General features: G+C 35.3%; 18 protein-coding genes and 1 pseudogene across 21 annotated transcripts in view; 9 read left to right on the top strand and 10 right to left on the bottom strand.

The window, feature by feature from the left end:
• Nucleotides 1–5,081: 5,081 nt before the first annotated feature.
• On the bottom strand, nucleotides 5,082–6,781 carry LOC116132254. Its single transcript, XM_031417907.1, has 3 exons — nucleotides 6,567–6,781; nucleotides 5,902–6,399; nucleotides 5,082–5,751 (listed from the first exon to the last, which is right to left on the bottom strand). Exons 1-3 carry the CDS (start codon nucleotides 6,643–6,645, stop codon nucleotides 5,231–5,233), a joined length of 1,098 nt encoding a protein of 365 aa, XP_031273767.1. The 5' UTR covers nucleotides 6,646–6,781; the 3' UTR covers nucleotides 5,082–5,230.
• A 6,311-nt stretch (nucleotides 6,782–13,092) lies between these two features.
• Nucleotides 13,093–19,796, top strand: LOC116132249 (DNA topoisomerase 2). The gene is made up of 19 exons (XM_031417902.1): nucleotides 13,093–13,686; nucleotides 14,269–14,537; nucleotides 14,626–14,692; nucleotides 14,778–15,048; nucleotides 15,144–15,346; nucleotides 15,449–15,658; nucleotides 15,797–15,910; nucleotides 16,005–16,115; nucleotides 16,224–16,388; nucleotides 16,473–16,814; nucleotides 16,920–17,053; nucleotides 17,141–17,486; nucleotides 17,578–17,764; nucleotides 17,864–17,913; nucleotides 18,018–18,446; nucleotides 18,535–18,721; nucleotides 18,820–18,884; nucleotides 18,962–19,076; nucleotides 19,192–19,796. The coding sequence occupies exons 1-19, from the start codon at nucleotides 13,108–13,110 to the stop codon at nucleotides 19,785–19,787; spliced, it is 4,440 nt and encodes a 1,479-aa protein (XP_031273762.1). The 5' UTR covers nucleotides 13,093–13,107; the 3' UTR covers nucleotides 19,788–19,796.
• Nucleotides 19,797–19,903: 107 nt separating this feature from the next.
• On the bottom strand, nucleotides 19,904–27,674 carry LOC116132258 (cycloartenol-C-24-methyltransferase-like). Its single transcript, XM_031417912.1, has 13 exons — nucleotides 26,818–27,674; nucleotides 24,915–24,981; nucleotides 24,649–24,722; nucleotides 24,443–24,527; nucleotides 24,303–24,358; nucleotides 24,142–24,196; nucleotides 21,221–21,268; nucleotides 21,035–21,118; nucleotides 20,834–20,950; nucleotides 20,659–20,742; nucleotides 20,453–20,578; nucleotides 20,259–20,356; nucleotides 19,904–20,176 (listed from the first exon to the last, which is right to left on the bottom strand). The coding sequence occupies exons 1-13, from the start codon at nucleotides 26,898–26,900 to the stop codon at nucleotides 20,122–20,124; spliced, it is 1,032 nt and encodes a 343-aa protein (XP_031273772.1). The 5' UTR covers nucleotides 26,901–27,674; the 3' UTR covers nucleotides 19,904–20,121.
• A 91-nt stretch (nucleotides 27,675–27,765) lies between these two features.
• LOC116132250 (protein OBERON 4) lies at nucleotides 27,766–32,551 on the bottom strand. The gene is made up of 2 exons (XM_031417903.1): nucleotides 29,200–32,551; nucleotides 27,766–28,504 (listed from the first exon to the last, which is right to left on the bottom strand). Exons 1-2 carry the CDS (start codon nucleotides 32,228–32,230, stop codon nucleotides 27,948–27,950), a joined length of 3,588 nt encoding a protein of 1,195 aa, XP_031273763.1. The 5' UTR covers nucleotides 32,231–32,551; the 3' UTR covers nucleotides 27,766–27,947.
• Nucleotides 32,552–33,223: 672 nt separating this feature from the next.
• On the top strand, nucleotides 33,224–34,077 carry LOC116132281. The gene is made up of 2 exons (XM_031417939.1): nucleotides 33,224–33,297; nucleotides 33,468–34,077. Exons 1-2 carry the CDS (start codon nucleotides 33,259–33,261, stop codon nucleotides 33,846–33,848), a joined length of 420 nt encoding a protein of 139 aa, XP_031273799.1. The 5' UTR covers nucleotides 33,224–33,258; the 3' UTR covers nucleotides 33,849–34,077.
• Nucleotides 34,078–34,457: 380 nt separating this feature from the next.
• On the bottom strand, nucleotides 34,458–37,563 carry LOC116132260 (peptidyl-prolyl cis-trans isomerase FKBP42). Its single transcript, XM_031417914.1, has 7 exons — nucleotides 37,524–37,563; nucleotides 37,127–37,309; nucleotides 36,932–37,021; nucleotides 36,397–36,581; nucleotides 36,145–36,267; nucleotides 35,862–36,014; nucleotides 34,458–34,875 (listed from the first exon to the last, which is right to left on the bottom strand). Exons 1-7 carry the CDS (start codon nucleotides 37,561–37,563, stop codon nucleotides 34,549–34,551), a joined length of 1,101 nt encoding a protein of 366 aa, XP_031273774.1. The 3' UTR covers nucleotides 34,458–34,548.
• A 1,205-nt stretch (nucleotides 37,564–38,768) lies between these two features.
• LOC116132219 lies at nucleotides 38,769–45,335 on the bottom strand. Its single transcript, XM_031417872.1, has 19 exons — nucleotides 45,201–45,335; nucleotides 44,622–44,696; nucleotides 44,324–44,439; nucleotides 43,556–43,670; nucleotides 43,322–43,450; nucleotides 42,794–42,841; nucleotides 42,443–42,564; nucleotides 42,143–42,339; nucleotides 41,756–42,048; nucleotides 41,406–41,555; nucleotides 40,799–41,302; nucleotides 40,557–40,703; nucleotides 40,345–40,420; nucleotides 40,092–40,223; nucleotides 39,796–39,998; nucleotides 39,611–39,709; nucleotides 39,386–39,508; nucleotides 39,103–39,306; nucleotides 38,769–38,933 (listed from the first exon to the last, which is right to left on the bottom strand). The coding sequence occupies exons 1-19, from the start codon at nucleotides 45,333–45,335 to the stop codon at nucleotides 38,769–38,771; spliced, it is 3,033 nt and encodes a 1,010-aa protein (XP_031273732.1).
• Nucleotides 45,336–46,525: 1,190 nt separating this feature from the next.
• Nucleotides 46,526–49,252, top strand: LOC116132218 (cation/H(+) antiporter 28). The gene is made up of 4 exons (XM_031417871.1): nucleotides 46,526–46,705; nucleotides 46,866–47,856; nucleotides 47,959–48,557; nucleotides 48,647–49,252. The coding sequence occupies exons 1-4, from the start codon at nucleotides 46,526–46,528 to the stop codon at nucleotides 49,250–49,252; spliced, it is 2,376 nt and encodes a 791-aa protein (XP_031273731.1).
• A 654-nt stretch (nucleotides 49,253–49,906) lies between these two features.
• On the bottom strand, nucleotides 49,907–58,838 carry LOC116132294 (annotated as a pseudogene).
• A 2,546-nt stretch (nucleotides 58,839–61,384) lies between these two features.
• On the bottom strand, nucleotides 61,385–64,213 carry LOC116132293 (DNA-directed RNA polymerases II, IV and V subunit 11-like). Its single transcript, XM_031417954.1, has 5 exons — nucleotides 64,076–64,213; nucleotides 63,883–63,972; nucleotides 63,721–63,799; nucleotides 62,916–63,011; nucleotides 61,385–61,665 (listed from the first exon to the last, which is right to left on the bottom strand). Exons 1-5 carry the CDS (start codon nucleotides 64,126–64,128, stop codon nucleotides 61,633–61,635), a joined length of 351 nt encoding a protein of 116 aa, XP_031273814.1. The 5' UTR covers nucleotides 64,129–64,213; the 3' UTR covers nucleotides 61,385–61,632.
• A 3,858-nt stretch (nucleotides 64,214–68,071) lies between these two features.
• LOC116132240 lies at nucleotides 68,072–74,515 on the top strand. 2 transcript variants are annotated; one of them, XM_031417890.1, is made up of 13 exons: nucleotides 68,072–68,298; nucleotides 68,482–68,851; nucleotides 69,459–69,636; nucleotides 69,708–69,757; nucleotides 70,017–70,109; nucleotides 70,189–70,277; nucleotides 70,371–70,449; nucleotides 70,787–70,869; nucleotides 71,634–71,712; nucleotides 71,899–72,625; nucleotides 72,957–73,031; nucleotides 73,175–73,796; nucleotides 74,002–74,515. In XM_031417890.1, exons 1-13 carry the CDS (start codon nucleotides 68,267–68,269, stop codon nucleotides 74,141–74,143), a joined length of 2,619 nt encoding a protein of 872 aa, XP_031273750.1. In that variant the 5' UTR covers nucleotides 68,072–68,266; the 3' UTR covers nucleotides 74,144–74,515. The 2 variants fall into 2 exon arrangements, with proteins under 2 accessions (XP_031273750.1, XP_031273749.1); XM_031417889.1 differs by having other exon boundaries at nucleotides 68,074–68,298; nucleotides 72,957–73,037.
• A 376-nt stretch (nucleotides 74,516–74,891) lies between these two features.
• On the bottom strand, nucleotides 74,892–77,089 carry LOC116132279 (protein TAB2 homolog, chloroplastic). The gene is made up of 5 exons (XM_031417935.1): nucleotides 76,547–77,089; nucleotides 76,332–76,401; nucleotides 76,024–76,195; nucleotides 75,616–75,759; nucleotides 74,892–75,350 (listed from the first exon to the last, which is right to left on the bottom strand). The coding sequence occupies exons 1-5, from the start codon at nucleotides 77,038–77,040 to the stop codon at nucleotides 75,091–75,093; spliced, it is 1,140 nt and encodes a 379-aa protein (XP_031273795.1). The 5' UTR covers nucleotides 77,041–77,089; the 3' UTR covers nucleotides 74,892–75,090.
• Nucleotides 77,090–79,406: 2,317 nt separating this feature from the next.
• Nucleotides 79,407–85,697, top strand: LOC116132243 (tRNA-dihydrouridine(20/20a) synthase-like). 2 transcript variants are annotated; one of them, XM_031417894.1, is made up of 13 exons: nucleotides 79,407–79,452; nucleotides 80,010–80,245; nucleotides 80,326–80,452; nucleotides 80,594–80,721; nucleotides 80,809–80,878; nucleotides 80,975–81,077; nucleotides 81,701–81,818; nucleotides 81,993–82,074; nucleotides 83,634–83,695; nucleotides 83,920–83,992; nucleotides 84,085–84,168; nucleotides 84,827–84,907; nucleotides 85,388–85,552. In XM_031417894.1, exons 2-13 carry the CDS (start codon nucleotides 80,043–80,045, stop codon nucleotides 85,550–85,552), a joined length of 1,296 nt encoding a protein of 431 aa, XP_031273754.1. In that variant the 5' UTR covers nucleotides 79,407–79,452; nucleotides 80,010–80,042. The 2 variants fall into 2 exon arrangements, with proteins under 2 accessions (XP_031273754.1, XP_031273755.1); XM_031417895.1 differs by lacking the exon at nucleotides 79,407–79,452 and having other exon boundaries at nucleotides 80,043–80,245; nucleotides 85,388–85,697.
• Nucleotides 85,698–85,738: 41 nt separating this feature from the next.
• LOC116132217 lies at nucleotides 85,739–87,951 on the top strand. Its single transcript, XM_031417869.1, has 5 exons — nucleotides 85,739–85,845; nucleotides 86,070–86,142; nucleotides 86,235–86,318; nucleotides 86,977–87,057; nucleotides 87,538–87,951. The coding sequence occupies exons 1-5, from the start codon at nucleotides 85,739–85,741 to the stop codon at nucleotides 87,700–87,702; spliced, it is 510 nt and encodes a 169-aa protein (XP_031273729.1). The 3' UTR covers nucleotides 87,703–87,951.
• Nucleotides 87,952–88,337: 386 nt separating this feature from the next.
• Nucleotides 88,338–88,880, top strand: LOC116132284 (photosystem II 5 kDa protein, chloroplastic-like). The gene has a single exon (XM_031417943.1). The coding sequence runs from the start codon at nucleotides 88,441–88,443 to the stop codon at nucleotides 88,762–88,764; it is 324 nt and encodes a 107-aa protein (XP_031273803.1). The 5' UTR covers nucleotides 88,338–88,440; the 3' UTR covers nucleotides 88,765–88,880.
• Nucleotides 88,881–89,456: 576 nt separating this feature from the next.
• Nucleotides 89,457–93,001, top strand: LOC116132242. Its single transcript, XM_031417893.1, has 3 exons — nucleotides 89,457–89,728; nucleotides 90,040–90,395; nucleotides 90,836–93,001. Exons 1-3 carry the CDS (start codon nucleotides 89,488–89,490, stop codon nucleotides 92,729–92,731), a joined length of 2,493 nt encoding a protein of 830 aa, XP_031273753.1. The 5' UTR covers nucleotides 89,457–89,487; the 3' UTR covers nucleotides 92,732–93,001.
• A 3,544-nt stretch (nucleotides 93,002–96,545) lies between these two features.
• LOC116132261 (actin-related protein 7) lies at nucleotides 96,546–101,205 on the top strand. Of its 2 annotated transcripts, none has more exons than XM_031417917.1 (7): nucleotides 96,546–96,782; nucleotides 97,000–97,221; nucleotides 97,662–97,803; nucleotides 98,277–98,521; nucleotides 98,974–99,157; nucleotides 99,387–99,454; nucleotides 100,799–101,205. In XM_031417917.1, the coding sequence occupies exons 1-7, from the start codon at nucleotides 96,705–96,707 to the stop codon at nucleotides 100,949–100,951; spliced, it is 1,092 nt and encodes a 363-aa protein (XP_031273777.1). In that variant the 5' UTR covers nucleotides 96,546–96,704; the 3' UTR covers nucleotides 100,952–101,205. The 2 variants fall into 2 exon arrangements, with proteins under 2 accessions (XP_031273777.1, XP_031273775.1); XM_031417915.1 differs by lacking the exon at nucleotides 100,799–101,205 and adding an exon at nucleotides 99,877–100,283.
• A 1,612-nt stretch (nucleotides 101,206–102,817) lies between these two features.
• On the bottom strand, nucleotides 102,818–104,931 carry LOC116132264 (cytokinin riboside 5'-monophosphate phosphoribohydrolase LOG1-like). Its single transcript, XM_031417918.1, has 7 exons — nucleotides 104,495–104,931; nucleotides 104,294–104,391; nucleotides 104,161–104,191; nucleotides 103,969–104,068; nucleotides 103,784–103,854; nucleotides 103,541–103,684; nucleotides 102,818–103,365 (listed from the first exon to the last, which is right to left on the bottom strand). The coding sequence occupies exons 1-7, from the start codon at nucleotides 104,615–104,617 to the stop codon at nucleotides 103,258–103,260; spliced, it is 675 nt and encodes a 224-aa protein (XP_031273778.1). The 5' UTR covers nucleotides 104,618–104,931; the 3' UTR covers nucleotides 102,818–103,257.
• An 11,617-nt stretch (nucleotides 104,932–116,548) lies between these two features.
• Nucleotides 116,549–118,441, bottom strand: part of LOC116132271 (polygalacturonase) — a 2,502-nt gene continuing 609 nt past the window's right edge. The window contains exons 3-9 of the mRNA XM_031417924.1: nucleotides 118,256–118,423; nucleotides 118,100–118,120; nucleotides 117,781–117,988; nucleotides 117,619–117,700; nucleotides 117,414–117,522; nucleotides 116,959–117,075; nucleotides 116,549–116,881 (exon numbers count right to left, since the gene is read on the bottom strand). Coding sequence (XP_031273784.1) covers nucleotides 116,660–116,881; nucleotides 116,959–117,075; nucleotides 117,414–117,522; nucleotides 117,619–117,700; nucleotides 117,781–117,988; nucleotides 118,100–118,120; nucleotides 118,256–118,423 — 927 coding nt within the window. The 3' untranslated portion in view covers nucleotides 116,549–116,659. The remainder of the gene's footprint in view (nucleotides 116,882–116,958; nucleotides 117,076–117,413; nucleotides 117,523–117,618; nucleotides 117,701–117,780; nucleotides 117,989–118,099; nucleotides 118,121–118,255; nucleotides 118,424–118,441) is intronic.

The following is a 118,441-nucleotide window of genomic DNA, read 5'->3' as shown; positions in this document are numbered from 1 at the left end:
ATCATTATGATTTATGCAATGCTGTCAATGATATGTGTTGTGTGAACTCTTCTAATGGTCAGACATATTTGAGTTTATAACTGTTAATGATACATCTTTAAAGCAAGCATAATCTAGTTATTGGAAGCTAGTCAACCTCTACCAATTTAAATGCTTTAGTAGAATGATGTGAGGCATGGGGAATGAAATAAAATAAAGAACACGGCATGTGCAACCTGTCTAGTGATTGAATAAAATAAAAAAGGAGTCTGTCTTAACTGTCTGTAAATTGCATTCCAGGATTTGAAGGGGCAGTCGATAAGAGGCCTATCACTATGGATGAAGTGAAACAAAATAAAAAAAAGGTTCCATGTGGACTGTCTAAAGGTCGCGTTTTAATTTATCTCCATACATGAAGTTTCGCCCTGGAGGTATGGACAAGATTTATCCTCTTAAGTTTCAAATTTTTACTGTTCTTCGATCTTGAACATTCGATAATTTTTGCTGTTACATTGCATATGAAGGAACATTATCTTATTTTGGATGAAATCTTTTTTAGGTGTTGATATGCTGATGAAGGCAGTGGGTAAAGACAGTACTCTTTATTCAGTATCCTTTTCTGAAGTTTACTTGTCCTTGTTTCATAGAATGACAATATAATTTTATCAATGTTTTCCCAGGACCTAGTGTTTATCCCTCTGTTGGTTGTTTATTGTTGCATTTTACTCCAAAGATCCAATCTTGAATAGATAACAAATATACTCAGAGACACATCTGCATTACAGAATTAGATCATTTATGATTGCATGCATCCAATTTAACACTACTACTAAGATTTTATCTTTCTTACGACACAAACCATCACACAAGTCAAAGCTTGGCAGGAAAGGTGGTCTATCGCCAATGAATGGGTACATTTGTTGAAGCTTGGTGGTAGCCATTTCTTCCTCCTTTAAACTAGCTGCATAAAATGCATTCCTTAATGCTTTATTCCAGATAATACCATGCTTAGGTAAATGATGAGTTATTATTGGCGAAGTGCTTGGGTACTTTGAGAAAGTGGGTTTAGGCCATGATTCTTCAAAAATTTAGAAGCTGCTCCCTTTTCATCTCATCATTCATGGGTCCTCTTTCATGCTGTATGATTTAAAGTGTATACTATTTTTTAGCCAGTAGGGAACGATTTCTTTACACCTTTTGGGTGTTTTTCATACAAAGATCATCATTGGCAATAAAAATGTACATCTGTAGATGTTTGTTGTAAAATTACGGTGAATAATTTCCACACATGGATTTATTATCTCATCTAGAAAACACAAAGAGTCAATGACATTTTCCCACGCATCATTAAATTCAGACAATATTTTAACAGCAAAGGGCATTTTTGTTAGTTCCCACAATAGTATTACCAGATTAGTGTTACTTTAACTCCTAAATTACAAACATAACATAACACACTCAAGTTGGGTGGGAAATTGTTTTTTTTCGAAGTTTATGGTGGGAAAGTAATATGGAAAGCTTTGGGTGAAAATGTCATCCACTAATTTGATAAGTTAAAACCCTAACAGCAGTTCAGAATCTGTGTTGCAATTCTACAGGGCATTTGTATAAAGATTCGCAACAAATACCCAGTTTAGGCTGAAAATTTGAAATAATTCGTGAGTACTTTCTTGCTCTTCTTTTTTTATTTATTTTTCTTCATTTGTATTTGATTTGGCCATGTTATGTTTGTTCTACAAAAGACTGCAATTCAACTAGTCCCATTGGAGAAATGCAGCATACTCGACGATCCATTTTTCTTTTGCAGAATACATCACTTGTTTCTAAATCTTTCTCATCGGTTGAGTTGTGGCACATGGTAGAGAAAGCAACCAAAACAACATTCATTCACAGTGTCTATTTCATAACTCATGTGGGTTGTCCCCAGAAATTGCTGCTTCTTTATCAAAGAAAGTAGCTTTTGAAACCCCTGAAAAGCCAGATTCTGTGCTTTGCCTTCTCAGAAAATATGGGTTTACCAATGCCCCATAACCAAACTAGTTAAAAAATTACCGCAAGTGCTTGTAAGCAGTGTTGAGGAAACCCTTTTACCACCAACTAGAGTTTTTCCATTCGTGGGGATTTCTGGTACTGAACTTGCGAATGTATTGTCCTCAAACCCCGTTATTTTCATCGTAGCTAGAGAAACAGATTATCCCTAACTATAATACTCAAGAGTTTGTTACCAACAATGAAAAAATTGTCATGTTGGGAGGCGGGCAAGTCATTTGCATGATGTGCAAAAGATGTTGTTCCCAATATCTCTGCCTTGAAAGGAATTGGAGTGAGACAATCAGGTATTTCAACTTTGGTCATTTCCTTTTAGTGTGTTGTTTGAAGTGTTGAGAAGTTTAATGAATATGTCAAGAAGGTTATCGAGATGGGATTCAATCCTTCGGCCAGTGCATTTACCATGCCCTAGTAGTAGTTACGGTCGTGACCGACAGTTTATGGGACAAAAACTGAAGGTTTATAGGAGTTGGGGTTGGTCTGAAAATGACTTCTGGTTAGCTTTTAGAAGCTTTCCCAGATGTAGGGCTCTTTCTGTGGAGAATATAAATACTAAAATGGATTTTTATGTGAACAGATGGGTTGGCAACCTTCAGCGGTTGCTAGAACCCTGTGGCTTTAGCTTATAGTTTGGAGAAAGAGATCATCCCGAGATGCAGAGTTTTAAGGGTTTTGTTGTTGACCAACTTGATAAAGAAAAAATTCAGTATGTCTTATGCGCTGCTGCCCCCTGAGAAGCGCTTCACAGACATATTTTTGTCCAAGTATCGGGAACAAGTTCCACAAATATTGATATATATCAAGGGAAAATTGATCTTTCGAACTAGGCATGGATTTGAGCAAAAACCCGAGGCAAACCAACTGTAGCTTGTTATTTGTTGTTTTTTTTTATGCACTGTTTGTTTCTTTTTATATGTTGCTTGTTTAGTGAGTGCTTTGGCCCTGAACTTATTCAGCTCTGAATACAGCTTAGAGCTTCTTGTATCAGTTCTCATTGTTTAATTGGACAAACGTAATGTATGAAGTTGATGAACACACAGGCGGAATTTATATTAAATCATGTTTATACAGATCTCTATTGTTTGTCCAGGTCATCCGAAAATAAACATTCCCCTTTTTCTTTTTCTTTTTTCTCTTGATTGATGTTGCTGTAAGCATTGAAATGGCGTATGATCTTGATCACCTGGCTTTGGGTACTCCCATATCATTAGTCAGTCTCATGGTTTTCTGATTTAGGAAGTGAAAAAGATGCTATAATTATGAAATTGGAATGCTGGACATAGTTTTGACTCCTGTGAAGAATAATAACAAGCAATTAAAATTTTGCAAAGAAAGGAAAAATTGTAAACTAAAGTTAAATGGGAGAAATCTATTGGGGTAAAATACTGGGCACGGTTTGCTTGAGAGGCTTTGAAAATGGTGGTTTATAAAAAGCTAATGAATTCCTGGTTTGAAAAATGGTGGCTTACTGTAAGGAATGTTATGTGTATATTATTCTAATTGGAAAACATGGATGATTGCGTACTGGCCTTTTACAAAGAATGGGCCATTTCATAAGCGGACAGCTTAATTAGTTAACCTGTGTTTAGAGGATGAGGGTTGTGTTCATTTGAAGATAAGTTCATTGCTTGCAGCAAAATGTTGCTCAATTTTTGTCATTTTTGTATCTGGTTTGCATATATGTGTATAACTTTTTCAGATAATATCGTGAATTAACTTTTATATGTTTGTGTGCTTATGTACATGATGTGTGGTTTTACATGTTATATTGCACCTTATATATCTTATATGATTGGAAGAGGTCAAGCTAGATATGGGGTGGGGGAGGTAGTACTCTGACAGTAGAGGTTGATTTATAGGCTGGCAAGACATTCAGTTAGTTTTTATTTGATTATGTTCATGGAAGGCCTTGTCTAGATATGACATTTGCTTACAAGCTTCAATTTGTATGATCTGCACTTCTGAAACTGCTTGGGGCTTTTTCCCCTCTCATTTCTGTCTGTCTGTCTCTCTTTCGGTTAAAAGTTCAAGGGGAATGCTCAAATATAAGATACTTGTAGTTGGCTGCTAATGAGTTTGTGTTAGTGGCTTACTTTGGATTTCCTTAAGAACCTAGTCGAAATACAGTTGTGTGCTTGCAACATTGCTTCCATAAGATCATTATGCAATGCTGTCAATGATATATCTTGTATGAACTCTTCTACTGGTCAGACATTTTTGAGTTTATAACTGTTAATGATACATCTTTAAAGCAAGCATAATCTAGTGATTGGAAGCTAGTCAACTTCTACCAATTTAAATGCTTTAGTAAAATGAAGTGAGGCATGGGGAATGAAATGAAATAAAAGGAACACGGCATGTGCAACCTGTCTAGTGATTGAATAAAATAAACAAAGAGTCAGTCTTAACTGTCAATAAATTGCATTCCAGGATTGAAGGGGCAGTCGAATAAGAGGCTTATAAGGATGAAGTGAAACAAAATCAAAAAGAAGTTTCCATGTGGACTGTCTTAAAAGGTCGCGTTTATAATTTATCAACATACATGTAAGTTTCACCCCGGAGGTATGGACAAGATTTATCCTCTTAGAGTTTCAAATTTTTACTTGTTCTTTGATCTTTGACATTCGATAATTTTGTTTGCTGTTACATTGCATATGAAGGAACATTATCTTATTTTGGATGAAATCCTTTTCAGGAGTTGATATGCTCATTCCTTGTGGGTGATTTAAAGATGTATACTCCCTGTATGATTCATACAAAGATCATCATTGGCAATAAAAAAGCACATTTGTAGATGAACTATTGTAATAATTTCCACACATGGTTTTTTATCTCATCTTGAATGGAAGATGCTCAATCTTCTTGCATAACAGAAAGTGATATTGGATATGTCTGTCAAAGAAAACATCAATCATCAAATGGAAAGCTTGATTGAACTTCCACAGCCATTGGAAAGTCATTATCTTTTTTTATTTAGATTTTGAAATAAAAAAGACTTTGTAATAGAAAATTCAATCTCACTCATGTAGCCCTCTTTCCACCGACTCCACTACTAGAGAACACAAAAGATTCCAAACTTTAGACTAAAATAAAAGTAGAGCATGTGCCTCATAAAGGCCAAATATACAAAAGTCGGATCAAGTCATAGTTGCAAAATCCCTATAACATAATAAAAAATGCTTTGGTAATAGTAAATTTAGCTTCAAGAAATTGGGTAAACCCGAACTTGATCAATGACAGGGCCACAAAGGGATCCAAAGCCATCAATCTTAGTGTGGTAGTAAGAGCTATAGAATGTGATTCTTGTCCTGGCTGCAAGTGCTTTGAACTTGAAACCAACAGTCTTGAACAGACCCTTTCCTTGTGACTGGAATGGAGCTTTGAGTGTGTCTTTTGCAGCAAATGCTTCAACCATCATTGATCCATGGCAGCCATTCTTTGCATCTCCAATTGTAAATGTGAGATTATAGACTTTGTTAGGAACTGTTCTTAGAATTTGGGCAATGGCACTTTCTCTACCAGCAACAAGCTCAACTGCTGCAAGTCCAGCGGGTACATTGAAGTGCTTTGAATCAATGAACTTCACAGCTTTAAGTGACTCAATGATCCAGCCAGGGAGTGGAGATGTGAGATCTTCTTGTCTGGGAGGAAGAAGGACTCCATTGGTAGAGTTCATTAACCGGTGAGGACCCTCTTCAAAGCCAGGATTTTTTACCAAATTAACTGCAAATGAATAATGATATACATTAAGCAAACCTTGTATGCTGCACAATGTTTACAGAAGATAATGCCAAATGCTTACAACCCGATTTGCATAAATCTGAAAGATGAACAGAGTGAATGGAAAGATCACAAAGAAAGTGGCAAAATTACCTCTGGTGGGCCTTGGATGATATAGCTCCTTAATAGCAACAGCATCAATAAGTGGACCACAAGCAGGATCCTCTTGAACTCCTGGGTTGTGGAAAATCACTTTAACAGAAGTAGAATTGGCGATAAATCCCCAAGCATAAACATCTCCACCATTACTATCATACAATGTCTGCAAAGGCAGGTCCCCAGATTGAGGAGGCACTGAGACTCTCAAAACCTCATCTTGTGCACAAGTCCTCGATGCACCAAATGTCAATGCATAAAGAGACCCTTTCTTCACCGGTATGGTTTGAGAAATTGCGGCCTCATTCCCAAGCCTCACAGCATGGACTCCATGAGCCACAGGAAAGTACATGCCACCTGGTTGCGGCCCACCAGAGATGTACTCAACAAAGCCACTGATTTCCCACTTGGGCAGTGCATATTTTCCCTTCAGCACAGTCTTGTCAAGGTCAGTCTTTTTTGGTGGCTCCTCAAAGTTTCCATTTTCCAAGTACCCTGATGAAGAAAGAAGCCAACAAAATGAAGATTAAAAGTGAAAACAGTAAAAAGAACCAAAATTTATACAAAAAAACATGAAGCAACAGAACCAAAAGAATAGATCTAAACTACCATAAACCAAAAGGGTATGTTACAATGTTAAACAAAATGCTAACTAAACTTACCTTCAAAGTACTTAGCAGCAAAAGCAGGAGCAGTGAAGAGCAAAATGAAAGCAAGCAGAAGGGAGATAAACGGTTTCATTTTGACAGAGTGAACAAGAGAGAGTTGAGGTGGGTTTGAAGTGGTAGTAGAGAAAATGCAGGTAGAAAAGGATTAGATTTATAGAGCCAAAGAGGGAGAAAGTAAAAGATAATGAGAGAGAAAAAGGTTAGCAGAAATCACGTTAAGGGAGTGACGAAGAACCTCACTTATTTAAGCTTACTCGAGCAACCCCACTGCTGCATTTGTCTCCTTGTCTCTGGTCTCGAAAACCGAGTTTTTCTCCATAATTCATGCAGGGGCACTTCCGTAATTATACTTCGCAATAATTCCATTATTAGACTTTACCCCATTAATTCATAATATTAAATAAAAGAAATATTATGTTTTCTATCTTAAAATGTCAATTTTTGTTATAAATAGCTCAGCAAAAATTGTGTATACTCGCACTACGGAGGGGTCTCGTTCCTGGACTTCAAGTCCAAAACGCGTCTCGTTCATAGACTTCAAGTTCGAAACGCATCCATTGGGTATAAGCATATTTTAACCCGTTTGTTTTATTATCTTCGATAGGATTTTGGGATGGATACTTGAATAGGAGAGTATTATGAGGTAAAATTTAAAAATTTATCAAAAAATTTCCTATGTTTGCTAATTTAACTAAACACCCAAATATATAAAAATTTTATAAAATGACAAAAATACCCCTACCACCCGTAGTGCCAGATTCCGACCACCGCTACCAGAATCTGGCAAAAAAATTGTATTACGATACAGACCGATCGGATCTAGCGGGTAGGGCGTCGATATGGCCTTTTCCGGCCAGATCCGTCTGGCTGTCGACGGCCGCCAAAGTCTATCTTTGGCCATCGCTGAAGGCCAGATCGGTGAATTACCGACCAGTTCTGATCGTGGTGTAAGCCATTGTGATAGATTTCGGCTACCACCGACGGTGGTCGCTGGAATCTAGCAAGTATGGGTTTAGGGGGTGTTTTTATTAATTTTTAAACTTTTTTTTAAGGATATTTAATTAAATTAATAAACTTAAGGGGTCTAAAAGTAATTAAAAAATATACTAATATTTCTCAAATAATGTGTCAAACAATATTTGGGGAATAGGATTGGGAATATAGGTAAAAATAATGTGTCAAACGCACCCTTAATTATTCTCACACAAGATTGATATAGGATTTCAAGAAATTTCTCTAATTATAAAATAAATTCTTATAAAACTTGATGATTTGATAGAAAATTCCAAAAATTTTCCTAAAATTTTATGCACAAATATAGAGGAGACTCTTTGGTATACTACTCAAACAGTCATGAATTTGAATATTTTTTCGGTTGTTAATCAGGATGATTATAAGAATTTTTATTTGAACGATAATTCCAAGGTCTCGAGCGATTAATTAAGACTGTATAAACTAGTTCAGACACTTTCCGTAGAAAAAAAAAAAAAAAAAAAAGATTGAATGTGAAATTAGGGTTTAGGTAAGATGTGTCAAATTGTATTTTGCGCAAGAAATTATGGGCTGACTCTACCAAACCGACACTCCTTTAAATTCCAATGAAGAAATAACTTCAAATTTCTCCAACTTTCCCTCGACTTTTATTCATAATCATGTGACCACTACACACAATTATTGACCATTAATAATACATAATCTTCCTAAATTAATGACCTTCATCGGAGATCTTTTTTTTCCGATTCCAGTTTATGAATCGAAAAAACGATAAACTAGAGATTCGTGAATCAAAGAGAATGAGCTTGCTTGACCTTGGGATGTATGGAAAGTCTGATCAATGATTTAAAGGTGGATCATGTGAATGTGTATGGTGCGTGATGTATGTGCGTATGATGTATCCACATCCATACACAGACAATGGATCTTGCCTATCAACTTTGTTACTACTTTTAATGGAAAAAAATACCATTGATAATGGTTCAATTGGGTCCCTCCATGTGGCCCATTAAGATCCTATTTACCAACATAATTTTATTTATTATTCACTATATAAATCACATCGATAACCTCTTGCCCGCCGGTGCCCGTATAGGTAGGTTGGTCGCAGCAGAAAGGGGATGGATGTCTGAGCAGATTGAAAGAGTCGATCTTGAAAATTGAAGTATTAATATGAATATCGGGGGTTTAAAACCCGCTCCATCCGCATAGTCATAAGTTCTCTCTTGTGTCATTTATTATCTAGAAAAGGACGAATCGGATCGACTCGACTCGACTGATATAATAGTTGGAATGACGAGTTATTGTCCATTTTTCGATTGTTAGGATAACCAAAACTTGTTTTGCGAGAATAAAAACAATTAAAGGCGAGTTTGGTTTAGTATTCTATTAATTTTTTTAATCAGATTTTTAAAATACGCGTTTGACACATTATTTAGAGAGTCAAATTTCGAAAATTTGATTCCTAGCTAATCTAATTTAGGCGACGTTGCAATTTACTTTTTTTTTTTTTTTTTTTTTTTTTTTTTCCTTCTCTCTTTTCTCATTCTTCTTCAGTTATCTATGGCTTCCACCTATATATCACGACTTCCACCTCTTCTTCAAAGATCATAACCACAACCGCCACTCTCTTCCACATTTCTTCTTCAAAAATTACAACAAAAACCTCTCAGTCTTCCAAGTTACAACCACCATAACAACCTCTTTCACCTGCATTCAAAACACACAAACACTTTTTCCGCCCTTAAGACTCAGAAACACCACCATTTTCGGTTTCCCCAACAAATCAGGCAGCAAGTACGACCATGAGACCGGCCACAATCACCCCTCTCCCCCCACAAGAATTCTATCAATAATTCATTTATAAAAAAAATATATTAAACCATTTTTTTACAATTTATTAACCTATATATTATCTTAAATCATTTATCAAACATCAAATCATATTCTCGTAATAATAACCTAATTAATACTCTATCAAAACATTTTTTTCAATTCTATTCTTAAATAAAACCAACTCAACTTTACAAAATATTTTTAAAAATACTACTAAAATAACAAAAAATCATTCAAACTATTTATGAGCAAATATTTACCAGAATTGATAAAGATGGTAGTAGAAGCTTTAATTAATTGATTTAACAAGCAAAAATATAATCAAGCACTATAGTGTTCTAACTACTCAACTTTATTTTCTCACGACTAGATCATGCCTAAAAATTAAAGTAATTTTCCATGTTTAATAATTAAATAAAAATTATTGTTAATACTTATGCCAGACAGAGAGCATGTGCGGGTGGGCCCAAAGTGGGCCCGTTTTGTGGATATCGGGGATTCGGTAACTGAATGGGCAAAATTGTTTTTAGATTGAGGGCCCAGATCCAATCAAGTTATGGGCAGATTTGACTTCTTGGCCAGATGTCCCACTGCGCACGTGCTGGATTCACGTCCTTTTTGGTTAGATAGGATGGTGACTGATGGAATTTGTCTAAATTTACTTATGTTTCCTTTTAAATATGTATGTATTTTTATGTTTTAATTTAAATTTGGAATTAATTGGTTTATGAAAAGATTTGAAAAATCATCCAATTATATCATCTGACTCTTTGTCTGAAAGAGAAGAGTTGGTTTTCAATATACTATGGAGAATGAGGCCTTATTTCGGAGAGAAACTCTCAAGGAGGTGTTAAAAAAAATACAAAAACGAACCAACTAATAATCAAATCTTATTCTCTTTACTCTTCACCCTTTACGCATTTCTCATCTTTTTTTTTTTTTTTTTTTTTTTTATTTCAACACACAAACACAAATTTTAAAATTTAGTTGAGATTCAACCAAGTAAGGTGGGGAACATATTCATATGTAGAGATGGCAATGGGACAATATTTTGGGTGCTGGCCGAAAAGGTCGAGCTTTATACGATGTGCGAGCTTGGGCTTGGGCCTGATTTTAAGGCCCACTTCGGGTACAGGTCGGGCCTAGGTAGTCTTCAGGCCAGGCCGGCCCGGCCCAGCACCCGACAATTTAATATTAATTATACTAAATGCCTTTATACTATATATTTAATACAAGATTATCTATATAATATATACTCATTTTTCCCAAACCCTACATGGATGCATAGATACACCTTGTGGAAAGTTATTTATATATTTGTGAGTATTAAAAAATAAATTAATATTTAAAAATTGTTTCTAGAATTAAAAAAATTGAAAATTATTAATATTTAAAAATTCACATTATAAAAATGAGTAGGCTTGGGCTGAGCCTAAGGTTACAGAAAGCCCGTTGGATCGAGCTTGGACTTTACCTATCATACCCATGACGGGCCCAGACCGGGCTTCGGCTTGGGCCTGGGCCAAAGGGCACCCGGTCTCGGTCCGGCCCATTGCCATCACTATTCATATGAAAGCTGAAAACAAAATTAAACAAAATCAAAATTAAGTTAAAGGGAAAACCAGTTTTTACTAACTGATTAACCGATTTTTCGGCTGATTTTCCTCTCAACTGGTTTGATTTCGGTTAATTTTTTTTCCTAAACTGAATAACCGATTTAGTTAAAAAAAAAGGTTAACCGGTTATGAACACCCCTACTCTCGAGGGAGGTTAAAACAGTCATGTAAATGAGAATGCCTTTCATACGATAAGGAAAGCATAGCTATATGGCATTATATAAGTCTAACTACCCCCGATGGTCGAGTGGTTGGACAAAGACTCTTCGATATATTACTTACTAGGTTTTGAGTTTGAGTCAACTCGGTCCTTAATAGGGATGGCCATTGGATGACATACCCGGTCATTAACTAGAGGATCCAGGGGATTAGTTGAAGTATACTTGGTTGTTAACTTTAGGGTCCCGAGGGATTAATCAAGGTGCGCGCAAGTTGACCCGAATACTCTTGGTCACCAACAGCCCCAATCACCAAAGTCGTTAGCTTCAAGACCACAGAGATTAGTCGAGGTGTGCGCAAGCTAGCCTGAACACCCCTGATCACCCAAAAAAAAAAAACCATGACTATCGAATTTGTACAAGTTCTCTCATGGCATCTCTTATATATATATGAAGTCAAGACCATGATGTAATTATGTCAGAATCATACTTAATCATCATTGGATTTATATATGTAAAATATCATTTTAGTCTAAAGAATGAATTCAACGATATTCAAACACGATCTTAATATGGTCATGACTAGAGAATTTCTGTATATCATTTATTTATTATTTTTCTCCTAATTTTATTAAAAAGAAACTTAAGAAATAATGAAGGTATAATTTACTATCTATACCCCTGTTTGTTCACTCTTTTGAATTATTTTTCTGTTATCCTATTTAGATTAAAAAAATAAAATATATGTTTGTTTACTTATTAAGACCATTATTATGAAAATTAATCTGAATCAAATAAGATTCTTTTTGTCTGAAAATGAAAAGAGGGGAGACTTGTTTTCTATTATCCTATTCTATTCAATTCAAAACATATTTCCAACTCTATTCAAGTGAAAATAATTATCTTTCATTCATGCCAATCTGAAATTTAATTCATCCAAGACCACCATCGCCTACCGTCATGGCCAGAATGACACAGGATCGGTCGATTGAATATGGCTGTTCATGCCCCAATTTGGCTGTTAACGACCAAATTCTAGCCACATCTGGCCGTTAACGGCCCTATTTATCTGATTGTTGACGACTAATAGATTTTGGTTGTTAACGATGACCAAAGATTTGAGGGTTTTCAGCCATAACGATGCACGACCGGTCATATCCAACTGATTGGGTGCTGTTTCGACGACTGTCGGCTATCCTCTTGAGTGGCTGATGTGCTTTAGTTAATTTTTAAACTTTTATTAAAGTGATATTTAACAAATGTAAGAGGTTAAAAAATAACCTAAATGTTTTAAGAAAATGTTTTCTAAAAATAAACCAAACAACTATTCGACATTTCATTTAATTTTAATATAATTTTAAGATATTATACCAAGCACTTTCCGAGAATCTTATCATATTTGATTTAATTTAACCCAACTCAAGTTAAATCACTTTTCCATAATAACATTTTTAAATAATCTACCAAACAGGGGCTTGTAATTTCGAAATTTATATATATTCAATCACAACCGTTTGATGATCCTCTTGTGATACACCGAATTATACCCGTCCATCCTCTTCCCCACACACCCCCACGTGGCTCCCCAAACAAACATTGACCGTAAGATCCACAGAATCCAATCCTAGCCCTCCAATTTCAAATTCCCTCTCAAAATTCAAATTCAAATTCAAATTCTCCCCACTCCACTCTTGAACCTGACCGTTAGCACTTTTCTCTTTATAAATCCTAATTTCATCTCACTCTCTCTGTAAATTTCAATTCAAAGACACCCTCTCTGTGTCTCTCCAAACCCTAACAATTTCAAATTTCAATCACCCCAGAGATTCTAACCAAAAAACCAAGAAAAATTTCTAGAAATCGAACTACAACCTTCCAACAGAACCTTAACCAAAAAACCAAGAAAATTTTCAAGAACTTCGATTAATCACCATGGCGGGAGCGAAGAAACTCCCTTTAACCACCAGCAACAATGCCAACATGGGACCCACGGCCGCCGCGGCCGGCTCGAAAAAGACCATCGAAGAAATGTACCAAAAGAAGTCTCAGCTCGAGCACATCCTGCTGCGACCCGACACCTACATCGGATCCATCGAGAAACACACGCAGATGCTCTGGGTCTACGACGAAGAAGCTAAGACCATGGTCCAGCGTTCGATCTCCTACGTGCCGGGGCTCTACAAGATCTTCGACGAGATCTTGGTTAACGCGGCCGATAACAAACAGCGGGACCCGAAGATGGATTCGCTCAAAGTTGTGATTGACCCAGAGCAGAACTTGATAAGTGTTTATAACAACGGGGATGGGGTTCCGGTGGAGATTCACCAAGAGGAGGGCGTGTACGTGCCAGAGATGATATTTGGCCACTTGCTGACGAGTAGTAACTATGATGATAATGTGAAGAAGACAACCGGAGGAAGAAATGGGTACGGTGCGAAGCTGACGAATATTTTCTCCACGGAGTTTGTTATCGAGACTGTTGATGGGAAGAGGCAGAAGAAGTATAAGCAGGTTTAATTTGATGGAAATTTAATGTTTCTTTGTTTCGTTTGTGCTACTTACATTTTGGGTTTAGAAATTTAATACAAGAATGTGTAATTTATAGAAATGTAATGTTTCTTTGTTGGGTTTTTGCTGTTTTTTAGGGTTTAAGTTGACGGTTTGTAGAGATTAGGGTTTTCTTTCTCAGATTGGGTTTATTTCACGTAGAAGTAGTATAAGCATGTATAATGTAAGAGAAATATAGTTCTTTGTTGGCTTTCTTTATTTCCTTGGGGTTTTGTTTTGTTGATTGAGCTGATTAGTCTGCATTAATTGAAGGTTTTATTATTTGAGTTATGGGCTTGAAGAGTTTTGTTTCATTTGGTTTTCTGAGATTTAGGGATTTTCTGGTTTCATTTTTTATTTGCTTAATTTTCAAAGGATGGTAGCCAGTGTTTTAGGTGTTTTTTGTCAATGGCTTAAGATCAATTCTGAGGCATTTTTGCTTCATTTATTGTTCCACGAGTTTGGTTTGGAGTTTAATTTAATTTATAGTTTCACTACTTTGAATTATATTCTTTAAGTAAATTAGTTGGTTCTGCTGATTTGAAGGTTTTCTCTAGCAACATGGGGAAGAAAGGTGAGCCTACCATTGCCAAATGCAAGGAAAATGACAATTGGACTAAGGTTTCGTTTAAGCCCGACCTAGCGAAGTTTAGCATGACTCATCTTGAAGATGATGTCGTTTCACTGATGAAAAAGCGGGTGGTTGACATGGCTGGTTGTCTTGGAAAGTCTGTGAAAGTTGAACTCAATGGGCGGCGGGTTCCCGTAAAAACATTTGAAGAATATGTTGATCTGTATCCGAAATCTGGTGCAAGGTTATTTCTCTTAACCTTCAGTTAATTAACTGAAATTTTGCATATTTTTCTGTTGAAAGTTGCTTATCTGTTTCATTTATCTGGCCAGGTTTCATGAGAAGGTCAATGATAGGTGGGAGATATGTGTGTGTGTCAGTGAAGGGCAGTTTCAACAGGTATTTAGAGGACTGAATCTAAACTCTTATCAGAGCTGTAATCGTTAGGTGTGAGGCTAACGCTTCTATGTTTTGTTTTCAATAGGTCAGCTTCGTGAATGCGATCTCTACAATCAAGGGTGGCACTCATGTCGACTGTGTTGCCAATCAGATTGCTAACCATGTGATGGCTGTTGTGAATAAGAAGAACAAAAACGCTAACATTAAAGCGCATAATGTGAAGAACCATTTATGGGTTTTTGTCAATGCCCTCATTGACAACCCTGCATTTGATTCCCAAACCAAGGAAACTTTGACGCTTCGCCAGAGCAGTTTTGGGTCAAAATGTGAACTTCGAGAAGAATTTATGAAGAAAGGTTTGTTTGCATAATCTTTTTTGCTCTATAAACTGGTGAAAATGATTACAAATTATACACTTTGAGTTAACTACTGTGTACTAATTATTTTACAGTTACGGCAAAGTCTGGCATTGTAGAAAATCTGCTCTCTTGGGCAAATTTTAAGCAGAGCAAGGATCTTAAGAAAACAGACGGAACGAAGACACAGGATGTACGTGGGATTGTCAAGCTGGAGGATGCTAACTTAGCTGGAGGAAGGAACTCTGATCAGTGTACGTTGATTTTGACAGAAGGAGATTCAGCCAAGGCTCTTGCTGTAAGTTCTCTTGGGTTGCCATGTGGTTTTAACGAGCAATATAACTTCATCTAGTCTTATTTTAAATTTTATTGAGTTCTAACAGAATTAATTTTACAACAGATGGCCGGGCTGTCAGTTGTGGGTCGGGACCGCTACGGTGTTTTCCCACTGAGAGGTAAACTCCTTAACGTGAGGGAAGCCAGCAGTAATCAAGTCACAAATAACAGTGAAATTGGGAATATCAAGAAGATTCTAGGTCTGAAGCAAGGTGTTGAATATGACAATGTGAAGGCTTTGAGATATGGTCATTTGATGATAATGACTGATCAGGTTTTTAGTAGCCCAAATTTCTTACTTTTGTATTGTTTCTATTTTCTCTTTGTTATCCTCAGATAGTTGACCGTCATGTGATTGATTTTTCTTGATTAATTAGATATAAACTCTTCATCTTGATGCATGCTTGCACAGGATCATGATGGTTCACACATCAAAGGGCTATTGATCAATTTCATTCATTCCTTCTGGCCGTCATTGCTAAAGATTCCATCCTTCTTAGTTGAATTTATTACACCAATTGTGAAGGTTGATACCCTTGCTACTAACTATTTGCTCAAGATGACTGAAAATTTTCTTTCTCAAGGAATTGTCTAAGTTTCAGTACTTATTATCTGTGTAGGCAACTCACAAAAATGGAAAAGCACTAGCTTTCTACACCATGCCTGAGTACGAGTCATGGAGGGAAAGCTTGGGGGGAAATGCAAGTGGCTGGTCAATTAAGTATTATAAGGTTTGTCAATTGATTTCATAAGTAAGGAACAATCAAAAGACTGTAATCTGTATTATCAACTTGCTATGCCCTCCTTTGGAAATGTAATTCATGTCCTTATTCTAATAGGGGTTGGGAACAAGCACATCGAAGGAAGGGAAAGAGTACTTCCAAAATATTGATATGCACAAGAAAGATTTTGTTTGGATAGATGAGCAAGATGGGGAAGCGATCGAGCTTGCATTCAGTAAGAAGAAGATAGATGCAAGGAAAAAATGGCTCCTGCAGTTTGAGGTATGAATAAATTTAAGTCAATGTACAAAGTTTTTTTATGTCCAGAAGCACTTGATGGAATCTTATCACTTTCTGGATTTGCAGCCTGGTACTCACCTTGATCAGAAAGAGAAATACATAAAGTACAGCGACTTTGTTAACAAGGAACTTATCTTATTTTCTATGGCGGATCTCCAAAGATCAATTCCATCAATGGTTGATGGCCTCAAGCCAGGTCAAAGGAAGATTCTTTTCTGTTCTTTCAAGAGGAATTTTGTGAAAGAAGCAAAAGTTGCCCAATTTTCTGGTTATGTTTCTGAGCATTCTGCCTACCATCATGGTGAGCAAAGTCTTGCCAGTACCATCCTTGGAATGGCACAAGATTTTGTGGGCAGCAACAACATAAACCTTCTTCAACCTAATGGCCAGTTTGGCACTCGCAACCAGGTGAGAAAAAATTACACGTCACTTAAAATTGAATTAGGCTCGCTAGTTGTTGATGGCTATATTCTGTTTCTCTTATTTTCTACATGCATGCATTTTTTTTCATAGGGAGGCAAAGATGCAGCGAGTGCTAGGTACATTTATACTCGGCTTTCTCCAATTACGCGGTTCCTGTTCCCAAAGGATGATGACAGGCTTCTTGAGTATTTGAATGAAGATGGGCAAACTATTGAACCCACTTGGTAACTTCTGTTTGATACAAAAGAATTGGCTATGCTAATTAAGATTTGTAGACAATATCATACTTAACTAATTTGTTTGTTGTTTAGGTACATGCCAATCATACCCATGGTTCTTGTGAATGGTAGTGAAGGAATTGGGACTGGATGGAGCTCTTACATACCCAATTATAACCCAAGAGAGATTGTTGCAAATTTGAGGCGCTTGTTGAATGGTGAGATGATGGAGCCAATGCATCCTTGGTACAAAGGATTTAGAGGAACTATTGAGAAAACTGCTTCAAAGGAAGCTGGAGTTAGCTACACTGTTACCGGAGTAATAGAAGAAGTTAATGAGACAACACTCAGAATCAAAGAGCTCCCAATTCGTAGATGGACTCAAGATTATAGGGAGTTTTTGGAAACTATAGTAGACCAGGCTGATTCCTTTATTGAGGTAAAATTTAAGGATAATGATAATATGAACCAAATGATGTTTGCATGCATTTCCAACTTCTTTCTTATGGATAAGATATGCTGGGTTGCAGGGGTTCAAGCAATACAGTGATGATACAACAGTTGATTTTGAAGTTTCCTTGTCTGAGGAGAACATGATGCTGGTCAAGCAAGAGGGTTTGCTGAAGAAGTTTAAACTTACCACCACTATTAGCACAAGTAACATGCACCTGTTTGATCCAAAAGGAGCAATTAAGAAATACGACACCCCAGAACAAAGTATGAGTTAGAAATTAACTTGCGTTTTGAGTAAATCTTTACTTTAGTTTAGACTGTCTAATATTCATAACATTAACGCTTTTCAACTTCCATCTGCAGTTCTTGAGGACTTTTTCCACCTAAGGCTTGAGTTCTACGGAAAAAGAAAGGTAAACACATTTGGATCATCAGTAAATATTAGAGATTTGCAAATATTACAGACATTCTTATTGATGATACTATTTAACTTGGAACACTTTTACCATCCATGCAGCAAGTTCTACTGGACACTCTTGAGAAGGGGCTGTTGAAACTGGAAAACAAGGTTAGGTTTATTTTAGGGGTTGTGAAAGGAGAGATCATTGTGAACAACAGGAAGAGAGCTGATCTGTTCCTTGAGTTGCACCAAAAAGGTTTCACACCTATTACAGAGAAATCTAAACGTGTTGAAGCAGTGGTTGCTGGGTCAATCGATGAAACAGAAGATACTGAAGAGATTTCTGAGTCAGGAAGTTCTACTGGAGTACGGGCGAGTGATTACGATTATCTACTTTCCATGGCTATTGGAACCTTGACCCTTGAGAAGGTTCAGGAGTTATTGGCTAATAGGGATAAACTCAATGAGGAAGTTGAAGAATTGAAGAAAGCGACTCCAGAGTTGTTGTGGGTGAAGGACCTTGATGCTCTTGAGGAGCAACTCGATGTATGAACAGAAAATTGAGAATTTTAAAATGATTTGTTATATTTTGAGTTATTGCTGTTTCTTGTCTGATTAGTTGTGTATAATTCAGGAGCTGGATAAAAGTGATGCTCAGGCTGAGGAGGAAAGAAAGAAAATGAAAAGCAAAGCAAAAGGCGAAGCTGGTACAAAGATTGTTTCTAAACGAGCCGCCCCAAAGAACCCACGGAAGAAACCTGACAATGCAAAAGCAATTGCTGAAACCATGGGAGCAACCTCCACCTCTACTTTGGAATCCGGTGAGCCTGCTCTGGAATGTTTCTTCTTTATTATTTGCTGCCTTTTGTTGTTTGATGCAACTTGTCTGAACTTGGGTTACTTCATTTTGCTTTATTAGAGAATGTCACCAAGGTGGGCAAAGCTAAAGGCAGAGCAGGGTCTAAGAAGGCACCTGTTAAGAAGGTCTGTTCAGTTTCCATATTCCATTCTTCCCCTTTGCAGCTTTGTATAACTTACTGATATATTTTCCTCTTTACCAGCTTGATGAAGATGACGATGACGATGAAGATGTGCCTGATTTGAAGAAAAGACTTGCTAAATTGAATGAACAACTAGCTTCAACCAACCTTGAATCTTCTCCCGATCAATCCACTGGTGAGCTTCTTGGATGTGTAAAATGGTTATAATTTTCTGTGTTCTGTCAGATCTGTGATCCGCCCATACTGGCAAGGTTGGGAATAACTTTATTTTACTTTATTTTGTTTCTCAGTCATGGAAACCGATATGGCCCAAGTAGCAGCAGCCAAGAAGAAAGAACCTAGTAAAAGGAACGCTGCCCGGAGGAAGCCACAGAAAATTGTATCTGACACTTCCGAGAGTGAGGATGAAATTGTTATGTTGGATGACGATGATGAAGACTTTGAGGCAGAAGAGATAGCTGCCCCAGAAGCAGGAAAGAAGGGAGGCAGAAAGGCAGCCAAGCCCCCAGCAGCAACAAAGAAGAGAGGGCAAGCGGCCAACAAGCAGCAGCCTCAAGGAGTAGGCCAGAGGCTTTTAACAGAAATGCTGAAGCCTACGGAAGCCTCTCCACAGAAGAAAGTGAGGAAGATGAGGGCATCACCCTTCAACAAGAAAAGTGGCTCCAAGTTGGGCAAGGCAGCAGCTGCTACTCAAGATGAAGAAGCAACAGGAAGTGAAGAAACATCAGGTTCTCCTTCCATATCTGACGACAGTGAGGAAGTTATCGAAGTCGTTCCCGCGAAAGCTAGACCTCAGAGAGCAAACAGGAGGCAGGCAAAGTATGCGGTGAGTGATTCAGAGAGCGAGCCTACCGATGATTCTGACTTCAATGAAGATGAAGATTAGGTGGATTTTTTTTTTATGCTTTCTCACTGAAAAACTGAAATCTGAAGTGGGAAATTGGATCTCATTTCTCGTGTTGTATGTAAAGATTGTTAAATTGCTAACTTTGCAATGTACTTTTCCATTGTGTGTTGAATCAATACCACAATTCTCGTTCATTCGTACAAATAACTCACAAACATGAGGAACATTGTCGGACAAGGATATTATGTCACTCGTATCATTATTCTTACAATCCATAATGTTTTAAATCACCCGTATCATCAATCAATACATTATTTCTACAATTCATAGTGTTTTAAATCAATAACAGTTTGCTAGCAGATTACAGGTCATTCTAAGAATGGGGTTTCCGAGCTAGGAAGAAATAGATTGGTGTGAAAATCTCTTTCCTGAAGTGAGAAGTCAGTAGGTAAATGTGTGTTAGCTTATAACATTATCTTAAATGTGTATATATGAAAAACAAAAACTCACTTTCCACCGGCAACCAACCCTTCTGCAGCTTTCTCAAGAAAATCTTGAACCTTTTGACTTCCCTTTGGGGCTAGTCCCACAAATTCAAGGGCTTTAACCTACAAATTGAGGGGAAAGAAAATACATATTGGTTTTTTTTTTTTATTTTCTAGGATTAACAGAAACAGAAAAGGTAGCATTTCAATAATCTTTACCAGGTTCCTGGTGAAGAAACGGCCAACAGCAGTTGAGTGGAAGTTGCTTAGCGAGAAATGACTTGGATCCAAAGGCAAGTACCAGGGGAGAGGTGAATCAGCAGCAAAATCTTTCTCCCACAACACCTTCAGGAATAAATATAATCGATAAGGTTAAGGTGGAACCGAAAACAAATTATTAAAAAGGTATAAATAAGTAGTCTTGCCTCAAAACCTGCTTGTTTCAGAGCTTCAAGGCATTGTCTAGTCGACCTGATGTCTGGAAGGCCATCACCAATCTCAATTTCTGCCTGCAGTGTCAATCAAACTTCAATATATATATATAATGTAAATCATGACATAGCTAGGTACATAACAATTATCAGGTTTTTTCTTTACTACCTTAATTTTCTGATGTTCTTGATTTTGAGGATCAAAAGAATCAGTGATGCACCATTCAAATGCCGCGAAACATTGGCCAGGCTTTAAGACTCTGTAAATCTCTTTGTAGCACCCATACTGTTCAGAACAGAAAGGAAAGCTCATGTATCATCTTAGTGAAAGACAGTGAAGTTGGATAGAGGATCTTAAAAATTAACATACTGCATCAGGAGCGTGACAGGTAGCTTGAATTGCATATACTGCATCAAAACTATCGTCAGGAAATGGCATTTTCATGAAGTCAGCCTGGCGTTCATAACAGCAACAATCATCAAGTTCATCCACGTATTAGAATTATATATAACTTTTAAGCGTGATAAAATCATTAGCAGAGAACATACTACCAACCTTTACAAAGTTGCAGGTATTGCCCACTTCTGCAACACGGTTCAGTTCCTGTAGAGCAAGAAAATCTTGTAACTTAATCTGCAGGTAAATTTAATTCTTAAAAAGTCCAAAAAAAATGAGTAAGATGTATAGAGAACATAACAAATAGAACCAAATTGTTCCATTAAATAAAACCGAGTCCAAGTTTCGTATCTTGAAAAATCCACAATGAATTAACAATATCATATGCAAGTTCACAGTCACAAGGATCTCTAGTAACAAACATATAACATCTAAGAGAACAAGTAATAGCAGCTGCAAACGCATATTTTATAGAAAGTATGCACCTTTCCTCTTGTTATCTGATATTCATTGTTGTTCAACCCTGTGATTGATGTTGAGCTGCAGAAAATTTACCAATGAAAGCCCTCTTAAAAACAAATATTTTGTTATATGACCCCCCAAAAAATAGCCTGAAGCATAAGTGTCAAATTCACCTGAATCGAGCAATTTCTCTCAATGGTCCACCAATTCCACAACCTATATCCAAAACCTGTTTTGATACCAAAATAAGCTCGTGTTACAATCCAAAGTAGAAATCATAAGTCTCTCTGATCTAGACATAAAAGTATACAACCTTCTGTCCAGGTTTCAGGGCAAGTTGTAAAGCCAGGAAGTGCTGACTTCGCTTGATACTCTCCTGAAAAGATTCTCCTTTCCATCTGAAATATGTAATAAACATTAATGTCATGATCATAACTTGACTTTTTTAGCAGCATCCGCAGAGGCATCCAGTCTCAGTTTGGTATATATATTAAGTACAGGAGAGATTAAAAGGGTTACCTCGGTGCAAAATGGAAAGACTCCCCCCACCCAAACTCATAAAAGCTGGTTACCAGATCATAATATTTATTCACCTGAAATTGCAAAGGACACATTTAAATGTTGTTTTGCAGAAAGGGAACTGATGCCAATTGAATATATCTTACCAGAAACTCAGACACAGAAAGTTAAAGAGACATTCAGTGACAAATGATTCCAATACTTAAAAGTTGGATAATTTAGAAGAAAACGTGTGTTATATTAAGTATTAACAGAGCTTCTCCTACCATGTCATTATAGTTGGCTTTTCTCTCTTCCTCTTCACCTCCATAAAAGACATGATACTTCTCATACCTGCATCATTAAGCTATAACTTTTATCACTTAAAACAGAGATACAACACTTAAACTGCCATTAGTCCAATCTTATATATGGTTCTTCTTTTTAGAAAATGAGACCAAACTAACATTAGTCACATTTTCTTTGGGACAAGAAATCTCATGGGGAGGCGTAGTCTTCAGGCAAAAAACTGAATCTCACTTACAAGAAATTCGATATTACCCTATTTCAAGTTAAATAAACCACTTTTGAAAGTAATATTTAGAAACATGCATAATGTGAAACTTTTCAGTGATGCTTAAAATAAATGGGAAATTTTTGTAGACCTCCCATGCGTTTCAACTATTGCAGTGACCAGACCATCTCCTAGTTTTGAAAATAGGATCTTAACCCCTATTCCATCAATGTATAGTCCATTAATGAAAATATGTTAAATAGCAAAAGGATATTAGTGCCCTTGTTCAGCTTAAAACACCCCTAATCGCGTAGCCATGGTTTGTACAGCAGCCACTAGAGGCCTTAGGGGTCTCATGGTTACTATTTGAGGCCACTAGAGGTTTTGTGACAACAATGAAAGGCCTTCTTATGGCTTTGAAAGGTTTAATCTTTACTGGTGCTGAGACACGATATACCATCTCGTAGTGTTAAGAAAGATTAGATTTGTCCTTTTAAAGTAAGAAACAACTGCACTTAGAGTTGGAAATATCAACTATATCTATTTGTTAGTTAATTTTAATAATAAAAAAAATATTTAATAAAACTAGGGTTAACTGTTAATGTCTTATTTACAAAACCATTGTTTTAAATCCTGGACCGAATAGCCCGGTTCGACCACTCTGATCGAGAACCAGACTCTTGTTTAGTTCGGGTATATCCTAAACTCGGGTCCAAAAAAATAACAAGTTAAAGTCAATCCAAAAATGTCAAATTCAAAAAAGACTATAATTAATAATAATATTTTAAATTAAATATATTTGACAATATATATCCACTATAATTAATTTTAGCAAATTGGATTAAATAATAAGTACATATAAATGTGTAATAATGAAAAAAATTACTATTATTAATTCTATTATCCAATATATCATAAAATGAATACAATAAAATATTGCTTTTTCACATAAAATTAATATGTAATTAAAATAAAATATTATTCATTAATAAAATATGAAAATCTTTTATCTAGTGTATCAAAAAATGCCTATAAACAATCCAAAAGATAAGCAATATGCCTCAAAAAAAATTTCAAAAGCAACCCACACAACGTGCGGGCCTTAAACTAGTTTTTTAATAAAACAGGGGTTAACTGTTAAGATTCTATTTACAAAGCCATTGTTTTAAATCTTGGAGCAAACCACCCGGTTTGACCAGTCTGATCGGGAACCAGACTCTTATTCGGTTTGGATATATCCTCAACTCGATGGAACAATGTCGAATCGTAGGTTCAATCGCGGGATCAGAGAACCGGACTGGTGACATTAGCATGACATAATAAAATTCTATTAAATTTCTAGAATAATTTCATCCAAATCCAAAATTCAAATAACAATATAACATAAACACATATAAAATAAATCAAAAATCCAAACCTAAATATGAAATGATAAATAAAATAAGGGCGAACAACTTGTACATACCCAAAGTTTATTGTAATGACAAAGTTGGTACCCAAAAGGTTTTGAAATGACAAATAGGTACCTTCCGTCATATTCTGTTAGTGATTTTTGTTTATTAATAGTGAAAAGACTAAAATGCCCTTTAATATAGAAAGTATGCACCTTTCCTCTTGTTATCTGATATTCATTGTTGTTCAACCCTGTGATTGATGTTGAGCTGCAGAAAATTTACCAATGAAAGCCCTTTTAAAAACAAATATTTTGTTATATGAACCAAAAAAAAAAAAAAAAAAAAAAGGCTGAAGCATAAATGTCAAATTCACCTGAATCGAGCAATTTCTCTCAATGGTCCACCAATTCCACAACCTATATCCAAAACCTGTTTTGATACCAAAATAAGCTCGTGTCACAATCCAAAGTAGAAATCATAAGTCTCTCTGATCTAGACATAAAAGTATACAACCTTCTGTCCAGGTTTCAGGGCAAGTTGTAAAGCCAGGAAGTGCTGGCTTCTCTTGATACTCTCCTGAAAAGATTCTCCTTTCCATCTGAAATATGTAATAAACATTAATGTCATGATCATAACTTGACTTTTTTAGTAGCATCCGCAGAGGCATCCAGTCTCAGTTTGGTATATATATTAAGTACAGGAGAGATTAAAGGGGTTACCTCGGTGCAAAATGGAAAGACTCCCCCCACCCAAACTCATAAAAGCTGGTTACAAGATCATAATATTTATTCACCTGAAATTGCAAAGGACACATTTAAATGTTGTTTTTCAGAAAGGGAACTGATGCCAATTGAATATATCTTGCCAGAAACTCAGACACAGAAAGTTAAAGAGACATTCAGTGACAAATGATTCCAATACTTTAAAGTCGGATGATTTAGAAGCAAACGTGTGTTATATTAAGTATTAACAGAGCTTCTCCTACCATGTCAGTGTAGTTGGCTTTTCTCTCTTCCTCTTCACCTCCATAAAAGACATGATACTTCTCATACCTGCATCATTAAGCTATAACTTTTATCAATTAAAACAGAGATACAACACTGAAACTGCCATTAGTCCAGTCTTATATATGGTTCTTCTTTTTAGAAAATGAGACCAAACTAACATTAGCCACATTTTCTTTGGGACAAGAAATCTCATGGGGAGGCATAGTCTTCAGGCAAAAAACTGAATCTCACTTACAAGAAATTCGATATTACCCTATTTCAAGTTAAATAAACCACTTTTGAAAGTAATATTTAGAAACATGCATAATGTGAAACTTTTCAGTGATGCTTAAAATAAATGGGAAATTTTTGTAGACCTCCCATGCGTTTCAACTATTGCAGTGACCAGACCATCTCCTAGTTTCGAAAATAGGATCTTAACCCCTATTCCATCAATGTATAGTCCATTAATGAAAATATGTTAAATAGCAAAAGGATATTAGTGCCCTTGTTCAGCTTAAAACACCCCTAATCGCGTAGCCATGGTTTGTACAGCAGCCACTAGAGGCCTTAGGGGTCTCATGGTTACTATTTGAGGCCACTAGAGGTTTTGTGACAACAATGAAAGGCCTTCTTATGGCTTTGAAAGGTTTAATCTTTACTGGTGCTGAGACACGATATACCATCTCGTAGTGTTAAGAAAGATTAGATTTGTCCTTTTAAAGTAAGAAACAACTGCACTTAGAGTTGGAAATATCAACTATATCTATTTGTTAGTTAATTTTAATAAAAAAATATTTAATAAAACGAGGGTTGACTGTTAAGATCTTATTTACAAAACCATTGTTTTAAATCTTATACCAAATCGCCCGGTTCGACCATTTTGATCGAGAACCAGACTCTTATTCAGTTCGAGTATATCCTAAACCCGGCCCAACAACTGAAAGAGCAGTAACTATCTGGTTCAAAAAAATAACAAGTTAAATTTAATCCAAAAATGTCCAATAAAAAAAAAAATAATTAATAATAACATTTTAAATTAAATATATTTGACATATATATCCACTATAATTAATTTTAGCAAATCGGATTAAATAATAAGTATATACAAATGTGTAATAATGAAAAAAATTACTATTATTAATTCTATTATCCAATATATCATAAAATAAATTCAATAAAATATTTCTTTTTCACATAAAATTAATATGCAATAAAATAAAATATTATTCATTAATAAAATATAAAAATCTTTATCAAAAAATATCTGTAATAAAATATTGCTTTTTCACATAAAATTCATTAGTAAATAAACAATCCAAAAGATAAACAATATGTCCAAAAAAAATTTCAAAAGCAACCCACACAACGCCGCGGGCCCTTAAACTAGTTTTTTAATAAAACAAGGGTTAATTGTTAAAGTTCTATTTACAAAACCATTGTTTTAAATCTTGGAGCAAACCACTCGGTTTGATCAGTTTGATCGGGAATCAGACTATTATTCAGTTCGGGTATATCCTAAACCCAGTTATAAGAGGTGGACCAGATTGACCCAAGGTTGAATTGATAGAATAATGTCGAATCGTAGATTCAAACGTCAGGTCAGAGAACCAGACTTGTGACATTAGCATGACATAATAAAATTTATAAAATTCTATTAAATTTCCAAAATAATTTTATCCAAATCCAAAATCCAAATAACAATATAACATAAACACATATAAAATAAATCAAAAATCCACACCTAAATATAAAATGATTAATAAAATAAATCCAAAATCCAAATCCAAATCCAAATAACAATATGTCATGCTAACGTTACCGGGGTTTATAAAAATTTCCCAAAATAAACAAAAGAAGATTTAAAAGCGCGAGAGCTTGATTCGAAAAAGGAAGATGTACTTTTCGACGGCAGAGAAAACTTGGGTTTTGTCAATGGTTCCACCGAGACCGGAAGCCAGATTCAACGCACCAACTTTCGACATTGTTTATTCAGGTTCCGATCTGAAAATGAAAACAAAACGATAGCAATAGAATCAGAAGCAGGACCATTTTGAAAACAAGTGAAGGGATCTTGCGTGAAACGTTACATAAAAAGTGGTGAAGTTGAGAGCCGGCGCCAGAACAATCGAAAGACAGAGTGAGCCTCTGGGTTGAGAGAAACAATTACAATTACAAATGATATATACAGAGTTCAAGTATCTTTGAAAAAAAGAAATACAGATAAGCAAATTATAATTTAAGGCAGTTAAAATCTTATAGGGGTCATTACACGTTACGCAATGATAAAAAAATCTCTTGAATCCTTAAAATAGAAGCAGCAGCAGCCTCAGGGAGTAGGGCAGAAGCTCTTAACAGAAATGTAGAAGCCTCCGGAAAGCTCTCCAGAGAAGAAAGTGAAGAAGAAGATGCGGAGCGGGCATCACTATCCAACAAGAAAAGTGGTTCCAAATTGGGCAAGACGACGAAGAAGCAATAGGAAAATTTGCTGAGTGATTCTGTCTTCAATGAAGGTGAAGATTAATTGAAGTGCTCAAAATTTACATTTATATATAAAGAATGGATTTTTTCCCTTATTGGTATCAGAACCATACGAGTTTGCTTCCTTGATCACTTGATCCCCTAGTACCAGGTATACCTAAGAATAATTGTAGGTAAGCTCACATACTCCGGTATATTGGCCGGAAACCCGAGAGTGCAGACCTATTGGGTATAAGATGAAATTTCATGTCCTCTCTGGTATAACTTCGCTGTGCCTAAACCACAGCAAGGTACTGTATGCAGTTTTGTTCCCAAAAGTTAAAAAGGGTCTTGAGGTTGAAATCAAAATCATGGGCACAATACTTGTGAAGCTTTCCAAATGGGAGATATTTATATCATAAAGAGATGTTGAGGTGTCTGTACAGATTTTGGTTAGCAGCACATGAAGGAATGGAAATAAAACTACTACATTGAAAGATACACCTACAAATCAAACCTACAGCATATTCAACAACTTAAAAATACAAGTTTCTGCACTCTGGCAAAATCAATCACATGGCAAGGTTTCGTCTTGTAGCTTCCATTTTCAGTAAAAGATCTTTAATATCAGCTTCCATCCTCATTTTCATATTAAAATACTCCCTGTGTGCTCTTTCAAGAGCCTGGAATTCTTCATATTTTTGTTTACGCATTTCCTCTGCCTCGACAAACCGCAATTTTGTGATTCTACTCGAATACTCTTCTTCAATTTTTTCATTCTTTGCAATTGCAATTCGTTTCAAGCCCTCAGCTTCTCTTCTTGCATCATCAGCACGTGCTTGGAACATTTTAGCTTCTGCCTGTTTGATTCTTACAATGCTCTCCAGTTCATCAAAAAGAGGCTCCTTTTGAGAACTTTTATGCAAATCTAACTCCAAAGCTCGCTTATCATTCCGGTCAACATGAAAACTAGGAAGTAGGCTTGCTGAACTTTCCATTTGAGGAGCTTTATCTGAATAAACAGATTTGAGCCATGTGTTGTCATGGCTAGACGCAGCAATCCCATTGCTTACTTTCACTCGTTCCTTCTCCGAGAAAAGAGTGTTGGCAAACTTCGAAGATTCACTATCTGCAATCACAATTGAAAAAGTAAATAGGAAATTTGTAGTCTAGGGGTCAAACTGAAGAGCCATATGAAAAAAAGAAAACACATGCTTAATGTAAAACAGCAAAAGTCGGCATCATCACACTATTGTTTCATTTTCCAAGTAGCCAATAAGTCCTCATATAAATGTTTATCATTCTTAAAATTTTCCCATGCTAAATTTCCGAAACCAGAGCTTCACCAACCTTCCGATCATTTATGCAAGAAAAGACACAGTCTGAACTCCCAGCAAAATTTCATACGGTGCATCAGAGATGACACCAAAGTCAAATCTACACACTTGCAGATCCAGTCATTCGACAATCCAGTTTTTGTTTTGAGGTTTGAATTATATATCTTACTCATTTAAAAACATTAACTTACTGCTTTGAATGATCAGCAAAATTAGAAGTTATGGACTGACACTGGAACATGTAAATAAGCACACTGAAAGGCTTTTCATTTTATTTTGTTGATTATAAGTTCAATCTCCACAAGAATGTCAAGTGTTCATCTATGATTGATGAGGAAATATCTGAATTACTCAAATGAAAGAATATCCCCTATACTTTCCATACTAGACAATGTAACTTAAAGTAAAAGCATGAGAGGCCTAAATTTTCCAAGAATGATACAGAAAATACTTCAATAAAATGCACAGGTGAATAAGCAAAACTTACCAGTCAGGAAACCCACGACATAACTGTAAACCTCTGGAAGTTCAGATTTGTTTGAAAGTCTCACCAGCATCTGATCAGCAATTTCATGAAGCCGTTTCCCTCTAATATCCTTGCTGGCAGAAAAAATTCTCTTCACATATTCAAGTTCCCTGGACATTGTTTCAGCTGACCATTCCCTTGCGAAATTTTGGAAAACCTCCTTCACAAAACCAAACATTTCTGAAGGATGATCACAAGCAACACAATGGAACTGCATTTCAGTTCCTTGAGCCCCAGTGGGGCTACGCCCATTTCTGATGAAAGATTCCCGTAAACCACAATCCGCATGGCACCAATGAAGACAAACATCACATCCCACCCAACTACATGTATTAGATGCCATGTCAAATTTCGAGCAAACAAGACACATACATGAGCTGCAAAAACCATTCTTCTTTGCACAAACTTTGCAATCACAGTCATCCACAGGCAAAGGATTCTGGCATGTAAGATTTCTGCATCTAAGGTTTAGAAAAATTTCAGCCAAATCAGTTGAAGAAATACCATTATTGAGAAGATATTCTGGTAGTCCAGTTTTCAAAGCAACCAAAATTTCTAGTTGAGCCCGATGAGATTTTAATAGCACTTCAGGGTTTATGTCAGATCTGCTGCGTAAAGCATTCTGAAAAGCACGTAATTGAGCCTTCTTATCTGCATTTAACATGATCTCTCGGATGCTATCCTTAACCAAAGCTATGGATTGTGCAGTCATATCATGAAATTTCCTAGCCATTACATGAAAAGGATCTGATACTATCCTCCCCATGATTGTCTCGACAAAATCAACTCCACCTATCAGAAGTTCCTGCTCTTTCTGGCTACCACTCCTATATAAGCTACCACCACTGTGTTTCTCTCTCATAGCTCGCTTCTTCTCAAAACTATAACTTGAACCCATTTCATGTGATCCAACACTGTTGGAAGGGGAACGGACATCATTCTGTTTATGGAAACTCAACTGCCTTTCCAGTCCATTGGGCATTTTAGTGCTTCCTTCTGAACCCCTAACATGTTGTACTTGTTCAAGTTGACCATTTGGAATACCTTGAGACTGATGGATTGAGCCATTTCCATTCATCAAAATCCTTTGAAACAATGGAATTTCTTTATGCTTACTGGATTCATTCTGAGATTGTCCCTGCCAAGCTCCTTGAGAAACCTGATCAATTCCCTGAAATATTGGGCGGCTATGAACTGATTGTTCAAAGTTGTCCATAGAATTCTGCGTTAATGAACAGCTTGGATTATGAAAAAATGACTGAGAGCCAGAAAAAGACATTGATGCAGTAAACCCATCAGAGTTTGTACGAAATGTGTTTAAGGATTGAATACTCCTCCCCTGGCTAGGAGAACCAGGGGCTTCAGTTGTATCTCGAGCACCAATTGGTAGCAAGACATTTGGTAAACTTAGAGAAAGATCAAGTGGTTCCAGAGCCAGATTTTCATCTCTGACCTTGTTATTGAAGCACTGTTCTCCTTTCTCCTCTGCTTTTCTAACAGGAGAGCTAGTAAACAAATCAAAGCCCCTATTACTTGGTCCTTCCATATCATCAGACTTCCATGCTGCAGCAACTCTTGATTCCCTTTCAATCCATACACCATTTTCTGCAGAATCAGCATCGTGAGTTGGTGTGACAGCCACACTTTTGCCTTTGTCCTTGAAACTCTGGTTCAGCGCCTCAATTTCCATATGAGAATTTACATCATCTCCTCCATTTTCCTCCACAATTTGCTCCTTATAGGACTGAGGCACTTCAATCACCTCCTCTGCTTTTACCTCAAGATCAATGCCCTTCTCTTCCTTCCTTCCCTCTTCTAAACCTGTAGACTTCTCAACAACCAAATCATTGGTTGCTTCCTCCTTACAGTCATCACCCTTACCCAAACACTCTTCCTTCTCCTCACCCTCACCCTCTTCCTCTTCCTCTAACTCTTCCTTCTCCTTCTCAACCTCATCAGCATCCAATTTACCATTTTCATCACCACTTCCAACAATCAAGTTCTCACTATCCGCCGACTCACTAACTTCCAATAAATCATCTTTTTTATCCCCACCTATACTTCCTTTATTTCCCTTTTGCTCTGCTTCCTCCAAGACATTTTCTCCATCCTCAACATTCTTATTTTCATTATCAGCCCCAGTACTATTGTCTTTTGCTTCATTTTTATTTTCAACCTCTGCAGGGACCGTATCCTGCACACGTTCACGCTCAACATCAGGCTCAAGCTCACCTTCCTCCATCTCACTACTACTACCACCACCCTCAATTTTAACCTCCTCACTCTTCTTCACCACCTCCAAATTCTTAGATTGCTCACTCCCCACCGAATCCTTCGACCAAGTTGGCGATGATCTTGACTTGGACTTTGACTTGGACTTTGAGTCCCCCAATCCTCTCGCCCTTGATTGCTCACTCCCCGAATCCCTTGACCAACTTGGCGACTTGATTACATCCCTCAATCCCTTCCCACTCCCTACTCTATCGTCCCTACTACCGCCTCTATTACTGTCCTCAAATTCCTTATTGCCACCTCCAAAATCCTTTCTTTCACTCCCAAATTCTTTACAGCCACTCACAAACCTTCGCCAGGATGACACCGACCCCTCCCTCCGAGAACGGTCTCTCTCAGACCGAAACCCTTTCGGGAATTCTCTTCTGGGCCCACAAAAACTCTCTGATCTATGAATTGTTCTATCGTTACCACCACTACTGTATCTATCAAACCCAACTTTTCTCCTATCAAAAGATTCAAAATCATGATCTGATCTTTTCCGTACATTCCGATTATCATCATCTAAAGATCGATCACGATCATACCTCGACAACGATGACGAGGTAGAAACCAAACCCTTACGTACATTATCAGACTTGTAATAAAAACTACGATGCGAAGAAGTTGAAGAACGATTAGGGTTAGGGTTTGACGAGTCCTTACTTGCGTTCTTCTCGCCGTACGAATCCAGATCGTCGCTTGATCTCAATCTCTTCATCTCCTGAACAACAATAAAAACAAGAACAACAACAACAATACAAAAATCTTCAACAACAACAACAATAAGAAGTATTGGAATTTGGCTTGGTCTTGGGGTTCGAATTAGAAATAGAAACCCTAGTTTTTTTGCCCCAAACTCATTATAAAATTACAAACATTTTGAATAATGACATGACGAAAGAAAAGATGGAAATGGACGGCAGAAAAAGGGGCAGATGGGAAACGGGAGACGGTGGTGATTGAGCTAAGAGAGAGGGACAGATTTATGGATTTGGGTGCGGTCAAAAGAGAGTAATAATAAAATCAAAGAGGGGGTTTTATGAAGCGAAGAGTCAAACACTTGGTTTAAAGAATACAAGAAAGATGTTTGTACACGCAATGTCAGTACTGTTGTGGGTTACGACTTTCGGCATGAGTAAAATCCTTTCAATACTCCAAGGTTCCAATCCTCTACATTTTTAGTCCACCGTTATTCTTGCAACCTTCTACGTGGCATCATATGATTGAATGATACTCGGTACAGTGTCGCACCCTAGTATATATTTTCTCGATTTAAATAAGGTTCTGGGATTGGCCATCTGCGACAGCCTGTACCTACTTCGCGGCTTATGTAAAGTAAGATAAAATCGCGATCCTAGCCGAACACGTGTCGGATTAAAGATTTTCTCATCAGATCAGAGCGAGTTGTTGAAGTTGGGTACGTGACTGACACAACTGACAGAAATAGAGAGAGACTGTTTGACTCGTTGTGAGACTTTTGACGTCAGATCTAGTGGCCTTCTTTTGACTCTTAAGTTTAAATCACAGCCGTTGGATTTTATTAAGGTGGGGTCTGAGGATTTTTTATTCTATTGGAAAAGTGTAGTACACGTGTAAGCTGTCTTGATCGATGTATTGTAAGAAAATTTTACGAGTCAAGGCAAAATGATTTCACATGTCTTGTCAAAAGAGAATATATACAAATGATATACTGTATAATTTCTCACCCTATACGCTGTCGTTTTTGCAGGAATCAAACATGGCCAAATGACATACGCAAAAAAGGGCTGGTCTTATCCAAACCAGGTAAAATTTAGCTTCTTCATTCAAGATATTTTCTTGCAATATCTGATGGTGAAAGCTATAGATTGGTCGTCTTCATCATCATCTTCTTCTTCTTCTTCTCCATAATGTAGTAATATCAAAACATTGTATCCGTCTTTTTTTTTTTTCTTTTTTTTTTTTTTTGCTTTCAGAATTCAATGGCTGCTGCTCTATCATCAGTTGCTCATTCTTTTCTTAACAAAATCGGTTCAACTCAAGAGCTGAGGAGCAGAGGTTGTCCAAGATTGTTTTTCCTTCTAGCTTGTCAAAGCCGTGAGCCGATGGAGACATCTAGGAGTACAGAGAAGAAGAAAGAGAAGAAGGAGAAGAATTATAAGCTACTGTTTTCACAACTTCTCATTGGAGCTGAGAAGTTTGGGAAGGGTTTGAAGGAGAATTTGAGCCCACAACAGAAGGGTGACTGGAAAGACTTGGTTTTGATGAGTTTATCGTTTGCTGTTTATGTGTATATGTCTCAGAGGATTGTTTGTGCTTACTGTGCTTGGATGTCCATGCCGAAACAGTCATGGTAGCTTGTCATTTTCCCCTGATTACAGTGGATGAGAATCTAGTTCGTGACAACTAGATCCACAATAAAAAATATATACATATCCAATTGGGATAATATATATACTCGATTGGATCTGAAGTGTTACACTTCAATTAACACCTCTGTGTTTGTCTATGATATTCAGATGGGTTCTGATAAGATATTTTTTATATTACTTTTTCTATTTTTAATTTGTCTTCCAATTTGATTTCTGGGTTCTTTTGCTGTAAGGAAATTCTACCCCAACAAGCAAGAAAAGAATTAGCTCTATATTGTAATATAAGCTTCTGTTAGTTTACTTTGGCTGATTCTATAGGCTACAATGCTATTGGTTTTACATATTTGAGATTGACATTTCTGATACTCTGCTTTATTTGTGCATAATGCTTTTTCCATGCAGATTCAATTGATGAAAAGAGTAAAGAGAAATTAGACATTAAATTATCAAGTGAACAGCCATTGATCTTAAAAGCTGAAGAAGGAATCATCAAATCAAGCATGAAATTTTATTCACATCTTATCCATGAGCAATATGACTATCAGAAAAAACTTACACTAACCCAAGTTCAGCACGTAACATTCAAGTTTCAACAACAAAGGTCATTGATAAGTCTGAAAACATTATTCAAAATTACTGGAGTTGTATCAATTTTCTTCCCATATTTATTTGTTCAGACCTCACATCAATCAGCTTTGACTCTCTCACGTCTAAAGAGACGATAAAGTAATGACAATAGCCATTGCCAAAAGATGATTAACCAATTAGTGCTCTTCAGTTTAGGTTCTGGTCGAGGTCCAAAAATTCCTTTATAGATCTCCTTTTGCTTCTCATAAAGAGCCTTGTCATGTTCAGCCATCATACGAAGCTCTTTTGCAATTGCTTTGTCTTCAGGTGCAAATTTACATGCCTTTAGAAAGTCTTCCCGTGCAGCTTCTGTTTGGCCAAGTTCTGCTCTAGATTTTCCCCTTCTAAAAAGGGCTTTCACATTGTTTTCATCCTCAGCTAACACCTGTAAATTCATCATCCGATCAAAGTAAAAGTCAATGTTCAACATATTCATCATACAAATCCCCCAATTGAAGTATATAAATGAGAGTATGAATGTTGTAAAGAGAGTATCATAGTGGTTTTGGAAAATGTTGGAGCCATAATGATGCAATATACAATAGATATGATAGCTGAACTTCGGTGAGTATAATCAGTAGAAAGTAGTTAGAATTTTACTTAAGCATAACAAGGTGACTCGATGTGAATTGTGATTCACAACATATCCTGAAGGACAAAAATGCAACTTAAAGCTACTAAGCATAGCCTTTCAGCTCCAGAGTCTCGACCAATAAGTTTGATATAACAGGTTTCTATGAACTAAGAGGTCCAGGCTGTTTTATATCGCCAATAGGTTCAAAAGCATGTGAATATATGAATGGAAGAAACTTAATTTCAACCTCAGAACATACAGGGAAAGAAAGGAAGATGTTGCACGAAGTAAGCGAATTTCCAGCACTTTTCTTTCTTTTCCTCATTCTTCATGAGAATCAAATTGAACCTAAAAGTAATGATGCATAAACTGCCATGCCATCAAACAACAATACTTCCATCAATGGGTACTCTCCAATTATTTATGCAGGCAAAACATTTTTGTTCAAAATGGTCAACCACGAGATCAATCATTCTTCATAGGGTCAGTGCATAGCGAAGTCAAACCCATTTAACTGGTTTAAATAAACCAAGTGAGCTTCAATTATGTTTAAGCCTTAATTTTCTAATAACCTTTTCTGGTTCCTTTAGTAAGTTCAGTTCTGCTCTCTTCAGAGTCTAGTTGATAGATTTAATAAGTAATGGATGTGCAAGCAGCTCTATCTGTTCCTTTGGTTCTAATAATATGTTAATTTACTAATAAAAAAAGCACCTTTCAATACTCAGAATCTAAAATTTTAAACAATATAATAGCACTTAAAACGTAAAAATTGATTCACCCATAACCATTTTACTTACAAGACTGCATTGCCCAATGGCTTCTTCATAGCGCTTGAGCTTTATCAGACATGCTGCCATATTAAGATGGCATGGATTTTTAACAGCCAAAGCCATGTCTTGGTACTTCCCAAACAACTGAAACATGAAATCATCACCCATATATGCTATGGCCTGACATGAACAAAAGTCATCCTTTCAGAAGAGGAAAAGAAATAGAGGAAGATAAGAACAAAGCTCAAAGAATCTGCAGAAACTCAATTATGAGACTAAATAATAGGCAGCGAGAATATGAGAATGTAACCATTTCATACTGTTGCATGGCCTCTTCCCATTTCTCCTCCTTAAACAAGGCATTGCCATCCATCTTTCTTCGATCTGCAGCACCAATCCTTTCCTCCACAGTCATATCACTACGAGCTTTACCCTACACGAAATATGTAGCCAATAAATACATGTTCATAGCATCCTACAGAGATCAACCGCATAAAATTTCAACAAAACTGTCAGACTAGCCATATACAATGACAGAAGAAGCCATTTAGGCTCAACTTACTTCTCTGGTTTCGTCAAACCCAATAAGGACAACTTCATATACTATGTCTGCCATGGGAGGAACATTAGGGAAAGAGAAGCTTCCTTCTTTCCCATAACCAAGTTCCCAGCCAACGTGTAACAGGGCATGTTCACCTGACTTCATGCTGGACACACCAATAGCCAAGCCGGTCATTTCTTTTTTCTCTGTTGCAGAAGTAAAACTATCAGTATTTTATAACATGAGCAAAAATACGTCATACACAGAAAACTACTAGATTTCTCCATACAACTTTTATTTTATACGTAAATACATACATCTAATTGTGTGCAAAACCATGCATCTAAATTCCCCAACAAATGTCAGCCCGAAAATTGTTGGTCCATTAAGAATCTCATGATGTTTTGATACAGATTTAATCAAAATCACATCACAAGTGCCAGATAGATTAAAACCAAGTTTAAAACTAAAATAAAGTATTCCACTAACAGCGCAAAAAAATGGTAAAAAGTAAAAGCAAAATATCTCAGAAAATCGAAATTAAGGAGCTATCTACCTTTCCCTATAATCAATTCAAGAGGCTGTTGTTCATGCCATGTGTCCTCAAACTTGTGTTGGGTGCTTTCGGTCCAAGCCCTGTAGTTCACTATCAGCAAATAAAGCAATAATTCAGATGTATGCAATACATTACAAAAAAAGGTAAAACCAACAGCAAACCTCTTTGATATATCAAACAACAATGTCCACTTACCAAAGCATGTTGAATATTTGGAAGGCTTTTGACCTTGACCTTCCTTAATAATCTGTTTAGTTACTTTATCATGAAGCACTTCCACTTTAGAATCCACAATTGGAGGACAACTGCCATCTTGAGGAGCTACACTCTGTGCAAACCCAACACTCTCAGTGACTATTTCACCCTCATCTTCTTGTCCTACAAAACACACCAGAGATTAGACCTACATAAGTTTCAAAATATCCCATTAAAATCACAAAATTCTGCATACGACAACTTTAAAGATCATAAATTGATAGCCTTAGAACAAGTAATTCACAATTTTTTTCTAAATGGGCAAGCGAAAATTTTAAAATTACACAAAATTGAATCTTTAAACATGTAAAACGAAGATAAAGGAAGGTAAATTCACCAAGGGGTTGACTTTTCTGCTGCTCCTGAACATCCTCCATTGAGACAAGATCTGCAGACTGTTGATTAAACTGAAATGTAACGTATGATTCGTTATGCTTTGTAGAGAACGAAGAAGATTCCAGAGAGAGATTGGCTGCAGGGTGCTGATGTTTGTTTGATCAAAGATGGGTATAGGTATAATGACTAAAATGTACCCGAAGTAATTATTGTAAGACCAATAGCTTATTGCCGGAACTTTGGGATTATAGTGTAATTAATTAAACTTTGGGGGTTTAGAAATATTTATTTGGTTAACGCCATTTATTTATAACGTTTTCAGTTTAATCCTTTTTCAGATATTAGTTTCTGATTTAATTTTGGATGTTTGAATAGAAAGAAAAAGAAGGAAAATAGCGAAAATATGACAAGGAGAGAGCTTAATGAATCAGGATGATGAATAGTGTCGATGTTGTCAAAATGCAATGAAGTTTGATAGGGCATTCCAAAACGGCCAAACGAAGAAAACTCATAACGAAATCATGAGTGTCATCATTTTTTAGTCTTTCGGGTCGTTTTGAGGGGTTTTTGGACCTTTTTAGGGTTTTTGGACCTATTTGGGTTTTTACTTTTTAGGGTTGTTTTTGTGAGTTTATGGATGTTTGGATACTTTTTATTATTATTTTATTTTAATGAATTATTGAAAACCCTAGAGGATATTTCATACTATCCCATATCCAAATTTTGATACAATTTCATGGTGGTTTATCGTATCTTTATTTCTTATGTTTAGTCATCCGTTGATTGTTTCGGCATCACAAGAAATTTATTAAAAAAACCGCGGTTTACTCCAGGTTTCTCGAAGATTATAGGGTTCGAGGGATGCTCTAATTTCAAACTCACTTGATGCAAGCCCATTAAGATTAAACAAGAAATACTGTAGTATATGCTTGATAATAGGAATATAAAAATTATGTTGTTACAAACAAAAATCTCCTTCTCATATTGAAACTAAGCTAATTAATACTTCTCATATGGATGTTCTACATGAAAATATTGAACAATTTCTTGAATATTATTTCCTAATTTACAGACAATTTTCAACTTTACAATCTGCTGTTCTACCAAAACCTGTGTCTATTTAAGCTAACTCACTTCACAGCAAGGATGGTGTACTGAACCTAAACACAAACCCATAATTAAAGAAGGGTCTGTTAAGAACATCCCTTCAAAGAATTAGAGGGGAAAATCTCAATCCTAAATGGCTTCAACAACCGGCAGCCTTTAGGAAATTATCGAACGGATTCGATGGTGGTAACTGGAAGTATTGAGGTTCCTGCTGGTACTCAATTGCACAAGGCATTGGAAGAGAAGTAGCAGATTGATTTTCCGAACTTGCATTGATGTTTTCCTCAAGGAATGGATTTCCACCCTGCAGTTTGAGATAGTTTCAAAGATTCGATCAGTTTGCAGGCGATGCCAAGCTGCTAATTTCGGATTCTATGCAGATAAAGATATGCGTATGCAGGCAGTGTGCATTTCTGACATATTTTTGGGAAAGTAAAAGTTTTGATGAAGAAGTGTATGGTTTATGCAAGTACCTTGAAACAGATTCTCTCGACACTGGAGGACGACTGCGTGTCCTCTGCCTTGTTCTCAGGGGAAGAAATGCTAACTGAAGCATTTTGATTCTGATTGAAACTCATGAAATTTGACCCCTTCCGCTGCTTTTCTGCTATTTCATTGTAAGGTGTGTTGGTTGAGTTTGAGTCTAAGCATCCCTCTTGAGATGTCGCCTCTGAAACCTGTGCACATCGTCTTATTTATCAGGAATTTGATTCGGTTTAAGTTAGCAGATATATCAATGTCAATGAAATAACTTACACCATTTAAAAGTTTATCAACACCTTGGAGACTTGTTTCCTGAGCTAACGGTGTATCAGAATCTGGTTGAGTTTCGAATGTACTGGGGACAACATCATTATCTGGTGCGAGTGGAGGCTCAGCCTGCACATTCATGATATTATGTTGATGAATGCAGAATAATAAAGCAAAAAAACAGGATTAAGCAGAACAATGTGTCACCTCATAAGATCCAAAATAGTAGACCTGTCCTAGTGATTCCATGAATAACTGAGCTCCCAATGGGCACGCGTCATTAGGAATAAAATTATGAGCCAATTTCTCTCTTATACTCGATGAATCTTGCTGAAAAAGGGTTTCAGATGTCATTGTTGTCATCTTATTATGAGCAAAAGTACTAGTTTGAAGCATGATAATGCAATGAAGGTTACCTTTGACAATCTGGCAATGGACTCAGCTATCAGACTTGTGAAAAATTCTTCAGATAGATTCTCTATTGTTACATTTTCAATTGCTGAAAGGGACTTAAGAGCATCTTCATTATCTTCTTCTGAACCGTAAACTTTGCTTGGACGGTCTACGCTGGCATTAACAGCCTGTAACTTGCAATCACCAACTAGCTGTAAAAATGGATCTTCCTGATACAAAGTCATGAGAGTGTAAAGTTAGTAGGAAGTAAGCTCAACCTCAGAAAGAACAGATTTCCTGAAACAAAGCAACAATGCACCAACCGTTTTATATGAAAGTGCAGTTTTCGCACAAAATACAAGAGGACTGATGTTGTATGATTTCGAGGCGAAAATAATCATACACATGGCCAGAGTAAAGAGGGATCTACGTCGTGATGGCTGCAGTGGCCCTGTAACAAGTGTGACAGCTTCATCAGTTGAAGAAATATTTCTCAAGTAAAATGCCAGAACGAAATCCATTAATTTACAGACGACAATAATTTGTAAACAGTTTCAGACTTGGGGCCATACCTTCTTCTGCAAGTGAAAAGCTCCATAAGGATAATGCCAACTGATAACTTTGAATCAGAATATCATGACGAGAGTTCTACATGACGCAGTCAAGAACAAGAAAATAAGCAAATGAAACAGAGAAGGTCTCATCAAAATGAAAATTTTGATTTTTACAGTCTTCCAAATATTAATTCATGAAGACAACAATCAGCTGTGAATGAGAGAAGTACCTTGCTTCGTGCAAGCAGCAATACCAAGCTGTAAGTATGCGCAATTGCTACATAGTTTTCAGGCATATTCAAAGGAGAGATGGATTGTGCCCAAATTGATGAGAGTAGGAGGTCAATCTGCTGACTGCTCAACCAGAGGGGTGATATCTACCACAGTTTAATGAGCAGAAAATTAGTCTTAATAGACTATAACAAAGCAGTTCATATATACAATTCTTGAATGTTAAAGCGTTGATACATACTGATTCTTGTGCTAAACTACTTGCATTTTGTTCAACTTGTGTTGCAGGTGATGGATGCCGTTTGGGGCTATATGATTGATTGCGAGTTGACGTCAGTCTGTGAATGGAATGAATTTTCATGTTTGCACCATCAAATTCTATAGTTCCATTTGCAGCTACAGCTGATGGATTTCTTTTAATACTGTAAACTCGGCTTTTAGTTGACTTCAATTTATTTAGTATGGACTGATATTTGGCCTTTGCATCTTCACTATTGTCATTCTCAAGGGAGAAATGCTCCTCTGTCAACTTCTCAAAGAGTATAGCTGAAGAAGAAAACACGGATACAGTTCTCAAGGGTGTCCTTCGAACATCAGCAGCCTTTCTTGAAGTGGCACTAGGACTAGGGGAAATGGATGATGGGATAAGAACAACAGAAAATATACTGTGTGCCCCAATTCTGGTTTCATGGTCTGCACTGACCATTGCTAGGAGTAATTGATGAAGCAATGCCTCAGGAAAAGCCTACAGAATGCATTTTAGAAAACGAAATTATAGACATGCAAAAGGAAAAAAGTATGCAATCATAAAAATCACACCATAATGGAAACTGTAACTGAGCTCTTGCCTTGTCTTTATACGACAAATGTGGTATACACGAGACAATCTGCCCGGTTCGGAACACAGCTGCAATCAAGGTTTTGGACATAACTTTGACAGTTGATATATTCTCCAGCATAGTAGCCATCAGGTCAAGGATACGACCTGCATCTCCAATCTGCCTTACATAGACCTCTTAGTTTCGGAATTTATATAGTTAAACATACATAAGAAATTATGATTTATCTTTGAATAGCATCCTCAAAATGCTACACATTTTTTAGGCAATTGAAGTTGAATTACAGTAAAACTGACTGAATGAGGGTTCTCAAGGTAAAAAATAGCTGGTTGAGAATAATCAAGGGGGAAGAAAGTTACCTTTTGTGATAATTGCACAAGGCACTCTTCAACTGCTGCTCTGAAATTTCGATTCCACTGAATTACTTCAGCGCCCAGCTTCGAATCATCAAGACAACAGTGTATGCTTTTTCGCAGGTGTCTCATCATATCACTAAATGCATTAGCTATAGGCCCTGATGGCTCAATCCTTGTTCGCCGAACAAGGGAGCTGGCAACATTAACAATTTCTAGCTGCATTTGGGGGTTCTTAAGAATATTCTTGTGATCAAGGTGCTTGATTAAGATGGACACCAAAAAATGTGGATTTTGCTCTGCAATCGGAATGAACAACAGTAAGATAAATCAGCAAACTGAAGAGAAAAGAGGAAAAGCAACTTATGCAAAAGCGACTGCTAAATTGAATACCATATTTCTCTATTAGTAACTGCATCTCCAGCAAGACAGGAAGTGCGAGACCATGTTGAAGGGACCAATGGTCACCATTATCAAAATACCGAAACAAAGATTCAAAGACAGGTCGCACAGTTGTCGCTCCCTTGGCTAACTTTGCCATATTCTTCAGGCAAGCTCTTGACAAAAATCTGGGGTCCTTGCTGTCCTCCCTGTCGCGTTCAAACAGAGGAGAAACAGATAAAAAAAAATAAGGAAAAAAACATGAATATAGCTGTAATTGTATTTACTGAATATTGTGAGGAGATATATTACATGATGACTTCGCCTTTCTCACTCATGTCCCTCCTCTGAGAAGAACTCATAGTTGTGGCATTTGGTGAAGGAGAATCTGTTTTATCAAAACTTCCATAGTTTTCCAAGACAACTGAAACAACCTGATTTTAGAGAAATGAGAAGTTATTTAGATGCTGTACAACTGAGAAGTGTTTTAGCAAGATCAGATGATGTTTACAGGAAAAAGTAACAATAGAAAACCCTGGTGAATGCAAGTAGCAAGACTTGGATCCACCCCAATTACAAACATAGCATAAAAAAAAAAAACATCATCAACACATACCAGAACACTTGAGAAAAGAGAAAGAGATGATTCCCAAGTAAACTTACATCGTCAAAATCGGCCGGAATGCGAGAGAATTCACCCATATATCCAATCTGTACAATAAATAATTTGTTAAAACTCCAGCGGATGAGTTTTCTACACAGAGCAGTGATGATAAAGTATACACTGATAACATCTCATCAACCATACTATTAAGGAATATTTTAAATGCCAGTACATATGAAACAACCTTCTATTCTTCAGAATATTAAGTCCTAGCAATCTCATGATCATAGTGCAAAACTTGAAAACTAACATTTCCTGTACCATATTTAATTTCCAAACTCTCACACCAGAGGATCATACACAGACTGTGATATAAACTATTTCTTAATCTTGTCGACGCGTCATTCTGACATTCATTTTGATCTATTTCCATCACCACTTATGCTTTATAGATGACTCTGTAGTTCCAATTATAGTGAAAAGCAGAATTTTAAGAAATTATGCATTGAAAATGGCATGTCAAGTTATAATATAAATTATCAAAGATTACACAAGAAAACAACTGTAATTGCATGAGGGTGGATCACCATTGTTGAAAGGACTTGAAGCCCGGCAGAGCATAAATGTTGTCCCTTTCCATCCTCCCCAATTTCTAGAGCTAAAAGACATAGTTTTGGAATTATACCATCTAAGTTGAGGATATAAGTATCATCAGTCTGCACAATTGAAAGAAAGTTAGAAAAATCTCAAGATCATAAACCTTTAAGCTCAAAAGTAATCAAGTGACAATCTGAAAAAGCAAGAAACTACCAAAATCCCACCTGATTAGACACAAATTCAGCAAGAGTTACGCATCCTAGCACACGTATTTCATCATGCCGTGTTTGATCTAGTAGAATGTTTATGATGCTCAGCAAGCTACCCGAAAACATTGACCTGCCAGACACTGTCTCTCATCACTACTTACCTTACTATTATTATTAAATCAATATGAACAAATCATTATGCACCAAATGAAACTAATTCTAATAAATCATTCAGTTAACACTTGTTTTTTTTCAGAAGGAAGCTCCTATTATCCTAAAAGGATGGCTATGGTTAAATGTGTTATTGGAGGTAGTTGCTGGCTCTAACTCTTCATCCGCTGGTTAAGCGCTTAGCCCAATTGAACCTGAGCTCTGATACCATGTTAAAGTGGGTTTGGGTAGAACTCACTCCCAAAAGCTAGTTCAAGGGAGGAGGGAGTCCAATCACTTATATACACCATAATACCTCACTATTGGGGCGATGTGGGACAAATTCAACTTCTAACACTCTCTTTCACGCTCGGCGTACAAGGCCGGGGTCCGAACCCATCATCACCCCAACCAAAGAGGGGAGAGAAACAAACATGGCTTTAATACCATGTTAGAATTTGAGGTGGGTCTGACTCCTCACCTAATAAGACCTTGTTGAATGGGAGGATTACCCCTTCTTATAACCCAATAGGCTTGAGCGTGCCTAGTTGATGTGGGACTCCAACACACATGATGCTTCGCAAGCTTATTTAAGAGACAGTAAAATAGAAGATAAATGAGAAATGAACTCACATTTTTTCTTGACAATGAATCAACAAATTCCTGTAGATCAACATGACAATTTTAACAGATTGAAACTGCTCACTTCGCAAATCCTTGTAGCATCTTTGCTCAAGATAACTTGTGATCTGGCAACAATATTTTGCCCTTCAATCAGTATCTCAAAAACATATTAGGATGAAAGTAAACTGAAATTTCAAGTAAGTCTTATCAAACTAAACAAATGCAATTCACCATTTTCCTTCTTACCTACAATTAACATTATGCCAAAAGCTTAAAATAAACTTTATTTATACTATTAAGCATATACCTTTGGTAGGCGAAGAGGATTTCTGACGGCGTATTCGCATAACTTACTGATCTTTCGTTTGTCAGGTTCTCCATTCTGCTAAAATTACAGAGATTTTTTCAATGTATAGTAAAGCAAATTAGAGGAACTAGAAGATGTGATCTATGAAATTTATAAGCAAAACTTCTTCTCCAAGGCCAATTTTTTGGTACAACAAAGCTCAAAATTCACGAACATCTATTATTAAGCTAGACAGGGAAAGGAATTGAAAATAAAAACTTAATTTGAATTCAGACTACTATTCATTGCTTACTGATAAGAAAATGGGAAAAATTCAACCAACTTCCATCAACTTTTCTCTCATTTTCTAACCAACCAAACAAGACATGAAGTAACAAAATGCAGCTTCAGCCTTCAAGGATATAATCAATTTTATGAAAGTACAGTTGTTATATACGATCCCGGTTTAGTGTAAAGTCTTGGAAAATGAAAACAGTTTTCTAATATTATATCAAACACGGGCCTAAAAACTGATATTTAAAACCCAGAAATATATATATATATAAAGAAGAAACTTGTATTGAATTAAAACGAACCAACCTGAGAGCAAGAAAAAATATCAGAAAGCAATTTCTTGTATCGTTTAATGGGATGTCTTGATCTTACACGAAATGAAGGACAACATAAACACAAACTCCCACATGCAGGCAACACTATTCTCGAAATCAATCCCATTTAATCTACTTTTTCTATGAGAAACAAAATTTCATACGTTTATTTCTCCAACGAAGGCGAGACCTTATGTGGGATTGAATGAGAGAAAGCGTTTTTGCTTTAGTTTTTTTTTGTTTACTGATGAAGTTTGTTTATATCTCGCCCGACTTTAGCTTGCAGTTAGCTTTAGCTTCAGTTTGTTGTAACGAACTTATGTGCCTTGGTTGGCCAAGAATGGAAAATTCTAGTTTGGTTTAGTGTTTTATTGTAAATCACTAGGTGCAATATCAGATTATACATATTTATCAAAGTTTTAGCAGTTGAGGACTCCTGGAAGATGATGACTCGATCCCTTTTCTTTATACATCTTTTTGAAGCTGAAACTGCTCAAAATATTACTTTCTTTTAGTTTGATCAAAGTATTAAACTTTCAGATAATGGACTAAAATATGGGAAATTATACAGATGAAACATGGAACCTTCTTTTGTTGTTAACAAATATATGCGAAGGAAGCTCAATACAACATGGATCCTGTGTTGTTTTGCAGAATGAATAAGGTCCCCCAGTATGTTGGTTTTGTATAAATCTTAGAAACCTTAATGTTAGGTTTACAGATGTAACTTTTAGTGTATTCCTTGTGTTGTGCTATGAGTTTTGATTCTCTCGTCCAAGAACTTAGACATCATGCATGGTCATGGTGGATTTATTCTTCTGTAATCAAGAATTATTATTGATTTATATGATTTTTTTTCATTGAATTTAATGTGTATGAATATGTTTAGGTAAAACTTTCCTGGAAAGAGCCAAGGAGTTTATGTTTGTCACTAATGAAGATTAATTATGCAACATTAATTCATTAACACCATAGTTAATCACTTTTATCTGTTCTTTTTTGTAGTTTCTGTTAATGTTGTGAAGTAAATTTTGTTTTCTTCAAAAGCCCCAATCTTCACCACTACATGGCCTAACCACCTTAACTTACTCCTCCAATTTCTCCTCACACAAAGCAATCAATTAGAACCATCAATTAACTCACAGTGGCAACCCAAAAGAAAAAATTAAAAAATTAAAAATTAAATTAAAGAATATAGGAAAAAAAAACTGCAAAGAAATAGTCTGACATTGATCATCTGCCAAAAAATTTCATTTTCTTTGAAAAAATAGGACGAACGTCTTTACGATCGTGCAAAGAACAAAAGAAAAGAGAAATATGGCAAATAATAACACAAAAGGAAGGATACCAACAAAAAAATGTAGGGATTTTGTAGGCATAGCATTTGCCAATAGCTCAGGAAAAGTTTTGGGTGTCTTGTTGGCATTTATTTTGAGCAATCTTGCACATCACCTTCTAAAGCCTGTATATCAACCCCGCATAACTTCTGATATCGTCGTAAGTTCCTCATCCTAAGTCTATATTTTCATTTCCAACGTTTTATATATACATATATATATATTAGAGGTGAAATGTTACAAGGACAATGTTATTGTACATGTTTTGGGTAGATTTATATTTGCATTTTAATTAATCATTTAATTGTGGGATGATGCAGATAGGGCTGGTTCTTGGTAGCATAAAAAAGGTTCGAGATTCATTTGAGCCAGAAGTGATAATGACAATTGATTTTATAGTAGAATTTGGTATGATTTGCTACATGTTTGTGTTGGGACTAGAAATGAATTTATATGTGATTCTAAAACCACCAACTCGAGATGCCATTGTGGCCTATGCTGGGATGATTTCAACATTCATTTTAACTTGCACCATAACCCCATTTCTTAATTATGCAAGAAATCCGAGTATTGCATTCACCCTTTGCCTGGCACTCACATTAGCAGGCAATGGCTCTCATATACTCTCTAGAGTCATAACAAATCTCAAGATAGGCAAGTCTGATATAGGAAAGCTTGGAATGGGTGCAGGAGTTCATGCCGATATGGTTTCAATGCTTTTGATTTGTTTGGGAAGTATTTTTTTCCCAAGACTTGCAACTATTCAAGATAGCATTAGAGCATATCTCACAAAGGCTGCTGCACTCATCATCCAGTCAGTTTTTGCTGCAAAAGTTTCACCAATTTTCATGAGCTGGATTAACAATGAAAACCCTGAAGGCAAAGCCATGAAAGGCACACATCTTGTGTTGTCACTGGCCTTCATGGTGTTTGTATGCAGCTGCTCTCCATGGTATGGTTACAGCTCCATTCTCAGTGCATTTATGGCTGGGATTTTTTTCCCCTCTGAAGGGAGAATCTCAAAGTGGGCAGTGGGAAAAATCAATTACTTGCTAAGCACTGTTTACTATCCTATTTTCTTCTTTTGGGTGGGTTACCATGCTGATCTCCATAAATTTGAAGCTGGCAGTTTAGGCACCTGGGCAAGATTCTTCATGCTTCTAATCATAACTATAGTTGGGAAAGTTGCTGGAACAGTCATTTGTGGAGTTATGTTAGGTTTTCATTGGCCTGAGTCTGTTGCACTGGGGCTTTTGTTGACTGCAAAGGGTCATTTTGCCATTTTCTTGGCTGTCATTTCCTATGCTGTAAGTTCAAAACCTCTATTTATACATTTTGTTATATACAAACTGATTCTAGCTAAATGTTTTGTATTTAAACCTTTTATGTTCTCCAACCAAATGCAGAATTTAGATCAAACCACAACTACAACAAGTGCTCTAATGGTGGTATGCATCTTTCTCTCCGTTGTCCACACCCCATTTGTGGTGGGGCATATTATCAAACGAGCAAGGAAACGTGCACCAACTCGGCGGATGGCATTGCAGTGGCTTGACCCATCACAACAGCTTAGAATTTTGCTTTGTCTACACGGCCCTCAGAATCTTGCTTCTACCATCAACTTCATTGAAATTTCTCGAGGGCCAGCTGACCCTGGAATCATGGTTTATGTTACTGACATGATTGAACTTACAGACCAGATCGCCGCCACGCTTGTGCAGCAAGAAGGACTTTCGGAATCAGTGGACACTGTGACTGTCACAGACAAGGCAGTGATGGAAATGAGAGAAGAAATCACCAATGGAGTCCAATCTTACGTAGATGAAAATGGTGAAGGTATCACACTCAAACGAATGCTTGCTCTCTCAACTTTCAGTGGCATGTCCCAAGATATCAGCATTTTAGCTGAAGACCTCATGGTTTCACTCATCATCTTGCCTTTTCATATAAGACAACGTGAGGATGGTACCTTAGATGGCGGCCATCCCGGCTTCCGATATGTCAACCGCAAGGTAAATCACAAAATTTTTGTTTTGTAATGAACTTGGCAACAGAGAAAATATCCCATTTGTGAATTTTTTTTTTTTTTTTCCCCAAACAGCTGTTGAAGAATGCAACATGTTCAATTGGGATCCTGGTGGATAGAGGGTTTGGACAGATGGGAAGAATTTCAACAGCACAAGCATCAATAAATGTGGCAGTGATATTTATAGGAGGGAGGGATGATAGAGAGGCATTGGCATATGCAGGAAGAGTGGCAAGGCATCGAGCAGTAAGACTGACAGTAATAAGATTCCTACTAGACATCCCAGAGAATTCACAAAGAAGAATTTACAAGGACAACACAGCTGAGCATGAAGAAGAGATGAAACTTGATGATGAAGCATTTGCAGAGTTTTATGAGAGACATGTAGCAGGAGGGCATGTAGCTTACATGGAAAAGCACCTGGCAAATTCAGCAGAAACATTTGCAACACTGGGGTCATTTGAAGGGCAATATGTACTGATAATTGTGGGGAGAGGAGGGAGAGTGGACTCAATTTTGACAGCAGGAATGAATGATTGGCAACAATGTCCGGAGTTGGGGCCAGTTGGGGATGTTCTTGCAGGGGCAGATTTTTCAGTCAGGACTTCAGTTTTGATCATCAAACAACATGACAGTAAAGGAGACCTAGATGGACTTGATGAAGACTTCTCTATCATGTAAATATAAATATATAACTTTACTTTAGGATCACAATTACCATAGGCAGATCGTAGAAATCTATTCGTTAATTAGAAAAAGGACACAAATTAACCATGCAAGCTCAAATTAAAAAGGAAACAAAAAAAAAAAAAAAGTTAACAGTGTGCTGCAAGAAAGCAAATAATACTATAGAGCCTTTTTCCTTGGACATAAATATTAACAAGTTTTAACTTCTGATCCAGTCTCTTAATTACATTGAATGGTTCTACTGTTGGTAAAAGCTATGCCAACAAAAATTCTTCCCAAACATGAAAGGTAATATTATTGAATTCTGTAATTCATGTTTCGCACAATGTGTTCAGGTTGCAAAGATCATTATTATGCATTTTTTTTTCGACATGGCAATTGTTCACCCCTTGGTACAACTCGAACTCAAGACTGGGGGAGCACTTATAACCATGCACCCCTCTATCCATCCGGCCACAAGTCGGCGCACTGGGCTGTAGTTAATATGCATATTAGTTATTCTTAAACTCTACTCTTATGAAGATTCTCAGAATTCTATGTAAAACATGTAGCCAAGACTTGGGTCTAGTTGGGGATGTAAAATTTAATCCCAGAAAGATTAGCTCAAGACTTATGGAAAAATAAAAAAAGAAGCTTTTAGAAATGGTATGAGGTGGATCAAACATGTGGAAACTCATATTACTTGAATGTTCATAATACAAGAAACTAAAAGGTGGTTCCACATGCTGCAAAACGTCTCGATATTCAGGATAACTACCAGTGCTTTGACAAAAGCCACAAGTACACAACTAAGCATTCATCACTCAAAACATTAGTTCATTACAATAATCAGCATTTCTTAGCTTCTGTCCGGCACCAAACACCCATCTTCAACCAAATGCTGTTGAAATGTACATTAATAGTCTCTTGAATGCTTCGCGATCTCAGCCTACAAACAGACCACTTAAAAATGTAAGAAATCAAGTTAAAATCAGCACAACATAGAGATAAAAACTTGAAAGTTTAGCAGGGTTTATTTCTTCTACTTAAAATAATATTACGAATTTATGCCAAGCATCTGGAACACACTTCTACTGAACACTTCTCAGTTACATATCAGGCTTCTCTGATTTTGACTTACATTTCCTTAAGATGGCCAATATTAATCATATGACCAAACATCTCAAGCTGATATAAGTATGACATTTATGATAGAAAACCATTCATTGTCATTAACTCACTCAGACAAATCTGTGCAAGCATAAGCAACTGTCTGATGCAGTAGAATCATAGAATAATTTACACAACTTAGAATTTTTCCACACACAGGATAGCACCACTCTAATCTTAATGCTGCTAGAAAAATAATGTAATAAGAAAAAATGGCAATAATTGATACAGCCCTGGTTCATGTAGTTCATCCATATTAAAGGTGTAGAAGAAAAAAAAAAACCCACAGTTCAATACAAAACTTCAGCAGGCATTTCTACCCGATTTCTTTCTGCAGGGCATTTTATAAATGGAAGAGTATAAAAACCTAGAGAAAAGTTTATAATGTTAAAGGCTCCAAGTGGTACTCTGGAATTTGGAACCTACCCAACAGATTTCTTCGAAGTTCTAATCAGCAAACAAGATCTGTTCCAGTGTCCTTTCTCTTCTTACCACATCGAATCTCAACTTAAAATTATGTTCAAACTGACTTAGTTATGAGCATGAAAACCAAAAAATGTCTATTGACAACCATTCCCACAAGTTCCCAATCACACTCACGAAATATGATGCTTGAATAAAATGCTTCAAAAAGAAGCGAGAACCCATTCGGCATGCTAATGTCAACCAAACACCAAACTATTGCATTACAATCAAGGCACCATTTTCTACAAGAATGTATTAAGTACTTCTAACTAAATTGCATGATCAAATGGAAAAATTATGCTCGTCACATGAGTTATTTAAGAAAAAAAGTTTAAGCTTGTATTTCTGATGCAATATTATGCAAAGCACTTCAATTTTCTCAAGAACATGACAACATTTTAAAACATCAAACAAGGACAGCAATAAATATTTAATCACACCATACCTACACACACATGCTTAAGTTAAATGATTAAAAAAGGACCATAAAAGAGATGCCACACCTCAAATGAACTTTTCAGGATGTCAAGCTCTATCTAGATCATTGATAGCCTGGTTATATGCCTGCTTGGTGAAGACTGGCTTGTGGTGTGAATCTACATAATTACACAAATTAGTTAAGACACCGATATTAACAAATTAAAGCAAAAATCATAAGCATACATGAAAAAATTCCAAAAAGGGATTACAAGCCATTTGTCGTACAGTCAATAGAATTCTCATTTTCAATAAGAATATCTATGCGTTCCGTCAATAAATTTAATGTTTGTTCATTAGACCTCAAATAGGTAATTAAACTAACCAACTCCACACAAAAAAAAAAAAAAAAAAATGTAAATAGGTATTGTTTCCATTCAGCCAATAAAAACAAACAATAAACAATATCTGTTTTCGTCAAACTGAGATGTTGCAACCAATTAAGCATTGAACAATTGCACACAACTAGTAACGATGGCAATACAGGAGATTTAGCTTTAATTTTTTCATTTCCACTAAAATCCTTATGAGTCTTACAAAATAAATAGTGTTATCTTGAACAGCTTGCCCATTTCTCTACAACCACCAGGTGAAACATTATCATGCTTTGAGAACTCATGCAGGATGCACTCTCCAGCTAAAATTTCCTCAACCCCCATTCCTGAAGACAATGGTTTGAACTAATGACTATAAACTGAAAAATGATTATCCAATTGCACTCAGCATCTAATAGGCAATTGAACCATTAAAAACACAAATAAATTAAATCAAGCTATACTAACAAAAATACAGACAATTAAAAGAATAGCAAAAATACTACCCTAACATGATTTTATATGAAGAGGGTGAGGGAGCTTGTAACCACGAACAGCACATCTCGTCTCTATGTAATTGCCTAATCATCAATAAACAAAAGAGAATTAGGGTTCAATCAAGTTTCAAATAACAAAAATGATTAAATGAGATTCAAAAAGTACATGCGAAGAATGTTGCCGATAGGTGCTTCTCTCTCTATAGTGAACGACGCCGCGTTGATGATCTTCGTGTCTCTCTCGTAAGAAACCCTATGATCAAAAATTTCAGGAAAGAAAAAACAAAAACAACACAAAACTAGAACGATAGAAAACAGTGAGCTTAATAAGAGTGTTTTGGAGAGGCGAGATTACTTTTTGGTCCCTTCGGGAACGACGAAACGTTCGTAACGGTCAGGAGATTCATGGCTTCGTCTCTCTTTTCTTCACCCCTAGCAGAGGCCCCAGCTCCGAAGATTTTAATCGCAGACTGAGCAGTTTGGTTTTTATACTGGTGGGCAAATCTTTGATCGGTGCCGTTTTGGCTCTTTAAATTCAAGGAAACGCTGGGGTGATTACATTTTCATCCGATAAGTTTTTTTCATCCGATAAGTTTGGACCCAAATGTTTATAAAATAGACAAATACATCCATTCTTTATTCTATTACGGATAGAAGGGTAAAGTGGTCAAATTTATTAATACCTGAATAAATAGGGACAAGAAGAATACTTACATTAACAAACTGCTTGTCCAGTGTGTGTAATTGACCCAGAAAACTTGAAAACTAGTACAATTGAAGCAAGATGTAGTCTCAAGATGTTTTAAGAATCAATAAAGATAAAGGATAAACTTTTCTCACTAACATTCTCTCACAAACGGGACGTGGCGTTCGTAATTGGTCAATTCACAATTGGTCAGGAAGACCCATTGTTGGACATGCGGGACCATTACGAACTGTCATGTCGCGTTTATGAAAGAAAGTTAGTGAAAAGACTTTATAAGACATATCATCCTTTAAGAATATGATAACTTTGCATATTTCTCAACACTACATAACACATATACTAGTTTTTGAAACTATGTTATTCTTTTTATCAATGTCTATACATTGACTATATAGTTTTATTAATTAATTATAATATAGTGCATATTACCTTCATACCACTTGTGCTAAAGATAACTGAATCAAACAATAATTTTTGTAACATATCTCTATTAAATTATAACCTTTATAATATAAAATTAGTTTGATGCTATAGAGTTATTAGAGATGTTTGAGTGTAATTTTAAAAACTAGGGTGGTTTTGATAAAAATATGTTTTTTTTTAATAAAATATTTGGTAATACTTCTTTAAAACATATCAAATATCACACATGTGAATGAGAAATGTAAGTGAAACTTGTGTGATAGGTGGAATTGATGAAAGCTAGCCTTCCAAATTGAATGATGTAAGGGAATGGAATAACAATTTCCACCCAAGGTTTGGCGTAATTACATTTTTCTACCCAAAAACTTTGAGAAAAACAACTTTCCACCGTCATTAATATATGTTTGTGAGAACTGACAGAGTTAATCATTGTAAAGACGAAAATACCCTTTACTTCTTTCAAATCACTCTCTTCTCTCTAAACCATTCCTCTCTTATTTTCCTTTCAATCCTCCTAAATTAAAAAAAACACAAAAAGGAAAACAAAAAAATGAAAAACCCAATCCTCTCCTTCATTCTTTAGTCTCAAATAGCCATTAGAAATATAGCAAGTAAATACTTCTAGTTGGGGGTGTTCAAAAGAACCGGTTGGAACCGAAACCGCCAGTACCCTGGGTTTGGTTCCGGTTCCTACCAAACCAATCGTTAATGGGTAGGTTCCGGTTCCAAAAACCTACCGGTTCCAAATTTAGGAACTGGAAACCAGGAACGAGACTAATATAAAAAAAATAAATATTAGGGGGGTTAATAAAACTTTTGTAGAAAAAATAATGTGAATATATTTATTTATATTTCATAACATTTAAAGTAAGTTGATTTACTTTAAGAATCTACCTTTACAAAGTAATGGAGTTTGTAATTTTCAATTTATAATTGTATTTTATTTTTGTTAAAAGTGTCAGTGGGGGTATTTGTAAGTTTTTAAGGGTTTTTTTTTGCATTTTAAAAACTTTTGGGGGGTTATGATTTTATAGGATGCTTAGAACTAGACGGAACCGTTGTTACAGGTTCTTATTCTGGGTACCTAGGAACCGGAAACCGATGGTTCCAGTTCTGTTTCCAAATTTCAAGGAACCGTTGGTTCCGGTTCCGATTCCTTAAAAAGTACAGGGTACCGGAACGAACACCCCTACTTCTAGTACACTATTTTATTTAGGATTTAAATTTAAAGTAAGTTTGTTTCCTATTAAATTATTAGGATTTGTAATTTAAGAAACATAATTAATTTTATTTTGTTTTCTAATCCTATTTGATAAGAATTATCTACCATGGTAAAACATAAATAAACAAATATTTGACTGCTATTTAAAATTATATCCTATTTAATACTTTCAAAATGATTTAACTAATTTACCCCTATCTTTTCCTTTATATTGTATTATTGTCCTCACTAAACTTTAATCATTCCCAAAAAGAAAATTAATATCAATAAAACATGTTTAATTTGAAAAATCATAGGATGAAATTTGTTCAATGTGTGTTTGGTTAATTAAAATTTATTCTAAAATGGATTTAATTTCAACTTCTATAAGCAAGTTTAATCATGCATATGAATGCATCATATAAGAAAAATATATTGGGTAGAACTTGCCCTCTAAAGTTAGTTTAAGAGAAGAGAGAGTCGGACTATATATATATATATATATCATGACAGTCCACCAATTTGACGATGTAAGACAAATTCAATTTCTAACACTTCTCACTAGTACCAATCATACATGTGCAAAAGTGATGTCTAAAAATTTATGACTTCAAAATTATACCTCTCATACTACAATCTAAACGACAGTATCCAAAGATCAAATATCACACAAACCACAAAGAAAAACAAGAACCAACACAACACATATATTTTACTGTGGTTCACTTATCCAAATTGAATAAGCTACGTCCACGTTCAGCTCCAGAAATGGGAGAGCTTACTGCACTGCTTATTAGAACAAGATTTAACCAAGAACAAGTACAAACTCAATCAAACTCTCAACTATTACAAGAAATTCTCACAGTAACTAGTCCTAGAGATACTCACCTAGAATCCCAAGAACAAAAGCAAAGAAACCCTCATGATTGACTAACTGATTACCCAATCACACAAGTTACAAAGATTTCAAAGATCAATCTAAGACCTTTAACAGAGAGAAAACGTGAATGTAAACTCTTCAACCAGAGACAAAAACCCAGCCCTTTTTACTGTGCATTGCCCCCTTTTATATTTTTGACTTAATGAAGCTTCTTCAACCATAGATCAGATTTGGATCAACGATCAGGATTCATCATAGACAAATATCAAAGTGTAGCGTTTCATTTGAGCTCCAAAACTGCATCGTTTTAGTCTTCACTTTAACAAATGCTAATATATATATAAGAATGTATACATGTTAGTAACCTAATTGTGTACAAAAGCTTACGAGGTCACAACTAGGGCGGCGATTTGTTGTGACGGGTTACTAAGTTGGGCCGAAACTTTATCATCCTGTTGTCACAAAACAACACAATTTTTGACAATAACACCAACATTATTGCATAAATCATGGATTAACAACTATAACGATGTTGATGATATCAATCAACTCATCGCTAGAAAATTCATCTATCATCGCTTTTTAACTTTTTATTTAGAAGAATTAAATTTTAATATGGTCAAAGAATAGTAAAAACTTTATTTAAAAAATACTTATTTTGTTCTTGAGTTATATGTTATTTCTTAAAATTCTAAATTTTTTTCAAAACAAACGCCAAGTAGAATTATATTTAATGTTGATTATTTTAAAAGTTATTTATAAGTAATTATGAAAAAAGTTACAAAAATCCCAACCTAAACCTAAGTCATGGTCGATTAACAACCGAATTCAACGTTACATTTATACAAGTTGATAATTAATTGTTACAAGTGATATTAAACAAGTTACAGCCACATGTCAGTTTCTCATTGGTCGTTATTTTAGATCCAGATCTCCTTTCAAATTGCCCAAAGCCCAAAAGCCCAAACGGCACCGCTTTATTAAGAAGAAACACAGTGACCAAACCGGATCACACACATTACACAAAGAGGAAGACAGAAAAACAGAGAGGGAGAGAGACATGGCAGTGTAGGCGATTACTTAAAAACAAAAATAAATAAATAATATAAAATAAAATTTTAAAAAAGATTTTATTTTATATTATTTTTTTAAAGCGCGAGCGATCTCTAAATTCTAAAAATCTCCCCAAAACTCGAAATTGAAAATCTGACTCAAAATCACTCACTCACACTATGGCCTTTCACGTTGCTTGCCCAATTACATGGTATTATTATTATTTTTATTACAAATTATTGTCTCTCTAAATAAGAATAAAGCTCTCTTCTATTTCTCTCTCGTTCGTTCGTTCCTTCATTTTGTTTCTGCTCTCGCGACCTCTCTGTTCATGTTCAAATAAACGCTTTCTCTGTTGTGTTGTTGTTTGTTTTTTGTGGTGGTTGTTTTGTAGCAAGCGAATTTGCTTTTGCACGCTAGGGTTTCCGCGGAGCGTTCAGAGTGCGAAGGCGCGGAACGACTTCCTACACGAGGTCGTTTTGGTGGAGCAGTTTCTTGACGATCCTTGGGGGAAGATTAGGGTTTCGAAAGAGGGGAGTACTGTTCAGGTCAGCGTTCCTGAACTTCCGCAACCTCCGCCGCCGCCGCAGCAGCCGGTTGTTGTCGATGGACCTTCTGTTGCTGCCGCTGCCGCTGATGCGGCCGAAGAGGCCGCTGCTGCCGTGTCCGCGCAGACTAAACGTGTGGCTTTGCAACGCAAGGCCGCCGCGGCCATGGTTGCTGCCGAGGATTATGCGAGACGGTTCGAGTCCGGTGATATTGCGGTTCGGTTCTTGCATTTTGCTATTGTCTACTTTTTATTGTGATCTTGTTTTTGCTGTTTATGCCAGCTTTGGTTAAATGTTGAAAATTGGTTTGGGTTTTTGAAATTCAGCTTAATCTTTTGGGTTGATTATATTGTTTATTTTTTAATCGAATATTTGTATGTGTGTGTCAGAATTTGATCAGTTAGTGTTATTTGTTAATTTTCAATTTAGTTTACTCAATTTACAATAATGAGTTTAGTGTGTGTGTGTGTGTGTGTGTGTGTGTATATATATATATATATATAGGAGTGCTCTATTTTTTTCTCCTCAATTTGTGTTATATTTTTGAAAGTTTGCTTCGATAGGGTTTTAAAGGTGATTTTATTGATTTCTTACTACTTTAACTTTTTTCAAATTAATGTGGTTGTTATGAGCTTATGCAATGAAATTTTGTGTTATTTAATTAATTAGTTATAGTTGGGTTCATTATCTTCTAAAAATTGTGTGAAAGTGCTTGCTTAAGTGTTTTCTTTATGAAGTATAGTCTTCACTAACTTGCAAACTGCAAAAGGGACCCTTGTTAGTTCATTAGATTGCAAATCACTAATTTCTTCCCCTTGTACAGCTTGCCTCAAAAGAAGTTGCTGGAGAAGAACAGGGCCAGTCAAACGCGAACGTAATGTGCCGGCTTTGCTTCGTGGGTGAAAATGAAGGGAGTGAAAGAGCAAGGAGGATGCTTTCCTGCAAAAGTTGTGGCAAGAAGTACCACAGGAACTGCTTGAAAAATTGGGCGCAAAACAGAGGTATTATATTATGGCCCCAAAGTTGTGATGCTACAAGTTAATACTTTTCTCATATTGGGCCTCATTTGTAGATTTATTTCATTGGAGTTCCTGGAAGTGCCCATCTTGCCGAACTTGTGAGGTACTTCAACATATGTTTAGTAGTTTTACTACCATTCTTATTTCTTTTGGTGTGTGAAAGATCAAATACATCCACAGCTGAAACATTATCATGCTTGAGAACTCATGCAAGGATGCACTCTCCTGCTAAAATTTCCTCAACCCCATTTCTGAAGACAATGGTTTGAACTATGACTATAACTTGAAAAATGATTATCCAATTGCAATCAGCATCTAATAGGAATTGAACCATTAAAAACACAAATAAATTAAATCAAGTCATAATAACAAAAAATAAAGACAATTAAAAAGAAGAGCAAATATACTAACCCTAACAATGATTTTATACTGAAGAGGGTGAGGGAGTTGTAACCAGCGAACAGCACATTCTCGTCTCTATGTAATTGCCTAATCATCAATAAACAAAAGAGCAATTAGGGTTCAATCAAGTTTAAATAACAAAAATGATTAAATGAGATTCAAAAGTACATGCGAAGAATGTTGCCGATAGTGTGCTCTTCTCTCTCTATAGTAAACGACGCCGCGTTGATGATCTTCGTGTCTCTCTCGTAAGAAACCCTATGATCAAAAATTTCAGGAAAGAAAAACAAAAAAACAACACAAAACTAGAACGAAGAAAACAGTGAGCTTAATAAGAGTGTTTTGAGGAGGCAGATTACTTTTTGGTCCCTTCGGGAACGACGAAACGTTCGTAACGGTCAGGAGCATTCATGGCTTCGTCTCTCTTTTCTCACCCTCTAGCAGAAGCTCCCAGCTCCGAAGATTTTATAATCGCAGACTGAGCGTTTTTATACTTGGTGGGCAAATTTTGATCCGGTGCCGTTTTGCTCCTTAAATTCAAGAAACGCGGGTGATTACATTTTCATCCGATAAGTTGTGATATACCTTGGACCCAAAAGGTTTTAAAAATAGACAAATACATCATTCTTTAATTCTATTACGGATAGAAGGGTAAAGTGGTCAAATTCATAATACCTGAATAAAATAGGAAACAACAGAATACTTACATAACAAACTGCTTGTCCAGTGTGTGATATGAACAGAAAACTTGAAAACTAGTACAATTGAAGCAAGATGTAGTCCAAGATGTTTGAGAATCAATAAAGATAGACGAACAACTCTTCTCACTAACTTTCTCTCACAAAGGCGACGTGACAGCTCGTAATTGGTTAATTCGCAATTAATTTTGGTAACTACAACTCTATTAAATCAAACTCACTCATAATAATAAAATTAGTTTGATACTATAGGGATGTTTAGTATTTTTAAAAAACTAGGGTGGTTTTAAAAAAATATGTTTTTTTTTTTTTTTTATAAAAAATATGGTAATACTTCCATAAAACATATCAAATATCCACAACTTTGAATGAGAAATGTAAGTGAAACTGTGTGATAGGTGAATTGATGAAAGCAGCCTTCCAAATGAATGATGTAAAGGGAATGGAATGACAATTTCCCACCGAAGGTTTGCGTAATACTTTTCTACCCAAAAACTTTGAGAAAAAACAACTTCCACCCATCAATACCCTTTATAATCATTGTAAAGACGAAAACACCCTTATTTCTTTCAAATCCACTCTCTTCTCTCAAACCCACTTCCTCTCTTTATTTTCCTCTTTCATCCTCCTAAATTAAAAAAACACAAAAAAATGGGAAAAAAAAAAAATGAAAAACCAATCTCTCCTTCTCTTTAGTCTCGAATAGCCATTAGAAATATAGCAAGTAACTACTTCTAGTAACTCTATTTTAATTAGGATTTTAAATTTAAAGTAAAGTTTGTTTCCTATTTAAATATATAGGATTTATATTTAAGAAACATTAATTAATTTTATTTTTTTCCTAACCTATTTAATTAAGAATTATCTTCCATGGTAAAACATAAAAAACAAATTATTTGACTGCTATTTAAAATATATCCTATTTAAATACTTTCAAAATGATTTAACTAATTTACCCTATTCTTTCCTTTATCATTCTATTCTCTTTTATTATTGTCCTCAACATAAACTTTAAACCTTCCCAAAAAGAAAATTAATATCAATAAAACAAAGTTTAATTTGAAAAATCATAGGATGAAATTTGTTCAATGTGTGTTTGGTTAATTAAAATTTATTCTAAAATGGATTTAATTTCAACTTCTATAAGCAAGTTTAATCATGTCTATGAATGCATCATATAAGAAAAATTATTGGTAGAACTTCGTCCTCGAAAGTTAGTTTAAAAGAAGAGAGAGTCGGATAATATTATATATAAACAATCCCATACTTGGCGATGTGAGAAAATTAATTTAACACTTCTCATAGTACCAATCATACATGTGCAAAAGTGATGTCTAAAAATTTATGACTTCAAAATTATATCTCTCATACTACAATTAGAACTAAACGACAATACCAAGATCAAATATCACACAAACCACAAAAAAAACAAGAACCAACACAACACACAGATTTTATTGTGGTTCACTTATCCAAATTGGGTAAGCTACGTCCACGTTAAGCTCGGAAATGGGAGAGCTCATGCAGACTTTTTAGAACAAAATCAACCAAGAACAAGTACAAACCAATCAAACTTTCAACGATTACAAAGAAATTCCTCACAGTAACTATCCTAGAGATACTCAACTGAATCCCCAAGAACAAAGAGCAAAGAACCTCATAATTGACTAACAGATTACCCAATCACAAGTTACAAAGATTTCAAAGATCAATCTAAGACCTTTAAGAGAGAAAACGTGAATGTAAACTATTCAACCAGAGACAAAAACCCAGCCCTTTTATTATGCATCCCCTTTTATATTTGACTTAATGAAAGCTTCTTCACATAGATCAGTTTGGGTAACGATCAGGATTCATCATAGACAAATATCGAAGTGCAGCGTTTCATTTGAGCTCTAAAAACAAAAATTCTTCCCAAACATGAAAGGTAATATTATTGAATTCTGTAATTCATGTTTCGCGGCTTTCGCCCAATGTGTTCATGTTGCGAAGATCGTTATTATGCATTTTTTTCGACATGGCAATTGTTCACCCCTTGGTACAACTCGAACTCAAGACTGGGGGAGCACTTATAACCATGCACCCCTCTATCCATCCGGCCACAAGTCGGCGCACTGGGCTGTAGTTAATATGCATATTAGTTATTCTTAAACTCTACTCTTATGAAGATTCTCAGAATTCTATGTAAAACATGTAGCCAAGACTTGGGTCTAGTTGGGGATGTAAAATTTAATCCCAGAAAGATTAGCTCAAGACTTATGGAAAAATAAAAAAAGAAGCTTTTAGAAATGGTATGAGGTGGATCAAACATGTGGAAACTCATATTACTTGAATGTTCATAATACAAGAAACTAAAAGGTGGTTCCACATGCTGCAAAACGTCTCGATATTCAGGATAACTACCAGTGCTTTGACAAAAGCCTCAAGTACACAACTAAGCATTCATCACTCAAAACATTAGTTCATTACAATAATCAGCATTTCTTAGCTTCTGTCCGGCACCAAACACCCATCTTCTAACCAAATGCTGTTGAAATGTACATTAATAGTCTCTTGAATGCTTCGCGATCTCAGCCTACAAACAGACACACTTAAAAATGTAAGAAATCAAGTTAAAATCAACACAACATAGAGCTAAAAACTTGAAAGTTTAGCAGGGTTTATTTCTTCTACTTAAAATAATATTATGAATTTATGCCAAGCATCTGGAACACACTTCTACTGAACACTTCTCAGTTACATATCAGGCTTCTGTGATTTTGACTTACATTTGCTTTAGATGGCCAATATTAATCATTTGACCAAACATCTCAAGCTGATATAAGTATGAAAATTTATGATAGAAAACCATTCATTGTCATTAACCTCACTCAGACAAATCTGTGCAAGCATAAGCAACTGTCTGATGCAGTAGAATCATAGAATAATTTACACAACTTTGATTTTTTCCACACACAGGATAGCACCACTCTAATCTTAATGCTGCTAGAAAAAAAATGTAATAAAAAAAAATTGCAATAATTGATACAGCCCTGGTGCATGTACCTCACCCATATTAAAGGTGTAGAAGAAAAAGAAATAAAACCCACAGTTCAATACAAAACTTCAGCAGGCATTTCTACCAGATTTCTTTCTGCAGGGCATTTTATAAATGGAAGAGTATAAAAACCTAGAGAAAAGTTTATAATGTTAAAGGCTCCAAGTGGTACTCTGGAATTTGGAACCTACCCAACAGATTTCTTCAAAGTTCTAATCAGCAAACAAGATCTGTTCCAGCTTCCTTTTCTCTTCTTACCACATCGAATCTCAACTTAAAGATTTATGTTCCCAAACTGACTTAGTTATGAGCATGAAATATTCATCCAACAAAACCAACTTTAATAGATGCAGAACACAAAAAATGTCTATTGACAACCATTCACCACAAGTTCCCAATCACACTCACCAAAATATGATGCTTGAATAAAATGCTTCAAAAAGAAGCGAAGCACCCATATTCGGCATGCTAATGTCAACCAAACACCAAACTATTGCATTACAATCAAGGCACCATTTTCTACAAGAATGTATTAAGTACTTCATAACTAAATTGTATGATCAAATGGAAAAATATATGCTCGTCACATGAGTTTATTTAAGAAAATAAAGTTTAAGCTTGTATTTCTGATGCAATATTATGCAAAGCACTTCAATTTTCTCAAGAACATGACAACATACAGCAACAAAATATTTAATCACATCATACCTACAGGGAGAGAGAGAGAGAGAGAGAGAAGATGCTTAAAGTTAAATGATTAAAAAAGGACCAGAAAAGAGATGCCACACCTCAAATGAGCTTTTCAGGGTGTCAAGTTCCTTATCTAGATCATTGATAGCCTGGTTATATGCCTGCATCGGTGAGGACTGGCTTGTGGTGTGAATCTACATAATTACATCAAATTAGTTAGGACACCAATATTAACAAATTAAAGAAAATGTCATAAGCATACATGAAAAAATTCCAAAAAGGGCTAATCTTACAGTCAATAGAATTCTCATTTTCAATAAGAATATCGATGTATTCCGTCAATAAATTTAATGTTTGTTTATTAGACCTCAAATAGGTTAATTCAACTAACCAACTCCACACCAAAAAAAAAAAAAAAAAAATGTAAATAGGTTATTTGTTTCCTCATTCAGCCAATTACCAAACAAACAATCAAACAATATCTGTTTTCGTCAAACTGAGATGTTGCAACCAAATTAAGCATTGAACAATTGCACACAACTAGTAACGATGGCAATACAGGAGATTTTAGCTTATTAATTTTTTCATTTCCACTAAAATCCTTATGAGTCTTACAAAATAAATAGTGTTATCTTGAACAGCATTGCCCATTTCTCTACAACCACCAGGTGAAACATTATCATGCTTTGAGAACTCATGCAAGGATGCACTCTCCAGCTAAAATTTCCTCAACCCCAATTCCTGAAGACAATGGTTTGAACTAATGACTATAAACTTGAAAAATGATTATCCAATTGCAATCAGCATCTAATAGGTAATTGAACCATTAAAAACACAAATAAATTAAATCAAGCTATACTAACAAAAATACAGACAATTAAAAAGAATAGCAAATATACTAACCCTAACAATGATTTTATACTGAAGAGGGTGAGGGAGCTTGTAACCAGCGAACAGCACATTCTCGTCTCTATGTAATTGCCTAATCATCAATAAACAAAAGAGCAATTAGGGTTCAATCAAGTTTCAAATAACAAAAATGATTAAATGAGATTCAAAAAGTACATGCGAAGAATGTTGCCGATAGTGTGCTCTTCTCTCTCTATAGTAAACGACGCCGCGTTGATGATCTTCGTGTCTCTCTCGTAAGAAACCCTATGATCAAAAATTTCAGGAAAGAAAAAACAAAAACAACACAAAACTAGAACGACAGAAAACAGTGAGCTTAATAGAGAGTGTTTTGGAGAGGCAAGATTACTTTTTGGTCCCTTCGGGAACGACGAAACGTTCGTAACGGTCAGGAGCATTCATGGCTTCGTCTCTCTTTTCTTCACCCTCTAGCAGAAGCTCCCAGCTCCGAAGATTTTTAATAATCGCAGACTGAGCGTTTTTATCCTTGGTGGGCAAATGTTTGATCCGGTGCCGTTTTTGCTCCTTAAATTCAAGGAAACGCAGGAGTGATTACATTTTCATCCGATAAGTTTTTTTCATCCGATAAGTTTGGACCCAAAAGTTTTATAAAATAGACAAATACATCCATTCTTTAATTCTATTACGGATAGAAGGGTAAAGTGGTCAAATTTATTAATACCTGAATAAAATAGGGAACAAGAAGAATACTTACATTAACAAACTGCTTGTCCAGTGTGTGTAATTGACCCAGAAAACTTGAAAACTAGTACAATTGAAGCAAGATGTAGTCTCAAGATGTTTTAAGAATCAATAAAGATAAATGGATAAACTTTTCTCACTAACATTCTCTCACAAACGGGACGTGGCAGTTCGTAATTGGTCAATTCACAATTGGTCAGGCAAGACCCATTGTTGGACATGCGGGACCTATTACGAACTGTCATGTCGCGTTTATGAAAGAAAGTTAGTGAAAAGACTTTATAAGCATAATATCATCCTTTAAGAATTATGATAACTTTGCATATTTCTCAACACTACATAGACACATATACTAGTTTTTGAAACTATGTTTATCTTTTTATCAATGTCTATACATTGACTATATATTGCTTTTATTAATTAATTATTAATATAGTGCATATTTTACCTTCATACCACTTGTGCTAAAGATAACTGAATCAAAACAATAATTTTTGTAACAATATCTCTATTAAATTATAACCTCTTATAATAATAAAATTAGTTTGATGCTATAGAGTTATTAGAGATGTTTGAGTGTAATTTTAAAAACTAGGGTGGTTTTGATAAAAATATGTTTTTTTTTTTAAATAAAAATATTTGGTAATACTTCTTTAAAACATATCAAATATCCACATCTGTGAATGAGAAATGTAAGTGAAACTTGTGTGATAGGTGGAATTGATGAAAGCTAGCCTTCCAAATTGAATGATGTAAAGGGAATGGAATAACAATTTCCCACCCAAGGTTTGGCGTAATTACATTTTTCTACCCAAAAACTTTGAGAAAAACAACTTTCCACCCGTCATTAATATATGTTTGTGAGAACTGACAGAGTATAATCATTGTAAAGACGAAAATACCCTTTACTTCTTTCAAATCCACTCTCTTCTCTCTAAACCCATGTCCTCTCTTTATTTTCCTCTTTCAATCCTCCTAAATTAAAAAAAACACAAAAAAATGGAAAACAAAAAAATGAAAAACCCAATCCTCTCCTTCATTCTTTAGTCTCAAATAGCCATTAGAAATATAGCAAGTAACTACTTCTAGTTGGGGGTGTTCAAAAGAACCGGTTGGAACCGAAACCGGCCAGTACCCTGGGTTTGGTTCCGGTTCCTACCCATAACCAATCGTTAATGGGTAGGTTCCGGTTCCAAAAACCTACCGGTTCCAAATTTTAGGAACTGGAACCAGGAACCGAGACTAATATAAAATAAAATTAAATATTAGGGGGGTTAATAAAAACTTTTGTAGAAAAAATAATGTGAATATATTTATATTTATATTTCATAACATTTAAAGTAAGTTGATTTGACTTTTAAGAATCTACCTTTACAAAGTAATGGAGTTTGTAATTTTCAATTTATAATTTGTAATTTTATTTTTGTTAACAAGTGTCAGGTGGCGGGGTATTTGTAAGTTTTTAAGGGTTTTTTTGCATTTTTAAAAACTTTTGGGGGGTTATGAATTTTATAGGATGCTTAGAACTAGAATCGGAACCGTTGTTACAGGTTCTTATTCTGGGTACCTAGGAACCGGAACCGATGGTTCCAGTTCTGTTTCCAAATTTCAAGGAACCGTTGGTTCCGGTTCCGATTCCTTAAAAAAGTACAGGGTACCCGGAACCGAACACCCCTACTTCTAGTAACACTATTTTATTTAGGATTTTAAATTTAAAGTAAAGTTTGTTTCCTATTTTAAATTATTTAGGATTTGTAATTTAAGAAACATTAATTAATTTTATTTTGTTTTCCTAATCCTATTTGATTAAGAATTATCTACCATGGTAAAACATAAATAAACAAATTATTTGACTGCTATTTAAAATTATATCCTATTTAAATACTTTCAAAATGATTTAACTAATTTACCCCTATTCTTTTCCTTTTATCAAATTCTATTTCTCTTTTGTATTGTATTATTGTCCTCAACATAAACTTTAAACCGTTCCCAAAAAGAAAATTAATATCAATAAAACAAGTTTAATTTGAAAAATCATAGGATGAAATTTGTTCAATGTGTGTTTGGTTAATTAAAATTTATTCTAAAATGGATTTAATTTCAACTTCTATAAGCAAGTTTAATCATGTCTATGAATGCATCATATAAGAAAAATATATTGGGTAGAACTCGTCCTCGAAAGTTAGTTTAAAAGAAGAGAGAGTCGGATTACATATATATAACAATCCATCAACTTGGCGATGTGAGATAAATTTAATTTCTAACACTTCTCACAGGTACCAATCATACATGTGCAAAAGTGATGTCTAAAAATTTATGACTTCAAAATTATATCTCTCATACTACAATGCTGTTAGAACTAAACGACAATACCCATAGATCAAATATCACACAAACCACAAAGAAAAACAAGAACCAACACAACACACAGATTTTATTGTGGTTCACTTATCCAAATTGGGTAAGCTACGTCCACGTTAAGCTTCGGAAATGGGAGAGCTCACTGCAGTACTTTTTAGAACAAAATTCAACCAAGAACAAGTACAAACCCAATCAAACTTTCAACGATTACAAGAAATCCTCACAGTAACTAATCCTAGAGATACTCACTTGTAATCCCCAAGAACAAGAGCAAAGAAGCCCTCCTAATTGACTAACAGATTACCCAATGACACAAGTTACAAAGATTTCAAAGATCAATCTAAGACCTTTAATAGAGAGAAAACGTGAATGTAAAGCTATTCAACCAGAGACAAAAACCCAGCCCTTTTTATTATGCATTGTCCCTTTTTATATTGTTGACTTAATAAAGCTTCTTCATCCATTAGATCAGATTTGGGTTAACGATCAGGATTCATCATAGACAAATATCGAAGTGCAGCGTTTCATTTGAGCTCTAAAACTGCATCGTTTTAGTCTGCACTTCAACAAATGCTTATATATAAGAATGTATACATGTTGTAACCTAATTGTATACAAAGCATATGAGGTCACAACTAAGGCGACATTTTGTTGTGACGGGTTACTAAGTTCGGCCGAAACTTTGTAAGCCTGTTGTTACAAAACAACACAATATTTGATAATATCACCAACATTATTGTATAAATCATCGATTAACAAGTATAACGATGTTGACGATATCAACCAACTTGTCGCTAAAAAATTCATCTGTCATCGCTGACCAGTTTTTAACTTTTTATTTAGAAGAATTAAATTTTAATATGGTCAAACAATAGTAAAAACTTTATTTAAAAAATACTTATTTTGGTCTTGAGTTATATGTTATTTCTTACAATAAAAAATAATTCTAAAATTTAACAAAACAAACGCCAAATAGAATTATATTTAATGTTGATTATTTTTAAATAAATAAGTATGAAAAAAGTTACAAAAATCCCAACCTAAACCTAAGTCATGTTTGATTAACAACCGAATTCAACATTACATTTATACAAGATAATTGATTGTTACAAGTGGTATTAAACAAGTTACAGCCACATGTAAGTTTCTCATTGGTCGTTATTTTAGATCCGGATCTCCTTTCAAATTGCCCAAAGCCCAAAAGCCCAAACGGCACCGCTTTATTAAGAAGAAACACAGTGACCAAACCGGATCACACACATTACACAAACAGGAAGACAGAAAAAGAGCAAGGGAGAGAGAGACATGGCCGTGTAGGCGATTACTTAAAAACAAAATTAAATAAATAATATAAAATAAAATTTTAAAAAAGATTTTATTTTATATTATTTTTTTAAAGCGCGAGCGATCTCTAAATTCTAAAAATCTCCCCAAAACTCGAAATTGAAAATCTGACTCAAAATCACTCACTCACACTATGGCCTTTCACGTTGCTTGCCCAATTACATGGTATTATTATTATTTTTATTACAAATTATTGTCTCTCTAAATAAGAATAAAGCTCTCTTCTATTTCTCTCTCGTTCGTTCGTTCCTTCATTTTGTTTCTGCTCTCGCGACCTCTCTGTTCATGTTCAAATAAACGCTTTCTCTGTTGTGTTGTTGTTTGTTTTTTGTGGTGGTTGTTTTGTAGCAAGCGAATTTGCTTTTGCACGCTAGGGTTTCCGCGGAGCGTTCAGAGTGCGAAGGCGCGGAACGACTTCCTACACGAGGTCGTTTTGGTGGAGCAGTTTCTTGACGATCCTTGGGGGAAGATTAGGGTTTCGAAAGAGGGGAGTACTGTTCAGGTCAGCGTTCCTGAACTTCCGCAACCTCCGCCGCCGCCGCAGCAGCCGGTTGTTGTCGATGGACCTTCTGTTGCTGCCGCTGCCGCTGATGCGGCCGAAGAGGCCGCTGCTGCCGTGTCCGCGCAGACTAAACGTGTGGCTTTGCAACGCAAGGCCGCCGCGGCCATGGTTGCTGCCGAGGATTATGCGAGACGGTTCGAGTCCGGTGATATTGCGGTTCGGTTCTTGCATTTTGCTATTGTCTACTTTTTATTGTGATCTTGTTTTTGCTGTTTATGCCAGCTTTGGTTAAATGTTGAAAATTGGTTTGGGTTTTTGAAATTCAGCTTAATCTTTTGGGTTGATTATATTGTTTATTTTTTAATCGAATATTTGTATGTGTGTGTCAGAATTTGATCAGTTAGTGTTATTTGTTAATTTTCAATTTAGTTTACTCAATTTACAATAATGAGTTTAGTGTGTGTGTGTGTGTGTGTGTGTGTGTATATATATATATATATATAGGAGTGCTCTATTTTTTTCTCCTCAATTTGTGTTATATTTTTGAAAGTTTGCTTCGATAGGGTTTTAAAGGTGATTTTATTGATTTCTTACTACTTTAACTTTTTTCAAATTAATGTGGTTGTTATGAGCTTATGCAATGAAATTTTGTGTTATTTAATTAATTAGTTATAGTTGGGTTCATTATCTTCTAAAAATTGTGTGAAAGTGCTTGCTTAAGTGTTTTCTTTATGAAGTATAGTCTTCACTAACTTGCAAACTGCAAAAGGGACCCTTGTTAGTTCATTAGATTGCAAATCACTAATTTCTTCCCCTTGTACAGCTTGCCTCAAAAGAAGTTGCTGGAGAAGAACAGGGCCAGTCAAACGCGAACGTAATGTGCCGGCTTTGCTTCGTGGGTGAAAATGAAGGGAGTGAAAGAGCAAGGAGGATGCTTTCCTGCAAAAGTTGTGGCAAGAAGTACCACAGGAACTGCTTGAAAAATTGGGCGCAAAACAGAGGTATTATATTATGGCCCCAAAGTTGTGATGCTACAAGTTAATACTTTTCTCATATTGGGCCTCATTTGTAGATTTATTTCATTGGAGTTCCTGGAAGTGCCCATCTTGCCGAACTTGTGAGGTACTTCAACATATGTTTAGTAGTTTTACTACCATTCTTATTTCTTTTGGTGTGTGAAAGATCAAATACATTCTTCTTTCTTTCACACTGTACCCTGGTTATGATGATTGCCAATTTATCATAGACCTGGCATCTTTCCAGCCACTTATTTTTTTTGCTAATCCTTCTGCAGAAAAGGTTGCAGAGAATCAAGATATTTCATATTTTATCATCAAATTTTGCATCGCACTTACAATTCAACCTTTTCTTCTTTCTTTAGATTTGTCGACGAACTGGAGATCCCAATAAGTTTATGTTCTGTAGAAGGTGTGACGGTGCTTATCATTGTTACTGTCAGCATCCACCACACAAGGTTTTGTCTGTTTCTCATGTCTCTGCTTCATGCCTAGTTAAAATATCATGATTTATTTATTTGTTTTTGGATGGTGTAGAATGTTAGTTCTGGACCATATTTGTGCCCGAAGCATACAAGGTGCCATAGCTGTGGATCCAATGTCCCAGGAAATGGCCTAAGCGTGCGGTAATGATGAATTTTTTATTACCTGTGTTCTGTATATCTGGTAACTCCCTGTCATTAGCAGGACGGTTTATCATTTCTTTTTTAATCTTACAGGTGGTTTCTGGGATACACTTGTTGTGATGCTTGTGGAAGATTGTTTGTGAAGGGTAATTACTGCCCTGTTTGTTTGAAGGTATAATCTTTCTCGAGGAATGTTGATCTTCTTCTTATGTGATTATCTTTATTTATTTTATCTATTTGTTTGGTTGTTGTGCTGGTTGCACAGCTTTATATGTCATCAATCAAATTCCTTGTGATTGGTGGAAATATCATAGTACTGTCATGGTCTGGCAGTTGTAATGTCTGTAGTAAAAAAATAGAAGAACATGCATTTGCAATCTGTTATTTCATCTTTGCTTCTGTCTTGCTTTTGATATAAATTTATGGGGGTGTGTAACAAATAACATTATGTCTGTTTTCAATATTTTTTATGAATGAGTTTGACTAGATGTTTTGGCCAAACCATGTAGGTTTATAGAGACTCAGAATCAACACCGATGGTTTGCTGTGATGTTTGCCAGCGTTGGGTGCACTGCCAATGTGATGGAATCAGGTTTGTTGCTGCCCTCGTTCATTGATGAATACATTGAGCTTATTTCTACCATGCTGTCTCGTGTTTATGTGAGTTTTTGAGGTAGATTGAGATCATTCTATCATTCCTATTTGTGTTGATCTGATTATAAATTTTGGTGGCAGTTACTTGCGTGCATGATAGTCAAAAACTTTTTCTTAGTACGATTTGATATCTGATAAATACTTTTACAGTACACGTGGGGTTGTTGATGATGATTTCTTTGTCTGTCTTTCAAATTTTCTATTTAGCTATTTAGGGTCTGTTTAGCTAGGATAAGCTATTTATCGAAGTGTTTTTACTGTAATATGCACATCCAAGTTTCCTATATAAAAAATTAAAAAAAAAAAAAAAAAAATTAGAGCTAGGGTAGTCGTAATCCACTCACTGCCTGAGGTTGGCTACAATGTAGGCTAGCTGTGTTTTAAAGCAGTCCTGGGAATTGGCTGTTTTATTTGCATGGCTTTTATTTTAGCAAAGACTAGTTCACCTTAGGGCAATACTGTTTCTTCTGACTTAGGCAGATTTGTCTGATTGGTTTGGGCAAACAGGCACTTAAAAAGCTCTTGAATGAATCTATGTTTATGGTTCATCTGTTGGTTGTGCTGAAGTACAAGTGGCTAATCATTTGCCTTGAATTCTTCCTTGGTGTGACTAATTTTTCTGAAGTGACCATTTTGACTGCTTTAAACTAGTTTATACCTTTCAGATATGAGATGTTTATTCTGTAAAATCCTGTTTTGCAGTGATGAAAGGTATCTGCAATTCCAAGTTGATGGGAATCTACAGTATAAATGTCCCACATGTCGTGGGGATTGCTACCAGGTTTGTTATTGTGGTAGTTGTTTCATTATCTCTTTCAGCAGCAAGGAGTAGCAGTAGGATTCTTTTTTAGAATGTTGAACTTGACACTTATATCTTTGTTTTCTCTCTTTGGTTTAATTTAGTTTTTTTTCTTTTTTCTTTTTTTTTTTTTCCTCCTTAATTTTGTATTTAAATCTATATTGCCAGGTCAGGGACCTTGAGGATGCTGTTCGTGAGCTTTGGAGAAGAAAAGATATGGCTGATAGAGATCTAATTGCTAGCTTGAGGGCTGCTGCAGGGTTGCCTACCGATGATGAAATATTTTCCATCTCACCGTATTCTGATGATGATGAAAATGGTCATACGGTTCTAAAGAATGAGTATGGGCGTTCCTTGAAGCTCTCTCTCAAAGGATTAGTTGATAAGTCACCAAAAAAGGAGAAGGAACATGGAAAGAAATGGTCAAATAAGAAGTATCCCAAGAAAAAGGGATATCCTACATCTTTGGCAAGTAGAACAGAACCACAGCAGAGTTATGAAGAACATCATGATGCTCTATCTCAGGGACACAGCTTGCTTGATGACATGCAATCTCCTAAAAATGAAGGACCAGATATATCTTCTTCTGTCGCTGGGGTTGTAAGTCATACTGAAGGAGTATGCTCTGTTAATCAGCCAGGGGTTTTGAAACACAAATTTGTGGATGAGGTGATGGTGAGTGATGAAGATAAGATATCTAGAGTAAAATCCAAGAGTAATAAACCTCATGATTTGGATAGTGGAGATGACTCTGGTAAACATGGTAGCAAGTCTAAGACTGTAAAGGCAAAGAAATTAGTTATAAATCTAGGTGCACGAAAAATAAATGTTACCAACTCTCCTCGATCTGATGCTTCAAGCTGCCAAAAGGAACAAGATGTAACAACCACAAACGGTATCGTTCTATCTTTTTTCTTCCCAAGTTATTTGTATTCTAAGTAGAGATGAGCAAGTTTTAATGAGTTATCAAGGTAAAGGGAGTATTATTGATTATTAAATATATCACAATTTTCTAGCTAGGTTTCAAGGCTCATTTTTTTTCTTAATTTTTGAGTTTAGACTTTAATTATTTATACTTTTTTATGGTTGAAAGAAACTGCGGCGGATGTAACCTATCAGTTTCAGATCCTTTCTTCGAAAACAATATTTTAGTTCTTATTAGCTGATTAATGGTACTCCTGCTCTCGCACTGGTAAATGGCTTATGTAATTCTTACTCATGAGCAGGCATTGAAGATGCAAGCCTGCAGAGAACCAGTAGCAAGTTTGTGCTGGATAGACGTGATGGCAGTGCTAAATCTGGTGATGGTAAATTTTAGTTCTCAAGATTAATTTGTTTAGTGGGCTTAAGTCCTTTGCATGCAGCTACTGCTTGAGATTTTTTAATGGAGGATATTTACTTTGGAGTTGCTGTTATTAAATTCATTGATTTCTTCAATATGCAGGAGACAGAGTTGATCACACTGGCAACTCAAGAGGTTTGAAGATTTCAGGAAGAGATGGAAATGTGATCAAATTTGGAAAAGTCAGGCAAGAAATTTCTGAACCAAACACCAAAACTGGGAGAGGGAGTGGTGCTGATGGATTTGAAACAGAAAACATGCGATTATCATTAGGAAAAAGAAACAAAGATGGAAGCAGGGCTACAGCTGGGTCTGCTGGTGAGGTTGCCTCAGTAAGAGGTGACAAGCTTTCAGGGAAGCAATTGGAAGGCAGGTCTGATGCGCTTGGGGAAAGCAATGATGATACACCAATTTTGCATTCATTACCAAAGGATTTTAAGCCTTCACTGAAGCTTAAATTCAGGAAACCTAGTCTTGAAAATCAGAATATTCAGGCTTCTCAACTTGAGGAAGAAAAGAGTTCAATTAAGGGCCAACGGTCAAAAAGAAGGAGACCATCACCCTTCACAGACAAATCCTCATTTAATGAAGATGAAGATGCTTCACAATCGAATCAAGACAGTTTAATGGATGAGATAATGGATGCGAACTGGATTTTAAAAAAATTGGGTAAAGATGCAATTGGAAAGAGAGTTGAAGTGCAGCAGCCATCTGACAATTCATGGTGAGTATTTTTCTTGGAAAAAAATTTGGAACACAATATACAAGAAAGAGAAATAAAAGGTCGTATATAGCTTTTTCTATCATGTTGATTTCATGGTTTAAATGTGTCCATTTAATTTGCCTATTTAAATCTGTTGATGAAATGCTAATGATTATAGTTTTTGTGCATGGCCGGTCTACTAACTCTTACTGTTTTCTTAATCCAGGCATAAAGGAGTGGTTACTGACACCATTGAAGGTACTTCCTCATTATCCATCACATTAGATGATGGTAGAGTGAAGACCTTGGAACTTGGGAAGCAAGGGGTTCGGTTTGTTCCTCAAAAGCAGAAGAGGTCAAAAACTTGAAGGATTTATTTTGTGCTCTGTAATTGATCATCTCATCTGGAGACTTTCTTCCTTCTTACAGATGAAGAGACAAATCTCCATCCTCCCAGGCTCCTAGAAATTCAAATTATACTTTTCTGGTTGCTTGTGGTGCTGGCCAATTATGCAGTCCAGAGATGCTCTCACATTGGGGCTGCTGATTTTTTTCTAACGAAGAACTTTATTCTGTTCCGTCGGGATTGATTCCAGATGAAGGAACACCGTCTCCTCTTTTTTTCTTTTGTTGCTATTTTTTTCTAATGTATTTGAACGCATACTTGATTTGAAATGTAGCTGTTATTGACTCCATATTTAGGTATCAATCTAGTGAAAAAAGGGTGCTTTTGATGGGTACTCTGTGCATAGCACATTTTATGTGAAAATTAAAGTGTTTGAATTCCAACGTTCTATATACATATATGTATATTTATATCTCTCTCCCCATGCACACATTTATCCACCAAAAAGATTTTCACGAGATAGGGAATTTCTATTTGTTCATCCGATCATTGCTGAACTTGCAAATTGAAATCAGTCAATGTATGAGGATGTTCAATTTATTTGTTATGGTATTCGGAGCCTGGAATATTCCCTTGGGTATTTTCAGGATTCCAAGCTTCATTTCTCAGTTGATTGTTAATGTCAGTATGATTGTGCTTCTTGATTTTGGCCTTTCATTTTTATATATGTTAGAATGGTGGAAGGAAAATGCTCATTGTTGGGCATCAGCCAAATCATATCTAACACTCGCTGGGGAGAGTTTCATTTTGCCTCTGCTTTACCCGCCCTGCCTTTAACAATAGACAGAGCTACTATTAAGCTTGACTGAAGGAAGTAACCTTGGAATAGTAGAAATGAAAGACAAAAATACATCTGACGAGGGAGAAATCATTTGAAGTAATTGGTGATAACATGTACTCTTGATGGAATTATACAGGTGGAGGTGGCAAGTCTAGTAAAAGCCAAAATCCAACACAGTCTTCTGAGTCTAAGTCCTCTTGAATGGCAAGGAAATGCAAACCTCCACAGGCTTTCTTTGCTGCTTCCCAAGCTTCAGCCTCAGTTGTCGTAACAGGGGTTTTCTTATAACTAGCATAAATATAACAAGTCGAAATTCCAACAGAGAGAATCAAGGAGCCTCGTGCAGTGTCAGCTTCGATTGAACAGACTTCCAGACCATTCATCCAAGCTGCAATAGCACATTTAAAGGTTTCATTTCATCCTTTATAATATATTTTCATGAAATGCAGAAACTAAATTTCAAAAGTAGTCTACAATATTAGGATAAAAGGTTGTGATTAGTGAAAGCTGATTAAAATTTTCAGCATTAGAGTAACAGCTCATTGCTACTAAAGCAGGAACCCCAGCTATGTTCTATTGTATTTAGTAGAGCTTGACAAAAGAAACACTTAGCTGATGTATAGATCATAGATGAAAGGGAGAAGTAAATAAACCTGCTAATGGCTTTGCACGTGAAGTTGCAACAGCAAGTCCTGGAATCAAAGTTTTCTCATCAACTTCAATCCCCAGTAAATCCAAATCTAGACTTGCGCCAAACACGAATTTTGTTTCTAAGGATGAGACCTCCTCCCGGACAGCTGCAAACAGAAAGTAAAGTTAGTAAAGGCTAGGAAATTTTATAGAGAAGTAAGTTATAACCCCTCTTAGATTCAGTCGGATACCCGAAAATTTAACTTGTTAAATGTTGTTATTGCGCACTATTCCCCCATTTAAAGTTTTAACTTCAAACACAAAAATGTTTGTGCAGGTTTATTAATGAAAAATGAGTACAAAAGTGAGATGCCATTTGGTTTGAAGAACATGAATCTTATTCTTGTATCAGTGAATATCAGTTTTAGTACCTGAAAAAGGCAACTGAACAAATGCCCATTTCTCTCCAACTAAGTTCTCAGGAAGTTCCATTGGGAAAGGATTGTCCAATGCCAAAAGTGGCTTAGACCCTTTCTGAAAACCAGGATGTTTTGTATATACTGTCTCATAGCGTTCATCCAACCATAAAAGTAGTGATATACACTGAAAAAAAAGAAGACAAAACAACACATAACAAAGAACTTGAAGATTTCATTGAAAAATTTCAACATTAAATTCATTTTAATCGAAACTCTCATCTGATGCCATGCTTCTCCAAAAATATTAACCATTCACTCACCCTTTTACTTGCAATTGGTTTAATACTAAGCTCTTTACATGCTTTTGTTATTATAGTTTGCATCTGTGACCTGTAAACCACCCAAAAAAAAAAAAAAATAAAAAAAAAAAATCATCAATGATAAAAAGAAAAATTCTACATATAAACACAAAACAAACGCAAAATTTAAGCACATTTTGATATTGGTATATACTAAAAATTACCATAAATTTCACCTGAAGAAGCGGATTTTCTCAGGTATAGGAACTCCAAGCTCCTCACTTATGGTCTCAATAGCCTCCTTTAAAGTGATACTATTAATCAAATTATTAGGAAAGTACTTTGTATATTGAAGTGAAAGTGAATCATCACACACAACAAGCTCCCATAATTTTTTTCCTCTGATATCGAGAATTGGCCTGGAACAAAAGTCCAGCTCCCATTCTGTGATGCTCTCAGGATCAGTTTCTGGATCAAGATAGCACAGTTCCTGAGTTGGGTCGTCTTCAAAATCGTCACTTTCAACTTCAGCTTCTTTTGGCACTGAAACTGAGCTCTCTGACACTGATGAGTTTGGTCGAAAATGGTGAAGTTTTGGCGGGGCTTTCGCCGAGAAATTGAAAAGGACTTTCGTTGGTTTTGTGAAGGAAGTGATCTTAGAGATGGGTTTGTGAGAGTTGAGAGTTGTGCTCTTCGTTCTTGCGGGATTGTTGAGACTTAAAGTAGCCATTGGAGCTCTGTGAAAGTGATGATAATGAAGATGGTAGTTTGTTTAGTTATTTATCCACCACAGAAATGATCCCATCGGTTGGAATGATCGGCCGAGCTTCAATAGAATCCCCGAGGCCCAAGCCCATGATATTTACACTACGAGAAATAATAAAAATTTATTTTTTGTCTTGACAAATCAAACTTTAAATTTAAATAAGTAGAAATAACATTATAATTTCTAAATACACTCATACTTTATTTTAATTTTTAAAATCGAATCTTACATAAACCCTAGTCTTAAATTTTAATAATCTAATTCTACATTTTTATAATCATTGAAACTTTTGTTTATCTTAAATATTTATTTGTTTGATGAAAATAAAATATTAAAATTATAAAAAACATAACGAGATGAATCTGAATCCAAATAAGAGAAAATAAGTTGAAATTACCTCTCCCTTTATGGCTAAATCAAGATGGCAAACCTTTAACCACCACTGGGTAGCCTAGTGGTTAACTAGGACTCTTGAGTGTATTATTCAAGAGGTTCTGAGTTCAATCATGGGTTACTAATAGGGGTGGCCATGAGGAGATTTTCTCGACTGCCAACTTCAAGTCCCGAGGGATTAGTTGATGTGTATACAAGCTGGTCTGAACACCCCCGGTCTCAAAAAAAAAAAAAAAAAAAATTGGATGGCAAGCCCTTTAGCCCCTCTAGTTAGCTATACCCAAAGACAAATTACTGGGTTTACCCAAAAATTATTCTTATAGTCATAGTGGTAGATCTAGGATTTTTGCCGAGGGAGGGTCTCTTTTGTTCCACAATTGTTTGTCAAACAACTAATAAAAACTCTAAAAAACCACCAAACCTTAAGTGAAGAAAATAATACTATATCAAGAACCTCAGAGAAAAGAATGTAATAATACAATAATTTCCTACTTGAATAAATCTATGAGAAGCGTAATTTTGAGTAAATGTGTTGAGTAAACCTTCTTTTAATTTTTTGCTTCCAAAGATTACAATATAAATTTTCATGACTTTTATCAGACCTAACCTAAGCTAAAATCAACCAAAACTTAAATCAAATCAACATTGTGTTGACTTTTAATACGAATTAATTAAAAAAAAGGAGAATTTCCTTGGTATAGACATAGATAGTAACTCAAATTTCTTTAATAATTTTGAGCAGCTAAATAGTGATATTTGGAATGTAAGAAAATGGTTGGTGACGGGTGAAAAATAATGTCATTTAAAATATAGTTAAAGTTTTAATTTGAGAAAGCAGATTTATTCTTAAAACACAAAATAAACTCACAAGGTCCATGTATTTTTCTCTCAAATTAGAATAAAAAAACCTCAAAAAGAAAAAAAAAATGATTCAATCCTTAAATAAACTAAATTGAAATGAACAATACACATACCTAAAATCTATAAAACAGAAAGCGGAGCTAATTATGACACCTTAAGTAGTGAAAATTTAACAATTTCAGTCTTCAAAAATTTTAAAAGAGAATAACATGAGAAAGAGAAAGAGAGAGTCCGTATTTTTGGGGACAAAATCATAAAAAGCAGGTGGAGCCGTAAAAAAAGTTTCAAATTTTTATATGATGTGGGCTTGAATAATTATATATAATAGTAGTTTTTTTGTAGGCGTAGATATATGTATATAGTTTTCATTTTTTAAATATGAGGGTGACCTTGGAATATAATATAATGGTATTTTTTTTGTGGGCTTATATTTTAGTATTTTTTTTTTTTTTTAAAAAAATCTGAGGGTACCCTCAAAGTGGCTGGATCGCCCTGCTTTGGAGGGGTACTTATAACAACAGGTTCATGTCAAGAGTCCATATTATTTTTTAAGATTTTAACATAATTTTTGAGTCATTGGATTAATCATTTAATTATCCATAAGTTAGGTTCATTTTTAAGTGTATTAAATCTCAACCATTTAAAATATCAATCCTTTTTTGTATACTGCATATAAAAAAAATATTTTTCAACCAATAAAAAAAATCCTATCTAATTCTCATTATTTATTATTCATTATTTGAAGATAAATCAAAATTAACAAGAGTTTAATTAAAAAAATAACCACCTTTGGTGTCGGATGAGCTATAGAGACTATGAGGTAATAAGGTTTTCAGTTCGATTTTCCAAAATTGCTTATAAAGTGGTTAATAGAGGATTTATCCATCGTTAATTCAGGATTTCAGAGAATTAATAGAGTTAGGTACATTTACGCAATTTTACTATATAATATTACAAAACTAGTCGGCCCAAAGCCAGCCCAATTTTGTTTTATGTCGGCCCAAAGTTTAGCCCAAAGTATCAATTAAAATTTATTGCGCGAATAAAGCTGCTTTATCATCCTCAACTAGGTCTGAGAACTGAATTTCCTGCTTCAGTTCCTGCCGCGTGATTCTTCTGCCAGTAGCCCTAATATTTCTCTTGTTGATATTCATTTACGTATACGAAAAATTCATTTATGTATGCGTCTGAGGCATTATGTTTGTGTTTTAAATATTGATTAATATAGTTTTGCACGAGTTAAAATTTATACAAAATCTCATTCGTGTACATTTCTGCTGATTTTTTTTTTTTATAATTATTATTTTGAATTTACTTATTATTTTATATAAATTTATTTAGGTTTATAGGTTTACGAAGGCCTGTATGATTTGGGATTTAAGTGGTTTTTCTTTTCAATTAATTTTATGATTTTTTTTATGCTTATCAAAGTTATGGAATTTTTACTGTGTGCTGAAGTTTCAAGCTTATATGTTAGTGTGAACTTGATATGGTTAAGTGATGAAATTTTAGGTCTCTTTTTCGTGCTTTCAGACTCCTTAACCTTATAGGTAGAGATGTAGTGAATTGTAAATGAGTGGCAATGAGTGCTGACATTGTCGAAATGGACCGTGCATAGTAGTAGATCAATCTTTTTTGTCTACTTACTTATGTGTGATGTAGTTTTATTGAATGAATAGGTACCTAGACGAGAAGGCTATGTGATTTGAGAGATGGTGAAGTTTGCAGGATATTCTTTGATTACTTCATTTACCCCATTTGATTCTGTTATTCTAAAACAAAATCGCAGATTATCAGTAAATTTATGTTACAAGAATCAAAATAATTCAAGGCGCCTGTCTTCTTGTACTAATAAAGATATACTACATGCAAAAGCCGAGATGGTTGCCAGGCGCTATCTTCCTCCTTGGTTTAGGTAGGTATCTATATCCTATCTGTTTGGTAAGTATTTTGATCCTATGGACCTGAATTGTGTTTTGATTCGTTGATTTCCAGTGTTGCTCCGATGATGGAGTGGACAGATCATCATTATCGGACTCTTGCCCGTCTCCTTTCAAAGCATGCATGGCTCTACACAGAGATGCTTGCAGCTGAAACAATTGTCTATCAAAAGGGGAATTTGGTAAGTTCATGAAAGATCTTTAATACTTGTCTTCCTCATCAGCAAATGGTTTTGTTCCTTAGTTTAATGAGCTATTTTGCGCCTTTTATTGTTGGTAGTGTTGATTTCTAATTATTTATATTTTTTGTTTCTGCAGCTCAGGACAGATTTTTGGCATTTTCTCCAGAACAACATCCTATTGTCCTTCAAATTGGTGGGAGTAATTTGGAGAACATAGCAAAAGCGACTGAACTTTCTAATGCATATGGCTATGATGAGATCAATTTCAAGTTTGTACTATTTGTTTTATCTTTTCCTTTTGGCTTCCTTTTTGTTTTTCTAACTGAACTGAGGCTTTGTCTTTTCCTGCTTGCCAGTTGTGGGTGTCCTAGTCCAAGAGTAGCTGGGCATGGATGTTTTGGTGTTCGTCTTATGCTTGATCCAAAGGTTTGGTAACTGACTAAATTATCATGTTCAAGCAAATATATAATGTTTTCTTTGTGAAATTCCTCTTATATGATCATTTGGTGTTTATAAGGAAAGTTTGTTGGTGAGGCTATGTCAGTAATTGCTGCCAATACAAATGTCCCTGTTAGTGTTAAATGTCGAATTGGTGTTGATGATCATGATTCATATAATGAGCTATGTAAGTCCTTTCATCAACTTCTTGTCCCTACTAGTATTTCATTTAAGAACCCTACATCATTTTAGAGTAAGAAACTCATACATGGAACAACTTGATTCTGAGAAACCCCAAGGACAAGTATTCGCAGTTCTTAACCCTGCATGGCTTTTTCATTGGATATTTTCCAATGGCTTACTGCTAAACTCAAAAAGTTCCTGGATTAAGGTTCTGATTGCAAAGAGGATAGCTCACTATTGTACAATAATCACTTTCCTATGTTTTTGCTGTGTCTTTTTTTTTTAATTATGTTTTTTAAATGTTTACTGATTTCCTTTTATAACATGATCCACTATTTATGATGACAATGAGGTCAGTTGAGATTCTAAATAATGCTATTTCTTTGATTTTTTTGGTAACCTTGGAATTACTAGATGTGTTACATGACACATTATCAATGCTTAACTTCATTTTTTTAACTAAAACCTTCTTAAAAGTAGCTAATTTGTAATCTCAATCTGACTTGCTTATTGGTCTTGGGAAGGAATATGCCTATTGTTTTATCAAGTACCGTGTTCTTTTTTCTGTGGTAGATCTTATGCTAAGGTGGCAATATTATACCTAGTCTCTCTTGTCCCACTTTTCAGGTGATTTTATCTATAAGGTTTCTTCTTTATCCCCGACAAGACATTTCATTATACATTCACGGAAGGCACTGCTCAATGGTATTAGCCCAGCTGAAAATCGAACAATTCCCCCCCTGAAGTACGTGCTTAACTATCTTACTATTTATTAAGTTTTAGTTGAATTTATTGGAGAAGGTTTCTGAGGAAAATTCCTTCTCTTCATTTTGCTAGCTTAAAATAATTTAAGTTCCTGGTAGATCATTGTTGATATGTTGTTATTTGTGTAATATTAACAATATTTTACTTGGTGTAGATACGAGTACTATTATGCGCTCTTGCGTGACTTTCCAGACTTGACATTTACACTAAATGGAGGCATTAATACAGTTGATGAGGTGAACCTTTTGTCAAACTCACTTTTCTTTTGACCTATGAATCCTAAAATCATGTGCAAGAGAATGTTAGTCTTGACTCCAATAATCTCAAATGTTATAGAATTGATAAATTTGATATGTTTTGCCATTTTCTATGATTTAGGACTTTGTTATGAGTAAGTGTAATGCTCGCACTTTCACTTTTAATGATGGTAATGGAGTGAACTTGCATTGCATTTTCATGTAAGGAGTGAAAGATGTCTTCTTTTGGAACTTTTTTAATTATGAAGGTTATCATTGTAGTAAATAAAGAATAAATTTTGAAGGATTATAAAAGAATAAGACTTACGAAGAATAATGTTAACTAAAAAATGTTGTGTAGAAATAATCTTGATTGTCATACATGTGACATAAGAGAGTGTGGTTGTTTTTTATATGTTTTAATCTAAATAGGTTGTTTGTAATAAAAAATGTTCTTACCTCCCGCTTTAGACTATATTAGAGTCTCCTAATTCTAATCTAATTCTAATGAGACATTAAATAATGAAGGGTTTTGGGAGTAAGATGATATTGGTCGACATAGTTCAAATTAAATATTGACTTGCGTATGGTTGTGACAGGAATCAAAGAGATGATTTTTTTAATGCATTAAATTCAAGTTTTAGTTGCACGAAAATCAAGTGTATAATATTAATAAGAGTGATTTTTAGCTTCTTAAGAGCTTTAAGTGAAGTGATAGAGGGAGGAAAGAAGGAAAAGAAAGAGAAAAAAGGTGTTGAAAATATTTCTTATTAAAACATCTAAAATTTCCTCACCTTTTCTCTTTAATCTTCTTCACTTCTCTCTCTTTTCTTCCTGCTCTCAGCCCTTCACTTAAACCTTTTAAGATGTTGAAAATCACTCTTATAATAATGCTTGTTTTGGGTGCTACCAAAACTTGCATTTAATGCGTTAAAAATCATTTCTTTGTCTCTTGTCATATGCCAATATGTGTTAATGTGCATAATGTTGGCAAATTTTATCTCTCTTCCAAAACACTTCAATATTATTACATAATGGTCTTAATCTTCTGAGATTATTCAAGTATTCACCTCTATTTCTTCATCTTTTTATTACAAAACATTCTATTTAGATTTAGAAATTTAAAATAGAATCCAACCCTCTTGTGTCACATGGGTGATAACATCTTCCTATGATGACATCATGCATTTCAATAGTATCACAATTATTTTCTATAAAGCCGCTTTGACTTATTCTATTCTTTACTACTGTTATTGTTTTATAATCCTCCCAAAATTTATCCTTTTTGTTTTTTTATAAACATAACCTTTATAGTAGTTTTAAACATTCCACAAGGAGGTTCTTTTCACACTTTACATAGTATAAAACAAATTCACTTCATTCCTCATCTATGAAAGGGTGGGCATTTCAGTAAGTTCTTGGGATTCTTTGATTGTTGATTGTTATTCCTTTTTGGTATGGTATGATTTTGTTTTTTTTTTTTTTGTTTTCTCTTAATTTACGGAATTCTCCTCATGATTCCTTGTTCACCTACTAATTATGAAGATTTCAAGTCACAGGTAAATGCTGCACGAAGTGAAGGTGCACATTGTGTTATGGTTGGACGTGCTGCATTTAATAAGTATGTCAACAGAAACTCTAAATTCTGGTCTTTTTCATTATTTTTTTTCCTATTTACGTGTCAAATTACGGAGGAGGAGAACATGGTTTTCCAGCTGAAGAACATGGATTTCTATTGTCTCTTTAATGCTTTTGTCCTGGGAGGTTATGTTTTTACATTTTATGAAGACCTTCGTCTTCATGTTAGTTTATCCTTCTGCTGAAAACCATTTTAAATTTTAACAGCCCTTGGCACACTTTGGGACATGTTGATACTGCAATTTATGGTGCACCAAGCAGTGGTCTGACACGACGTCAGGTTCAATACTAGATTTCGCTTTTTAATGGATGCATCTGCTTAATCTCTGTCAACTATTGACTTCATCTTGTGGTTTTGCTTTCACTTTTTAGGTCCTTGAACAGTATCAAGTCTATGGGGATTCTATCCTTGGAACATATGGTAATAATAGACCCAATGTCCGGGATGTGATGAAGGTGAGGATATAATTAGCAGCTTCACTGGATTTCCATGTTTTTGTTTTGTCACATATACAAAAAAATTATTCATAACAGTTTGCTGCTCCCTAATATTATATCTGGCCTTACATCTCGTGAGAGAGAGACGACTTACAATATGCGTAGTATGTTCACTACTGTTGGTTTAAATTGGCAGGATGCATTATATGCCTCTTCCGTATCAAACCCTAACCTGATCCATTCCTCTCACGATGTGGCAATAAGGCTTCCTTGTCTCCATGCCTAATGAGAATTTGGATTCAAAGTTGGTTTAACTGAGTCTAAATACTAAAAAGGGCATTTGATCTCAGCATGCCATGCATTATAAACTTTTTACCTGTTGTAGGGGTTAGTTCTCCGTAGATTTTGGCTTAGTAGTCAACACATGGAATACCAAGCCCATAGATGTGAAGCCACTTATCTGGGCTCTTTATAACTGCTTGTAAATTGGCCCAGTTTGACAACCTTGTCAATTGGTGTCTGTTACCTTATGAGTTATGAGGTCCAGTTTTGAGAACAGTCCTTACCAATATTATCTTTCTTTCTTCTTCATCTTTTTCCGTCTCAATTTTAAAGTGTTTATTCAAAATTTTCTTTTTGCTCACTTGATAACAAACTTTTACATGATATGCTGCAGCCGTTACTCAACCTTTTTCGGTCGGAGCCTGGAAATGGTCTGTGGAAGCGAAAAGCTGATGCGGCTTTTCTGAAGTGCACTGTATGTCACTTAGCTTAGTTAGCTCAATGTTAAGAAAAATAGGTTCTCATTGTCTCTGGAAATATTTACCAAAATGAAGGATCTAGATGGTTTTGACCACCAAGCAAGTTACTTACTAAAATAAATGATCTATTTGATTTTGGCCTCTCCATCTCAGTTAGTCCAATTTTATGCAGAATTTATGTAATTCAAGACATTATACCTTGCTCATTAACCTTATCGGGTTTATATTTGATCTTTCACTCTAAATCAAAAATATTGCAATATCCCCATGTAGTCTGTATGCTACGTTTTTTTTTTTTTTTTTTGAGAATTAAATGGTAAAAGCTAATGGCTGTTGGCAGCCTTGATGATATCTTGGTGGCTTAAATTTCTGAAGTCCTTTATCTGTGCTTTTTTCCATTTTAAGCTTCCCTGGACATTTACATTTGTTACTTGATTCAATTGTGACCTTTTTCATTTGGTTTTTCAATGTTGCAGACAGTCCAATCCTTCCTTGCAGACACCATCGTAGCAATTCCGGACTCTGTCTTAGATTCGCCTATTGCAGATGCACCAGCTGGTCGTAAAGATCTTTTCACAGACATTCACAATCTGCTACCTGCTCCATATGCAGCAAGAGAAGAGGAGGTACTATATGCTTAGTTTCTATAGGATTCCATACAAGGCAGGAAAACAAGTGGTATTAATGTATTCATTCCAATTTTTGGATATGGGCCTGATTGGTCAGTTGTAGCAATATTTAACAATTACATTAGTGAATAGTGCCCTATTCTTTCGTCACCCTTATATCGGTGATAGANTTTTCTCTTAATTTACGGAATTCTCCTCATGATTCCTCATTCACCTACTAATTATGAAGATTTCAAGTCACAGGTAAATGCTGCACGAAGTGAAGGTGCACATTGTGTTATGGTTGGACGTGCTGCATTTAATAAGTATGTCAACAGAAACTCTAAACTCTGGTCTTTTTCATTCTTTTTTTTCCTATTTACGTGTCAAATTACTGAGGAGGAGAACATGGTTTTCCAGCTGAAGAACATGGATTTCTATTGTCTCTTTAATGCTTTTCTCCTGGGAGGTTATGTTTTTACATTTTATGAAGACCCTCGTCTTCATGTTAGTTTATCCTTCTGCTGAAAACCATTTTAAATTTTAACAGCCCTTGGCACACTTTGGGACATGTTGATACTGCAATTTATGGTGCACCAAGCAGTGGTCTGACACGACGTCAGGTTCAATACTAGATTTCGCTTTTTAATGGATGCATCTGCTTAATCTCTGTCAACTATTGACTTCATCTTGTGGTTTTGCTTTCACTTTTTAGGTCCTTGAACAGTATCAAGTCTATGGGGATTCTATCCTTGGAACATATGGTAATAATAGACCCAATGTCCGGGATGTGATGAAGGTGAGGATATAATTAGCAGCTTCACTGGATTTCCATGTTTTTGTTTTGTCACATATACAAAAAAATTATTCATAACAGTTTGCTGCTCCCTAATATTATATCTGGCCTTACATCTCGTGAGAGAGAGACGACTTACAATATGCGTAGTATGTTCACTACTGTTGGTTTAAATTGGCAGGATGCATTATATGCCTCTTCCGTATCAAACCCTAACCTGATCCATTCCTCTCACGATGTGGCAATAAGGCTTCCTTGTCTCCATGCCTAATGAGAATTTGGATTCAAAGTTGGTTTAACTGAGTCTAAATACTAAAAAGGGCATTTGATCTCAGCATGCCATGCATTATAAACTTTTTACCTGTTGTAGGGGTTAGTTCTCCGTAGATTTTGGCTTAGTAGTCAACACATGGAATACCAAGCCCATAGATGTGAAGCCACTTATCTGGGCTCTTTATAACTGCTTGTAAATTGGCCCAGTTTGACAACCTTGTCAATTGGTGTCTGTTACCTTATGAGTTATGAGGTCCAGTTTTGAGAACAGTCCTTACCAATATTATCTTTCTTTCTTCTTCATCTTTTTCCGTCTCAATTTTAAAGTGTTTATTCAAAATTTTCTTTTTGCTCACTTGATAACAAACTTTTACATGATATGCTGCAGCCGTTACTCAACCTTTTTCGGTCGGAGCCTGGAAATGGTCTGTGGAAGCGAAAAGCTGATGCGGCTTTTCTGAAGTGCACTGTATGTCACTTAGCTTAGTTAGCTCAATGTTAAGAAAAATAGGTTCTCATTGTCTCTGGAAATATTTACCAAAATGAAGGATCTAGATGGTTTTGACCACCAAGCAAGTTACTTACTAAAATAAATGATCTATTTGATTTTGGCCTCTCCATCTCAGTTAGTCCAATTTTATGCAGAATTTATGTAATTCAAGACATTATACCTTGCTCATTAACCTTATCGGGTTTATATTTGATCTTTCACTCTAAATCAAAAATATTGCAATATCCCCATGTAGTCTGTATGCTACGTTTTTTTTTTTTTTTTTTGAGAATTAAATGGTAAAAGCTAATGGCTGTTGGCAGCCTTGATGATATCTTGGTGGCTTAAATTTCTGAAGTCCTTTATCTGTGCTTTTTTCCATTTTAAGCTTCCCTGGACATTTACATTTGTTACTTGATTCAATTGTGACCTTTTTCATTTGGTTTTTCAATGTTGCAGACAGTCCAATCCTTCCTTGCAGACACCATCGTAGCAATTCCGGACTCTGTCTTAGATTCGCCTATTGCAGATGCACCAGCTGGTCGTAAAGATCTTTTCACAGACATTCACAATCTGCTACCTGCTCCATATGCAGCAAGAGAAGAGGAGGTACTATATGCTTAGTTTCTATAGGATTCCATACAAGGCAGGAAAACAAGTGGTATTAATGTATTCATTCCAATTTTTGGATATGGGCCTGATTGGTCAGTTGTAGCAATATTTAACAATTACATTAGTGAATAATGCCCTATTCTTTCGTCACCCTTAAATCGGTGATAGAAACATTTTGATGATTTCAGTGTAAAATTACTAGAAAATGTAAAACATTTATGGCATATATATAAGCTCCTTTGAGCCTCTAGTTATATTACAGATCTCACTGCGCTGTCAATTTTATCTGTGTGTACGAGATAATTTCTGGCCCCTTTAATTTAATGTCTAGTATATACAGAGGTTGAACATTTGGTTAATTTTCTTCAGATTTTGTGAGTAGCTTTAATTGTTTATGCTTAAGCAACTATTCGGGTGGGGCTGATCTTTATTCTGTGGCTTGGATTTTGTGAATGAATGAAGTTTTTCAGTAACACACAGCCTCAAACTACTGATCCTGAAATGCTTAGTCTTGACTCTTTTGAGTACCAAAAGAAAGATATCAAGACAACCCACTAGTTCCAACCTGGATAATACTCATTATGTGGCAATATTTGATTGGTCTAGACTTATCCTGAAATCAGATCGTGGATGCTCTCCTCCAACAATCTCTTTTCCTTGTATTCTTCTATACTTTTAACTGACCAAAACGAGAGAGTAAAGAAATAGAATACAAAACTCAAAACAACAGAAAACATAGCATCTGCAGAAATGGCATCAATGACCATGACAGCTTCCTTCCTCGGAGGTGCCAACATTGTCAACCAGTCTCCAGTGCCCGCTCGGCGGAGACTCGTTGTTGCAAGTGCTGCAAGAGGAGGTGCTGAAGGAGAAAAGGTTAACTTGAATGTTGAGGCTAAAAAGGAGAGCAACAATGGGAGGAGGGACTTGATGTTTGCAGCTGCAGCTGCCGCTGTTTGCTCCGCTGCTGGCCTTGCTGTGGCTGAGCCACCCAAAGCAGGAACCCGAGAAGCCAAGAAATTTTATGCCCCAGTTTGTGTCACCATGCCTACTGCTAAAGTCTGTCACAAGTGAATTTGAATTGCTTTGCTGTGGAGTTTATGGACCTGTTTGGAGTCTCAATTTGTTGTAATCTACAAGTTAATGTGATTTTCTAGTGCCAATAACTTTGTTTCATCTCTTGCTTATCAGATTGATATTCTCTACCTTGAATGCCTTTTTTTCTTTCTCTTTTTGTGTCATACGTAGTGAGATTTTCTCGACGCATCTGCTTTAAGATGGTAAAAAAAGGTTAAAAATTAAAAATTATAAAGAGTAATACTGCATATATTAAAATAAAACTTAAAATTTAATTTTCAAATTATGTTTGTATTATTTGATATTATTATATTATTTACTAAATTATCACTTTATTCACATTTTAACATGCCGTAGAACGGTAATCCTATGAGATGAAAATTTTAAGGTAATATTTGAAAAATTAGGGTAATGTTAAAAACGATGTAAACTTATTCTAATAAATTTATTTTTTTAAATATATTATGAATAAAGTATAAATATATTGGATTTGGATGAAAAGAAAATCGTAAGGGCCTGAAAATTACTTCCCTAATTTTGTTCTTTTATAAAAATAATTACTAATATTGCATCAACCAATAGACAAGCGACACGTGACATTAATCTCCCCGAGCATTCTCTAAATTGACCATTTTACCCACTCTCTTCTTCTTCAAAACGGTCTGTGTAACTGTGTTCCGACAAAAAACTCAAAAGGAAAAGAAAGCAAAAGGAGAGACAATGGAAGCGGAAACAGAGCAAAACGACAACGCTACTAGCCAAAACGACACTTCATGGAGCTCTACAACGAACTGGATCATCGCTGATGGCTCTCTCGTAAACTCAATTACTTTCGAGTCCAGTTTGTCTCCGACCATTGACGGCGACGATGATAATCAAAACTCTGACGAAAATCAGACTTCTAAATCTCCTCTTGTTCTGTACCCTCCCTCACCTGATCAAACGCCCTGCGAGATCACAAGTGAGTCCTGAAGATACTTTATTTTTCAATAAAATTTAAATTTATTAAATTTATTATTTTATTTATGTGACGCCAAATGTGATTTTTTTTTTTTAATTCGAATATATGATTGATTTTTTTTTTTTTTTTTTTTAAATTATACATGATTTTGTTCTTTATCAAATTAGTAGGTTGAAGTATATGTAATTAAATGTTGATCGTATAATTTATGATATTTAAAATGATGATTTTGCTATGGCAATTTTGTGAAAATTATATTCTGAATTGCACTTGAATTGTAAGGTATAGATGCTGAATAACCTTTGCTGCAGTTAATTTTGCACGAAAACATGAGGTGCAGCAGGTTTATGTGCGGAGTACAGCTCGAGTGTACGAGATATATTATGCTTCTAATCTTCAGAGTAGCAATGAATATCTTTGCACTGTTCGCTGTGGTGTTGCTACTAGAGATGAAGAAGTGCTTCACACCCCTGATATCGGTGAAGTTACTTTGACAAATCAGGAGGGAGATGGTAAAGAGTCGGATGAAAAGAGAACCAAAGGTGAGAGTAGTTCGAGCACCAATGAAGATGGCTGGGTTGAAGTGAAAGATTTTGATTCTCCTCGATTTGATAATGGAAATTCTCCGCCGGCAAATTCTGGTGCAAAGACAGGAGGGAGCATAATGGTAATGAGTTCAATCTCATTTAGAATTATCTGAGCAGAGGTTCTTCTGTGTGTTTTTTGATATTTTACTGTTTGCATTTCCGTCTGTGAGTTGTTTATCCTTCTAGTTTCAAGTGTCTTTTGGATAGTTTTAGGAGTCCATTGTTACAAGAGCTACTGGGTTTTAATGTGTTTGTTTGGTGATGTGGGGCGAGGGGGTTGCCCCCTGGATGTAGTTCTTTTGGTTCACCACTTTAGTCCATCATAAATTGGTGGACAGCTCAAGGCCAGAAATTAGAATAACTTTTTCTCTTGATTGTTGTTCCCCTTGGCCTGACATGTATACCTTAGATACAATGTTATCACCCATAGCTCCTTATAGTCTAAACTTTCTCCACTTATGTGAAGAGATAAAGTTGTTCTTTCTTTGTGTATTGTGTTTCTAATTGAAGAAATTTTCAGGATTTTTATGAGGCTACGGCGCAGATCACTGATGCAGACCCCTGCATGTCCATTACAGTCAGGCTGCTGTCACTTCAGAATAAAGGATGTGTGTTTGTTGATGAGATCTATGTGTTTGGTGATCCTGTCGAGCCAGCTGATTCAGAAAATGTAACAAGTCAGACTGGAAACCGTGATGGCAGTTCTCTTATGGCCATGTTTGTGCCTACCCTTTTGCAGTTATCTAAAGCAAGAAGTGTGGGCCGGATACAAGATGATCGTATTTTAGATGCGAAGGAAAAGCAGAAAATGCAAGAAATTAGCTCACAAGCTACTGATTTAACTAATTCTGCAAACAAAATTCAGCAGGAAGTAAAGTTGCAGGAAACAGTTGGCTCGGCAGCGATAGCATCCCAGATTGAGATGCCTTCTCGACTTTCGGATGGAGAAAGCAAGCCTGACTTATCAAGTAGTCATGATGGAAAAGTCCTGGACCATCTTGTTTTTCGCGTGAGCAGAATAGAAGATCTCCTTTTGAGGTTTGAAGAACGTATGCTAAAGCCTTTAAATAGCATTGAAGCAAGGCTCCAGCATGTAGAACAGCAGATTGAAGAACTCAACAAGAAGCCCCAGAATTCCGAATTGCGGTGTTGTACAAGATTTTCTGCTCCAGAGTTTTCTTGCCACGAGTTGGATGATTTCTTAGATAATAATGAAAATAATATGCCCGTGTCAGATGAGAAGGGTTCTCCTTTATGTATCCCATCTGAGGATGGAGCAGATTTGGCAAATGCTAGTCAGTCTCCCTCAAGTCCTGTAGTCACTGCTCCTGACATTTCACATGCTGCTGATGAGGAAGAAGATGATGAACTGGAAGCAGTGGCAGAGTCTTCAAAAGAGGAACCAAAACGTATTTTATCAGTTGATGATGCTTTAGCATCTGCACTTGCAGGACTATTGTCTTCAACATCAGCTGAACCTCAGAAATATACGCAAGCTCTTGCTATTAAAGCTCCTGATTTTTCTTCTGAGGAAGATAGCAACAGTGGCAAAAAAGCTTCACGAGAAATTAAAGATGGAATAGCCACTGATCCTCCAATCCACTACACTGTAACTGATGAGACAGAATGCATAAATGATTCGGTGTCAACTTCTTCAAATATTCACTTTTCAGAGAGTGAATTGGAGGTGATTAAATCTTTTGACGATCACTACTTGGAGGATACTGAGGAATCGGTTGATGAGAAATGCTGGTTCAATGAGGAAGGAAAAGATGATTCACAGGCCAGGGGTATCCAGGATGCAGCTGCTTCAGCTGGGCAAGAGATTACAGAGATTGATTTGCATCAGATAACGGAGGACATAGAAGGTTTAGAAGTTATCAACCGATTAAGCAACACTTCTGTTCTTGATGATTGTGAGGCTGTGAACCAATTTCTTGACAATCAGATGGATGATGGCTCAGATTCTACCCAGGATGTAGCTTTTGTGAACTCTGAATTTACCACTACTACAGAAGTCAAGGATGAAGAATCTGACAAAGCAATTCTGCAGAACATTCTTGAATTTCCATGTGCTTCTTCCATTGTAGATTTTAAAATACCAATCCTGGATGTTAAGTTTGTTTCTCAGGATATTTCCCATACCAGGTCTCTTCTTGAAGCCTTTTTGGCGGACATCCCTGATTCTAGCGATGAAGCTCGTGCTACTGAAAAGGATAATGGTTCTCAAGTTGGCGAGCAATGTAACTTGATTTCAGTGGATGATTATGAATCGACAATTCCAACAAGCACTAACCGTTTCTCTGTGGATGTGGACTACTGCAGTTTAGGAGAGATACCATTAACCGTTGAGGATGAAGGACTGCGGGAATATTATACAAGCAACAAAGGAGAGTGTGGGGTGGGACTCATATAAATCGACTCTTGTTTGTTTATAACTGATATGGTCATCTGTGTGCTTGCAGCCAGGTACGAAAGCTGTGGAAATAGGCATAACCTAACTGAAAATGTTAGGTTGTATATAAATAATCTGGTTTAGACTTAGCAAAGCTTTGTGTTCATTGAAAGTAGCATTGTTCCAGATTGAGATTGTTATCCTTCATATGCTTAAACTAGCTTAATAGCAACAGATTGATGATTGCAGTTTGGCGATTTTATTAATTGTCCATGGCCTTTTTTATCTTCATATGCTTATACTAGTTAGCTTAAGCAACATATTGAGAGCTATTGGTTTGCTTTCTGATTGCTATTTTTGGGCTAATGCACAAATGTATTACTCGAATAAAATAACAAACAAGAAGTTAAAAACTCATTGAGAAGTTCATATTCTGACTTATTACAAAATCATACCCAAGTACAGACCATCCATGAAGCAAGCCTCGCTCGAAAAATTGAAGGCAATTGCAAATGAGCCTAAATTCTTCCAGAAAACTGAAAATAAGCAAAAATACTGTGAAGCAGCTCAAGGGTAATGAAAATTATTATCCTCATAGCTAGTGTAGTGGATCATGGGGTTCACCATTGGAGGAGCTCCAGACGTCCACTGGTAGCCGCCATTCATTATCATGGGGTTCATCATTGGAGGAGCTCTTGGCATTGACCGGTAACCACCATCCATAATCATGGGGTTTGCCATTGGATGACCTCTAGGCATTGACCGGTAACCACCATCCATAATCATGGGGTTTGCCATTGGATGAGCTCTAGGCATTGACCGGTAACCTCCGTCCATAATCATGGGGTTTGCCATTGGATGAGCTCTAGGCATCGACTGGTAAGCACCATATGGATGTGGTGGTGGAATTGACCTATAACCATAACGTGGAGGCGCTGTCCCTGGCCTTGGAAACATCATGTTGGTGTTGTGGTTATAGTTTCCTGGTTGACCAAACGTACCCAATGGCCCCATTGATGTGTTTGGAAAATGCCACTTGGCTGCTGCTGGAGATTTGACCAAAAATCCATTCTTCCTACTAGTACCAGTCTTTGCTTTCTTATCCTTCTTAGAAAACCAAGAAACAAACACTTTCATAAACCCTTTTTTAGATCGATCAGAACTTGCTAATTCATCTGCCTTGGCATCCTGAACCTCGTTTTTGCAAGAAGAATTTTTGCATTCATCTTGGTCTATTTGCATGGAGTCTTTCTATTTCATTATTTCGAGACGAAAAGACGGGGTGAATCGTTTGAAGACATAGTCATAGTAACCCAGTTACAAGGGACTTTGAGAGTTGTCCGGAGAGAAACATAACATCCACTGTCTTAGGTGAAGATTCTTTTATTTTATTTTATTTTTTATTTACTCTTTTTTTCCCCAGTTTATACCTGATATTTACACCTTTTTTAAATGGTAAAAGTACCACTATAATGGTACTTAAAGGAAGTTGAAGAAGTAACAAAAGAGAAGTGTGAGGAACGTTGTAAATAGATTCACTTTCAAAGTACTAGTCTGTAAAGATGCATATAGTTTGACAGAAATATATAGACGAATAAATATTAATCAATAAATAAAAAATCATAAATGAAATATCTTGTTTTAATAATATTATCGAATTAATAAAGGTGAAGAACAATACCGAAGTGGGTATTTCGCGAGGAAGTTCCATTAAATTAATTTAAAAAACTTGAACAAAACTAAGAACAAGTTGTGGATCGTTCGAAGGAGACAATGAATTCAAAGGTTAATTTGCATAGAAACATCTTGAATTGAGGATTGGGGTTAGTATATATATTAATATTAAGACTGTCTTCATCATTTTGGCAAGTAGGAGGATCATTAGGCAAATAAAATCTATAATTCTATAAATAAATAAATATACATTATATTTTGAAGATTTTTTGATATATTTATATTATTTTTTAATAACTCTGTATATAGTCTTTATAAATATAGTATTAGTCGCAATTTCAACCCAATTTGATATTATTTTTTTAAAAATAAATTTAATATTAAATTAAACCACAAACAGGTAGATTTAATTAAACATATTTTATTTCAAATTTATATATAGTCTTTATAAGTATAGTATTAATCGTAACTTTAACCCAATTCAATATTAATTTTTAAATTCAATATTAAACCCCACAAACAAATAGATTTAACCTCTTCCTTTGTGGTAAGATGACAAATGCTTTAACCAGTGGGTTAATTATATCTAGGGTTCAAGTCTGTACTGATAACCAACTATCGGGTTTAACCGCAAGGGTTAACTATACTCAGATTAAGAGTAGGGATGGGTGTTTGCCTCGGCCTCGCGGGGATCGGCCCGACCCGGCCCCTCATTGGTTAATTATATCTAGGGTTCAAGTCTGTACTGATAACCAACTATCGGGTTTAACCGCAAGGGTTAACTATACTCAGATTAAGAGTAAGGATGGGTGTTTGCCCCGGCCTCGTGGGGATCGGCCCGACCTGGGGCGAATGGGGCGGGGAATCCTCAAAAATATCAAGGATAGGGCTGGGGACGATCCTAAAAAAAATTCCCGCCCTCGGGGACAGGCCGAGAGAGGGGATTGTGTAATCCCCAGCTTGGCCCGACTCGCCCCAGCCCGTCAACCCCGCCCCTGTGGAGTCCCCATCTTCTTTTATTGAAATTTTTTTTTTCTTTGTGGGATTGTATATAAAGTTAGAGTTTAAATCATAATTTTTAGTAATGTATCTAAATTTATGATATTTGATTTTATAATACTTTCTAATATTTGTATTAAATGTATAGAAAAAATAATTTAAACAAGAAAGTCTAATAATTAAATATATGTATTATTACTTTGTGCATTTCACAAAATAATAATACATGGCCCAAAAATAAATTTGATTAGGTTATTACAATTTATCAAACCAATATAAAAATATACACAATTGCTTAACGACTTACAAATTACACAAATTCAATTATTTTTGTAATTAATTAATGGGTCAATTAAATATGATGTTAAATTTAAACAATTTTGAAAACTTGGGATAATGAGATTTGTCCCTTTCACAAATGGACTAATTTTATTAGTTGTATTGGACATAGTATTTTATTAATTAATTCATCAATTTACCTAATAAATTATGTTAAGGTTGAATTTAGTTATATTAATTTTATGAAAAATTAATTAATTAACATGGCTAACTAAGCCTAAGCCTCCATACAATTGAATAATTAATCAATTTATCTAATAAAGTATATTAACATTAGATATATATATTTATTTTATGAAAAATTAATTAATTAATTGAGTTGATTAAGCCTAATTGGCTAAGCCTTTATACAATTAAATAAGTAATTAACTTAGCTAGTAAATTATGTTAAGATTGAATTTAGTTATATCAATTTTATGAAAAATTAATTAATTAAAAGGGCTAATTAAGCCTAAGTTTCTATACAATTAAATAATTAATCAATTTATCTAATAAATTGTGTTAAAATTAGATATAGATATATTTAATTGTGTTGGGAAAAAAATCTTTGCAGGGTGAATTTTCCAGTGAAGCTCTGTTCATCGGGTCGGGCCAGGACGAGGGTGGGAGTGATTCCATCCCCATGGACCGGTAATGGTCATGGGAGTTGTCCCCTCCAGTAGGGACGGGCGGGGGACAGTCCTAGGAGTGGATATCCGGGCGGGGCCGCGCCCATCCCTTTTTAGAGTTAAGAGTCCATGGGGCCATGGGGATAGCCAACTGCCGGGTTTATATGTAAAAAAAAAAAAAAAAAAAAGATTAATTAAACATATTTTATTTCAAATCTCCAGCCGGAGCCGCTAACAAAAGAAGGAACAACGCACATCCACATTCAACTTCACAAAGAAACTTTTTAAAACCCTAAAAACAAAATTAGGGTTTTATACTGCACTCTGTAACTTCAAATTTGGGGTTTTGGGTCCAATTTTTGAGCTAATTGCAAATGGAGGCTGCAGTTGTTGATACTGGCTCGAAGCTTCTCAAAGCTGGACCTGCCATTCCAGATCAAGCTCCTTCAATGGTAATTAATTAATTCCTTTAAGCCCTCTGTTTGGTTGCTGAGAAAATTCTGAAATGAAGAAGAATTTTTTTATTTATTTTTTATTTCGTAAGGAGATTTTCTTTGCTTATGTTTGAAATGTGAGTACGTAATGAAATGAAGAAGAAAGTTTTGATTTTTATTAAGAATTTTGTTGCTTTTATGGTTTTCGTTTTAAATTTGTTCGAAATGTGGTCAGATAATTCCTACTCAAATGAAGCGCATGCTTGAAGATGGTTCTTCTGGTGATAATAATAATTCGTTAGCAGAAGATGTAACTGTGGATCCTGTTGTGAGAGGTTTTGTTAGAGATTGGGATGCCATGGAGGATTTGTTGAACCATGTTCTCTACACTGGTCTTGGATGGGAAGTGGGCAACGAAGGACAAATTTTATTCACTGATCCACTTTGTACTCCCAAGGTTAATTAATCAAACTTTACTTTTCATCTTTTGTGGAAGACGGAAAATTTTTGCATATCCTTGTGTATTCCTTCAGGTTTTACTATTTTAGTGCGTATTTGTGATACTTTTATTTGAGAGTTTGACATTTGTTTTCAATTCTCATAGAGTGAAAAAGAACTTAGTAAAGAGAGGATCTTTACCTCTTTCTGAAGTGTTAGTTTCTGTTCAGTTGAGTGTAAGCGAGTGGGTAAATTTTACCTTTTAAAATAATCTTCTCGTGAAAGATTTTCAGCTGCAACTAACTTAAGTGGGTGTATGAGTGTATCCCCTTTTCTCTAATATTGCTGTACTCAACTGTATGATATTTCATTTAGTTAATTGTAATGTGGTTGGAAAGGGTGTGAATTTAATTGACTTTTATATTTCTCTGATATAAGTTAAAAATTTAAATTTTCCAGACTGTAAGAGAACAACTAGTGCAGCTTATGTTCGAAACATTTAATATCACGGGGTTTTATGCTTCAGAACAAGCAGTACTGTCCCTTTATGCTGTTGGACGTATCTCTGGATGTACTGTTGACATTGGCCATGGGAAAATTGGTATGTCTGTTGTCCATTCCTTGTAGCTAATGAGGTTATTGTTTGTGTTTGTGCATGTCAGTGTTGCATGCACACGTGCGTGACATTTTAGTACTATAGCTGTTTGAATATGATAGCATACAGCTTGTTTGTACCTTTTTTCCAAAGCATATAGGTCTAGTTACTACATTTTTCAATTTTAATTTATTGAGATATGCATCCATAAGCCTTAATAGTGTCAGAATCTGTTTTAAGTTAATGGCTTTTATTATCTTTATCTGATTCAGATATTTTAACAATCCGGTTGAAGTTGTCTCCCTTTGTGATGTAACTGATGTTTCTCCCTGTAGATAACATTGATAACTTATTATTCTATATTCACTTGTCCAATCAAGTTGGTGGATTTTAAAGGAACTTTGATTCCCATCGTATCCATTGCAAAATGATTTATTTGTTAACTTAGTGACATGTAAAACTTTTCGCTTTACCACCAGATATTGCTCCAGTAATTGAAGGTGCAGTTCAGCACATTGCCTCCAGAAGATTTGAGGTTGGAGGTGCTGATTTGACTAAGTTACTTGCTCAAGAACTAGGTAAATCTAATCCTTTGGTGAACCTCAGCATATCTGATATCGAAAAATTGAAAGAGCAATACTCTTGCTGCGCTGAAGATGAACTTGCTTATGAGAAAACCAAGCAATCATGTGAGATAGAGCAGCATACTCTACCTGATGGACAGGTTTGTAACTTTCGTTTTGCTTAATTTACTAAATTTGAGTTGTAACTTAATTATATCTTGGGTAGATGCTTATGCTAAGTGCAAAATTCATAGATGAAACAACTGTTGACTTGCTAAAGGATTTGTTGGCCTGATGGACAGTTGTTACTGATCCTTTTGGCCTGACCCAGTTCTTCATAAAGTTCTGGTGAATACCTTACTCATAAGAGAGAAAATAAGATATGGTGAATAACCCTGAATGAACCCATACACTAGTCAGAAATTAATAGATTCTAATGTTGGACAATAGGGGTGTAATAGAGAGAATATGGTGATTCCATTCCTGAGGTCCATAGTCCATGTATGCAACCCAACAATTTCAATTGAGTGTGTCATTTGCTCTGGTGAGTGGTTTTCTTCTTGTATCTTTTGTTAGATGTCTGACTGTTACACTTTTTAAAATTTGGTTTCAGGTGATAAGAATTGGAAGAGAAAAATATACTGTTGGTGAGGCTCTATTCCAACCATCTATATTGGGTTTAGAGGCCCATGGAATTGTTGAGCAGCTTGTTCGTAGTATTTCAACAGTTTCTTCTGAGAACCATCGGCAGTTGTTGGAAAACACGGTTCTATGTGGAGGCACTACTTCTATGACTGGTGAGATTTATGTTCTTTGATCCACCTAAAAATTGCCTTAAATTGTTATCAGTTTTTCATTAAATTTATAATTTCTTACATATTTTCTACTTATCTCTGTGGGCTTACATGTTTAATTGTGATGCGACCATCCACTCAACTAAATGGACTATTGGATAAACCAAAGTCTCTAAATTTCATGGACCCCTAGCTGCAAAAGTAACTGGTTATGTTTTGTTGCCTACTACAGGTTTCGAAGATAGGTTCCAGAAAGAATCTGGTTTGTGTTCATCAGCTATTCGTCCTGCATTAGTGAAGGTAATCTACTTTTTTGCCAAAGATATTAACTCCAGTCTAATTCTTTCCAAAATGTTATCATACTGCTTTGTTTTACTGTAGCTGTCTCTAGGAGTGGTCTTTTATTTTATATGGCAATTTAGTTTACAATTTTTTTCCTGGGATCTGGTAAGCCAAATGGTCAGTAGCTTATCAATAATGGGTCTATTCTGATGTACTTTTTTATAAGTTGCTAGTCGTACCATAAATCATCTATAAACAAGTTTCGCACTTTATTTGATAAGATAGTACTAACATATCAAGAAAAAGAAGCAATCATGATGATTTTTATCCTCATTTCTCTTAAAGTTGTACTCATGCAAATCCATTTCAACATGATTTCCATACTGATTGTATATTGTTCTTTATGAGTGCTATAAGTTCTGATATTTGGTTTATTACAGCCACCAGAATATATGCCAGAGAATTTGGCACTGTATTCAGCTTGGGTTGGAGGTGCAATACTCGCTAAAGTTGTGTTCCCCCAAAATCAGCATATAACTAAGGCAGACTATGATGAAACTGGACCTTCTGTTGTTCACCGGAAATGCTTCTGATAATTCTCAGTTGAGTGAATTCTTAATGTTTCTCTGATGGCGCCTAGTTGTATTATAGTAAGTAGATGCTATTTTAGTTGAGACTGTAACATGATAATTCTCACTGCAGAATGAAAGATATTCACTAATTGAGCTATCATTGTATCAACTCATATTACTTAATTTAAAGGGTCGGTGATTTGTATCTTTGCACACGGAATGAATCAAATGATCCAGTCAAAGTCATTGTATAAATCATGATTGTGCTCAATATTGCTGGGTATGTCATTTATTTGTTGAATTTATTGGTCTCTAGAGAAGTACCATACAAGTCACTACAACGCATGAACTACTATTAGATTTGCTTCACATGGTTGTCTTGGAATTAAGTGATTGTCTTGATGTTCTTTTCAACAAAATTGTTTCGGAGATAGATGTATGTGTTTTCGTCTAACCATAATACACCATGTCAATTCACATGATGTTTATGATCATCGTGATTCCCCCCCAANCTGGTAAGCCAAATGGTCAGTAGCTTATCAATAATGGGTCTATTCTGATGTACTTTTTTATAAGTTGCTAGTCGTACCATAAATCATCTATAAACAAGTTTCGCACTTTATTTGATAAGATAGTACTAACATATCAAGAAAAAGAAGCAATCATGATGATTTTTATCCTCATTTCTCTTAAAGTTGTACTCATGCAAATCCATTTCAACATGATTTCCATACTGATTGTATATTGTTCTTTATGAGTGCTATAAGTTCTGATATTTGGTTTATTACAGCCACCAGAATATATGCCAGAGAATTTGGCACTGTATTCAGCCTGGGTTGGAGGTGCAATACTCGCTAAAGTTGTGTTCCCCCAAAATCAGCATATAACTAAGGCAGACTATGATGAAACTGGACCTTCTGTTGTTCACCGGAAATGCTTCTGATAATTCTCAGTTGAGTGAATTCTTAATGTTTCTCTGATGGCGCCTAGTTGTATTATAGTAAGTAGATGCTATTTTAGTTGAGACTGTAACATGATAATTCTCACTGCAGAATGAAAGATATTCACTAATTGAGCTATCATTGTATCAACTCATATTACTTAATTTAAAGGGTCGGTGATTTGTATCTTTGCACACGGAATGAATCAAATGATCCAGTCAAAGTCATTGTATAAATCATGATTGTGCTCAATATTGCTGGGTATGTCATTTATTTGTTGAATTTATTGGTCTCTAGAGAAGTACCATACAAGTCACTACAACGCATGAACTACTATTAGATTTGCTTCAGATGGTTGTCTTGGAATTAAGTGATTGTCTTGAGGTTCTTTTCAATAAAATTGTTTCGGAGATAGATGTATGTGTTTTCGTCTAACCATAGTACACCATGTCAATTTACATGATGTTTATGATCATCGTGATTCCCCCCAAATGTTTGAGATTAATAGTAAGGAAATGAAAAATATTACGTTTACAATCTAATTTTACAATTTTCTCTTACGTGTCAGCAGATTAGTATTGTCATATCAGTTCTTATTGTACTTAAAACACCAGAGACACTATTAGAAACGAACGGCGATTGTTCCTTATAGAAAAACAATCATTCATTCTGAAGGAAAAATTGTTCCTTAAGGAACAACTGTTCATTTCATAAGGAATGATTGTTTACTCTATTAAGAATGGTTGTTTCTTATTTATAAACGGTTTCTTCATAAGAAACAACTATTTTTTTTGTGAGGAATGACTGTTTCTTTAGTCTAGTCAAATTCATTTTGATGTGATAACGTCAACTCAGTTTTTACGTTGGGGGTTGTAAGAGAAGTTTGTGAAAAAAAAGTTGTTAGCTTGACATTACTTGTAAGGAAATTTGCATTTTGTTGTGAATGTAGCTCGTTTAAGGTAAGTGGGTTATACCCAAATTTGTTTTTTGACCTTGGGGTCAAACAAGATTTGGCCCTACCTTGACCGACTAATCAAATTAAAAGCTTAGTCAAAATCAAATCATAATGTATGACCTTTTTAATAAATTTTTATGAAAAAAGTATGGTTAATACACTGGCAATAATACATGGTAACAGAAGTACAAAATCTTTCCATATCATGAGGCTGTTTTAATTTGATTGGATATCCTCAAAAAGAAAGTGCCACGTATGTGATTAGCTAATCTTTTATGCTTAACAGTTCCAACTTTACATAGACTGGTCTTGGTCACCTTTAATTGAAAAATTCCTTTTGCTTTAATGTGCTCACTTTTTCCCATTCTAAAATCTAAAGCATGCAACTTCTAGAAAACAAAAGCAAGATGAAATTATGGCTGGCTAGGGTTACCTTTGATGATATGAAAAATTAGAAAACGAAATCTGGGAATTGAACCTAATTATGATCAAGAGCGAGCAAATTGTATTTGAGAGGCTCAAAGTGTAAGATTTAATGAACAAGGTCGTACAAACGTAAACTATAGTCTACTTTTGTGTACCCATCAGTTTGATCCACTAATTATGATTTATAAGTTGATCACACTCCATATAACCATGAAATAACAAAATCGAATCAAGTAGGAGGTGAATTTTTTTTTTTATTTTTTTTGGTAATCAGGGTGTCTAGACCAGTTTGTATATATTTTAGCTAATCTTTAGAATCTATTGAACAACTTATAAGGCTAAAACAACCATATAAATTACAATATTATTATGATAGGTATTCTAAAGGTGTGAACGTAGAAATTCAAGAAAGATAAATTTGTCGATTATAATAAATGAGATTTGGCCGCATCTTGCACAACCACCAAGGATAACATCATACGAGTGCTGAACACAGTCACAAACGCAAAGGCACCAAGAAACAAAGGACTCAATTATAGAGTGGGGGTCCAATCCACAGTCAACAATCAACCTAAAATCCAAAGGCATCGGCCAATACACACATCAGAGCTTCCTTAACCCACATAACAACCACCATCCATATATATTTCTTCCTTCCTTTTTGCCCACCCCACCAACTTTGTCCACAAGAAGGGGAGAAAGAAAATATTGTTTTCGCTAGTGTTGAAGGATTGATCTTTCCACTATTGAATTGATTCAAATTTGACTATGAATATAGAAATAGGAGATTAAGTTTTGGGATCTTGGGAAGTTGGGAAAGAGAGATAGAGATCAATGTTGTGGTGTCGTTTTCTTTTTTGATGAATTAAAGTGAAAAAAAAGTGCAATAATATTGATGTATCTTATACACATAGACCATTATTATGGTCAAGATCTAAGATCTTTATAAGGTTCCCCACCTGAAGTAGGCTCCAATAATTTGTCCAGTTCCCAGCTTTGTCTTGGTGCAACTTTCTCATGAATTGGTGCATACTCCTGCAGAATACATTCAACATTCAAACCATTTAACTATACATTAATCATCCTCTCTACAATAATTCACCAAACCCTTATCAGGTCAAGATTCTGTTTCATTACGAGAAAAAAATGACTGAACTAATGATACAAGAGATTATATATATTATATATATATTATCGGTTATGTTATTACCTCCATCTTGTTGATGAGTTCTTCTGCAGTGTGTGCCATGACAACAATTTGTCTTGCAGAATCATGAATGAAACCTTCTTCAACTCCTTTATCAAACAAGGCTATCAAGCTGTTATAATACCCATCTACATTCAACAATCCCACCTATATATTTTTTACAAAATTAAAACATGCACCCATCGAATCACAATATAATTCAAAGAAAGTTTAATTTTCAAGCTCATATATAATCATTGATCTTACTGGTTTCTCATGTACTCCTAACTGAGACCAAGTTATCACCTCTAACAATTCTTCCATTGTTCCATATCCACCTTAATAATAATAATAAGAAAAAAGGTTAAAAATTTCACGTAAATCACCCAAACAAAAACTACTATAAAAAAAATTATATATATTATTATTATTATTATTATTATACAAGTTACCAGGAAGTGCTATAAATGCATCAGCATGTTTTGCCATTTCAGACTTCCTTTGGTGCATGTCTGCAACTGCTTTTATTTCTCCAATGGTCTCTCCTGATATCTGCAATATTAGGGTTTCCAGTTTTGCTCAATTTAGTTCTCTTATTTATAAAACAATGAAAGAATTAAAGATATAAATATATGTAACAGTACCTCATGGGACATGAGAGCTTTAGGAATCACTCTATATATGAAAATAAAACATGAACAGATTTACATGTAAGTTTTTAATATTAATTAACCTTAAAAAGATTGCAAAAGAAAGAAAAAAATGGGAAAGTATTACCCAAGAACATGGCAACCTCCATTAAAGACAGTTTTTGAGATCAATCCCATTAGCCCTACACTTCCTCCTCCATAAACCAAATCAATATTTCTCTCAACCTGCAGGTAATTAACCAAACAAATTGACCCAGTTAAGAAATTTATCTGCACAAGGCTCATAAGAAGGATAAAGAAATAATCTATATATATATATATATCTTACCAGTTCTTTACCAAGCTCAAGAGCAGCCTCACTAAACGAAGATTTGTATCCAGCTCTACTTCCACAGAACACACATATTCTTTTGAACTTTCTTGTCTTTTCATTTGATGAAGAAGATGCCATGGTTGATGAATTCCTTTTTCTCCTGAGGACAATCAATTTTTTTTTTTTATCTTTATCTTTTCAAAGGCTTAACTACTTTTGTCTGTTTATTATAAACAAGTACTTTGTACTGAACAAGAAGATGAAGAAGACTAAGAGCCCACCCCCATCTCTCCTTTTATCATCATATTCAACCTTTTCTCTCTCCAATAAATTTATGAATCTTTGATGAATTTTAGGAGCTTACTATCCCCATAACCTTTCCATTTTAGTATGTAGACATGATGATCCATAATACTTTTGCTTTGATTATTTTGTCATTGACCATAATTAACTAAGTCACCCTAAACTCCTTGTTGCAAAAGAAGACCACTGTTTGCCTATAACAATCATGGGAAGCATGTTGACTGTTGTGAAGATGACCATGTCAGGGCCCCATCAAAAAGCTGCATATTATTTCTCTGCTTATAATATTACCATAATTTGGGATCAAAAAGCCAATTAGTTTAATGCCAAGTTGATTAATATATAATTATAAGATTATATATTTATTAATTACCATTACCATTCAACTTTCTCACTAAATCTCATCCATCCATCAATCTAGCTGCACATAATAGACCAACTTGATGAAAATTAATAGACTTTTAGATCTATGTGTCCGATTATTATTGTTTGTAATCGTCAACTAATGCTCAAGGTAAAATTTTATGGTCTTTAATTAAAAAATAATTACTGAAATTTTGTTTTTGTAACATTAACCTTTACATTTTAGTCCCCTTATTCAATGACTTTAGATTTTGATCCCTTTAAATGCAATTTCCTGCATAAACTTTTAACTTGAGTCTCCCTTATTCATTGAACACCACAATTTAGCCCCTCAAATGCAATTTTGTGGTTCCGCATCTGGCTAGCTAAATCATAATCGCGAATTCAATCTTGCCTCCTTGGTATGTGTTTCAAGACAAGCCGAACGAGAAGCTTGCAAGCCGACGCTAGGAGCACACAAGTGTCGGAGCATGTCTTGCGACGCGCCTTGCCAACCATGGTTTGATGACAATGTCTCCACCAGTGTATCATCAACCTGGGTTTAGGCCGTCGTCACAATCCGCATCGGTCCACGCCCTAAGTCGATGGGCGGATCGACTTGTCACCGTTACATATCCAATCGACACACACACACACACACACATATATATCACGCCCTAAGTTGATGGGCGGATCGACTTGTCACCGTTACATATCCAATCGGGACACACACACACACACACACACACACACACACACACACACACACACACACACACACACACACACACACACACACACACACACACACACACACACANTCAAAGTAGGTTTACTTACCTTGAATATGTGAGATCATTTCCCTTTTTCTCCAAATCTCTTTCTCTTGGACCTAAATCATATAAAAACCATAAGAATTTAAAGCTTTAAAGTTTAATCACACTCCTTTTGCTAGAATTTTATCTTAGGATGCTTGAAGATTGAAAATCTCCAAAAATCTAGATCAAATCCTAAGATTTTCCTTTGAAGTTAGTGAAGAAAATTGAGAGAAAAATAGGGTAGAGTGGCGTGAACAAGGGCTGGATATGGGTTAGGGTTTCTTCAAATAAAGCCTTATATCAATTAATATAAGCATGTGTTCCTATTTTGCCCTTGCACTTTCTCTAAAATTTCATCTATGTCCCTTAGTCAATTACCAAAATGCTCTCATTTTATTGCATTCTCCATGAAATTCTATCTCTTTTCATTCCCCACAATTTAAACTAATTTTGAGTGAAAAGACCATTTTACCCTTAATGCAAGTTTAAAGTATTTTTTTCACATTTTCTCAAAATATTTAGCAAAAAAATCAACTAAAAGTATAAGAGTATAAATTAAATTACGTACCTCCATGTGGGCGTTACAATTCTCCCCCTCTTATAAGAATTTCGTCCTCGAAATTTAAACAAACAACTCCGGATAACGGTTCTACATATCTTGCTCCACTTCCCATGTAGCTTCTTCAACTTTATGATTTCTCCAGAGGACTTTCACTAAAGGGATACTCTTGTTTCAGAGCTCTTTAATCTTTCTGTCCAATATCTAAACTGGACGCTCCTCATACACAAGGTTTTCTTCTAATTCCACATCTTCTACACTTAATATATGGGAGGGATCACTTACATATTTTCGAAGCATCGAGACATGAAATACATTGTGTACTCTGTCCATGCTCGATGGTAGAGCCAACCTATAGGCTACCTTTCCCACTCGTTGTAATACTTCAAATGGACCAATGTATCTCGGTGCTAACTTTCCCTTGCTACCGAAACGCATCACCCGTTTGTAGGGGGCAACTCTTAGGAACACTTTATCACCCACTTCGAATTCAACATCTTTCCTCTTTAAGTTTGCATAGCTTTTCTGCCTGTCTTGGGATTGTTTCATTCTACTTCTGATTAACTTGACATCTTCTATGATTTTCTGAGTTAGTTCTGGCCCAAGAGTTATATTATCCCAATGTAGTGGAGATCTACAACGTCTACCATGCAAGGCCTCGTAAGGAGCCATCTTAATTGTAGACTGATAGCTATTATTATAAGCAAATTCCACCAAGGGTAACATCTCATGCCAGGACATTCTGTAATCCATGCAACAAGCCCTCAACATATCTCAAGTATCTGATTTGTTCTCTCTATTTGGCCATCTGTTTGAGGATGGTAGGCGGTACTAAAAGCTAATCTGGTACCCAAGTTCCTCTGTAAACTAGTTTAGAAAGCTGAGACAAATCTGAAATCTCTATCTGATACTATTGTCTTGGGTACTCCATGCAGTCTCACTATCTCTTTAATGTAAATTTGGGCCAATTGATCTGAAGTAGTGCTCTCCTTTACTGGAAGAAAATGGGCTGACTTGGTCAGTCTGTCTACTATTACCTATACAACATTAAACCATTTCTGCACTCTAGGGAGACCTGTAATAAAATCCATCGAAATACTCTCCTATTTCCATTCAAGAATACTAAGCGGCTGAAGCAACCCTGATGGCCTTTGGTGTTCTGCTTTCACTTGCTAACAAACCAGGCACTTAGCTACAAAATCTCCAATATCCTTCTTCATATCTAGACACCAATAGCCTTTCTTTAAGTCTTGATACATCTTGGTTGCTCCAGGATGAGCAGTGTATGATGTGTCATGAGCCTCCGTAAGAATTCTCTTCTTTAACTCATCATCTTGAGGAATGCACAAACGACTCCTGAAACGGAGGACACCATCTAACAGAAGGAACTCTGGTATTTTATCTTTAATCACCTGTTGACTTATTTTTTGATACCACTCATCAACAACTTGTTTTCCTCTGATTTCTTCTAGTGAAGTGGACTGAACCTCTAACCTGGCAATCCTTCCTGGTATGACCTCAATCTATTCTTTGCATAATTCTTCTATTAATTCTTTCTGCCTTATGAGTCGGGACAAGTAAGCTTTTCTACTCAAGGTGTCGGCTATTACATTGGCTTTTCCTAGTTGATACTTAATTTCACAGTCATAATCTTTAACCAACTCTAACCATCTCCTCTGTCTCATAATCAGCTCCCTCTGGGTGAAGAAATACTTCAAACTCTTATGATCAGTATAAATATTGCTCTTTGCTCCATATAATTAATGCCTCCATATTTTTAGTGCAAAAACTACCGCGGCCAACTCTAAATCATGCGTAGGGTATCTTGTCTCATACTCTTTCAACTGTCGAGAAGCATAGGCTATCACCCTACCCAACTGCATCAACACTGAACCAAGTCCCTGAAGTGAGGCATCTGTATAAATATCATAGTCTACACCCTCTTGTGGTAACACTAGAATATGAGTTGTGGTTAATCTTCTTTTTAACTCTTGAAAACTTTCTTCACAAGCATTCGACCATATGAAAGGAGTTTTCTGTTTGGTAAGAGTTGTAAGCGGCTTAGCCAGCTGGGCAAATCTTGCTACAAATCGCCTATAATAACCTGCAAGCCCCAAGAAACTTCTAACCTCCTTTATTGTCTTCGACTTTTGCCACTCTAAGATTGCCTTCACCTTACTAAGATCCACTGATATGCCTTCCTTAGAGACAGTATGACCCAGGAAGATAACTTGATCTAGCCAAAACTCACATTTAGAAAATTTGGCAAATAACTTCTTATCTCTCAATCGCTATAGCACAAATCTTAAGTGTTCTTCATGCTCTTCTCTTGTCTTAGAATAAACCAAGATATCATCAATAAACACCACTATAAATCGATCAAGACAATCATGGAATACCTGGTTCATTAAATCCATGAAGACTGTTGGGGCATTGGTTAACCCAAAAGGCATTACCACAAACTCATAATGCCCATATCTGGTCCGAAATGTCGTTTTGGCAATATCTTGCTCTGCCACCCTTACTTGGTGATAACCCGACCTCAAATCAATCTTTGAAAACACTGCTGCTCCTTTCAACTGATCAAATAAGTCATCTATGCGAGGTAACGGGTACTTGTTCTTCACTGTCACTTTATTCAACTCTCTGTAATCTATACACATCCGTAGAGACCCATCTTTCTTCTTCACAAATAGGATTGGAGCTCCCCAAGGAGAATGGCTGGGTCGAATAAAACCCTTATCTAGGAGTTCCTGAAGTTGCTTCTTCAACTCCTGTAGCTCAGCTGGGGCCATCCGGTAAGGGGCTTTAGAAATAGGTGCTGTCCCTGGTGCTAGTTCAATGCTAAACTTCATTTCTCTTTCTGGAGGTAAACCTGACAAATCATCTGGAAATACATCTGGAAACTCTCGGACTATTGGTACATTCTGGATCTCTGATCGAGGGACATCACTGCTTTGTACCACATGGACAATATATCTGGAGCACCCTTTTCTGAACATCTTTCTGGCCTTTACACTGCTAATTAACATACTAAGTTGATGGCCCTCTCCGAAACTAAACTTATCGCTGTCATCAAGATTAAATCTTGCTTTCTTCTTCCGGCAATCAATTTCTACTCCATATCTCCCTAGGAAATCCATGCCCAAAATAACATCAAAGTCAGGCATGTCAAACACAATCAAATCTACCGACAACATTCTTCCATGGATCACTACGGACTCCCCTGGAAGCATCTCCTGAGTTACCACACTGTCACCATCTGGCAATTCTATCTTTATGGGTTGATCTACTGTAATAAGTTTCGAACCCAATCTCTCTATAATCCCATGTGTAATAAATGAGTGTGTGACTCCAGAATCAACTAATGCATAAAGGGAAACTGAATGAAATAATAACTGACTAGTAACTGCCGATGGGCTAGCCTCGACTTCACTTTGTGCAATCATAAATACCCGAGCATTAGTACCTCTGGATATCTGTGCTATGGATGCAGGAAGGGCCTTATAATCTTTCATCATATGTCCGGGGCTGTCGGCATCTAAAACACACACCTTTGAGACACTCTCCCGGATGATATTTCCCGCATTTCTGACATTGGGGAAACTCGATAGTTCTTGGCCGTTTGTTCTTCCCTTCCCTCATGTTCTTCTTTAACTAAAATCTTTTCTTATTCTTCCCTTCTCTACTACTGGGGGTATCAAATCTGTCTCTCTATGGAGTGGGAGGTGGAACACTGGACACTGCTGTTGATGGAGTCAATGAAGTCAACTTATTCACAAATACTTCGGCTCGTAAAGCTCGCTCCAAAGCCTCACTATAAGTCTGAGGGGGCTGGGTACCTGCCATCACATCTCGGGCTATTTCTGGATTTAGCCCATGCACAAACTTATCTCTCCTCAACTCTGGTGTGCTCACTATACCCGGTGCAAACCTTGCCAAGGAATTAAATCTAATGGAGTATTCCTTCACTGAACTGATTCCCTGACATAGGTTAATAAATTCCTGTATCTTTTCATGCATTCTGTCAGCTGTCCTATATTCTGCCTCAAAAAGTCGTCTGAAATCTCTCTAGGTCATCGTGGCTACATCATGAGTCTCCTCCATCAGCTCCCACCATATCCGGGCATCACTCTTAAACAAGAAACTCTCATACCGGATCTTCTCCCAATCTGTCATGGGAAAAAGTGATGTCGTGCGCTCTACAGATCTAATCCATTCTTCTGCCACTGATGGATCAGTCGTACCCCAAAATTCTAACGGTTGATGTGGAATAGGTAACCCATAAATAGGCTCAAAACGACTCTGTACTATCGGAGGTACCGGCCTTCCTCTCTCCTTTCTAGTGGTCGGCGGTACAACAACTGAGGTCTTGACTCCCTCCGATATAGGTCTCCCCTGGCTCTCTGCCAATACCTGCTGAATAATAGTACGAATCCTCGCCTCATCAAGGACAGGGGGAGTAGATCCAGATGGGTTGGATGGCTCACCCGTACTCATTGCATTCTTCTTATCGGATCTAGTCGTCCATCTCATCTAAAGCACATAGCATCAATACCATTAGTCAGCTAATACAAGTGAGAAAATAAATAACTTACAACAATCAGCTACGGTACATCAACGCGGCTGGAGAGGCGCACTGTCAATTTCCCAAAATCGACGCTCTGATACCAAAAATGTAATATACTATATAGCTAGTAATTCTATAAGAAATATAAGATAAAATTTACTAGATAACTGTTACAAACATATATACATAATGTAAATCCAAAAATTCTAATTTTTAATTCATAAATATATATATACACATAACATTGATATACTTTAGTAACATAAGGTAATCTTGAGCAATGCCGCCAAACTCCACCACCTCTTGATGTCCCCACCTGATCGCAAATCATCTAGTACCTGCAAAACAGTAAATTAACGGAGTGAGCACTAATTGCTCAGTAAGTAAACCAAACTACACTACTGTGTTTCCTCCGTTACTCATATTCTGATTTTTCTTTTCTCACTTTATTCTTTGATTATGCTCTTCATTCTTTTCTGTTTCTCTTTCTCTTATGCTGTAATCTCTTTCTTTTCTTTTTTGATTCTCTTTCTTTTATTTCTTCTTTCTAGTTTGTCGATCGGACTAGGTTGATGCATGGATTTGGAACCCTAGCCATATGAGTGGGTACAGTCCCCATTTACATGCACTACTCACGGACTATACAAGTACTGTATCTCTTTGATGTGGCCGCTCGCTCGTGGCAGTGTGCACGTAGGTATAATCTACTGGGTACAGTCCTCATCCACATACACTACTCACAGACTGTACAAATACTATATCTTGCTGCTGATGCCGCTCGCTCGTGGCGGCGTGTATGTGGGCATCTCTATCACTCACGGGCTCCCCATCGCAAAAACCTTATATCATAGTATAGTATAGAAAGAGAATAGAAAGAAATATGATGCACATTTCAACATGAATTTCCAAGCTATGGAAATTCTACACTTTCATTCTTTAAAAACATACACTTTCCATATATGAACATATCATTTCATCAAATATATATGTTCATACAATCATTAAATAATCATAAAGACCACTCATTCAAACATGATTCACAACCCTTTAAGCATCATTTTCATACTTGGAATCAATTATAGATTATTAGACTACAAATAAACTAATAAAGTGGAAGCACTCTTGAGATAGTCATTCTGCACACGTCATATTCAAGAAGGCATATCTCCAGTTATATACATTGGATTGCTATGATCTTGGTCTCATTTTTAAAGCTTAGAGAAAGGGCTACAACTTTTATGTTTATGAATCAACCCAGTTTGATAGCTAAGATGCCCAAAAATCACTCAGAAGGTCACGGATTTGACAGGGCAACCTTATTAACATGCCTACTTTAAAGCTTTTCCATACCTATTTACTTCCACTTACTCCCTAACCTTTCCTAACCATTCTCCCCTGTGAAAACAGGTTAAAACATCAATAATATACATTCAAACTTCAAGTCTTGCCTTTCTCTAATCCTTTCCTCATTAGTGTTTAGCCAACTCATGCATGCAATTTCTTTTTGGATTTTTATCAAACACTTCATATGCACATGCAACTACCTTGTTGGCTACCCTTCCACAACTCTTTAATTCAACCAAACTGTGAGCCAAAAACTCACTAATTATAGCATCAAACCTGTCCATTTTCACAATTCTCTATACTTCAAAAATTTCAACACAAAATCTTCCACAACTTCACCAAATCATCACATAACCACACACTACTTCTCATGGTTAGAATTAATACATCAATAAACATAAAAAACAGCCCATAATTCTCTCATACCATCACATACAAACATGCAAAAATTCATTCAACACATGTTTTGCTCAAATTAAGGTTNGTAAGACCTGCAGATTTGCAAGGACCTGAGAATTTAACTGGCTTAAAATGATAAGTTTTGTTCTTAGGGATGACAAAAAGAGCTTCATTATTAGAAGAACAAGCCTCCTTCCAAGCTTTCAAAAATGCCTGAACAATAATTAATTCTGTTCCATTAGCTTTAGCTCCAAAATCATCTATATCCACTATCTCTCCAGGTGAAATAGCAGGAACATTTGCTTCAGCAAGCCTCCTGAAAATTTGGTCAGTTCTTTCAGACTTTTAGTTATTTAGTACTGTCGCCATGAATTCGATGGCCATTTCTAACAAATGGGTCATCCTGATAGCTGCTAAAACAGCAAGAGACAAAAGAGATTATTAAGATGAACAAAAAAGTTCGACAGTATAATTGCCTTTGTGAAATCATCTCTTATATATCTCTTCACAAACAACGTGCATAATTTCCATTTAGTAATCATGGGAAGCTGGTTGATCATATATATATATACACATGGGAATGTAGCCAGGATTCTGAGTTAGTGGATTTAAAACATTAAAGTTGATAAATTTACAATAAAATATATACTGAAGTAAAAAAACATAAAAAATGTACTTTTTAAAAGTTATATATACTAAATTATCAATTCTACAATTGTTCTCGAAGGTTTTTTTTTTTTTTTTTTTTTTTTTTTTTTTTTTTTTTATGAAAACATTATATAATTGCTTCATTGACAATTCCATCAAATATATCTCTCTTAATATATGTAATAAGACAATCATTTAACAATTGATCTCTCATTCAATTATATAGTCAATTTTTCATAATCTTCATCGTAGAAAATGTTCTTTCAATACTTGTAGTTGTAACATGTAATATCAGTACTAATTTTATGTCTAAAAAGATAACAACACAAACAAAAACACCCTCCTTTTCTACACTACACTCCAACCAATTTGCATATTTTCTAAATTAAACGGGATTAAAACGATGCATTAAATTCTCAATTGCTCGCTTTTCAAAATTATGATTGTGTGGTTGGTAAGGTTCTTTTTGCAAGTATTTCTTTCTCACTTTGTCTCTATTATTAGGATGATATTTTAAAATTTTAATCCCCAATCCATGATCTGCAGGAAGACTACTCAAGTTGAGTTTAACATATGTTTGTCTTGAACTAGATTTCATAGTCTTATTAATGTGAACACTATCGTGACGCCTTATATTTTATTCGATTGATGGTTCCTCATTAGAAAACTTTCTTTTGATAAAAAACTTGTCCATAACTTAAAAAATAAAAGAATTTTTATTATCATAAATATAATTTATTTGCAATTATAATTAAAAAACAATACAAATTTATCAAAATTCAACTCATAACTTAGGTTTTTCAAACAATTTCTATTAACCCAATAAAATTCAACTCATAAACCTATAAAAAACTCATCAAATCTAACTCTAAATATCAAACAATTAACCAATATATCAAAATTAAACCAAATCCCTAAAGCTTTACAACTTAGGGTTTCATCAATTCTTTAAACTATATTTAAAATTAACTCAACAACTAACCACAATTTATCAAACCCAACTTAAAACAACAATTAATTAACTCATATCTCAACATAAACAAGATTAAATTAAAACTCACATCAAAATCTAAGAATTATTTCAAACTCATTTATTAAACTCAACAAAAACTCATAACTCTTGATCTTTTATCAATTAAGAAAGTTAAAAGAAAAGAATTTATTTTAAGTAGAAAAATAAAAATAAAATCAGTATCATCTTACCTTGTAATCCAAAGGAGTAGTCTTTCTTGAGTATCCAACCANCATGATCTGTAGGAAGACTACTCAAGCTAAGTTTATCATATGTTTGTCTTCAACTAAATTCTATAAGCTTATTGTGAACACTATTGTGACGCCTTATGTTTTGTTCAATTGATGGTTCCTCATTAGAAAACTTTCTTTGGATAAAAAACTTGTCCATAACTAAAAAAATAAAAGAATTTTTATTATCAGAAATATAATTTATTTGCAATTATAATTAAAAAACAACACAAATTTATCAAAATTCAACTCATAACTTAGATTTTTCAAACAATTTCTACTAACCCAATAAAATTAAACTCATAAGAACTCATCAAATCTAACTCTAAATATCAGGCAATTAACCAATATATCAAAATTGAACCAAATCCTCAAATCTCTACAACTTAGGGTTTCATCAATTCTTTAAACCATATTCAAAATTAACTCAATAACTAACCACAATTTATTAAACCCAACTTAAAACAGCAATTAATTAACTCATATCTCAACATAAATAAGATTAAATCAAAACTTACATCAAAATCTAAGAATTATTTCAAACTTATTTATTAAACTCAACAAAAACCCCTAACTCATGATCTTTCATTAATTAAGAAACAAAACTAAAAGAAAAGAATTTATTTTAAGTAAAAAATAAAAATAAAATCAGTATCATCTTACCTTGTAATCTAAAGGAGTATTATTTCTTGAGTATCCAATCAAAGGAAAAATATAATAAGAGAGAAAAAAAGAAAAAAAAAAGTATTAATTAATAATTTATTTTGTGGGATCAACATGAAGTTAACGAGGTTAAAATTATAAAATCTATAAACTATTAATATTTTTTAAAAAATTCAATAGGTTCAATCGAAGCCAGAGCCACTATGTTTCTACATGCCTATATATTAACTTGATAAAAATAGATTGAATTTATAATTCTCTAACATAGAAGTCCTTATCTTTTCGCTATTTGGACTACTGTTTTATTATCCTTTACGTTAAATAATTCTCTGACATATAAGTCCTTATCTTTTCCGTATTTGGACTACTGTTTTATTATCCTTTACGTTAAAGGATAAGATTTTCACGTTTTCATCAATGTTTATTATATGCATGAACTATTAATTAATTACAAAGACTAATTAATCAGCTGAATGATGATCAAGACTTTTGGTTTATTATGAAAGTACTAAAGAGCTTTTTGGAATCAAAGAAATAAATAATCACACATAAATATCGAACTAGTAAAGAGAAAAAAAATACATTCGATTTATTATAATTCACCCAAATCTCGGTTATGTCCAATAGAATTAATCTTATTGAAATATTTTCTTATCTTTTTTATTACCATGAATATATTTATTATGATTTTTTATCTCATTCATACAAAAGAATAATGTCTTTATATACTAATTTTATGAAGAAAAACCTAATACTATTCGGATTCTTATTCCTAAGCCCAACCCTCTTGTGCGTCGTGCAGACTAACTACGACCCCGAGCTGCCACCTTTATTATTGAAGTGGTCGCCAGCTCCAACATATTAGAGAGTTGGAATATGAAATATATATAATATAACTTAAATGTTTGTTTGGTAAAATTAAGTTGGGGCTTATCCAAGGCAATTTCTTAATCCATTGAAATTGTTGATGTGATAGAAATAGCATATGGGGTAGATGGACAATATTGAATAAATTAGTCTCGTATTAATATTTAATATTCAGTTGGATTAATGAAGGTTCTTTATTAGATACAATCTTTGAAATATTTATGAATTATTTGTTTCATTTCTAAGGCATATATAATATAAGATAAAAAGGGAAAATCAATTAATTTGACCAATTAAATAAACAGTACAAAGAGTAGAATAATTTATGATTTATTCACTTGGTATGTACAACATATAGTCATTAATCAAAGACTTTTATTATTAAACTAATTATGTATTACAAGCTAATTAATTTAGGCTTTCCCTCAAGAACAAAGGGGCCGAAAACTCCCTCTCTTCTTTAAGTTAACATTGAGACACAAAGCTTTGGCGGCTTCACCTTTATATTGACTTCCAAAAACAACATCTTGCATTAAAATCCCTTGACAAGCTGAGCTCTTGCTGCAATCAAATTTGATGGCCACCTCTGAAGCACTAGTCCCTTTGATGTTCTTGTACAAAACATTGCTTATTTGCACAGCCGATGCCTGTAATTTGATTAATATTATATAACACTAATTAATAAATATTATCGGCCTTGGATAGAAAAAATAATTAAAATTACCTGATCTGTGCAGGGATCTTCTTGATCACAGTAATGTTGATCAATTATTATCGGATTGGTCACATTGCTCATTGCAATATTTTGAAAAACTATGTTCTTGGCATATCCAGATCCTCCCTGTTACATCATAGATTAGAATATATAATAACTCTCAATCGTAAGTCAGCAGTTGGTTAAAGTAAGCAGTTAGAGTCGTTAATTACTTAGTTATTTGAGCTTCATTCACGGCTAATTTCATGGATTAATGTAATATATAAAGCGGTAACTGTAACTTTATTTTCAGTTTCCATATTTGACTATGTGGATGTGACTCCAACCTAACTTAATCTGGGACTTAAAATCCAGAACCAAGCTGAATTTGAGGCTGTAATTGTTGAGACTTTGGGTAAAGCAAGTATGAAAATCAGATTAGTTTGGTAGATAAATTTCTTGCTCCCGCTGAAAATTAATCACACCTGCCAAGTCTTAATTCTGACACCATTAGTGGTTCCTGTAAGTTTTGCTCCATCGACTACCACATTTGAAACTTCAGCTTCAGAATTTCCAGCTCCTAAACTTCCAATGCTGCAATATAAATAATATTTTTACAGCCTCAAATTTATTAGAAATGATTTAGTTGAAATTAGCAGTTAAAAGTTTGGTTAGAGTTTAATGAAGTACCTGATTCCATGACCTGGACCGCAAACTATACCCGTCGCTCGAATATTTTTCGACCCACTGACTATGGATATACAGTCGTCACCTTAAATATTGCAAATGAAATTGAGAAAATTAAAAAAGAAATTCGGTTAATTAAATTAAATGAAATTAATGTTTAATTACCAGTTCCGATGACACAGTTTTTAATCTGAATATTTTGTGTTTCAGTGACGTGAATGCCATCAGTATTGGGACTGTTCCCTGGAGCAATCACTTTGAGATTCAAAGCTTTGACATTGACACATTTCTTAAAGGAGAGGTGCATCTTCTGAGAATTTTTGAACCTTAAGTTAGCCACTCTCAGATTCTTGCATCCAAAGAAAGTTACTGCCTGCAAGAACAAAACGACACAAACTTTGAAATAAGGTTACAAATTAAAAATTTTCATCCCAAATGGATGTTATTAATTAGGTAAGGTCTAGAAAAGGAACAGGAGCTATACCGTTGGTGCATCCTTGCAGGGCTGTATGATAGATCGAAACAATATAAAATGAAAAAATAATAATTAATATCAGTAATAATTAATAATTGAAACTCAGAGCTAGCATATATAAAGAAAATGGAAGAATTAATTCAATATAAATTGTAATTAACATACAAGGTTTCTGTTGACTTTGCATGAGTTTCTCCACCATATTTCGCCATTGCCATTGATGGTGCCACCACCTTCCACTATGAAGTTATTAACATTATCGAAAACAATCCAATATCTGGGATCTTTTCTGTAGTCTGATTGATGAACTGTTGCTTTTATTGTTCCATAAATCTGTCATATCATAAATTT

Source organism: Pistacia vera, unplaced genomic scaffold (genome assembly GCF_008641045.1).
Source record: "Pistacia vera cultivar Batoury unplaced genomic scaffold, PisVer_v2 Contig25, whole genome shotgun sequence".
Lineage (NCBI taxonomy): Eukaryota > Viridiplantae > Streptophyta > Magnoliopsida > Sapindales > Anacardiaceae > Pistacia > Pistacia vera.
The sequence above is the reverse complement of the archived record's forward strand: the minus strand, read 5'-3'. Positions and strand labels throughout refer to the sequence as shown.

What these genes read in the sequence shown, in the direction of transcription:
- LOC116132254 (XM_031417907.1), bottom strand. Translation starts at nt 6,645, where the DNA reads ATGAAACCGTTTATCTCCCTTCTGCTTGCTTTCATTTTGCTCTTCACT. An exon ending in TGCTGCTAAGTACTTTGAAG is followed by an intron (nt 6,400 to 6,566) that starts GTAAGTTTAGTT and finishes TTTCTTCATCAG; the next exon opens with GGTACTTGGAAAATGGAAAC. An exon ending in TCATCCAAGGCCCACCAGAG is followed by an intron (nt 5,752 to 5,901) that starts GTAATTTTGCCA and finishes ATTCATTTGCAG; the next exon opens with TTAATTTGGTAAAAAATCCT.
- LOC116132249 (XM_031417902.1), top strand. Translation starts at nt 13,108, where the DNA reads ATGGCGGGAGCGAAGAAACTCCCTTTAACCACCAGCAACAATGCCAAC. An exon ending in AGTTTGGCACTCGCAACCAG is followed by an intron (nt 16,815 to 16,919) that starts GTGAGAAAAAAT and finishes TTTTTTTCATAG; the next exon opens with GGAGGCAAAGATGCAGCGAG. An exon ending in CACCTCTACTTTGGAATCCG is followed by an intron (nt 18,722 to 18,819) that starts GTGAGCCTGCTC and finishes TTGCTTTATTAG; the next exon opens with AGAATGTCACCAAGGTGGGC.
- LOC116132258 (XM_031417912.1), bottom strand. Translation starts at nt 26,900, where the DNA reads ATGTCGAAAGTTGGTGCGTTGAATCTGGCTTCCGGTCTCGGTGGAACC. An exon ending in AAGCCAACTACACTGACATG is followed by an intron (nt 24,723 to 24,914) that starts GTAGGAGAAGCT and finishes TTGCAATTTCAG; the next exon opens with GTGAATAAATATTATGATCT. An exon ending in AAGAACATCAGAAAATTAAG is followed by an intron (nt 20,743 to 20,833) that starts GTAGTAAAGAAA and finishes TTGACACTGCAG; the next exon opens with GCAGAAATTGAGATTGGTGA.
- LOC116132250 (XM_031417903.1), bottom strand. Translation starts at nt 32,230, where the DNA reads ATGAAGAGATTGAGATCAAGCGACGATCTGGATTCGTACGGCGAGAAG. An exon ending in TGTCGTGGGTTTCCTGACTG is followed by an intron (nt 28,505 to 29,199) that starts GTAAGTTTTGCT and finishes TTGTGATTGCAG; the next exon opens with ATAGTGAATCTTCGAAGTTT.
- LOC116132281 (XM_031417939.1), top strand. Translation starts at nt 33,259, where the DNA reads ATGACATACGCAAAAAAGGGCTGGTCTTATCCAAACCAG. An exon ending in GCTGGTCTTATCCAAACCAG is followed by an intron (nt 33,298 to 33,467) that starts GTAAAATTTAGC and finishes TTTTGCTTTCAG; the next exon opens with AATTCAATGGCTGCTGCTCT.
- LOC116132260 (XM_031417914.1), bottom strand. Translation starts at nt 37,563, where the DNA reads ATGGAGGATGTTCAGGAGCAGCAGAAAAGTCAACCCCTTG. An exon ending in TGAATTGATTATAGGGAAAG is followed by an intron (nt 36,582 to 36,931) that starts GTAGATAGCTCC and finishes CTTCTGCAACAG; the next exon opens with AGAAAAAAGAAATGACCGGC. An exon ending in CCATGCAACAGTATGAAATG is followed by an intron (nt 36,015 to 36,144) that starts GTTACATTCTCA and finishes TGTTCATGTCAG; the next exon opens with GCCATAGCATATATGGGTGA.
- LOC116132219 (XM_031417872.1), bottom strand. Translation starts at nt 45,335, where the DNA reads ATGGGATTGATTTCGAGAATAGTGTTGCCTGCATGTGGGAGTTTGTGT. An exon ending in ATTCATTGTCAAGAAAAAAT is followed by an intron (nt 43,671 to 44,323) that starts GTGAGTTCATTT and finishes AGTGTCTGGCAG; the next exon opens with GTCAATGTTTTCGGGTAGCT. An exon ending in TCATGGAATCACTAGGACAG is followed by an intron (nt 39,509 to 39,610) that starts GTCTACTATTTT and finishes ATGAATGTGCAG; the next exon opens with GCTGAGCCTCCACTCGCACC.
- LOC116132218 (XM_031417871.1), top strand. Translation starts at nt 46,526, where the DNA reads ATGGCAAATAATAACACAAAAGGAAGGATACCAACAAAAAAATGTAGG. An exon ending in TGTCATTTCCTATGCTGTAA is followed by an intron (nt 47,857 to 47,958) that starts GTTCAAAACCTC and finishes TGCAGAATTTAG; the next exon opens with ATCAAACCACAACTACAACA. An exon ending in TCCGATATGTCAACCGCAAG is followed by an intron (nt 48,558 to 48,646) that starts GTAAATCACAAA and finishes TTCCCCAAACAG; the next exon opens with CTGTTGAAGAATGCAACATG.
- LOC116132293 (XM_031417954.1), bottom strand. Translation starts at nt 64,128, where the DNA reads ATGAATGCTCCTGACCGTTACGAACGTTTCGTCGTTCCCGAAGGGACC. An exon ending in ATCGGCAACATTCTTCGCAT is followed by an intron (nt 63,800 to 63,882) that starts GTACTTTTTGAA and finishes ATTGATGATTAG; the next exon opens with GCAATTACATAGAGACGAGA. An exon ending in AGTATAAAATCATTGTTAGG is followed by an intron (nt 63,012 to 63,720) that starts GTTAGTATATTT and finishes GTAATTATGTAG; the next exon opens with ATTCACACCACAAGCCAGTC.
- LOC116132240 (XM_031417889.1), top strand. Translation starts at nt 68,267, where the DNA reads ATGGCCTTTCACGTTGCTTGCCCAATTACATG. An exon ending in TCGAGTCCGGTGATATTGCG is followed by an intron (nt 68,852 to 69,458) that starts GTTCGGTTCTTG and finishes CCCCTTGTACAG; the next exon opens with CTTGCCTCAAAAGAAGTTGC. An exon ending in CAGTGCTAAATCTGGTGATG is followed by an intron (nt 73,038 to 73,174) that starts GTAAATTTTAGT and finishes TTCAATATGCAG; the next exon opens with GAGACAGAGTTGATCACACT.
- LOC116132279 (XM_031417935.1), bottom strand. Translation starts at nt 77,040, where the DNA reads ATGGCTACTTTAAGTCTCAACAATCCCGCAAGAACGAAGAGCACAACT. An exon ending in AACCAATTGCAAGTAAAAGG is followed by an intron (nt 76,196 to 76,331) that starts GTGAGTGAATGG and finishes CTTTTTTTTCAG; the next exon opens with TGTATATCACTACTTTTATG. An exon ending in TGTTCAGTTGCCTTTTTCAG is followed by an intron (nt 75,760 to 76,023) that starts GTACTAAAACTG and finishes TTCTGTTTGCAG; the next exon opens with CTGTCCGGGAGGAGGTCTCA.
- LOC116132243 (XM_031417895.1), top strand. Translation starts at nt 80,043, where the DNA reads ATGGTGAAGTTTGCAGGATATTCTTTGATTACTTCATTTACCCCATTT. An exon ending in TGATTCATATAATGAGCTAT is followed by an intron (nt 81,078 to 81,700) that starts GTAAGTCCTTTC and finishes CCCACTTTTCAG; the next exon opens with GTGATTTTATCTATAAGGTT. An exon ending in GGACGTGCTGCATTTAATAA is followed by an intron (nt 83,696 to 83,919) that starts GTATGTCAACAG and finishes AAATTTTAACAG; the next exon opens with CCCTTGGCACACTTTGGGAC.
- LOC116132217 (XM_031417869.1), top strand. Translation starts at nt 85,739, where the DNA reads ATGATTCCTCATTCACCTACTAATTATGAAGATTTCAAGTCACAGGTA. An exon ending in ATGTCCGGGATGTGATGAAG is followed by an intron (nt 86,319 to 86,976) that starts GTGAGGATATAA and finishes GATATGCTGCAG; the next exon opens with CCGTTACTCAACCTTTTTCG. An exon ending in CGGCTTTTCTGAAGTGCACT is followed by an intron (nt 87,058 to 87,537) that starts GTATGTCACTTA and finishes TCAATGTTGCAG; the next exon opens with ACAGTCCAATCCTTCCTTGC.
- LOC116132284 (XM_031417943.1), top strand. Translation starts at nt 88,441, where the DNA reads ATGGCATCAATGACCATGACAGCTTCCTTCCTCGGAGGTGCCAACATT.
- LOC116132242 (XM_031417893.1), top strand. Translation starts at nt 89,488, where the DNA reads ATGGAAGCGGAAACAGAGCAAAACGACAACGCTACTAGCCAAAACGAC. An exon ending in AACGCCCTGCGAGATCACAA is followed by an intron (nt 89,729 to 90,039) that starts GTGAGTCCTGAA and finishes CCTTTGCTGCAG; the next exon opens with TTAATTTTGCACGAAAACAT. An exon ending in AGACAGGAGGGAGCATAATG is followed by an intron (nt 90,396 to 90,835) that starts GTAATGAGTTCA and finishes AGAAATTTTCAG; the next exon opens with GATTTTTATGAGGCTACGGC.
- LOC116132261 (XM_031417917.1), top strand. Translation starts at nt 96,705, where the DNA reads ATGGAGGCTGCAGTTGTTGATACTGGCTCGAAGCTTCTCAAAGCTGGA. An exon ending in CAGATCAAGCTCCTTCAATG is followed by an intron (nt 96,783 to 96,999) that starts GTAATTAATTAA and finishes AAATGTGGTCAG; the next exon opens with ATAATTCCTACTCAAATGAA. An exon ending in ATACTCTACCTGATGGACAG is followed by an intron (nt 98,522 to 98,973) that starts GTTTGTAACTTT and finishes ATTTGGTTTCAG; the next exon opens with GTGATAAGAATTGGAAGAGA.
- LOC116132264 (XM_031417918.1), bottom strand. Translation starts at nt 104,617, where the DNA reads ATGGCATCTTCTTCATCAAATGAAAAGACAAGAAAGTTCAAAAGAATA. An exon ending in TTGAGCTTGGTAAAGAACTG is followed by an intron (nt 104,392 to 104,494) that starts GTAAGATATATA and finishes AATTACCTGCAG; the next exon opens with GTTGAGAGAAATATTGATTT. An exon ending in AACTCATCAACAAGATGGAG is followed by an intron (nt 103,366 to 103,540) that starts GTAATAACATAA and finishes TGTATTCTGCAG; the next exon opens with GAGTATGCACCAATTCATGA.